Source organism: Salmo salar, chromosome 09 (genome assembly GCF_965601325.2).
Source record: "Salmo salar chromosome 09, fSalSal1, whole genome shotgun sequence".
Taxonomy (NCBI): domain Eukaryota; kingdom Metazoa; phylum Chordata; class Actinopteri; order Salmoniformes; family Salmonidae; genus Salmo; species Salmo salar.
In genome coordinates this window covers 8,726,404-8,836,238 of record NC_138299.1, presented here as the reverse complement: position 1 = coordinate 8,836,238, position 109,835 = coordinate 8,726,404, and the positions used below count along the sequence as shown (strand labels likewise).

Below are 109,835 nucleotides of genomic sequence, written 5' to 3'. Positions count from 1 at the left end.
GTCTCTGGCTGGGCCACTCAAGGACATTCAGAGACTTCTCCTGAAGCCACTCCCATGTTGTCTTGGCTGTGTGCTTAGGGTTGTTGTCCTGTTGGAAGGTGAACCTTCGCCTCAGCCTGAGATCCTGAGTGCTCTGGAGCAGGTTTTTATCAAGGATCTCTCTGTAATTTGCTCTGTTCATCTTTCTTTAATCCTGAATAGTTTCCCAGATCCTGCCGCTGAAAATCCTCCCCACGGCATGATGCTGCCACCGACCATGCTTCACTGTAGGGATGGTATTGGCCAGGTGATGAGCGGTGCCTGGTTTCCTCCAGACGTGACGCTTGGCATTCAGGCCAAAGAGTTCAATCTTGGTTTCATCAGACCAGATAATCTTGTTTCTCATGGTCTGAGAGTCCTTTAGGTGCTTTTTGGCAAACTCAAAGCGGGCTGTCATGTGCATTTTACATTTACATTTACATTTTAGTCATTTAGCAGACGCTCTTATCCAGAGCGACTTACAGTAGTGAATGCATACATTTCATACATTTTTTTTCTTCTTTTTTTTCCCTGTGCTGGCCCCCCGTGGGAATCAAACCCACAACCCTGGTGTTGCAAACACCATGCTCTACCAACTGAGCTACAGGGAAGACTTTTAATGAGGAGTGGCTTCCGTTTGGCCACTCTACCATAAAGGCTTGATTAGTTGAGTGCTGCAGAGATGGTTGTCCTTCTGGAAGGTTCTCCCATCTCCACAGAGGAACTCTGGAGCTCTGTCAGAGTGACCATCTGATTTTCAGTTTGGTCGGGCTGCCAACTCTAGGAAGAGGAAACTTCTTCCATTTAAGAATGACGGAGGCCACAGTGTTATTGGCGAACTTCAGTGCTCTACGGACAATTCCTCATGGCTTGGTTTTTGCTTTGACATGCACTCTCAACTGTGGGACCTGATATAGAAGGTGTGTGCCTTTCCATATCATGTCCAATCAATTTAATTTACCACAGGTGGACTCCAGTCAAGTTTTAGAAACATCTCAAGGATGATCAATGGAAACAGGATGCAGCTGAGCTCAATTTCGTGTATCATAGCAAAGGGTCGGAATACTTATTTAAATGAGGTATTTCTGTTTTATTTCTTTTTAATAAATTTGCACAAATGTGGAACGTTTTCTGAAATGCTGTTTTCACTTCGTCATTATTGGGGTATTGTGTGTAGATTGATGAGGAAAATGGTTTATTGAATCCATTTTTTAATAAGGCTGTAACATAACAAAATGTGGAAAAAGTGAAGGTGTCAGAATACTTTCCAAATGCACTTTTGTATATAATTTTTTCAAACCATACCGGAGGACCTTCAGATGAGTGTTGTGACGCCTGTGGGCGTCCTAGAGCAAAACACCTTTCCACAGAGTGGTCATATTAGTGTGGAGCCCAAACCATTCAGACGCTACAGATGATTTTGTGAGAAGACTGATTTTCGGGATGTCTCACTGTCTCTTTCACCTTTCACCACAGATACGGAAGTGCGAAAGTGCGACACTGTGCGACACACTGGCGGATACGGTGGATTAAGACATATACAATGCAAAAACATAAATATCTCTAGCTTAAACGGACAGATTTTTATGGGGATTTGTTTATTATGCTAATTAGATTTCCATGGAGGCGCAGACATTGACTCTGGGGGGTTTTAATAGTTTCAAAGAGCAAGGTGGCGCTTTAAGTTTTAAAGGAGCTAATTAGATTTCCATGGAGGCGCGGACTTTGACTCTGGGGGGGTTTAATAGTTAAAAAGAGCAAGGTGGTGCTTTAAGTTTTAAAGGAGCCTGATTTGGTCGGCATGCCAGTCTTTTTGACAGACACTCGGGACTGCCTGGGAGAATTGTGTGGAATATTTGCAGAATTCCTTCGACGAGTGTCAGATGAGTTGGAATGCCTCTGATGTCTGTTAGCAGATGAGACCGGTGGGAAGTTGGGTGAAGTCGTGTTGCTGCTTAGGTGGGTGGGTGGATGTTGATGTCTAGAATCCCTGTGATACAATGTCTACAGAAGGTAGCAACATTGCAAAGGACATTTGGACATCATGTTGCTGTGTTTATGTGTATCAACTAATGCTTTTACTTTTGCAGTTTAAGCTCTGATTCAGCACTGCTGTGGCATTATTTCATTTATCTTGTCTTTTTCTTTCTTACAATGGTCTTTTGATGTTGTCATGTGCCTAAATATTTAACAAACAGGACAGAGCTGGGCAGAGCCGGCGGGTAGGGTGCTGGAGCCAGAGCCGTGTGTGATGCAATGTTGGTGCACTCCAACTTACAGCGTGATAAACAGCCGCTGCTGATGCAATGGAGACTTCTAGTATTAATGACCATGACTTTCTATCTCCCTCTTCCCCCTCTCCCCCAGCAACACATAAACCTCATCGTTGTCTTACCGCACTTCGCCTTTCCTTCGGAACAGTCATCTACAGTCATTTGTCACTATTTGGCAACAGTGTGTGTGTGCGTGGTTAGCAATGCAACACTTGTCATGTACTGACCACACTAGGAAAGGGAGGAGGGCGAGTGACTCAACCCCTTGACTGGAGCAGAGAATAGAGGCAGGGCACAAGCAGGTTAAAATAGGTTAATGTCTACAAACATCATTATCAGCATTAGTGTCCATTATTTGTGCATAATGATTGCTCATTTAGGTAATTGATTTATAAATAATGAATTGTATTGATTTATACTTTATTTATTTGAATGATTTATTGTGTATTGCATATTTCGTTTTTTATTATTATTAAAGCACAATAATGTGTATGTGTTTGCGTGTGTGTGTCCGTGCTAGCTGAAAATAAACAAGTTACATCACTGCTGCATATGACCCCGGACATCCAAACCCATCCTCTTTCTGCACAGGCTAAATGAGAACTGCTCCGACGCCTCTGATTGGCTGACCTGTTGAAAGAAGTAATGGCACCAGCTTTATTTAGACCTCCAATATGATCGTGACACCAGGAATACTTTATAATCCATGCTATAAATCACCGTTGAACAAATAAAAACAAATTAAGTAACATCCAAGAACATGTCGCTGTGGTCAGCAAAGCATGACTTGCATACAACATACAGGCTATATACAGTACTGCATGTTTGGACAGAGCACAGATAGATAGCATGGTTAAAACAGACAACCATTGTTTTACTTTACTTCAATTGCGAACGCAGTGTTCATTCTGGTTTAACCAGGCTATGGAAGATTGAACCATAACCCCTGAAACAACAACGCCTTTTTTAAGGTCTCTGTCTGGCATGGACCCAAGGGGGTCACTCTGCCTCTCCCAGCATTCCACACTTGTTTATCCTATCGGCCTGCTTTAGCTTTAGCTACACAAATCCCCCCTGCTCCATGCAGCATGTGTTAGAGAGACATAGACATAACAGCTGCTCTCTTGTCCTGGTCTTCCCAGTGGCTCACAGTCCCTCCAGCTGTCCTGAGCCATCCCTATAGGTCTGACAGTGACACACACACACACACACACACACACACACACACACACACACACACACACACACACACACACACACACACACACACACACACACACACACACACACACACACACACACACACACACACACACACACACACACACAGGCCCAGTTTCAGACTCTTAGACAGGTCTGGCTGGTTCACAGTCAAAGGTAGCCCAGACTGAATGCTGCACTCACCATTGTTTCACTTAAACCAGGCTGTAACCTGGCTAAGTCAAAGGTGCCATCCATGACAATATATTGAATATAGGAAAACTGCATTATTAGGCTTGAGTTATTAGGTCTAATGTTACGAAACCAATAACTAGCCTACGGATATTGTTGCACTCACTTTGACTAGAGGTCCTAGGCCTAGTTATATGGTCTGTAACCTGAGTGAATGTGTGCATCTATATGTGAAATCAGCGTTTGAGAGGACCGTGTTGGATGCACATGTGCCCAGGGAGACAGCAACCTTACCTTAGGTCCAGGGCCAGTTGACTCCTTTGGGTCAGAGAGCCCAAGCAGATTATGTTCAGATGGTAGCAGAAACAAATACATACAAAAAGGAAAAATACAAACATGCAAAACCCAGCAGCCTCACAGCTCTGCCAGCTGGGACACTCACTGATGATCACCTTAATTTGCAGAACATGTCCTTATCAAGGCTTGGCAGAACAACACTTGGACCTGGGTGCTGGCAGCTGCCCCCTGGGGGAATAGAGTGTGGAAGTGGTAGTGGTAGTGAGCTGAAGTGTGCAGTGTAAACTACATAACCTATTGCATAACACGAAAGTGGCTGTTATAGGGTTTATCTCATTTACATAAGTATTCACACCACTGAGTCAATACTATGTAAAAGGCGCTTGGGTGGCGATTACAGTCAGTCGTCTTGGGTATGTCTGTATCAGCTTTGCACATCTGGATTTGGGGATTTTCTCACATTCTTTCTTGTAGATTTTTTCAAGCTCTGTTAAGTTAGATGGGGAGTAGCGGTGAACAGCAATCTTTAAGTTTTTCCACAGATTTGAATGGGATTCAAGTCTGGGCTTTGCATGGCCACTCAAGGACTTCTACATTCTTGTTCTGAAGCCCTTCCCGCATTGCTCTGGCTGTGTGCTTGAGGTCATTGTCTTGTTGGAACGTAAATCTTTGCCCCCTAAGGTCATTTACGCTCTGAAGCAGGTTCTCATCAAGGATTTGCCTATACTTGGCTCCATTCATTATTCTCTCTATTATTAGCACTATGATGCTGTCATCACCATGCTTCACGGTAGGGATGGTGTTAGATGGGTGATGAGCTGTACCTGGTTTTCTCTAGACAATTTGCAGACTTGTTTACGCTGCTGTGCGTTTTGTTGCCGATCTTACTTTGCTACCTGACTACCTCACGGTTTTTACTTTTTCATTACCGTATATTTTTACTTTTTCCTCACTCAACTTATTTCATTCAACTTTTTCACCCCGGAGGTTTTATCTGGACATGGTTCGTCAGGACTTCAAACAGCCGAAGCTAAGTAACATTAACATGATGCCTTCTAATTGCAGTCGTTGTACTTATAATATACAGGAGAACGATCGCCTTACGGCAAGGATAGCTGTGCTACAAGCCCAGCTTCAGACGCAATCGTTAGGCAAGGGCAATTTCAGTGTAGGAAAGGATGAAACAGCGTCTGTGCCACCAGTAAGTACAGATAGTAACGTTAGTATAAACCCCCTCGCACGGTCCCCGCAGCCGGACAACTTTCTCATGGCTTCTGGAGGGAAACGCTGTAGGAATGCTCAACCGGTGTCGCTTATTCAGCCGACAGAAACTTTCAACCGGTTCTCCCCATTAAGCGAGTCGGAGTCGGAGGCCGAGACTTCTCTGGTCTCTACTCCTCCCGTTGTGGGGTCTGAGACGCCGACGGCTCCCACCATTAGCTCTGACTAATTGAAAACCCTAGTCATTGGCGACTCCATTACCCGCAGTATTAGACTAAAAACTAATCATCCAGCGATCATACACTGTTTACCAGGGGGCAGGGCTACCGACGTTAAGGCTAATCTAAAGACGGTGCTGGCTAAAGCTAAAACTGGCGAGTGTAGAGAGTATAGAGATATTGTTATCCACGTCGGCACCAACGATGTTAGGATGAAACAGTCAGAGGTCACCAAGCGCAACATAGCTTCAGCGTGTAAATCAGCTAGAAAGATGGGTCGGCATCGATTAATTGTCTCTGGCCCCCTCCCAGTTAGGGGGAGTGATGAGCTCTACAGCAGTCTCACAACTCAATCGCTGGTTGAAAACTGTTTTCTGCCCCTCCCAAAAGATAGAATTTGTAGATAATTGGCCCTCTTTCTGGGACTGACCCACAAACAGGACCAAGCCTGGCCTGTTGAGGAGTGACGGACTCCATCCTAGCTGGAGGGGTGCTCTCATCTTATCTACGAACATAGACAGGGCTCTAACTCCTCTAGCTCCACAATGAAATAGAGTGCAGGCAAGGCAGCAGGCTGTTAGCCAGCCTGCCAGCTTAGTGGAGTCTGCCACTAGCACAGTCAGCGTAGTCAGCTCAGCTTTCCCCATTGAGACCGTGTCTGTGCCTCGATCTAGGTTGGGCAAAATTAAAAATGGCGGTGTTCGCTTTAGCAATCTCACTAGTATAAAGACCTCCTCCATTCCTGCCATTATTGAAAGAGATTGTGATACCTCACATCTCAAAATTGGGTTACTTAATGTTAGATCCCTCACTTCCAAGGCAGTTATAGTCAATGAACTAATCACTGATCATAATCTTGATGTGATTGGCCTGACTGAAACATGGCTTAAGCCTGATGAATTTACTGTGTTAAATGAGGCCTCACCCCCTGGTTACACTAGTGACCATACCCCCCGTGCATCCGGCAAAGGCGGAGGTGTTGCTAACATTTACGATGGCAAATTTCAATTTACAAAAAAAAAAAAAAATGACGTTTTCGTCTATTGAGCTTCTAGTCATGAAATCTATGCAGCCTACTCACTCACTTTTTATAGCTACTGTTTACAGGCCTCCTGGGCCATATGCAGTGTTCCTCACTGAGTTCCCTGAATTCCTATCGGATCTTGTAGTCATAGCAGATAATATTCTAATTTTTGGTGACTTTAACATTCACATGGAAAAGTCCACAGACCCACTCCAAAAGGCTTTCGGAGCCATCATCGACTCAGTGGGTTTTGTCCAACATGTCTCTGGACCTACTCACTGCCACAGTCATACTCTGGACCTAGTTTTGTCCCATGGAATAAATGTTGTGGATCTGAATGTTTTTCCTCAAAATCCTGGATTATCGGACCACCATTTTATTGCGTTTGCAATCGCAACAAATAATCTGCTCAGACCCCAACCAAGGAGCATTAAAAGTCGTGCTATAAATTCTCAGACAACCCAAAGATTCCTTGATGCCCTTCCAGACTCCCTCTGCCTACCCAAGGACGTCAGAGGACAAAAATCAGTTAACCACCTAACCGAGGAACTCAATTTAACCTTGCGCAATACCCTAGATGCAGTTGCACCCCTAAAAATTAAAAACATCTGTCATAAGAAACTAGCTCCCTGGTATACAGAAAATACACGAGCTCTGAAGCAAGCTTCCAGAAAATTGGAACGGAAATGGCGTCACACCAAACTGGAAGTCTTCCGACTAGCTTGGAAAGACAGTACCGTGCAGTATCGAAGAGCCCTCACTGCTGCTCGATCATCCTATTTTTCCAATTTAATGGAGGAAAATAAGAACAATCCTACATTTCGTTTTGATACTGTCGCAAAGCTAACTAAAAAGCAGCCTTCGCAAATGGAGGATGGCTTTCACTTCAGCAGTAATACATTTATGAACTTCTTTGAGGAAAAGATCATGATCATTAGAAAGCAAATTACGGACTCCTCTTTAAATCTGGGTATTCCTCCAAAGCTCCATTGTCCTGAGTCTACACAACTCTGCCAGGACCTAGGATCAAGGGAGATACTAAAGTGTTTTAGTACTATATCTCTTGACACAATGATGAAAATAATCATGGCCTCCAAACCCTCAAGCTGCATACTGGACCCTATTCCAACTAAACTACTGAAAGACCTGCTTCCTGTGCTTGGCCCTCCTATGTTGAACATAATAAACGGCTCTCTATCCACCGGATGTGTACCAAGCTCACTAAAAGTGGCAGTAATAAAGCCTCTCTTGAAAAAGCCGAATCTTGACCCAGAAATTATAAAAAACTATCGGCCTATATCGAATCTTCCATTCCTCTCAAAAAATTTTGAAAAAGCTGTTGCACAGCAACTCACTGCCTTCCTGAAGACAAACAATGTATACGAAACGCTTCGGTCTGGTTTTAGACCCCATCATAGCACTGAGACTGCACTTGTGAAGGTGGTAAATGACCTTTTAATGACGTCAGACCCGAGGCTCTGCATCTGTCCTCGTGCTCCTAGATCTTAGTGCCGCTTTTGATACCATCGATCACCACATTCTTTTGGAGAGATTGGAAACCCAAATTGGTCTACATGGACAAGTTCTGACCTGGTTTAGATCTTATCTGTCGGAAAGATATCAGTTTGTCTCTGTGAATGGTTTGTCCTCTGACAAATCAATTGTAAATTTCGGTGTTCCTCAAGGTTCCGTTTTAGGACCACTATTGTTTTCACTATATATTTTACCTCTTGGGGATGTCATTCGAAAACATAATGTTAAATTTCACTGCTATGCGGACGACACACAGCTGTACATTTCAATGAAACATGGTGAAGCCCCAAAATTGCCCTCACTAGAAGCCTGTGTTTCAGACATAAAGAAGTGGATGGCTGCAAACTTTCTACTTTTAAACTCGGACAAAACAGAGATGCTTGTTCTAGGTCCCAAGAAACAAAGAGATCTTCTGTTGAATCTGACAATTAATCTGGATGGTTGTACAGTCGTCTCAAATAAAACTGTGAAGGACCTCGGCATTACTCTGGACCCTGATCTCTCTTTTGAAGAACATATCAAGACTGTTTCAAGGACAGCTTTTTTCCATCTACGTAACATTGCAAAAATCAGAAACTTTCTGTCCAAAAATGACGCAGAAAAATGTATCCATGCTTTTGTTACTTCTAGGCTGGACTACTGCAATGCTCTACTTTCCGGCTACCCGGATAAAGCACTAAACAAACTTCAGTTAGTGCTAAATACGGCTGCTAGAATCCTGACTAGAACCAAAAAATTTGATCATATTACTCCAGCGCTAGCCTCCCTTCACTGGCTTCCTGTTAAGGCAAGGGCTGATTTCAAGGTTTTACTGCTAACCTACAAAGCATTACATGGGCTTGCTCCTACCTATCTTTCCGATTTGGTCCTGCCGTACATACCTACACGTACGCTACGGTCACAAGACGCAGGCCTCCTAATTGTCCGTAGAATTTCTTAGCAAACGGCTGGAGGTAGGGCTTTCTCCTATAGAGCTCCATTTTTATGGAATGGTCTGCCTACCAATGTGAGAGACGCAGACTCAGTCTCAACCTTTAAGTCTTTACTGAAGACTTATCTCTTCAGTAGGTCCTATGATTAAGTATAGTCTGGCCCAGGAGTGTGAAGGTGAACGGAAAGGCACTGGAGCAACGAACCGCCCTTGCTGTCTCTGCCTTGCCGGTTCCCCTCTTTCCACTGGGATTCTCTGCCTCATACCCTTTTACAGGGGCTGAGTCACTGGCTTACTGGTGTTCTTCCATGCCGTCCATGGGAGGGGTGCGTCACTTGAGTGGGTTGAGTCACTGACGTGGTCTTCCTGTCTGGGTTGGCGCCCCCCCTTGGGTTGTGCCATGGCGGAGATCGTTGTGGGCTATACTCGGCCTTGTCTTAGGACGGTAAGTTGGTGGTTGGAGACATTCCTCTAGTGGTGTGGGGGCTGTGCTTTGGCAAAGTGGGTGGGGTTATATCCTGCCTGTTTGGCCCTGTCCGGGGGTATCATCGGATGGGGCCACAGTGTCTTCTGATCCCTCCTGTCTCAGCCTCCAGTATTTATGCTGCAGTAGTTTATGTGTCGGGGGGCTAGGGTCAGTCTGTTACATCTGGAGTATTTCTCTTGTCTTATCCGGTGTCCTGTGTGAATTTAAATATGCTCTCTCTAATTCTCTCTTTCTCTCTTTCTGTCTTTCTCTCGGAGGACCTGAGCCCTAGGACCATGCCTCAGGACTACCTGGTATGATGACTCCTTGCTGTCCCCAGTCCACCTGGCCGTGCTGCTGCTCCAGTTTCAACTGTTCTGCCTGCGGCTATGGAACCCTGACCTGTTCACCGGACGTGCTTGTTGCTTGTTGCACCCTCGACAACTACTATGATTATTATTATTTGACCATGCTGGTCATTTATGAACATTTTAATATCTTGACCATGTTCTGTTATAATATCCACCCTGCACAGCCAGAAGAGGACTGGCCACCCCTCATAGCCTGGTTCCTCTCTAGGTTTCTTCCTAGGTTTTTGGCCTTTCTAGGGAGTTTTTCCTAGGGAGTTTTTCCTAGCCACCGTGCTTCTTTCACATGCATTGCTTGCTGTTTGGGGTTTTAGGCTGGGTTTCTGTACAGCACTTTGAGATATCAGCTGATGTACGAAGGGCTATATAAATAAATTTGATTTGATTTGATTTGAATAGAGCTTTGCATTCAGGGCAAAGAGGGTTTTTTTTCTCATCAGACCACAGAATCTTTTGCCTTAAGATCTCAGAGTCTTCACAAGACTTTTTGCACATTCCAAGTCATGCTGTTATGTGCCTTTTTCTCAAAGTGGCTTCCGTCTGGCCACTCTCCAATAAAGCCCAGATTGGTAAAGTGCTGTAGAGACTGTTGTCCTTCTGGCAAATTCTCCCATCTCAGCCAAGGCACTCTGTACTACTGAAGGAGCTGCTTCCTGTGCTTGGCCCTCCTATGCTGAACATAATAAATGGCTCTCTATCACACCGGATGTGTACCAAACTCACTAAAAGTGGCAGGAATAAAGCTTCTCTTGAAAAAGCCAAATCCTGACCCAGAAAATATTTTAAAAACTATCGGCCTATATCGAATCTCCCATTCCTCTTTAGGAAGGCAGCAACTCACTGCCTTCCTAAAGACAAACAATGTATATGAAATGCTTCAGTCTGGTTTTAGACCCCATCATAGCACTGAGACTGCACTTGTGAAGGTGGTAAATTACCTTTTAATGGCGTCAGACCGAGGCTCTGCATCTGTCCTCGTGCTGCTAGACTTTAGTGCTGCTTTTGATACCATCGATCACCACCTTCTTTTGGAGAGATTGGAAACCCAAATTGGTCTACACGGACAAGTTCTGGCCTGGTTTAGATCTTATCTGTCAGAAAGATATCAGTTTGTCTCTGTGGATGGTTTGTCCTCTGACAAATCAACTGTAAATTTCGGTGTTCCTCAAGGTTCCGTTTTAGGACCACTATTGTTTTCACTATATATTTTACCTCTTGGGGATGGTGAAGGCCCAAAATTGCCCTCGCTGGAAGCCTGTGTTTCAGACATAAGGAAGTGGATGGCTGCAAATGTTCTACTTTTAAACTCAGACAAAACATAGATGCTTGTTCTAGGTCCCAAGAAACAAAGAGATCTTCTGTTGAATCTGACAATTAATCTGGATGGTTGTACAGTCGTCTCAAATAAAACTGTGAAGGAACTCGTCGTTACTCTGGACCCTGATCTCTCTTTTGACGAACATATCAAGACTGTTTCAAGGACAGCTTTTTTCCATCTACGTAACATTGCAAAAATCTGAAACTTTCTGTCCAAAAATGACGCAGAAAAATGTATCCATGCTTTTGTCACTTCTAGGTTAGACTACTGCAATGCTCTACTTTCCGGCTACCGATAAAGCACTAAATAAACTTTAGTTAGTGCTAAATACGGCTGCTAGAATCTTGACTAGAACCAAAAAAATTGATCATATTACTCCAGTGCTAGCCTCCCTACACTGGCTTCCTGTTAAGGCAAGGGCTGATTTCAAGGTTTTACTGCTAACCTACAAAGCATTACATGGGCTTGCTCCTACCTATCTTTCCGATTTGGTCCTGCCGTACATACCTACATGTACGCTACGGTCACAAGACGCAGGCCTCCTAATTGTCCCTAGAATTTCTAAGCAAACGGAGGCAGGGCTTTCTCCTATAGGGCTCCATTTTTATGGAATGGTCTGCCTACCCATGTGAGAGACGCAGACTCGGTCTCAACCTTTAAGTCTTTATTGAAGACTCATCTCTTCAATAGGTCCTATGATTGAGTGTAGTCTGGCCCAGGAGTGTGAAGGTGAACGGAAAGGCACTGGAGCAACAAACCGCCCTTGCTGTCTTTGCCTGGCCGGTTCCCCTCTCTCCACTGGGATTCTATGAGGACAGGCCACCCCTCATAGCCTGGTTCCTCTCTAGGTTTCTTCCTAGGTTTTGGCCTTTCTAGGGAGTTTTTCCTAGCCACCGTGCTTCTACACCTGCATTGCTTGCTGTTTGGGGCTTTAGGCTGGGTTTCTATACAGCTGATGTAAGAAGGGCTATATAAATAAATACATTTGATTTGATTTGATCTGTAGTTCTGTCAGAGTGGTAATTGGGTTCTTGGTCACCTCCCTGACCAAGGTTCTTCTTGCCCGGTTGCCCAGTTTGGTCGGACGGCCAGCTCTAGACAGAGTCTATTTCCCAATGATGGAGACCACTGTGCTCTTACAAACTTTCAACACTCTAGAAATTGTTTTGTACACTTCTCCAAATATATGCCTCTTCACAATTCTATCTCACACATCTACGGACAGTTCCTTGGAAGGATGATCAAAGGAAATTGGATGCACCTGAGGTCAATTTGGAGTTTCATAGGAAAGGGGTGTGAATACTTACATAAGTTAGATATTTCTGTATTTCATTTTCAATAAATTTGCAAACATTTCTTAAATGTTTTTTCACTTCATCATTATGGGGTATTGTGTGTAGATGGTTGACAAAAAATGTATGTACAGTACCAGGCAAAAGTTTGACCAAGGAGAGTGATGGAGGGCTGCATCAGATGACTTGGCCTCCACAATCGCCCAGCCTCAACCCAATTGAGATGGTTTTCAGCCAACAAGTGCTCAGCATATGTGGGAACTCCTTCAAGACTGTTGGAAAAGCCTTCCTCATGAAGCTGGTTGAGAGAATACCAAGAGTGTACAAAGTTGTCATCAAGGCAAATTATGGCTACTTTGAAGAATCTATCATCTAAAATATATTTAGTTTTGTATAACAATTTTCTGGGTAATACATTATTCCATACGTGTATGTGTTATTTCATAGTTGTGATGTCTTCACTATTATTTTAAAATGTAGAAAATAGTAAAAATAAAGAAAAACCCTTGAATGAGTAGGTGTGTCCAAACTTTTGACTGATACTCTATATATAATCGATTTTGAATTCAGGCTGTAGCACAACCAAATTAGGATTAGTCAAGGGGTATGGATACTTTCTAAAGGCACTGTAGCTAACTAGGAACACAACCCAGCTTCACAGGCTGCCCAATTCTGATCCTTTGTCACTAATTGGTCTTTTAACCAATCAGATATTTTTCCCATAATTGGGCAAAATATCAGAATTGGGCAGCCTGTGTAAACACAGCCTCTGATTTCCAGGACCTATATTATTTTTAAATTTAAAAATATATATGTATTATTGTTATTATTTTTTTTTTCACCTGTATTTAACCCGGTAGGCGAGTTGAGAACAAGTTGTCATTTACAACTGCGACCTGGCCAAGATAAAGCAAAACAGTGCGACAAAAACAACATCACAGAGTTACACCTAAACCAACGTACAGTCAATAACACAATAGAAAAAAATCTATGTACAGTGTGTGCAAATGTAGAAGAGTAGGGAGGTAAGGCAATAAATAGGCCATAGAGGCGAAACAATTACAATTTAGCATTGACACTGGAGTGACAGATGTGCAGATGATGATGTGCAAGTAGAGATACTGGGGTGCAAAATAGCAAGAGGATAAATAACAATATGGGGATGAGGTAATTGGGTGTGTTATTTACAGATCGGCTGTGTACAGGTACAGTGATATGTAAGCTGCTCTGACAGCTGATGCTTAAAGTTAGAGAGGGAGATATAGGACTATAGCTTCAGTGATTTTTGCAATTCGTTCCAGTCATTGGCAGCAGAGAACTGGAAGGAAAGGCGGCCAAAGGAAGTGTTGGCTTTGGGGATGACCAGTGAAATATACCTGCTGGAGCGCGTGCTACTTGTGGGTGTTGCTATGGTGACCAGTGAGCTGAGATAAGGCGGGGCTTTACCTAGCAAAGACTTATAGATGACCTGTAGCCAGTGGGTTTGGCGACAAATATGTAGTGAGGGCCAGCCAACGAGAGCATACAGGCCACAGTGGTGGGTAGTATATGGGGCTTTGGTGACAAAACGGATGGCACTGTGATAGACTGCATCCAATTTGCTGAGTAGAGTGTTGGAGGCTATTTTGTAAATGACATCGCCGAAGTCAAGGATCAGTAGGACAGACAGTTTTACGAGGGTATGTTTGGCAGCATGAGTGAAAGAGGATTTGTTGCGGAATAGGAAGCCGATTCTAGATTTAATTTTGGATTGGAAATGCTTAATGTGAGTCTGGAAGGAACGTTTACAGTCTAACCAGACACCTAGGTATTTGTAGTTGTCCACATATTCTAAGTCAGAACCGTCCAGAGTAGTGATGTAGTCGGGCGGGCGGGTGCGGGAAACAATCGGTTGAAGAGCATGCATTTAGTTTTACTAGCATTTTAAAGCAGTTGGAGGCCACGGAAGGAGTGTTGTATGGCACTGAGGCTCGTTTGGAGGTTTGTTAACACAGTGTCCAAAGAATGGCCAGATGTATACAGAATGGTGTCATCTGCGTAGAGTTGGATCAGAGAATCACCAGCAGCAAGAGCGACATCATTGATATATACAGAGAAAAGAGTCGGCCTGAGAATTGAACCTTGTGGCACTCCCACAGAGACTGCCAGAGGTCCGGACAACAGGCCCTCCGATTTGACACACTGAACTCTATCTGAGAAGTAGTTGGTGAACCAGGCGAGGCAGTCATTGAGAAACCAAGGCTATTGAGTCTGCCAATAAGAATGCAGTGATTGACAGAGTCGAAAGCCTTGGCCAGGTTGATGAAGATGGCTGCACAGTACTATCATTTAGGACCTTGAGTGTGGCTGAGGTGCACCCATGACCAGCACGGAAACCAGATTGCATAGTGGAGAAGGTACGGTGGGATTCGAAATGGTCGGTGATCTGTTAGTTAACTTGGCTTTCGAAGATTTTAGAAAGGCAGGGCAGGATGGATATACAGTGGGGGAAAAAAGTATTTGATCCCCTGCTGATTTTGTATGTTTGCCCACTGACAAAGAAATGATCAGTCTATAATTTTAATGGTAGGTTTATTTGAACAGTGAGAGACAGAATAACAACAAAAATATCCAGAAAAACACATGTCAAAAATGTTATAAATTGATTTGCATTTTAATGAGGGAAATAAGTATTTGACCCCCTCTCAATCAGAAAGATTTCTGGCTCCCAGGTGTCTTTTATACAGGTAACGAGCTGAGATTAGGAGCACACTCTTAAAGGGAGTGCTCCTAACCGCAGCTTGTTACCTATATAAAAGACACCTGTCCACAGAAGCAATCAATCAATCAGATTCCAAACTCTCCTCCATGGCCAAGACCAAAGAGCTCACCAAGAAAACAATTGGTAACACACTACGCCATGAAGGACTGAAATCCTGCAGCGCCCATAAGGTCCCCTGCTCAAGAATACATATACATGCCCGTCTGAAGTTTGCCAATGAACATCTCAATGATTCAGAGGACAACTGGTGAAAGTGTTGTGGTCAGATGAGACCAAAATGGAGCTCTTTGGCATCAACTCAACTCGCTGTGTTTGGAGGAGGGGGAATGCTGCCTATGACCCCAAGAACACCATCTCCACCGTCAAACATGGAGGTGGAAACATTATGCTTTGGGGTGTTTTTCTACTAAGGGGACAGGACAACTTCACCGCATCATTTGACGGGGCCATGTACTGTCAAGTCTTGGGTGAGAACCTCATTCCCTCAGCCAGGGCATTGAAAATGGGTCGTGGATGGGTATTCCAGCATGACAATGACCCAAAACACACGGCCAAGGCAACAAAGGAGTGGCTCAAGAAGAAGCACATTAAGGTCCTGGAGTGGCCTAGCCAGTCTCCAGACCTTAATCCCATAGAAAATCTGTGGAGGGAGCTGAAGGTTCAAGTTGCCAAACGTCAACCTCGAAACCATAATGACTTGGAGAAGATCTGCAAAGAGGAGTGGGACAAAATGTGTGCAAACCTGGTGGCCAACTACAAGAAACATCTGACCTCTGTGATTGCCAACAAGGGTTTTGCCACCAAGTACTAAGTCATGTTTTGCAGAGGGGTCAAATATATTATTTGCCTCATTAAAATGTAAATCAATTCATAACATTTTTGACATGCGTTTTTCTTGATTTTTTGGGTTGTTATTCTGTCTCTCACTGTTCATATAAAGCTACCATTAAAATTATAGACTGATCATTTCTTTGTAAGTGGGCAAACGTACAAAATCAGCAGGGGATCAAATACTTTTTCCCCCCACTGTAGGTATATAACAGTTTGGGTCTAGAGTGTCTCCCCTTTTGAAGAGGGGGATTACCGCGGCAGCTTTCCAATCTTTGGGGATCTCAGACTATACAAAAGAGAGGTTGAACATGTTAGTAATAGGGGTTGCAACAATTTCGGCGGATCATTTTAGAAAGAGAGGTTCCAGATTGTATAGCCCAGCTGATTTGTAGGGATCCAGTTTTTGCAGCTCTTTCAGATCATCAGCTGTCTGGATTTGGGTGAAGGAGAAGCGAGGGGGGGGGGACTTGGGCAAGTTGCTGCGGGGGGTGCAGAGCTGTTGGCCGGGGTAGAGGTAACCATGGCCAGCCGTAGAAAAATGCTTCTTGAAATGATCGATTATCGTAGATTTATCGATGGTGATAGTGTTTCCTAGCCTCAGTGCAGTGGGCAGCTGGGAGGAGGTGCTCTTATTCTCCATGTGTCACGCCCTGACCATAGAGAGCCTTTTATTCTCTATGTTGGTTAGGTCAGGGTGTGACTAGGGTGGGTTGTGACTAGGGTGGGTTATCTAGGTTGTTTTGTGTGTTGGCCTGGTATGGTTCCCAATCAGAGGCAGCTGTTTATCGTTGCCTCTGATTGGGGATCATATTTGGGCAGCCATTTCCCCACTGGTTTTTGTGGGATCTTATTTTGAGTTAGTGCATGCTGCACCGCTTATGTTACGGTTCGATGTTTGTTACCTTTTTGTTTTGTAAGTTTCACAAAAATAAAGATGTGGAACTCAGAACACGCTGCGCCTTGGTCCGTCTCTCCACACAATCGTAACACCATGGACTTTACAGTGTCCCAAAACTTTTTGGAATTAGTGCTACAGGATGCAAATTTCTGTTTGATAAAGCTTGCCTTTGCTTTCCTAACTGACTGAGTATATTGGTTCCTGACTTCCCTGAACTAGGCGGTCTCAGAGGAAGTACCAAAAAATTGTCAAAGACTCAGCAAGCGGTATCGTCAAGGACCAAAAAGCTCCTCAACAGCTTCTACCAACAAGCCATAAGACACCCGGACTATTTACATTGACCCCCCCCCCCCCCCCCTTTGTTTTTACACTGCTGCTACTCGCTGTCACTTTACAAATTACTTAGACTAACCTGTATCCCTGCACAATGACTCGGTACCAGTACTCCCTGTATATAGCCTCGTTTATTGCTATGTCATTTTCTTGTGTTACTTTTATTTATTTTTTCACTTTAGTTTATTTAGTACATTTTTTCTTAACTCTATTTCTTGAACTGCATTTTTGGTTAAGGGCTTGTAAGTAAGCATTTCACGGTAAGGTGAAAATTTTATTTGATTTTGATTTGATTTCCAGATGATAGCCTGAGGGAGTAATAGAAGATATGAACTCAGTCACCACAGTGAAATGTGGCACTGCAAGACAAAGCAGTATACAAAACAAGGGTATTTTGATGGCTATAAAGTTGATTGATTGTGAGGCCAGTGTCCAATGCAAGACCAGTGTTCAATGTGTCCAATGCGAACCCAGGCAGTCGGCAAATACAGCCACTTTCCCCTCACTCTGTCTGTTTATTAAAGACTAACCCTCTCAAATGGACAGAATGCCAATTAACAGATTGACAGGAGTAGCTGGCGGGTGCCACATTCCTCCCACTGTATGGCCGTGCATCCCAGTCCCCCCCATTTGGCGTGCATGCAGCGCTGCCACCGGGTCGCTCATGTCATATACACTGCTGTGGGGACAGGGGATTGTCACCTTCCCAACGGACATTCTTCCAGAGGGGGAGATCGAGGTTCAGAGGGGGACTGTGGAGGTTGGTGGTCAGCTCCCAGTGAAGAAGACATGGATAGGGGAATGAGGCAGGGAAATGGGGGTGGGGGCGTAATACGGGTGTCGGGGGGAGGTGGGTTGGGGGTGCCACACAAATGTGGCATGTCACATGGTCAAACAGCGTCTGATTTACAGGCGATCGGAATCCGCGTCAGAATGCCAGGTATGGCGGAGTGATGTCAGGGGGGGGCGCTTTTAGACGGTGCCTTTCTAACCAAGCGGGTTCAAGATGGCAGAGTTGTTTGTGCACCCAGGCCCCCAAGTATCTCTCTTCTTGCCTCTGCATCCTTTCCTGAATCACCCTGATTCTCCAAGGTGTTCTGACGGTTAGTCCTATGTACCACATGGCATGCAGAGTGAAGCACTCGAAGGGTAGCAAGGCTGGTGAAACACTAGAATGCAAGCTGAGAGGTGGAGGGAGAGCGATCAAGTCATTGAGAGAAACCCAAAGGGAGGGAGGGACACAAATAGGAATGAGTAATGTGAGAAAAGGAGAGCGAGAGAAAAATATGAAGTGACCAGCCGCATAACGAGCGAGGTTGGGTGAGGGGTGGCACCTGCTGTAAATAGTGAGGGAGAGAGACAGAGAGAGGGAGTAAAAAGAGAGAGAGAGACTATAGGAAAGAAGAGGTGGATAATTAGGGAGGTATGTCCCCTACCCAGAGCAGCTACAGACAGTCAACCCAGAGAGCTTAGAGACAGTGATTTACTTTGAGGTGACATCATGGAGACCGCAGCTATTTTTATTAGCCGGTAAAAGTGCCAGATCAGCTCCACACTACACCACCTGTTTAATCCAAGCCAGTCACAAAAACCCTTGGGAAAAAGTCAAACACAGAAAATGATTGGGAGTTGAAAGGAGCAATGTGACGCTGTGCATGTACGTGCTACTGTTTGGGAAATGTTCAATGAGACAAGCCAAGTTTGGAGTCTCGGTTCTTCCACAGCCTTCGCTTCCTGGTGCATGTGGTTTTAACATACGTGGTATATCTGTATAAGTAGGGTTTGAATTATACATCGACTCTAATTATTCACATACTATTTTCATACGTGAAGAGCGCCTATTTCAACTCAGTCCCTCCAGTTCTTTTGTGTTAGCAGCAGGCCGGGAAGAGGTAACGTCACCCTATGCGGGACACACAGACTTTTGGGAACGGGTGCACATGGAATTTTAAATATAAGGCCTACCTGTCGAAGCGGCCCCATGAACCACGGCTTACACCTCACTCCCCCCTCCTTATACAAGTGGGGTTGGGTGGGGTTATTCCTGGCCCCCTGCCCTAGACATCTTATGTGCCAATCACATGCCGTCTGACTCTGACCCCTGAAAACGATCAGTGGTAACCGGAGTTCTTCATACAACTCCCGGTCGATGATGTCACCTCCCTAGACAGTGATTGGCAACTTTAAAAAGACTGAGAGGAAGAGAAAATGTGTGGTGAAGTTAAACAAACTCTATAGCAAGATAATAAACGAGGTAAAGATAGACATGGACAGTATTGATCTACGATGTGGAAAATCTCAAATCTGAACAAACATTTATCGACGGCCCTGTTTGTTTAATTCAACAACATTTTATTTCAGACATTTTTCTTTACCTCTAAATGGTCTAAATTTGACCAATTGTATAATGCGTTCTGTAGTGTAAACCTTTCTATGCATTGGCACATATCTGCAGGTTTCAATCCCAAATGATATAACTGTCACCTTTTTATCCTAAGATCCAATTTGTGACAACAAGAAGAGAAAGACAGACTGACAAGGATCAATATTGTCTGTCAATGCGAGCAGGCCTTTTGTATGGAGAGGCAGGTGTGTGGGTGTGTGTGGGGGTGACATTGTAGTGGAGAGAGAGCTGAGGGTATGTAGCAGTGATACACCAATGCTCTCATTAACCTGAGGTACAATGGATGGATATAGGAAGGATAGTCTGAGAAGTCTGCTCCATAGATGAATATAAACCACATTCACTGTTCAATCCCACTAATGAGGGCCGTGTGTGTGTGTGTGTGTGTGTGTGTGTGTGTGTGTGTGTGTGTGTGTGTGTGTGTGTGTGCGTGTGCGTGCGTGCGTGTGTGTGTGTGTGTGTGTGTGGTGGAATTGAAAGGGTCTCTCAAAATCGTCTCTCATATGGGACCCTGCACAAGCTGCAAGCACTGCTGGTCATGTTCTGTCCATTGCGACAAAGAGGCCATCTTGTGGTCGGGACATGGAATGACAACACATTGTCATTCCACAACTCTGTCAAACTTTTGGTTGATGCAACATCACATTTTTATCGGAAGCTGAGAGTCAAATTAAATAAATAAGGCCTAGCCAACTAAAATTTTTTTTTTAAATCTGTTAATCTAATCTGTGTTCCCCAATATAGCTTCAATATTCCTCTGAATTGAGGGGTATTTCTGTCTGTAATAAAGCCCTTTTGTGAGGAAAAAGTCATTCTGATTGATGCTCATTGGCGTCTATTTCGTATTTTTTATTTCATTTCCACGATTGCAGAACATTTTCTGAATGTGATGGTTTCATACTCGCGAAATAGCCTATAGGCCTATAATAAGTTAGGATATAGGCTACCATTTGTCCCATCTCTCATTTAATTGGACCCACTTCACTGTAGTAAATCGATAAGCTATTTAAAGTATTTTGCTCTATGCGATCCGACCCGAAGCACAGTTTAACAGTAGAACAGACTGTTCACCTTCTCCATTGACGTTTGTAAACTACGTCTGAATAGCCTACTGTAAATGTCACATTTCTCAAGTAGACAATATTTCATTAATAAACATAATACGTGCACTGAGTGTACAGAATATTAGGAACACCTTCCTAATATTGAGGTGCACCAGCTTTTGCCCTCACAACAGACTCAATTCGTCGGAGAATGGACTCTACAAGGTGTGGAAAGTATTCCACAGGGATGCTGGACCATGTTGACTATAATGCTTCACACAGTTGTGTCAAGTTGGCTGGATGTCCTTTGGGTGGTGGACCATTCTTGATATACACTGGAAACTGTTTTTTGCAGTTCTTGACTCAAACCGGTGCACCTGGCACCTACTACCATGCCCTGTTCAAAGGCACTTATATATTTTGTCTTGTCCATTCACCCTATGAATGGCACACATACACAATCCATATCTCAATTGTCTCAATGCTTAACATCCTTCTTTAACCTGTCTCCTCCCCTTCATCTACACTAATTGATGGATTGAACAAGTGACATCTATAAGGGACCATAGCTTTCACCTGTAGCCTATTCACCTGGTCAGTCTATGTTATGGAAAGAGCCTGTGTTCCTAATGTTTTGTACACTCAGTGTATATCATAAACAATGCAGAATCAATTCCTCACCTTTCCTGGCCATGATGAGTTCATATTCCCGAAGAAGCCATACAACCATGTGCATCTCTCATTTAATTCTGCCTATTATAATTTCAAGTTTTTTCTCTATGCATGTGAAATGAGCGCAGTTTATAACATACAGTAGAATTGAACAGGTGAACAGACAGTTGATGTTTTGTATTGAAGTGTGTAGGCTACTGAAAGTAGGCCTTGACTACTGTAGTTAAAAAAAAAATCTGAGTAGGCAATGTTTCAGAATTCACAGGCAGTGCAGGGGGGAGTCAAATCAAGACAAACAGACACACACCTTAGAAATGGGGGCCTGCTGTTATGAGTACCCAAGGTAGGTAGTTTGAGGCCTTGCATGGATGGGGCGGTTTACTCACCTCTGTGGCAGTGGCAGTATTTATTTTGTTGTTGTTTGTTGGTCTGTTGCCGGTGTTGTTTTGTGCTGAAATAAAAACCGCCGATTTGAACTAACATTCAAAAAATATGAAGGCTATCTGTTGTAATAGATATTGCCGTAACACAAACAAGACGCAGTCTACACATTGCATTGGGGCAAAACTATAAGCGTTTTGTGTGATGGTGTAATCTTTATTGTTACGCTGCCGTAGAGCCAGTGTTGCTGAACAAATAACTCTGCCTCCTGGCTCTTAATAGCCAATGTTTGCTATTGACTGCCTGTCAGTGTCTTGCATGCAGTAATGCCTAAATAGCTGCATGTAGGCTGCCTGTTGTGTCGTGCTTATGTTTGCAATAGATTACTGTTAGACAGACAAAGAACTAAGTTTGTTCAAACTGTGTTTCATGTACAAGCGGCAGCGGAGTCACAGATTGAGCACTGAGCAGCAGGTGAAAGGACTCGAAGGGGGAAGCGGTAACGGATCCTGCTGCACAGGTGCAGAAATCTCCATATCATTAGTCCAGAAAATACCTGTTCCAGAAAATACAGAACCGCACCCACTCCGTTGTTTTTATTTCTATTTTATTGCTATAATGTGATCACATGGTGGCATATGCATATTAATCCTAATATTTGTTTTATTGCACTCACAATACATATGTACTTGTATGAGAGAGAGAGAGAGAGAGAGAGAGAGAGAGAGAGAGAGAGAGAGAGAGAGAGAGAGAGAGTGTTTGAATGTGTGTCCGATCTCCTTAAGCGATAAACACTACAAATAAAATTAAAAATGTAACAACAAAATGACTATATCGGGCTACATCACAACATGCGTATGTATTAATAACAGTATGCATTTATGGAGAGATGTTGCTACACACTGTTGATGGAGCAACAGAGCAGCTTGTGAACAGACTGGTGTATTGGCCCAGGGTCCTCCGGGTTAGGGTTTGGCCGGGGTAGGCCGTCATTGTAAATAAGAATTTGTTCTTAACTGACTTGCCTAGTTAAATAAATAAATTAACAGGGTTAGAAATGTCCCTGTTGCGTTGAGTGACTCACCAAAATGATTTGTATTTCATGTTGTCATGTGTTCAGAGTGATCTCTACTGGAGCAATATGGGACTGCAGTTCTGTGGTTACATCCTGGGTCTTTTGCGTTCTCAGCTTAGTTACTTTACCATTGCTGGAGGTAGCTATGTATTGTGCACCAAGCTTTCCATTGTATTTCAATATTTTTTTAGATATACTGTATAACTTGTTGTAAGTTGTAAATCTCTAAAGTGCTATGCTCGTTATCTATGTTAGCGTGTTTTTTGATGGTTTAATTGGACTTCTGTCCAGTAACTGGACATTTCGCATTTCACCTCAGTTAGCTATGCTAGCTCCGTCCATTGGTTAACATGGTTATGCTCTAGCTATGCTCACATTAGTATGGGTTTCGTGAAAAGTGAAACATGTTTTTATTTCTTGATACCCAGATTCTGTGGTAAAAACTGCAGTCGCCAAGTATTCACCAAGACACAGGACCATGTTTGTTTGTGTGTGTGTGTCTTTTCCAGGTATGTCACGCAGGTATTTTAATGCAGCGATTCTCAACTGGTGGCTTGCGACGCAAATTTGGAAGGTTTTGAGTGGGTCTCGGGTGTCTGAGTAATTAATAAAAGAAAAATACAATTATAATGATTTATTTATTTTTGATGAAAAAAAATACTCCTGTGTTAACTTAAATGACTTAAACCAGGTAGAATGTGTGTATAAATGATAATGAACTTAATTTATTTTATAACTGAATCTCTGAGATTTTTTTTTTAAATCACAGTGTTTTCAACATAGAGCTATTAGCAGCACTATTTGGTTGATTTTGTGGTCTCAAGTGAGCGAGTTTTTTAACATTCTTCATCAAGAATATGGACAAAATTGTATTATTGACAATGAAAGAGGTGGGAATGTTGTTCCCTTGTCATATTATTGTGGGGCTTGCAAAGCAAAAGCTTAAATCTTCAACATACTTCTGACTTTTTATTATATTATACGTTTATTATTGTATCTCATAGGCCTGCATGTTTTAGTTTACTTCACCATTTATGGAGATCCTGTTATAAGAACTGCAGTCACCAAGTACTCAACAACACACTGTCTGTGTGTGTGTCTTTTACCAGCAATTAAAGATATCAAGAGTGAGAAACAAAGCGCTCCTCTGTCAGCCTCCTTCCATTTGAAAAAAAAGAAGATAATTTAAAGTCTTCACAGTAGTGATACGCAAGGTTGGAAGAGGAGGTAATGTTATCTGAACCGCTTGAAGAAAGGAAGAGAGATGAATGATGAACCTGGGATGATAAAATGGGGGTTCGAAATATAATGCAAACAATGCTGGAGTTTAGGAATGATGAAGTTTGAGTGTTACATTCTAAGTGAATCCAACCATGTACAGAGCAGTGACTAGGTCAAGAGAGGCATGGAAGATATGCATTTTAAAATTAGTGAACTCGCTATCAAGCAAATCAAATTGATAAACAACCGGTATTAGCATGCTATAACAAAACAATATTTTAAGTCAAGTAACATTTGTAAATCTTTTATTCAACTCAATTTTGCTCAATAAATCTGACATGTACAGGATATTCCATTCAGTGTATTGAGTTCATAGAGAAAGAGAATTACAGTTACAACAATGACATAATTAAACATTAGCATAAACATTTATAAAAACCAAGGATAAGAAATGATGAGATCCCTGCTTGAGATCCCTCCAAATTAAATGTTTTTACAGTGCAGTGTGGTCAACTACGATGGAATACATTCATCTACAGTGGTCAACTACAGTGGTCAACTACAGTGGTCAACTACAGTGGAGTATATGGTCAACTACAGTGGTCAACTACAGTGGAGTATATTAATGATTATGTACAGTACATAAACAGATGTTAACTCATGACTTGAGTGTGTTTATGTGTGTGTGGTCAAGTTCAACGTGAAACCTATTCCATCATGACACATGGTTGTGTTTGAACAGGAGTTTGACTTCACTGACAGTTTTCAACTCTTGACTTGAGTGTGTGTACGTGTGTGTGGTTGAGTTCAAAGTGAAACCTATTCCATCATGACTGTAACGTGTGCGCTGGGAGTCGGGAAGCAAGTTCAGGGAGTGAATAAATGAAACCTAAAAAGAACCACGAACAACGCACAGACATGAAACAGAAACAATGACGCCTGGGGAAGGAACCAAAGGGAGTATATAGGGCAGATAATCAAGGAGGTGATGGAGTCCAGGTGAGTGTCATTAAGTGCAGATGCGCGTAACGATGCTGACAGGTGTGCAGCATAACGAGCAGCCTGGTGACCTAGAGGCCGGAGAGGGAGCACAGGTGACAATGACACATGGTTGCGTTTGAACAGGAGTTTGACTTCCCTAAAGACTCAGGTGTTGCTCCAGGACAGAGGAAGCTGTTCTACCCGTCACAGGGACACTGACGAGTCGAGCCGAAACCAAAACCCTGGGTAGAGGGGTTCAGTGAATGTGACATAAAATGTGTACAGGTGGGTGAGTGTTTTGGATGAGACACTGTAGAAGGAAAGGGTGCCGGCCACCCTGTCCAGATACACTCCTACTCTGTTGGAGTGGGAGAAGGAGGTAGGTATCCTAGTGGTCTTATTATTGTGATGGGTATAAAAAAAATGTATGCGAGTAGAATAGATTCCATGACTTGTCATTGCATCCAAGACTTGAATCGTGACCTCCCTGCCTCCTGCTGATTCCTTTATATGTCACTCCTATCCCAGCCCCATCCCTCCACTCTACCTCCCAGTAACAGCGCCCAGACAGCTCCTCTTTACACAGCACCTGTGGCTCTATCTGAAATATATCTGGGTGATCAGGATACTGCTGCTCCCCTTTCTCCCGTGTCACCTTTCTCTTCTCAGGCAGTGAGAGCAGTTTGTGTACTGTGCGTGTGTCCAGTGTGAGCTCACAGGCATCTGATGGGGGAGACCAAGGAGCAATACATTTACAAATCATCATTATTCACTTTGGAATGATTGCTTTTTATTTATTTTTTACTTTTAATGAAATAACAATTTTTCTACTTACAACTCTTTTGCCCAGGTTTATCAGCCCTGCACTCTCCACGGTTCATACTATGGTAAAAACAGAAGAACAGCATGTGATTGACATATGCATGCGCACAAGCACGCAACAGCCTATGTGGGCCTATGCAGTGCTGTGTGCAAACTGAGCTTTTCGACTAAGAGAGAAAGAGGGTCAAAACATTAATCACAAAAAAGTACATCTTCTTCTGGACCAGTCCACTTTCCTTCCTAAATATCCCTGTGCACACTCCTGAGTATACAGAAGCTTCAGTGACATCATTGCCACACTCTTCCAGGTCTGCCTCATGGAAAATCAGGTTGCCTTTTTCCAGCTGTAGAAAAGCCAGTTTTCCCAGTGCCAGAATGCTCTCTTTATCCTAGTGTGTATCTACCATGTTTTTTCCACTATATTTAGCAATTTTCTGTTTGGCTTGAAATACCAGGGAGTGTGTGTACATCTCTATCAGAGTCTTAGGCATCTTTGCTCTCTTATCTGTATTCAACATGTACTTAAGGACTGTATGTACTCAAGGACTCAAGGAATGTGTGTCAAATTGTATGAAGTCATCAATATAGATCTTCCACTTGCTGGATTCTTGGATTGTGTGTCAATCTGTATCATGTCATCAGTATCGGCAGTTCCACTTGCTTCTTTCTTAGATTGCTTTTCAATCTGTAGAACTTCATCATTGATACACCTTTCCACTTTCTGGATTCATGGATTGTGTCTCAATCTGTTTCACTTCATCATCAATATCGACCTTTCCACTTGCTGGATTCTTGAATTCTGACTCAATCTGTATCACTTCATCATCAGTATCGACCTTTCCACTTGCTGGAATCTTGGAATGTGCCTCAATCTGTATCAAGTCATCAACATCTCCACTGGCTGGATTCTTCGTTTGTGTCTCAACCTGTATCACCTCATCATCAGTATCGACCTTTCCACTTGCAGGATTCTTGGATTGAGTCTCATTCCGTATCAAGTCATCAGTATTGACCTTTCCACTTGCTGGATTCTTGAATTCTTTCTCAATCTGTATCACTTTGTTATCAGTATCGACCTTTCCACTTGCTTTATGGATTCTTAGATTGTTTTTCAATCTGTTTCACTTCATCATCAGTATCAACCTTTCCACTTGCTGGATTCTTGTATTGAGTCTCATTCTGTGTCAAGTCATCAATATCGAGCCTTCAATTTACTGGATTCTTGGATTGTGCCTCAATCTGTATCAAGTCATGAATATCGACCTTTACACTTGCTGGATTCTTAGATTAGTTTTTCAGTCTGTTTCACTTCATCAGTATCGACCTTTCCACTTCCTGGATTCTTAGATTTGTTTTTCAATCTGTGTCACTTCATCATCAGTATCGAACTTTACACTTGCAGGATTATTTTTTTCTTCACCTTTATTTAACCAGGTAGGCTAGTTAAGAACAAGTTCTCATTTACGACTGCGACCTGGCCAAAATAAAGCAAAGCAGTGCGACACAAACAACAACAGAGTTGCACATGGAATAAACAAACACACAGTCAATAATACAATAGAAAATGTGTGCAAATGAGGTAAGATAAGGGAGGTAAGGCAATAAATAGGCCATAGTGGCGAAGTAATTGCAATATAGCAATTAAACACTGGAGTGATAGATGTGCAGAAGATGAATGTGCAAGTAGAGATACTGGGGTGCAAAGGAGCAAACTAAATAAATAACAGTATGGGGATGAGGTAGTTGGATGGGCTATTTACAGATGGGCTATGTATAGGTGCAGTGATCTGTGAGCTGCTCTGACAGCTGGTGCTTAAAGTTAGTGAGGGAGATATGAGTCTCCAGCTTCAGTGATTTTTGCAGTTCGTTCCAGTCATTGGCAGCAGAGAACTGGGAGGAAAGGCGGCCAAAGGAGGAATTGGCTTTGGGGGTGACCAGTGAAATATATCTGCTGGAGCGTGTGCTACGGGTGGGTGCAGCTATGGTGACCAGTGAGCTGAGATATGGCGGGGCTTTACCTAGCAAAGACTTGTAGCGATGAGTATGAAGCGAGGGCCAGCCAACAGGTCGCAGTGGTGGGTAGTATATGGGGCTTTTGTGACAAAACAGATGGCACAGTGATAGACTGCATCCAATTTGTTGAGTAGAGTGTTGGAGGCTATTTTGTAAATGACATCGCCGAAGTCAAGGATCGGTAGGATCGTCAGATTTACGAGGGTATGTTTGGCAGCATGAGTGAAGGATGCTTTGTTGCGAAATAGGAAGCCAATTCTAGATTTAATTTTGGATTGGAGATGCTGTAACGTTCGTCGTGAAGAATGGACCAAGGTGCAGCGGGTTGAGTGCTCACAATTAAACTTTTAAACTTATAACCAACAAAACAAAAAAAAACGATGAACGACGAAAAACAGACTTGAAGGCAACATACAGCAATACAAGAACAACCTCCCACAAAACCCCCCATGAAAACAAACTCCTAATTATAGGACCTTCAATCAGAAGCAACGATTACCAGCTGCTTCCAATTGAAGGTCCAACCCCAATAAACTAAACATAGAACTACAATAGACTAGACAGAACATAGAACTATACTAACATAGAACAATACAAAAAAAAACGGAATACATAAACCAAACACCCCTCTACATACACATACAACCCGAACCATATAAAACAAATACCTCCTGCCACGTCCTGACCAAACTACAATAACAAAATAACCCCTATACTGGTCAGGACGTGACAGATGCTTAATATGAGTCTGGAAGGAGAGTATAGAGTCTAACCAGACACCTACAGTGGGAGAAAAAAGTATTTGATCCCCTGCTGATTTTGTACGTTTGCCCACTTACAAAGAAATTATCAGTCTATAATTTTAATGGTAGGTTTATTTGAACAGTGAGAAACAGAATAACAACAAAAAAATCCAGAAAAACGCATGTCAAAAATGTTATAAAAGGATTTGCATTTTAATGAGGGAAATAAGTATTTGACCCCTCTGCAAAACATGACTTAGTACTTGGTGGCAAAACCCTTGTTGGCAATCACAGAGGTCAGATGTTTCTTGTAGTTGGCCACCAGGTTTGCACACATCTCAGGAGGGATTTTGACCCACTCCTCTTTGCAGATCTTCTCCAAGTCATTACGGTTTCGAGGCTGACGTTTGGCAACTCGAACTTTCAGCTCCCTCCACAGATTTTCTATGGTATTAAGGTCTGGAGACTGGCTAGGCCACTCCAGGACCTTAATGTGCTTCTTCTTGAGCCACTCCTTTGTTGCCTTGGCCGTGTGTTTTGGGTCATTGTCATGCTGGAATACCCTTTCACGACCCATTTTCAATGCCCTGGCAGAGGGAAGGAGGTTCTCACCCAAGATTTGACATTACATGGCCCCGTCAAATGATGCGGTGAAGTTGTCCTGTCCCCTTAGCAGAAAAACACCCCCAAAGCATAATGTTTCCACCTCCATGTTTGACGGTGGAGATGGTGTTCTTGGGGTCATAGGCAGCATTCCTCCTCCTCTAAACACGGCGAGTTGAGTTGATGTCAAAGAGCTCCATTTTGGTCTCATCTGACCACAACACTTTCACCAGTTGTCCTCTGAGTCATTCAGATGTTCATTGGCAAACTTCAGACGGGTATGTATATGTATTCTTGAGCAGGGGGACCTTGCGGCGCTGCAGGATTTCAGTCCTTCATGGCGTAGTGTTACCAATTGTTTCCTTGGTGACTATGGTCCCAGCTGCCTTGAGATCACTGACAAGATCCTCCCGTGTAGTTCTGGGCTGATTCCTCACCGTTCTCATGATCATTGCAACTCCACGAGGTGAGATCTTGCATGTAGCCCCAGGCCGAGGGATATTGACAGTTCTTTTGTGTTTCTTCCATTTGCGAATAATCGCACCAAATGTTGTCACCTTCTCACCAAGCTGCTTGGCGATGGTCTTGTAGCCCATTCCAGCCTTGTGTAGGTCTACAATCTTGTCCCTGACATCCTTGGAGAGCTCTTTGGTCTTGGCCATGGTGGAGAGTTTGGAATCTGATTGATTGATTGCTTCTGTGGACAGGTGTCTTTTTTACAGGTAACAAGCTGCGGTTAGGAGCACTCCCTTTAAGAGTGTGCTCCTAATCTCAGCTCGTTACCTGTATAAAAGACACCTGGGAGCCAGAAATCTTTCTGATTGAGAGGGGGTCAAATACTTATTTCCCTCATTTAAAATGCAAATCATTTTATAACATTTCTGACATGTGTTTTTCTGGATATTTTTTATGTTATTCTGTCTCTCACTGTTCAAATAAACCTACCATTAAAATGATAGACTGATCCTTTCTTTGTCAGTGGGCAAACGTACAAAATCAGCAGGGGATCAAATACTTTTTCCCCCCACTGTAGGTATTTGTAGTTGTCCACATATTCTAAGTCAGAACCGTCCAGAGTAGTGATGCTGGACAGGCGGGCAGGTGCGGGCAGCGATCGGTTGAAGAGCCTTCATTTAGTTTTACTTGCATTTAAGAGCAGTTGGAGGCCACGGAAGGAGAGTTGTATGGGATTGAAGCTCGTCTGGAGGTTAGTTAAAACCTGTTGGGGATAGGGGGCAGTATTTGCACGGCCGGATAAAAAACGTACCCGATTTAATCTGGTTACTACTCCTGCCCAGTAACTAGAATATGCATATAATTGTTTGATTTGGATAGAAAACACCCTAAAGTTTCTTAAACTGTTTGAATGGTGTCTGTGAGTATAACAGAACTCATATGGCAGTCAAAACCCTGAGACAAATCCTGACAGGAAACTGAAATCTGATGTGTGGATATCACTTCAAACATTTGCCATTGAAACACACAGGGGCTTATGAATCATTTAGCACTTCCTAAGGCTTCCACTAGATGTCCCCAGTGTTTACAAAGTGGTTTGAGTCTCCTACTATCAAAACTGACTGAAAGAGAGGCTGTGGAAAGTGGTCACAGGTGGAGGGCCATTTACCATTATGACGCGGCCGCCCATGTTTACCCTCCCCTTTCGAAACATTTTGAAAGACAATGCAAACGTCCCCATGGAATATTATTGAAGCTCTGGTTGAAAAAGGCCCTAAAGATTTATGTTATACAACGTTTGACATGTTTGAACGAACTTAAATTAAAAAAAATGGTACATTCGTGACGACAAGTCCTACTCAGCACGGTACATTTTCAGTAGCCTTCGGAGCGCGCTAACAATTGGGACATAAATGATTAACTTTTTCGAACAAAACTACATTTGTTATGGACCTGGGATTCCTGGAAGTGCTTTCTGATAAAGATAATCAAAGGTAAGGTTTTATTTACAATAGTATTTTTGATGGTTGATCGTTCCAAGATGGCTCCAACATGTATAGCCTAGCCTATTTTGCTGGGTATACCACGTCGTTTATTGCAAAGTGTGATTTCCCAGTAAAGTTATTTTTAAATCTGGCAAAGCAGTGGCATTCAAGACATGTTAATCTATAAGTCTTTGAATGACAATATTACATTTTAACAATGTTTTCGAATAGTCATTTTGTAAATTGTAGCGCTGATTCATTGGAAGCATTTGAGGGAAAAGATTTTCTGAATGTCACGCGCCGATGTAAAATGCTGTTTTTATATATAAATATGAACTTTATCGAACAAAAAATGCATGTATTGTGTAACATGATGTCCTAAGATTGACAATCTTCATCAGATGACAAAGGTTAGTGCTGCATTTAGCTGTGTTTTGGGTATTTGTGATGCATCTAGTTGCTTTGAAAATGGCTGTGTGATTATTTCTGGCTGGGTTCTCTCCTAACATAATCTAATGTTTTGCTTTTGCTGTAAAGCCTTTTTGAAATCGGACAACGTGGTTCGATTCAGGAGAGGTGTATCTATAAAATGGTGTAAAATAGTCATATGTTTGAGAAATTGAAGTTATAGCATTTATGAGGTTTTGCATTTCGCGCGACGTGATTTCACTGGCTGTTGATTAGGGTGGGACGCAAGCGGTACCGGAGTGCCAAGTCTAGGACAAAAAGGCTTGTCAAGAGTTTTTACTCCCAAGCCATAAGACTCCTGAACAGGTAACCAAATGGTTAACCTGACTATTTGCATTGTGTGCCCCCCCCCCCCCCAACCCCTCTTTTACGCTGCTGCTACTCTCTGTTTATCTTATATGCATAGCCACTTTAACTATACATTCATGTACATACTACCTCAATTGGCCCGACCAACCAGTGCTCCCGCACATTGGCTAACCGGGCTATCTGCATTGTGTCCCACCACCTGCCAACCCCTCTTTTTACACTACTGCTACTCTCTGTTCATCATATATGCATAGTCACTTTAACCATATCTACATGTACATACTACCTCAATAAGCCTGACTAACCGGTGTCTGTATATAGCCTTGCTACTCTTATTTTCAAATGTCTTTTTACTGTTGTTCTATTTCTTTACTTACCCACACACACACATACACACACACACACACACATTTTCACACTATTGGTTAGAGCCTGTAATTAAGCATTTCACTGTAAGGTCTACACCTGTTGTATTCGGTGCACGTGACAAATAAACTTTGATTTGATGTGGTGATTTCACATACTGTCAGGTCCATAATTATTGGCACCCTTGATAAAGATGAGCAAAAAAGACTAAATAATAATAAATAATACAAATACTGAGCTATATTGCATGCTTAAACAAAGGGGAAAATTCTATTATTTTATACTAATACAATTTCGCAAGTAAAAAAAAAAAATCTCATATTGGGGCCAAAACTATTGGCAACCTTGTAAGGATAATGACACTGGGCCTTTTCCAAAATGTTTAATGAGATTGTTTTCAATGTGGTTCAAGAGACTGAGATGGCCATTACAAAATGTTGATTTTTGTGGTCAATTAACCATTTCTTTATGGATTTTAATGTGTGCTTGGGGTTATTGTCTTGCAGCCAAGTGTCAGCCTCCTGGCATACAGCAGGCAACCAGGTTTTTGGCAAGAATTTACTGGTACTTGATGATGATATTGACCTTTACAAGCAAAATAGACCCATAACAGCAAAATGACCATAATATAATTTCTAAATTTTTTGGAGCATACAATACACTGAGTGTAGAAAACATTATAAACACCTGCTTTTTCTATATTATAGAATGACCAGTGAAAGCTATGATCCCTTATTGATGTCACTTGTTAAATGCAGCTCAATATTAGCAAGGTGCTCTTAATCTTTTCTACACCCAGTATATATCTCACTATTTATATTTATTTTATATAGTATTTTTTGCTCATGTTCATCAAGGGTGCCAATAATTTGTAACAGGAGAATAACAGTTGTGATATTGCCAACTACGGGAAGGTTTGGTAAAGGGAAAAATAACAAAGAAACAAACACACAAATTGGCAGGGGGCTTGAGAGCGTATTTGTAGTGAGAGGAGCAGTGCTCACATTATCACATTATAATGGTCCATAACTTGTTGACTGTTCCATTGTAAGCATTTATAGGGTACTTTGGGGCGACACTCCCCCTTGGGTAAGACGCCCCGTTTAATTCTCAACAACAACCATAAGATGTCCCCAAAACATTTTTACATTTCCTTGGCGCTAGTCTTGATCAACTACAAATGTTCTCTGTTTCATAAACATTTTTTAAGTCATTCCATCAAAACAATTGTTGATCAAATTTTTGGTCATTTAGAAATAATCCAATATACATGTAGGGAAGCCTTAAAACCTGTTGAGGACAGACGTTCCGCTAGCGGAACCCCGTTCCGCCAGCGGGACCCCTCGCCAATAGCCAATGGAATAGCAGGGCACGAAATACAAAACAACAAAAATCTCATAATTCAATTTTCTCAAACAATCAACTATTTTACACCATTTTAAAGATAAACTTCTTGATAATCGAACCACATTGTCTGGTTTCAAAAAGGCTTTACGGCGAAAGCATAACATTAGATTATGTTAGGACATCACCTTGACAAGAAAAACCACACAGCCATTTTCCAAGCAAGGAGAGGCGTCACAAAAACCAGAAATACAGCTCAAATTAATCACTAACCTTTGAAGATCATCAGATGACACTCCCAGGACTCAATGTTACACAATACATGTATGTTTTGTTCGATAAAGTTCATATTTATATCCAAAAACCCCATTTTACATTGGCGCGTGATGTTCAGAAAATGTTTTGCCTCCAAAACTTTCGGTGAACGAGCACATCAATTTACAAAAATACTCATCATAAACGTTGATAAAATTTACAACAGTTATTGAAAGAATTATAGATACACTTCTCCTTAATGCAACCGCTGTGTCAGATTTCAAAATAGCTTTACGGCGAAAGCACATTGTTCAATATTCTGAGTACAGAGCTCAGCCATCAAAGTAAGCTATACAGTTACCCGCCAAGTTCTGGAGTCAACAAAACTCAGAAATAGTATTATAAATCTTCACTTACTTTTGCTGATCTTCGTCGGAATGCACTCCCAGGACTCCCACTTCCACAAGAAATGTTCGTTTTGTTCGATAAACTCCCTATTTATGTCCAAATACCTCCTTTTGTTCGCGCATTCAGATCACTATCCAAAGGCATAATGCGCGAGCGCAAAACCCGAGACGAAAAGTCAAAAAGTTCCATTACCGTTCGTAGAAACATGTCAAACGATGTTTCCAATCAATCCTTAGGGTCTTTTTATCATAAATATTTGATAATATTCCAACCGGACAATAGCGTATTCATTACAGAGGAAAAAGAAGGAACAGCGCGCCTGCGTGACTGCGCAGTAAACAACTCATTGGCCTCAGGCAGTCCACTTGGTGAGTCAGCTCTTATTCTCTCCCCAGTAACAGTAGAAGCATGAAACAAGGTTCTAAAGACTGTTGACATCTAGTGGAAGCCTTGGGAAGTGCAAAATGACCCCACAGACACTGTAGTTTGGATAGGCAATCACTTGAAAAACTACAAACCTCAGATTTCCCACTTCCTGGTTGGATTTTTCTCATGTTTTTGCCTGCCATATGAGTTCTGTTTTACTCACATACATCATTCAAACAGTTTTAGAAACTTCAGAGTGTTTTCTATCCAAATATACTAATAATATGCAAATATTTGACTCTGGGCCTGAGTAGCAGGCAGTTTACTCTGGGCACGCTTTTCATCCGCACGTGAAAATACTGCCCCCTATCCCAAACAGGTTTTAAGATAAATCATCAACTTTTTTAGAGATAAAATGTTGAAATTTTGTTTTTGAGTAAAGTAGTAACATGTTATGTTGAGGGCAAGATGCCATAGACAGCTAGTGAGTTTCAATTTTGGGGAAGCTTACAATTTATCCTACCATTTCTACCGATCTGCGTGCCAGTTATGATTATTATTTTTTATATGCGCATTTTCATGGAACAGTTTAATTTCAATAATAATGTTTAGTTTTTCAAAATCAATGTCACATGGTTAATCAAAAATCTGAATGAAAAATTATAAAAATCTAAAAGTAAACTAAGGCAAGAGCACCAGCCTCTGCCATATGGACACATTGATAGCCTCCACTTTGATCCATTGGCGGAATGTAGGCCTATAACTTCCATCTTAAACTAAGTAAAATACATAGGCCTTAAGCCGACAAATAAAAATAGAAGAAAATATCCTGATGAAAATTCTGGTACTTTCAAATCCTATTAATCTCTCTACTCCGTCTGTCTGCCTAGAGTTTCCTGCACCAGTGAGCTCGGGACAGACAGCTGTTTTTTCTGACTTTCCACTGGATATAGGGGTTCATCAGATCATGATATGTTTCTCTTTCACACCGAAGCTTGGCGATTATCGAGGCCAGGAGAATATTGGAAAGATTTTTCAAATACAGTGAAGAACTATTAGAGTACAATATCCCCCCCCCCCCCCCCCCGCACACACACACACATACACACACACACACACACACACACACACACACTTTAACTCACATTAAGACCACAAGATGTCACCAAATTATTTTACCAACACTTTCCCTGGCTGACACTGCTCTTGCTCCACAAAACAAATGTCCTCTATGTCATCACAGTTTTTGAAGATATTTCAACAAAATTATTTTGTGGTAAGTTGATTAATTTCTTTGACATTTTGAAAAGATACAGAGAATTCGGAAATAATTTAGACCCCGTTACTTTTTCCACATTTTGTTACGTTACAGCCTTATTCTAAAATGAATTCAATCGTTTTTTTCCCTCATCAATCTAAACACAATACCCCATAATGACGAAGAAAAAACTGTTATATATTTTTTCAAATGTATTAAAAATAAAAAGCATTCAGAGCCTTTACTTAGTACTTTGTTGAAGCACCTTTGGCAGCGATAAAATTCTCGAGTCTTCTTGGGTATGACACTACAAGCTTGGCACACCTGATTTGGGGAGTTTCTCCCATTCTTTCTCTGCTGATCTTCTCAAGCTCTGTCAGGTTGGATTAGGGAGGGTCGCTGCACAGCTATTTTCAGGTCTCTCCATAGGATGTTTGATCGGGTTCAAGTCCGGGCTCTGGCTGGGCCACTCAAGGACATTCAGAGACTTGTCCCGAAGCCCCTCCTGCGTTGTCTTGGCTGACTGCTTAGGGTTATTGTCCTGTTGGAAGGTGAATCTTTGCCCCAGTCTGAGGTTCTGAGCGCTCTGGAGAAGGTTTTCATCAAGGAACTCTCTGTACTTTACTCTGTTCATCTTTCCCTCAATCCAGAGAATCTTGTTTCTCATGGTCAGAGTCTTTAGGTGCCTTTTGGCAAACTCCAAGCGGCCTGTCATGTGCCTTTTACTGAGGAGTGGCTTCCGTCTGGCCTCTACCATAAAGGCCTGGTTGGTGGAGTGCTGCAGAGATTGTTGTCCTTCTGAAAGGTTCTCCCATCTCCACAGAGGAACTCCCTGGCCAAGGCCCTTCTCCCCTGATTGCTCAATTTGGCCGGGTGGCCAGCTCTAGGAAGAGTCTTGGTGGTTCCAAACTTCTTCTATTTAAGAATGATGGAGGCCACTGTGCTCTTGGAGACCTTCAATTCTGCAGAATGTTTTGCTAGCCTTAGCCATCTGTGCCTCGACAAAATCCTGTCTTGGAGGTCTACGACAATTCTTTCGACCTCATTGCTTGGTTTTTGCTCTGACATGCACTGTCAACTGTGGGACCTATATAATGACGAGATGCTCATGTCTCCGCCCTAACAATGGGAGTCGTCGCAAAGGCAGGCTACAAGCTTAGGTCTGCATAATATGCCCATAAAAAACATATTGTGTGTATTCTGGACAGATGTTGGCAAGAGTGAGCCCTCTCGCTTCGCCTCTTCCTCTCTGCTGAAACAATCACTGGAGAAAGCATCTGAGCGAGCTCAACAGCAACCCTCTGCCTTACTAAATGTAGCACATGTATCTGATCCTGTCTGGGCAGAAATAGTATGACATGCCATACTCTTTTCGTACAGACAGCATCAGATACAGGACGCTGTTTCGCTTGATCGGATGCTTTATCTGAGATTGATGTTTCTTTCTGTCGGTGTGCGTCTCATGAAATAAATTATCAATATTTCAATATTTTATTTGGACAGGCAACGAGTTACGGTAGGGCAGGCAAGGACCCCTAAGGCCTGACCATAACTAAAATCAAATCAAATGTTATTTGTCAAATGCGCCGAAAACAACAGGTTGTGTGTATTACAGTGAAATGCTGACTTACAAGCAGTTAACCAAAAATGCAGTTTTAAGTAAAAGAAGTGTTAAGTCACAAATAGATACAGTTGAGGTTGGAAGTTTACATACACCTTGGCCAAATACATTTAAACTCAGTTTTTCACAATTCCTGACATTTTAATGCGAGTAAAAATTCCCTGTCATAGTTCAGTTAGGATCACCACTTTATTTTAAGAATGTGAAATGTCAGAATAATAGTAGAGAGAATGATTTTTTTCAGCTTTTATTTCTTTCATCACATTCCCAGTGGGTCAGAAGTTTACATACACTCAATTAGTATTTGGTAGCATTGTCTTTAAATTGTTTAACTTGTTATGGATAGGGGGCAGTATTTTCACGGCCGGATAAAAAACGTACCCGATTTAATCTGATTATTACTCCTGCCCAGAAACTAGAATATGCATATAATTATTAGCTTTGGATAGAAAACACTCCAAAGTTTCTAAAACTGTTTGAATGGTGTCTGTGAGTAATAACAGAACTCATATGTCAGGCAAAAACCTGAGAAAAATCCAACCAGGAAATGGAAACTCTGAGAATTGTAGTTCTTCTTTTGATTCTCTATCGAAACTACAGTTTCTGTGGGGTCACGTTGCACTTCCTAAGGCTTCCATTGGCTGTCAACACCATTCAGAAAGTTCTTTCAGCATTCTCCTGTCACTGGGCAGATACTTGGAGCTCAGTCATTGAGTGGACTGCCTGTGGACAAAGGGATTGGATATGCGCGATCCCACGAGTGCTCCGTTCCTTCTTTTTCTTCTTGAATGAATATGCTATTGTCCGGTTGGAATATTATCACAATTTTACATTAAAAATACCATAAAGATTGATTTTAAACAGCGTTTGACATGCTTCTAAGTACGGTAATGGAACATTTTGACTTTTCGTCTCTGGTACCGTGCTTGCGCGTTATGCCTTTGGATAGTGCTCTGAACGCACAAACAAAACGGAGGTATTTGGAAATAAATATGGATTATTTCGAACAAAAACATTTTTTTTTGTGGAAGTAGCAGTCCTGGGAGTGCATTCTGATGAAGTCCAGCAAAGGTAAGAGAATATTTAGAATACTAATTCTGAGTTTAGGTGACCCCGAACTTGGCTGGTGTCTGTATAGCTTGCAGTGATGGCGAGCTATGTACTCAGAATATTGAAAAATGTGCTTTCTCCGTAAAGCTATTTTAAAATCTGACACAGCGGTTTCATCCAGGAGTAGTCTATCTATAATTCTTTAAATAATTGTTATATATTTTGTCAACGTTTATGATGAGTATTTTTGTAAATTGTTTTTGGTGGGAATACATTTTCTGAACATCACGCGCCAATGTAAAAAGCTGTTTTTGGATATAAATATGAACTTGATTGAACAAAACATACATGTATTGTAGAACATAATGTCCTAGGAGTGTCATCTGATGAAGATCATCAAAGGTTAGTGCTTCATTTAGCTGTGTTTTGGGTTTATGTGACATATATGCTTGCTTGGAAAATGGCTGTGTGGTTATTTTTGTCTATGTACTCTCCTAACATAATCTAATGTTTTGCTTTCACTGTAAAGCCTTTTTGAAAATCGGATAAAGTGGTTGGATTCAGGAGAGGTTTATCTTTCAAATGGTGTAAAATAGTCATATGTTTGAGAAAATTGAATTGTGGTATTTTAGTTGTTTTTGTATTTCACGCCATGCGGTCCCATTGGCTGTTGGCTAGGGGTTCCGCTGGCAGAACGGGGTTCCGCTAGCGGAACGCCTAGATGTAAGAAGTTAAACTCAGACAAAACAGAGATGCTAGTTTTAGGTCCCATGAAACCGAGATCTGCTGTTTGATCTGATAATTAATCTTGATGGTTGTACAGTCGTCTCAAATAAAACTGTAAAGGACCTTGGCGTTACTCTCAACCCTGATCTTTCTTTTGACAAACATATCAAGAATATTTCAAGGGCAGCTTTCTTTCCACCTTCGCAACATTGCAAAAATCTGAATCTTTTTGTCAAAGAATTATGCAGAAAAGCTAATCCATGCTTTTGTCAATTCTAGATTTGACTACTGCAATGATCTACTCTCCAGCTACCTGGATAAAGCACTAAATAAACTTCAGTTTGTGCTAAATATGGCTGCTAAAATCTGGACTAGAACCCCAAAATGTGATCATATTACTTCAGCCTCTACACTGGCTTCTTGTTAATGCAAGGGCTGATTTCAAGGTTTTACTGCTAACCTACAAAGCACTACATGGACTTGCTCCTACCTATCTCTTCGATATGGTGCTGTGGTACATACCTATGGTCACAAGACGCAGGCTTTATTGTCCTCAGAAACAAAGATGGCGCCGACAGAGATGGTCGCCTCGCTTCGAGTCCCTGGGAAACTATTTAGTATTTCGTTTTTTTATGTATTATTTCTTACATTGTTACCCCAGGAAATCTTAAGTCTTATTACATACAGCAGGGAAGAACTATTGGATATAAGAACAACGTCAACTTACCAACATTACGACCAGAAATCCGACTTTCCCAAAGCAGATCCTCTGTTTGGACCACCACCCAGGACAATGGATCTAAACCCAGAAGCCGACCCAAGACAACGTCGCCGCATATGGACCAGGAGCGGCCTCCTGGTCAGGCTCCGTAGACGTGCACATCGCCCACAGCTCCCGAGAATACTACTCGACAATGTCCAGTCTCTTATCCTGAAGCTGCATTTATTGTAGCTGGGGCTTTTAACAAAGCAAATTTGAGAACAAGGCCACCTAAATTCTATCAGCATATTGATTGCACTACACTCGACCACTAATACTCTAACTCCCGCGATGCATACAAAGCCCTCCCCCGCCCTCCCTTCGGCAAATCCGACCACGACGCCATCTTGCTCCTACTGTCTTCTAGGCAGAAACAAAAACAGGATGTACCAGTGACTAGAAGCATTCAACGCTGGTCTGACCAATCGGAATCCACGCTTCAAGATTTTCTTGATCACGCGGACTGGGAAATGTTCCGATCAGCCTCAGAGAATAACATCGACCTATACGCTGACTTGGTGAGTGAATTTATAAGGAAGTGCAATGTAGATGTTGTACCCATTGTGACTATTAAAACCTACCCTAAACAGAAACCGTGGATGGATGGCAGCATTCGCGCAAAACTGAAAGTGCGAACCACCGCATTTAACCATGGAAAGAGGTCTGGGAATATGGCTGAATATAAACAGTGTAGTTATTCCCTCCGCAAGGTAATCAAACAAGCGAAATGCCGGTACAGGGACAAAGTGGAGTCAGAATTCAACGGCTCAGACACGAGACGTACTGTATGTGGCAAGGTCTACTAAACACTTTCTTTGCCCACTTTGAGGATAATACAGTGCCACCGTAGCTGCCCGCTAACAAGAACTGCCCCCCCCCCCCAATCTCCTTCTCCGTGGCTGACGTGAGTAAAACATTTAAACGTGTTAACCCTCGCAAGGCTGCTGGCCCAGACGGCATCCGTAGCCACGTCCTCAGAGCATGCGCAGACCAGCTGGCTGGTGTGTTTACGGACATATTCAATCGCTCCCTATCCCAGTCTGCTCTCCCCACATGCTTCAAGATGGCCACCATTGTTCCTGTACCCAAGAAGGCAAAGTTTATAGACTACAATCACCTGACACTGGCGTCATCAGAGCGCAACGTATGTCTGTTGTTGTTGAACGCTGTCGAACACTGAAACCTGAACTAAAGACCTCGGTTTAAAAGCTGACCATATAATTTATTTTATTTTGAATCCTGCGGCTCTGTTGGGCTAAATTACTGTGAGCGCTGCTATCTGTCCCAGGATCCTGCCAGATTCCGTATAGAGACGCGAAACCCCAGTTAGCCAAGCTGGCTAGGCGGTCTCAAATGGAGGCCGCTATTGAACGTTTCCAACATTGCAGGAGCTGCGTTTACTTTGCTTTGTTCCGGGACAATGTGGAGTGCGTTGACTTTCAATGTAGCAACTGCTTGCTTGCGGAGGACTACAGGCGCGAAGCAGCTACTCTCACCAAGCAAGTAGCAAACCTACATAAGCTACTGGGGAACCCACGCCCACCTACTTTTTCTTATTCTTCCACCCCAGTAGCCGGATGCCGCTCTGGTCTGGCGGAAGTTTCACCACCGTCTCGGCTCTCCACAACCGACTGACCGGTGCTAGGCAGGGTTCTATCCACGAAGGGGTCTCCCCCTTCCCTGGAGAACGGAGCTGATCTCGACCCAACCAACCAGCCATGGAGGTTAGTCACTCGCCATGGAAGTCAAAGAAGGCGTTCTCTGGCAACCGGGGTCTCCATGGAGATGTTGAACCCGGAACTGACACAGACCAGTAACAGCTTTGCCGCCCTGGATCCAGAGGTTCTGGCACCTTCGTCCGTGGTGACTTCCCAATCAAGATCGGATCCGGAGGTACCTGCGTCATCGTCCTCGGCTCTGTCTCCCTCTCCGGTGGCTTCTACCTCGGGTTCAGATCCTCGGAGCTCCCAGCCTCACCAGACCGTGAGGCTGCCTGAGAGACCGGCCCATTCAACATCACCAGCTGTCATCATAGGCAGCTCTGTGGTGAGAAACATCTCGGTCCCCAAGGCAAAAACCCTGTGCTACCCAGGAGCATGAGTACAGGACATAACAAGGCTGCTTCCGACTGTTCTACGACAGATGCCGGAGCTGACACTGTCGTAGTCCATGTGGGGTCAAACGACATAAGGAGGGCTAGCTCAGAACATTTGAAACTGGATTTTAAAGAACTGATTTTAGCATTAGAAGACTCCAAAAAATGGCCAATAATTTCAGGTCCAGTACCATAGTTGGGCCATGGTGTGAAAGATTCAGCAGACTGCTGGCATTACACATCTGGCTAAAAGACTACTGTAGCTCTGCTGGAGTCACTTTTATTGATAACTTTGACACATTTTGAAAACAGAAGATACTCTACAGGAATGACGGAGTCCATCCAAATCATCTTGGCTCCTGGACTCTGTAAACGCATTTCAAGGCTGCATTGAAACAATGACTGGTAAATGATCCAGGACCAGCTCAGTTAATCCCTACCATTGTGACAATGAGTCGTCATAATGCTGCATCAAATGTACATGATCTTAGGGGCATTGGCAAACACAATGTAAGTCATTTAATTTATGTACCCCCAATTGCACCGAAATACATCTGTTTATCCTACAGCTATTGTAAGCAGTAATCATTGCAGTTGCACTGTTAGCACTGAGGCGGTGTGCAATATTAGAAATACCACTTTATGCAGCTCACCCTGCACTTTCAGCTCCAATGTAAATAACATGAGTAAGTCTACCTCTGATAAGCTTCACAGTAAAGCATTAAAAACAATCAAGCAACACAGAAAAGTGCTAAAAATAGCCCATATTAACATATATAGCCTAAGAAACAAGGTCCATGAAGTCAATAACTTGCTTGTAACAGATGACATTCATATTCTGACTATCTCTGAAACTCACTTAGATAATACCTTTTGATGATACAGTGGTAGCAATACATGGTTATAACATCTACCGAAAAGACAGAAATGCCAACAGGGGCGGTGTTGCTGTCTATACTCACATTCCATAACCACATTCCTGTAAAGCTTAGAGACGATCTAATGTTAAATACTGTTGAAGTAATATGGCTACAGGTTCATCTGCCCCACCTAAAGCCCATTCTTGTGGGAAGCTGCTATAGACCACCAAGTGCTAACAGTCAGTATCTGGATAATATGTGTGAAATGCTTGATAATGTATGTGATCAACAGAGAAGTATATTTTCTGGGTGACTTAAATATTGACTGGCTATCATCAAGCTGCCCACTCAGGAAAAAACTTCAAACTGTAAAAAGTGTCTAAAACCTGGATCAGGTCAGTCAACCTACCAGGGTAGTTACAAGCAGCACAGGAATTAAATCATCAACATGTATTGATCACATTTTTACTAACGCTGCAGATTTTTGCTTTAAAGCAGTATCCAAATCCATAGGATGTAGTGATCACAATATAATAGTCATATCTAGGAAAACCAAAGTTCCAAAGGCTGGGCCTAATATAGTGTATAAGAGGTCATACATGAAGTTCTGTAGTGATTCATATGTTGATGATGTAAAGAATATTTGCTTGTCTGTGGTGTGTAATGAGGAGCAACCAGACGCTGCACTTGACGCATTTATGAAACAACTTATTCCAGTTACTAATAAGCACGCACCCATTAAGAAAATGACTGTAAAAACTGTTTAAATCCCCTTGGATTGATGAAGAATTGAAAAGGTGTATGGTTGAGAGGGATGAGGCAATTAAGTCTGGCAGCCCAACTGATTGGCAAAGTACTGCAAATGAAGAAATCATGTGACTAAACTAAATAAAAATAAACGACACAAAGATAAATTATATAAAGAATGATAGTAAAAAGCTTTGGGGCACCTTAAATGAAATTTTGGGGAAAAAAGCCAACTTGGCTCCTTTATTTATTGAATCAGATGGCTCAATCAACACAAAGCCCACTGATTTGCTGCTTTGGCAGCAGCTAATGGGGATCCATAATAAACAAAAATACAAACTGAACTAAATGACTACCGCCCTGTAGCACTCACTTCTGTCATCATGAAGTACTTTGAGAGACTCGTCAAGGATCATATCACCTCCACCTTTACCGTCCACCCTAGACCCACCCCAGTTTGCATACCACCGTAACAGGTCCACAGACGATGCAATCGCCATCACACTGCCGTATCCCATCTGGGCAAGAGGAATATGTAAGAATGCTGTTCATTGACTACAACTCAGCATTCAACACCATAGTACCCTCCAAGCTCACCATCAAGCTGGAGGCCCTGGGCCTCGACCCAGCCCTGTGCAATTGGGTCCTGGACTTTCTGACAGGCCGTCCCCAGGTGGTGAAGGTAGGAAACAATATCTCCACCTTGCTGACCCTGAACACTGGGGCCCCGCAAGGGTGCGTGCTCAACCCCCTCCTGTACTCCTTGTTCACCAATGACTGCATTTGCAGACGACACAACAGTAGTGGGCTGATTACCAACAACGACGAGACAACCTACAGGGAGGAGGTGAGGGCACTCAGGAAAACAACCTCTCACTCAACATCAACAAAACAAAGGAGATGATCGTGGACTTCTGGAAACAGCAGAGGGAGCACCCACCTGTCCACATTCGAAGGGATAGCAGTGGAGAAAGTGGAACGTTTTTTAAGTTCCGTGACGTACACATCAACGGAAAAAAACTGAAATGGTCCACCCACACAGACAGTGTTGTGAAGGCGCAACAGCGCCTCTTCAACCTCAGGAGGCTGAATAAATTTGGCTTGTCACCCAAAACTCTGACTAACTTTTACATATCCACAATCGAGAGCATCCTGACGGGCTGTATCACAGCCTGGTATGGCAACTGCTCCGCCCTCAACCGCAAGGCTCTCCAGAGGGTGGTGCGATCTGCACAATGCATCACCGGGGGCAAACTGCCTGCCCTCATGACACCTATAGCACCCGATGTCACAGGAAGGCAGAAAAGATCATCAAAGACAACAACCACCCGAGCCACTGTCTGTTCACACCGCTACCATCCAGAAGGCGAGGTCAGTACAGGTGCATCCAAGCTGGGACCGAGAGACTGAAGAACAGCTTCTATCTCAAGGCCATCAGACTGTTAAACAGCAATCACTAACTCAGAGAGGCTGCTGCCTACATGGAGACCCAATCACTGGCCACTTTAACAAATGGATCACTAGTCACTTTAAACAATGCCACATTAAATAATGTCACTTTAATAATGTTTACATATCTTACATTACTCATCATATGTACAGTATATACTGTATTTTATACCATCTATTGCACCTTGCCTATGCCGCTCGGCCATCGCTCATCCATATACTTACATGTACATATTCTCATTCACCCCTTTTGGATTTCTGTGTATTAGGTAGTTGTTGGGGAATTGTTAGATTACTTGTTATATATTACCGCACTGTCAGAACTAGAAGCACAAGCATTTCGCTACACTCGCATTAACATCTGCTAACCATGTGTATGTGACAAATAATATTTGATTTGAATTTCTAAGCAAACAGCAGGAGGCAGGCAGTCTCAACTTTAAGTCTTTACTGAAGACTCATCTCTTCAGTAGGTCCTATGATTGAGTGTAGTCTGACCCAGGGGTGCCAAGGTGAACGGCAAGGCACTGGAGTGATGAACCACCCCTGCTGTCTCTGAGTCACTGTCTTACTAGAGCTCTCCCATGCCGCCCCTAGGAGTGGTGCATCACATCATGCCAGGCTTTTTTTGCTGTACTCGTCTTGAGTTGGTTGAGTCACTGACGTGATCTTCCTGTCCGGTTTTGCCCCCCCCCCCCCCAGGCTTGTGTGATGGAGATCTTCGTGGGCTATACTCAGCCTTGTCTCAGGGTAGTAAGTTGGTGGTCAATTGATACCCCTCTCGTGATGTGGGGGCTGTGCTTTGGCAATGTTGGTGGGGTTATATCCTGGTTGACCCTGTCCGGGGGTATCGCTGGACAGGGCCACAGTGTCTGGTGTAATTCTTCTGTCTCATCTGGTGTCCTGTGTGAACTTAACTAGGCTCCCTCTAATTCTACCATCTCTCTCTCTTTCTCTCTCTCTCTCTACCCTCCCAGAGGACCTGAGCCCTAGGACGATGCCTCAGGACTACCTGGCCTGATGACTCCTGGCTGTCCCCAGTCCACCTGGTCATGCTGCTGATCCAGTTTCTGCTGTTGTCTGTGGCTATGGAACCCTGACCTGTTCACCAGACATGCTACCTTGCCCCGGTCCTGCTACTTTCAACCCTCTCTCTCTTCCTCTCTCTCTCCTTCTCCCTCTCTACCGCTCCTGTGGTCTCGCCCTCTGAATGCTCAGCTATGAAAAGCCAACATGTAGTCCTGAGGTGCTGACCTGTTACACCCCCTACAACCATTGTGATTATTATTTGACCCTGCTGGTCATCTATGAACGTTTGAACATCTTAAAGAATGATCTGGCCTTAATGGCCATGTACTCTTATACTGGGGAACCCACGCCCACCTACTTTTTCTTATTCTTCCACCCCAGTAGCCGGATGCCGCTCTGGTCTGGCGGAAGTTTCACCACCGTCTCGGCTCTCCACAACCGACTGACCGGTGCTAGGCAGGGTTCTATCCACGAAGGGGTCTCCCCCTTCCCTGGAGAACGGAGCTGATCTCGACCCAACCAACCAGCCATGGAGGTTAGTCACTCGCCATGGAAGTCAAAGAAGGCGTTCTCTGGCAACCGGGGTCTCCATGGAGATGTTGAACCCGGAACTGACACAGACCAGTAACAGCTTTGCCGCCCTGGATCCAGAGGTTCTGGCACCTTCGTCCGTGGTGACTTCCCAATCAAGATCGGATCCGGAGGTACCTGCGTCATCGTCCTCGGCTCTGTCTCCCTCTCCGGTGGCTTCTACCTCGGGTTCAGATCCTCGGAGCTCCCAGCCTCACCAGACCGTGAGGCTGCCTGAGAGACCGGCCCATTCAACATCACCAGCTGTCATCATAGGCAGCTCTGTGGTGAGAAACATCTCGGTCCCCAAGGCAAAAACCCTGTGCTACCCAGGAGCATGAGTACAGGACATAACAAGGCTGCTTCCGACTGTTCTACGACAGATGCCGGAGCTGACACTGTCGTAGTCCATGTGGGGTCAAACGACATAAGGAGGGCTAGCTCAGAACATTTGAAACTGGATTTTAAAGAACTGATTTTAGCATTAGAAGACTCCAAAAAATGGCCAATAATTTCAGGTCCAGTACCATAGTTGGGCCATGGTGTGAAAGATTCAGCAGACTGCTGGCATTACACATCTGGCTAAAAGACTACTGTAGCTCTGCTGGAGTCACTTTTATTGATAACTTTGACACATTTTGAAAACAGAAGATACTCTACAGGAATGACGGAGTCCATCCAAATCATCTTGGCTCCTGGACTCTGTAAACGCATTTCAAGGCTGCATTGAAACAATGACTGGTAAATGATCCAGGACCAGCTCAGTTAATCCCTACCATTGTGACAATGAGTCGTCATAATGCTGCATCAAATGTACATGATCTTAGGGGCATTGGCAAACACAATGTAAGTCATTTAATTTATGTACCCCCAATTGCACCGAAATACATCTGTTTATCCTACAGCTATTGTAAGCAGTAATCATTGCAGTTGCACTGTTAGCACTGAGGCGGTGTGCAATATTAGAAATACCACTTTATGCAGCTCACCCTGCACTTTCAGCTCCAATGTAAATAACATGAGTAAGTCTACCTCTGATAAGCTTCACAGTAAAGCATTAAAAACAATCAAGCAACCCAGAAAAGTGCTAAAAATAGCCCATATTAACATATATAGCCTAAGAAACAAGGTCCATGAAGTCAATAACTTGCTTGTAACAGATGACATTCATATTCTGACTATCTCTGAAACTCACTTAGATAATACCTTTTGATGATACAGTGGTAGCAATACATGGTTATAACATCTACCGAAAAGACAGAAATGCCAACAGGGGCGGTGTTGCTGTCTATACTCACATTCCATAACCACATTCCTGTAAAGCTTAGAGACGATCTAATGTTAAATACTGTTGAAGTAATATGGCTACAGGTTCATCTGCCCCACCTAAAGCCCATTCTTGTGGGAAGCTGCTATAGACCACCAAGTGCTAACAGTCAGTATCTGGATAATATGTGTGAAATGCTTGATAATGTATGTGATCAACAGAGAAGTATATTTTCTGGGTGACTTAAATATTGACTGGCTATCATCAAGCTGCCCACTCAGGAAAAAACTTCAAACTGTAAAAAGTGTCTAAAACCTGGATCAGGTCAGTCAACCTACCAGGGTAGTTACAAGCAGCACAGGAATTAAATCATCAACATGTATTGATCACATTTTTACTAACGCTGCAGATTTTTGCTTTAAAGCAGTATCCAAATCCATAGGATGTAGTGATCACAATATAATAGTCATATCTAGGAAAACCAAAGTTCCAAAGGCTGGGCCTAATATAGTGTATAAGAGGTCATACATGAAGTTCTGTAGTGATTCATATGTTGATGATGTAAAGAATATTTGCTTGTCTGTGGTGTGTAATGAGGAGCAACCAGACGCTGCACTTGACGCATTTATGAAACAACTTATTCCAGTTACTAATAAGCACGCACCCATTAAGAAAATGACTGTAAAAACTGTTTAAATCCCCTTGGATTGATGAAGAATTGAAAAGGTGTATGGTTGAGAGGGATGAGGCAATTAAGTCTGGCAGCCCAACTGATTGGCAAAGTACTGCAAATGAAGAAATCATGTGACTAAACTAAATAAAAATAAACGACACAAAGATAAATTATATAAAGAATGATAGTAAAAAGCTTTGGGGCACCTTAAATGAAATTTTGGGGAAAAAAGCCAACTTGGCTCCTTTATTTATTGAATCAGATGGCTCAATCAACACAAAGCCCACTGATTTGCTGCTTTGGCAGCAGCTAATGGGGATCCATAATAAACAAAAATACAAACTGAACTAAATGACTACCGCCCTGTAGCACTCACTTCTGTCATCATGAAGTACTTTGAGAGACTCGTCAAGGATCATATCACCTCCACCTTTACCGTCCACCCTAGACCCACCCCAGTTTGCATACCACCGTAACAGGTCCACAGACGATGCAATCGCCATCACACTGCCGTATCCCATCTGGGCAAGAGGAATATGTAAGAATGCTGTTCATTGACTACAACTCAGCATTCAACACCATAGTACCCTCCAAGCTCACCATCAAGCTGGAGGCCCTGGGCCTCGACCCAGCCCTGTGCAATTGGGTCCTGGACTTTCTGACAGGCCGTCCCCAGGTGGTGAAGGTAGGAAACAATATCTCCACCTTGCTGACCCTGAACACTGGGGCCCCGCAAGGGTGCGTGCTCAACCCCCTCCTGTACTCCTTGTTCACCAATGACTGCATTTGCAGACGACACAACAGTAGTGGGCTGATTACCAACAACGACGAGACAACCTACAGGGAGGAGGTGAGGGCACTCAGGAAAACAACCTCTCACTCAACATCAACAAAACAAAGGAGATGATCGTGGACTTCTGGAAACAGCAGAGGGAGCACCCACCTGTCCACATTCGAAGGGATAGCAGTGGAGAAAGTGGAACGTTTTTTAAGTTCCGTGACGTACACATCAACGGAAAAAAACTGAAATGGTCCACCCACACAGACAGTGTTGTGAAGGCGCAACAGCGCCTCTTCAACCTCAGGAGGCTGAATAAATTTGGCTTGTCACCCAAAACTCTGACTAACTTTTACATATCCACAATCGAGAGCATCCTGACGGGCTGTATCACAGCCTGGTATGGCAACTGCTCCGCCCTCAACCGCAAGGCTCTCCAGAGGGTGGTGCGATCTGCACAATGCATCACCGGGGGCAAACTGCCTGCCCTCATGACACCTATAGCACCCGATGTCACAGGAAGGCAGAAAAGATCATCAAAGACAACAACCACCCGAGCCACTGTCTGTTCACACCGCTACCATCCAGAAGGCGAGGTCAGTACAGGTGCATCCAAGCTGGGACCGAGAGACTGAAGAACAGCTTCTATCTCAAGGCCATCAGACTGTTAAACAGCAATCACTAACTCAGAGAGGCTGCTGCCTACATGGAGACCCAATCACTGGCCACTTTAACAAATGGATCACTAGTCACTTTAAACAATGCCACATTAAATAATGTCACTTTAATAATGTTTACATATCTTACATTACTCATCATATGTACAGTATATACTGTATTTTATACCATCTATTGCACCTTGCCTATGCCGCTCGGCCATCGCTCATCCATATACTTACATGTACATATTCTCATTCACCCCTTTTGGATTTCTGTGTATTAGGTAGTTGTTGGGGAATTGTTAGATTACTTGTTATATATTACCGCACTGTCAGAACTAGAAGCACAAGCATTTCGCTACACTCGCATTAACATCTGCTAACCATGTGTATGTGACAAATAATATTTGATTTGAATTTCTAAGCAAACAGCAGGAGGCAGGCAGTCTCAACTTTAAGTCTTTACTGAAGACTCATCTCTTCAGTAGGTCCTATGATTGAGTGTAGTCTGACCCAGGGGTGCCAAGGTGAACGGCAAGGCACTGGAGTGATGAACCACCCCTGCTGTCTCTGAGTCACTGTCTTACTAGAGCTCTCCCATGCCGCCCCTAGGAGTGGTGCATCACATCATGCCAGGCTTTTTTTGCTGTACTCGTCTTGAGTTGGTTGAGTCACTGACGTGATCTTCCTGTCCGGTTTTGCCCCCCCCCCCCCAGGCTTGTGTGATGGAGATCTTCGTGGGCTATACTCAGCCTTGTCTCAGGGTAGTAAGTTGGTGGTCAATTGATACCCCTCTCGTGATGTGGGGGCTGTGCTTTGGCAATGTTGGTGGGGTTATATCCTGGTTGACCCTGTCCGGGGGTATCGCTGGACAGGGCCACAGTGTCTGGTGTAATTCTTCTGTCTCATCTGGTGTCCTGTGTGAACTTAACTAGGCTCCCTCTAATTCTACCATCTCTCTCTCTTTCTCTCTCTCTCTCTACCCTCCCAGAGGACCTGAGCCCTAGGACGATGCCTCAGGACTACCTGGCCTGATGACTCCTGGCTGTCCCCAGTCCACCTGGTCATGCTGCTGATCCAGTTTCTGCTGTTGTCTGTGGCTATGGAACCCTGACCTGTTCACCAGACATGCTACCTTGCCCCGGTCCTGCTACTTTCAACCCTCTCTCTCTTCCTCTCTCTCTCCTTCTCCCTCTCTACCGCTCCTGTGGTCTCGCCCTCTGAATGCTCAGCTATGAAAAGCCAACATGTAGTCCTGAGGTGCTGACCTGTTACACCCCCTACAACCATTGTGATTATTATTTGACCCTGCTGGTCATCTATGAACGTTTGAACATCTTAAAGAATGATCTGGCCTTAATGGCCATGTACTCTTATACTGGGGAACCCACGCCCACCTACTTTTTCTTATTCTTCCACCCCAGTAGCCGGATGCCGCTCTGGTCTGGCGGAAGTTTCACCACCGTCTCGGCTCTCCACAACCGACTGACCGGTGCTAGGCAGGGTTCTATCCACGAAGGGGTCTCCCCCTTCCCTGGAGAACGGAGCTGATCTCGACCCAACCAACCAGCCATGGAGGTTAGTCACTCGCCATGGAAGTCAAAGAAGGCGTTCTCTGGCAACCGGGGTCTCCATGGAGATGTTGAACCCGGAACTGACACAGACCAGTAACAGCTTTGCCGCCCTGGATCCAGAGGTTCTGGCACCTTCGTCCGTGGTGACTTCCCAATCAAGATCGGATCCGGAGGTACCTGCGTCATCGTCCTCGGCTCTGTCTCCCTCTCCGGTGGCTTCTACCTCGGGTTCAGATCCTCGGAGCTCCCAGCCTCACCAGACCGTGAGGCTGCCTGAGAGACCGGCCCATTCAACATCACCAGCTGTCATCATAGGCAGCTCTGTGGTGAGAAACATCTCGGTCCCCAAGGCAAAAACCCTGTGCTACCCAGGAGCATGAGTACAGGACATAACAAGGCTGCTTCCGACTGTTCTACGACAGATGCCGGAGCTGACACTGTCGTAGTCCATGTGGGGTCAAACGACATAAGGAGGGCTAGCTCAGAACATTTGAAACTGGATTTTAAAGAACTGATTTTAGCATTAGAAGACTCCAAAAAATGGCCAATAATTTCAGGTCCAGTACCATAGTTGGGCCATGGTGTGAAAGATTCAGCAGACTGCTGGCATTACACATCTGGCTAAAAGACTACTGTAGCTCTGCTGGAGTCACTTTTATTGATAACTTTGACACATTTTGAAAACAGAAGATACTCTACAGGAATGACGGAGTCCATCCAAATCATCTTGGCTCCTGGACTCTGTAAACGCATTTCAAGGCTGCATTGAAACAATGACTGGTAAATGATCCAGGACCAGCTCAGTTAATCCCTACCATTGTGACAATGAGTCGTCATAATGCTGCATCAAATGTACATGATCTTAGGGGCATTGGCAAACACAATGTAAGTCATTTAATTTATGTACCCCCAATTGCACCGAAATACATCTGTTTATCCTACAGCTATTGTAAGCAGTAATCATTGCAGTTGCACTGTTAGCACTGAGGCGGTGTGCAATATTAGAAATACCACTTTATGCAGCTCACCCTGCACTTTCAGCTCCAATGTAAATAACATGAGTAAGTCTACCTCTGATAAGCTTCACAGTAAAGCATTAAAAACAATCAAGCAACCCAGAAAAGTGCTAAAAATAGCCCATATTAACATATATAGCCTAAGAAACAAGGTCCATGAAGTCAATAACTTGCTTGTAACAGATGACATTCATATTCTGACTATCTCTGAAACTCACTTAGATAATACCTTTTGATGATACAGTGGTAGCAATACATGGTTATAACATCTACCGAAAAGACAGAAATGACAACAGGGGCGGTGTTGCTGTCTATACTCACATTCCATAACCACATTCCTGTAAAGCTTAGAGACGATCTAATGTTAAATACTGTTGAAGTAATATGGCTACAGGTTCATCTGCCCCACCTAAAGCCCATTCTTGTGGGAAGCTGCTATAGACCACCAAGTGCTAACAGTCAGTATCTGGATAATATGTGTGAAATGCTTGATAATGTATGTGATCAACAGAGAAGTATATTTTCTGGGTGACTTAAATATTGACTGGCTATCATCAAGCTGCCCACTCAGGAAAAAACTTCAAACTGTAAAAAGTGTCTAAAACCTGGATCAGGTCAGTCAACCTACCAGGGTAGTTACAAGCAGCACAGGAATTAAATCATCAACATGTATTGATCACATTTTTACTAACGCTGCAGATTTTTGCTTTAAAGCAGTATCCAAATCCATAGGATGTAGTGATCACAATATAATAGTCATATCTAGGAAAACCAAAGTTCCAAAGGCTGGGCCTAATATAGTGTATAAGAGGTCATACATGAAGTTCTGTAGTGATTCATATGTTGATGATGTAAAGAATATTTGCTTGTCTGTGGTGTGTAATGAGGAGCAACCAGACGCTGCACTTGACGCATTTATGAAACAACTTATTCCAGTTACTAATAAGCACGCACCCATTAAGAAAATGACTGTAAAAACGGTTTAAATCCCCTTGGATTGATGAAGAATTGAAAAGGTGTATGGTTGAGAGGGATGAGGCAATTAAGTCTGGCAGCCCAACTGATTGGCAAAGTACTGCAAATGAAGAAATCATGTGACTAAACTAAATAAAAATAAACGACACAAAGATAAATTATATAAAGAATGATAGTAAAAAGCTTTGGGGCACCTTAAATGAAATTTTGGGGAAAAAAGCCAACTTGGCTCCTTTATTTATTGAATCAGATGGCTCAATCAACACAAAGCCCACTGATTTGCTGCTTTGGCAGCAGCTAATGGGGATCCATAATAAACAAAAATACAAACTGAACTAAATGACTACCGCCCTGTAGCACTCACTTCTGTCATCATGAAGTACTTTGAGAGACTCGTCAAGGATCATATCACCTCCACCTTTACCGTCCACCCTAGACCCACCCCAGTTTGCATACCACCGTAACAGGTCCACAGACGATGCAATCGCCATCACACTGCCGTATCCCATCTGGGCAAGAGGAATATGTAAGAATGCTGTTCATTGACTACAACTCAGCATTCAACACCATAGTACCCTCCAAGCTCACCATCAAGCTGGAGGCCCTGGGCCTCGACCCAGCCCTGTGCAATTGGGTCCTGGACTTTCTGACAGGCCGTCCCCAGGTGGTGAAGGTAGGAAACAATATCTCCACCTTGCTGACCCTGAACACTGGGGCCCCGCAAGGGTGCGTGCTCAACCCCCTCCTGTACTCCTTGTTCACCAATGACTGCATTTGCAGACGACACAACAGTAGTGGGCTGATTACCAACAACGACGAGACAACCTACAGGGAGGAGGTGAGGGCACTCAGGAAAACAACCTCTCACTCAACATCAACAAAACAAAGGAGATGATCGTGGACTTCTGGAAACAGCAGAGGGAGCACCCACCTGTCCACATTCGAAGGGATAGCAGTGGAGAAAGTGGAACGTTTTTTAAGTTCCGTGACGTACACATCAACGGAAAAAAACTGAAATGGTCCACCCACACAGACAGTGTTGTGAAGGCGCAACAGCGCCTCTTCAACCTCAGGAGGCTGAATAAATTTGGCTTGTCACCCAAAACTCTGACTAACTTTTACATATCCACAATCGAGAGCATCCTGACGGGCTGTATCACAGCCTGGTATGGCAACTGCTCCGCCCTCAACCGCAAGGCTCTCCAGAGGGTGGTGCGATCTGCACAATGCATCACCGGGGGCAAACTGCCTGCCCTCATGACACCTATAGCACCCGATGTCACAGGAAGGCAGAAAAGATCATCAAAGACAACAACCACCCGAGCCACTGTCTGTTCACACCGCTACCATCCAGAAGGCGAGGTCAGTACAGGTGCATCCAAGCTGGGACCGAGAGACTGAAGAACAGCTTCTATCTCAAGGCCATCAGACTGTTAAACAGCAATCACTAACTCAGAGAGGCTGCTGCCTACATGGAGACCCAATCACTGGCCACTTTAACAAATGGATCACTAGTCACTTTAAACAATGCCACATTAAATAATGTCACTTTAATAATGTTTACATATCTTACATTACTCATCATATGTACAGTATATACTGTATTTTATACCATCTATTGCACCTTGCCTATGCCGCTCGGCCATCGCTCATCCATATACTTACATGTACATATTCTCATTCACCCCTTTTGGATTTCTGTGTATTAGGTAGTTGTTGGGGAATTGTTAGATTACTTGTTATATATTACCGCACTGTCAGAACTAGAAGCACAAGCATTTCGCTACACTCGCATTAACATCTGCTAACCATGTGTATGTGACAAATAATATTTGATTTGAATTTCTAAGCAAACAGCAGGAGGCAGGCAGTCTCAACTTTAAGTCTTTACTGAAGACTCATCTCTTCAGTAGGTCCTATGATTGAGTGTAGTCTGACCCAGGGGTGCCAAGGTGAACGGCAAGGCACTGGAGTGATGAACCACCCCTGCTGTCTCTGAGTCACTGTCTTACTAGAGCTCTCCCATGCCGCCCCTAGGAGTGGTGCATCACATCATGCCAGGCTTTTTTTGCTGTACTCGTCTTGAGTTGGTTGAGTCACTGACGTGATCTTCCTGTCCGGTTTTGCCCCCCCCCCCCCAGGCTTGTGTGATGGAGATCTTCGTGGGCTATACTCAGCCTTGTCTCAGGGTAGTAAGTTGGTGGTCAATTGATACCCCTCTCGTGATGTGGGGGCTGTGCTTTGGCAATGTTGGTGGGGTTATATCCTGGTTGACCCTGTCCGGGGGTATCGCTGGACAGGGCCACAGTGTCTGGTGTAATTCTTCTGTCTCATCTGGTGTCCTGTGTGAACTTAACTAGGCTCCCTCTAATTCTACCATCTCTCTCTCTTTCTCTCTCTCTCTCTACCCTCCCAGAGGACCTGAGCCCTAGGACGATGCCTCAGGACTACCTGGCCTGATGACTCCTGGCTGTCCCCAGTCCACCTGGTCATGCTGCTGATCCAGTTTCTGCTGTTGTCTGTGGCTATGGAACCCTGACCTGTTCACCAGACATGCTACCTTGCCCCGGTCCTGCTACTTTCAACCCTCTCTCTCTTCCTCTCTCTCTCCTTCTCCCTCTCTACCGCTCCTGTGGTCTCGCCCTCTGAATGCTCAGCTATGAAAAGCCAACATGTAGTCCTGAGGTGCTGACCTGTTACACCCCCTACAACCATTGTGATTATTATTTGACCCTGCTGGTCATCTATGAACGTTTGAACATCTTAAAGAATGATCTGGCCTTAATGGCCATGTACTCTTATACTGGGGAACCCACGCCCACCTACTTTTTCTTATTCTTCCACCCCAGTAGCCGGATGCCGCTCTGGTCTGGCGGAAGTTTCACCACCGTCTCGGCTCTCCACAACCGACTGACCGGTGCTAGGCAGGGTTCTATCCACGAAGGGGTCTCCCCCTTCCCTGGAGAACGGAGCTGATCTCGACCCAACCAACCAGCCATGGAGGTTAGTCACTCGCCATGGAAGTCAAAGAAGGCGTTCTCTGGCAACCGGGGTCTCCATGGAGATGTTGAACCCGGAACTGACACAGACCAGTAACAGCTTTGCCGCCCTGGATCCAGAGGTTCTGGCACCTTCGTCCGTGGTGACTTCCCAATCAAGATCGGATCCGGAGGTACCTGCGTCATCGTCCTCGGCTCTGTCTCCCTCTCCGGTGGCTTCTACCTCGGGTTCAGATCCTCGGAGCTCCCAGCCTCACCAGACCGTGAGGCTGCCTGAGAGACCGGCCCATTCAACATCACCAGCTGTCATCATAGGCAGCTCTGTGGTGAGAAACATCTCGGTCCCCAAGGCAAAAACCCTGTGCTACCCAGGAGCATGAGTACAGGACATAACAAGGCTGCTTCCGACTGTTCTACGACAGATGCCGGAGCTGACACTGTCGTAGTCCATGTGGGGTCAAACGACATAAGGAGGGCTAGCTCAGAACATTTGAAACTGGATTTTAAAGAACTGATTTTAGCATTAGAAGACTCCAAAAAATGGCCAATAATTTCAGGTCCAGTACCATAGTTGGGCCATGGTGTGAAAGATTCAGCAGACTGCTGGCATTACACATCTGGCTAAAAGACTACTGTAGCTCTGCTGGAGTCACTTTTATTGATAACTTTGACACATTTTGAAAACAGAAGATACTCTACAGGAATGACGGAGTCCATCCAAATCATCTTGGCTCCTGGACTCTGTAAACGCATTTCAAGGCTGCATTGAAACAATGACTGGTAAATGATCCAGGACCAGCTCAGTTAATCCCTACCATTGTGACAATGAGTCGTCATAATGCTGCATCAAATGTACATGATCTTAGGGGCATTGGCAAACACAATGTAAGTCATTTAATTTATGTACCCCCAATTGCACCGAAATACATCTGTTTATCCTACAGCTATTGTAAGCAGTAATCATTGCAGTTGCACTGTTAGCACTGAGGCGGTGTGCAATATTAGAAATACCACTTTATGCAGCTCACCCTGCACTTTCAGCTCCAATGTAAATAACATGAGTAAGTCTACCTCTGATAAGCTTCACAGTAAAGCATTAAAAACAATCAAGCAACACAGAAAAGTGCTAAAAATAGCCCATATTAACATATATAGCCTAAGAAACAAGGTCCATGAAGTCAATAACTTGCTTGTAACAGATGACATTCATATTCTGACTATCTCTGAAACTCACTTAGATAATACCTTTTGATGATACAGTGGTAGCAATACATGGTTATAACATCTACCGAAAAGACAGAAATGCCAACAGGGGCGGTGTTGCTGTCTATACTCACATTCCATAACCACATTCCTGTAAAGCTTAGAGACGATCTAATGTTAAATACTGTTGAAGTAATATGGCTACAGGTTCATCTGCCCCACCTAAAGCCCATTCTTGTGGGAAGCTGCTATAGACCACCAAGTGCTAACAGTCAGTATCTGGATAATATGTGTGAAATGCTTGATAATGTATGTGATCAACAGAGAAGTATATTTTCTGGGTGACTTAAATATTGACTGGCTATCATCAAGCTGCCCACTCAGGAAAAAACTTCAAACTGTAAAAAGTGTCTAAAACCTGGATCAGGTCAGTCAACCTACCAGGGTAGTTACAAGCAGCACAGGAATTAAATCATCAACATGTATTGATCACATTTTTACTAACGCTGCAGATTTTTGCTTTAAAGCAGTATCCAAATCCATAGGATGTAGTGATCACAATATAATAGTCATATCTAGGAAAACCAAAGTTCCAAAGGCTGGGCCTAATATAGTGTATAAGAGGTCATACATGAAGTTCTGTAGTGATTCATATGTTGATGATGTAAAGAATATTTGCTTGTCTGTGGTGTGTAATGAGGAGCAACCAGACGCTGCACTTGACGCATTTATGAAACAACTTATTCCAGTTACTAATAAGCACGCACCCATTAAGAAAATGACTGTAAAAACGGTTTAAATCCCCTTGGATTGATGAAGAATTGAAAAGGTGTATGGTTGAGAGGGATGAGGCAATTAAGTCTGGCAGCCCAACTGATTGGCAAAGTACTGCAAATGAAGAAATCATGTGACTAAACTAAATAAAAATAAACGACACAAAGATAAATTATATAAAGAATGATAGTAAAAAGCTTTGGGGCACCTTAAATGAAATTTTGGGGAAAAAAGCCAACTTGGCTCCTTTATTTATTGAATCAGATGGCTCAATCAACACAAAGCCCACTGATTTGCTGCTTTGGCAGCAGCTAATGGGGATCCATAATAAACAAAAATACAAACTGAACTAAATGACTACCGCCCTGTAGCACTCACTTCTGTCATCATGAAGTACTTTGAGAGACTCGTCAAGGATCATATCACCTCCACCTTTACCGTCCACCCTAGACCCACCCCAGTTTGCATACCACCGTAACAGGTCCACAGACGATGCAATCGCCATCACACTGCCGTATCCCATCTGGGCAAGAGGAATATGTAAGAATGCTGTTCATTGACTACAACTCAGCATTCAACACCATAGTACCCTCCAAGCTCACCATCAAGCTGGAGGCCCTGGGCCTCGACCCAGCCCTGTGCAATTGGGTCCTGGACTTTCTGACAGGCCGTCCCCAGGTGGTGAAGGTAGGAAACAATATCTCCACCTTGCTGACCCTGAACACTGGGGCCCCGCAAGGGTGCGTGCTCAACCCCCTCCTGTACTCCTTGTTCACCAATGACTGCATTTGCAGACGACACAACAGTAGTGGGCTGATTACCAACAACGACGAGACAACCTACAGGGAGGAGGTGAGGGCACTCAGGAAAACAACCTCTCACTCAACATCAACAAAACAAAGGAGATGATCGTGGACTTCTGGAAACAGCAGAGGGAGCACCCACCTGTCCACATTCGAAGGGATAGCAGTGGAGAAAGTGGAACGTTTTTTAAGTTCCGTGACGTACACATCAACGGAAAAAAACTGAAATGGTCCACCCACACAGACAGTGTTGTGAAGGCGCAACAGCGCCTCTTCAACCTCAGGAGGCTGAATAAATTTGGCTTGTCACCCAAAACTCTGACTAACTTTTACATATCCACAATCGAGAGCATCCTGACGGGCTGTATCACAGCCTGGTATGGCAACTGCTCCGCCCTCAACCGCAAGGCTCTCCAGAGGGTGGTGCGATCTGCACAATGCATCACCGGGGGCAAACTGCCTGCCCTCATGACACCTATAGCACCCGATGTCACAGGAAGGCAGAAAAGATCATCAAAGACAACAACCACCCGAGCCACTGTCTGTTCACACCGCTACCATCCAGAAGGCGAGGTCAGTACAGGTGCATCCAAGCTGGGACCGAGAGACTGAAGAACAGCTTCTATCTCAAGGCCATCAGACTGTTAAACAGCAATCACTAACTCAGAGAGGCTGCTGCCTACATGGAGACCCAATCACTGGCCACTTTAACAAATGGATCACTAGTCACTTTAAACAATGCCACATTAAATAATGTCACTTTAATAATGTTTACATATCTTACATTACTCATCATATGTACAGTATATACTGTATTTTATACCATCTATTGCACCTTGCCTATGCCGCTCGGCCATCGCTCATCCATATACTTACATGTACATATTCTCATTCACCCCTTTTGGATTTCTGTGTATTAGGTAGTTGTTGGGGAATTGTTAGATTACTTGTTATATATTACCGCACTGTCAGAACTAGAAGCACAAGCATTTCGCTACACTCGCATTAACATCTGCTAACCATGTGTATGTGACAAATAATATTTGATTTGAATTTCTAAGCAAACAGCAGGAGGCAGGCAGTCTCAACTTTAAGTCTTTACTGAAGACTCATCTCTTCAGTAGGTCCTATGATTGAGTGTAGTCTGACCCAGGGGTGCCAAGGTGAACGGCAAGGCACTGGAGTGATGAACCACCCCTGCTGTCTCTGAGTCACTGTCTTACTAGAGCTCTCCCATGCCGCCCCTAGGAGTGGTGCATCACATCATGCCAGGCTTTTTTTGCTGTACTCGTCTTGAGTTGGTTGAGTCACTGACGTGATCTTCCTGTCCGGTTTTGCCCCCCCCCCCCCAGGCTTGTGTGATGGAGATCTTCGTGGGCTATACTCAGCCTTGTCTCAGGGTAGTAAGTTGGTGGTCAATTGATACCCCTCTCGTGATGTGGGGGCTGTGCTTTGGCAATGTTGGTGGGGTTATATCCTGGTTGACCCTGTCCGGGGGTATCGCTGGACAGGGCCACAGTGTCTGGTGTAATTCTTCTGTCTCATCTGGTGTCCTGTGTGAACTTAACTAGGCTCCCTCTAATTCTACCATCTCTCTCTCTTTCTCTCTCTCTCTCTACCCTCCCAGAGGACCTGAGCCCTAGGACGATGCCTCAGGACTACCTGGCCTGATGACTCCTGGCTGTCCCCAGTCCACCTGGTCATGCTGCTGATCCAGTTTCTGCTGTTGTCTGTGGCTATGGAACCCTGACCTGTTCACCAGACATGCTACCTTGCCCCGGTCCTGCTACTTTCAACCCTCTCTCTCTTCCTCTCTCTCTCCTTCTCCCTCTCTACCGCTCCTGTGGTCTCGCCCTCTGAATGCTCAGCTATGAAAAGCCAACATGTAGTCCTGAGGTGCTGACCTGTTACACCCCCTACAACCATTGTGATTATTATTTGACCCTGCTGGTCATCTATGAACGTTTGAACATCTTAAAGAATGATCTGGCCTTAATGGCCATGTACTCTTATACTGGGGAACCCACGCCCACCTACTTTTTCTTATTCTTCCACCCCAGTAGCCGGATGCCGCTCTGGTCTGGCGGAAGTTTCACCACCGTCTCGGCTCTCCACAACCGACTGACCGGTGCTAGGCAGGGTTCTATCCACGAAGGGGTCTCCCCCTTCCCTGGAGAACGGAGCTGATCTCGACCCAACCAACCAGCCATGGAGGTTAGTCACTCGCCATGGAAGTCAAAGAAGGCGTTCTCTGGCAACCGGGGTCTCCATGGAGATGTTGAACCCGGAACTGACACAGACCAGTAACAGCTTTGCCGCCCTGGATCCAGAGGTTCTGGCACCTTCGTCCGTGGTGACTTCCCAATCAAGATCGGATCCGGAGGTACCTGCGTCATCGTCCTCGGCTCTGTCTCCCTCTCCGGTGGCTTCTACCTCGGGTTCAGATCCTCGGAGCTCCCAGCCTCACCAGACCGTGAGGCTGCCTGAGAGACCGGCCCATTCAACATCACCAGCTGTCATCATAGGCAGCTCTGTGGTGAGAAACATCTCGGTCCCCAAGGCAAAAACCCTGTGCTACCCAGGAGCATGAGTACAGGACATAACAAGGCTGCTTCCGACTGTTCTACGACAGATGCCGGAGCTGACACTGTCGTAGTCCATGTGGGGTCAAACGACATAAGGAGGGCTAGCTCAGAACATTTGAAACTGGATTTTAAAGAACTGATTTTAGCATTAGAAGACTCCAAAAAATGGCCAATAATTTCAGGTCCAGTACCATAGTTGGGCCATGGTGTGAAAGATTCAGCAGACTGCTGGCATTACACATCTGGCTAAAAGACTACTGTAGCTCTGCTGGAGTCACTTTTATTGATAACTTTGACACATTTTGAAAACAGAAGATACTCTACAGGAATGACGGAGTCCATCCAAATCATCTTGGCTCCTGGACTCTGTAAACGCATTTCAAGGCTGCATTGAAACAATGACTGGTAAATGATCCAGGACCAGCTCAGTTAATCCCTACCATTGTGACAATGAGTCGTCATAATGCTGCATCAAATGTACATGATCTTAGGGGCATTGGCAAACACAATGTAAGTCATTTAATTTATGTACCCCCAATTGCACCGAAATACATCTGTTTATCCTACAGCTATTGTAAGCAGTAATCATTGCAGTTGCACTGTTAGCACTGAGGCGGTGTGCAATATTAGAAATACCACTTTATGCAGCTCACCCTGCACTTTCAGCTCCAATGTAAATAACATGAGTAAGTCTACCTCTGATAAGCTTCACAGTAAAGCATTAAAAACAATCAAGCAACCCAGAAAAGTGCTAAAAATAGCCCATATTAACATATATAGCCTAAGAAACAAGGTCCATGAAGTCAATAACTTGCTTGTAACAGATGACATTCATATTCTGACTATCTCTGAAACTCACTTAGATAATACCTTTTGATGATACAGTGGTAGCAATACATGGTTATAACATCTACCGAAAAGACAGAAATGCCAACAGGGGCGGTGTTGCTGTCTATACTCACATTCCATAACCACATTCCTGTAAAGCTTAGAGACGATCTAATGTTAAATACTGTTGAAGTAATATGGCTACAGGTTCATCTGCCCCACCTAAAGCCCATTCTTGTGGGAAGCTGCTATAGACCACCAAGTGCTAACAGTCAGTATCTGGATAATATGTGTGAAATGCTTGATAATGTATGTGATCAACAGAGAAGTATATTTTCTGGGTGACTTAAATATTGACTGGCTATCATCAAGCTGCCCACTCAGGAAAAAACTTCAAACTGTAAAAAGTGTCTAAAACCTGGATCAGGTCAGTCAACCTACCAGGGTAGTTACAAGCAGCACAGGAATTAAATCATCAACATGTATTGATCACATTTTTACTAACGCTGCAGATTTTTGCTTTAAAGCAGTATCCAAATCCATAGGATGTAGTGATCACAATATAATAGTCATATCTAGGAAAACCAAAGTTCCAAAGGCTGGGCCTAATATAGTGTATAAGAGGTCATACATGAAGTTCTGTAGTGATTCATATGTTGATGATGTAAAGAATATTTGCTTGTCTGTGGTGTGTAATGAGGAGCAACCAGACGCTGCACTTGACGCATTTATGAAACAACTTATTCCAGTTACTAATAAGCACGCACCCATTAAGAAAATGACTGTAAAAACTGTTTAAATCCCCTTGGATTGATGAAGAATTGAAAAGGTGTATGGTTGAGAGGGATGAGGCAATTAAGTCTGGCAGCCCAACTGATTGGCAAAGTACTGCAAATGAAGAAATCATGTGACTAAACTAAATAAAAATAAACGACACAAAGATAAATTATATAAAGAATGATAGTAAAAAGCTTTGGGGCACCTTAAATGAAATTTTGGGGAAAAAAGCCAACTTGGCTCCTTTATTTATTGAATCAGATGGCTCAATCAACACAAAGCCCACTGATTTGCTGCTTTGGCAGCAGCTAATGGGGATCCATAATAAACAAAAATACAAACTGAACTAAATGACTACCGCCCTGTAGCACTCACTTCTGTCATCATGAAGTACTTTGAGAGACTCGTCAAGGATCATATCACCTCCACCTTTACCGTCCACCCTAGACCCACCCCAGTTTGCATACCACCGTAACAGGTCCACAGACGATGCAATCGCCATCACACTGCCGTATCCCATCTGGGCAAGAGGAATATGTAAGAATGCTGTTCATTGACTACAACTCAGCATTCAACACCATAGTACCCTCCAAGCTCACCATCAAGCTGGAGGCCCTGGGCCTCGACCCAGCCCTGTGCAATTGGGTCCTGGACTTTCTGACAGGCCGTCCCCAGGTGGTGAAGGTAGGAAACAATATCTCCACCTTGCTGACCCTGAACACTGGGGCCCCGCAAGGGTGCGTGCTCAACCCCCTCCTGTACTCCTTGTTCACCAATGACTGCATTTGCAGACGACACAACAGTAGTGGGCTGATTACCAACAACGACGAGACAACCTACAGGGAGGAGGTGAGGGCACTCAGGAAAACAACCTCTCACTCAACATCAACAAAACAAAGGAGATGATCGTGGACTTCTGGAAACAGCAGAGGGAGCACCCACCTGTCCACATTCGAAGGGATAGCAGTGGAGAAAGTGGAACGTTTTTTAAGTTCCGTGACGTACACATCAACGGAAAAAAACTGAAATGGTCCACCCACACAGACAGTGTTGTGAAGGCGCAACAGCGCCTCTTCAACCTCAGGAGGCTGAATAAATTTGGCTTGTCACCCAAAACTCTGACTAACTTTTACATATCCACAATCGAGAGCATCCTGACGGGCTGTATCACAGCCTGGTATGGCAACTGCTCCGCCCTCAACCGCAAGGCTCTCCAGAGGGTGGTGCGATCTGCACAATGCATCACCGGGGGCAAACTGCCTGCCCTCATGACACCTATAGCACCCGATGTCACAGGAAGGCAGAAAAGATCATCAAAGACAACAACCACCCGAGCCACTGTCTGTTCACACCGCTACCATCCAGAAGGCGAGGTCAGTACAGGTGCATCCAAGCTGGGACCGAGAGACTGAAGAACAGCTTCTATCTCAAGGCCATCAGACTGTTAAACAGCAATCACTAACTCAGAGAGGCTGCTGCCTACATGGAGACCCAATCACTGGCCACTTTAACAAATGGATCACTAGTCACTTTAAACAATGCCACATTAAATAATGTCACTTTAATAATGTTTACATATCTTACATTACTCATCATATGTACAGTATATACTGTATTTTATACCATCTATTGCACCTTGCCTATGCCGCTCGGCCATCGCTCATCCATATACTTACATGTACATATTCTCATTCACCCCTTTTGGATTTCTGTGTATTAGGTAGTTGTTGGGGAATTGTTAGATTACTTGTTATATATTACCGCACTGTCAGAACTAGAAGCACAAGCATTTCGCTACACTCGCATTAACATCTGCTAACCATGTGTATGTGACAAATAATATTTGATTTGAATTTCTAAGCAAACAGCAGGAGGCAGGCAGTCTCAACTTTAAGTCTTTACTGAAGACTCATCTCTTCAGTAGGTCCTATGATTGAGTGTAGTCTGACCCAGGGGTGCCAAGGTGAACGGCAAGGCACTGGAGTGATGAACCACCCCTGCTGTCTCTGAGTCACTGTCTTACTAGAGCTCTCCCATGCCGCCCCTAGGAGTGGTGCATCACATCATGCCAGGCTTTTTTTGCTGTACTCGTCTTGAGTTGGTTGAGTCACTGACGTGATCTTCCTGTCCGGTTTTGCCCCCCCCCCCCCAGGCTTGTGTGATGGAGATCTTCGTGGGCTATACTCAGCCTTGTCTCAGGGTAGTAAGTTGGTGGTCAATTGATACCCCTCTCGTGATGTGGGGGCTGTGCTTTGGCAATGTTGGTGGGGTTATATCCTGGTTGACCCTGTCCGGGGGTATCGCTGGACAGGGCCACAGTGTCTGGTGTAATTCTTCTGTCTCATCTGGTGTCCTGTGTGAACTTAACTAGGCTCCCTCTAATTCTACCATCTCTCTCTCTTTCTCTCTCTCTCTCTACCCTCCCAGAGGACCTGAGCCCTAGGACGATGCCTCAGGACTACCTGGCCTGATGACTCCTGGCTGTCCCCAGTCCACCTGGTCATGCTGCTGATCCAGTTTCTGCTGTTGTCTGTGGCTATGGAACCCTGACCTGTTCACCAGACATGCTACCTTGCCCCGGTCCTGCTACTTTCAACCCTCTCTCTCTTCCTCTCTCTCTCCTTCTCCCTCTCTACCGCTCCTGTGGTCTCGCCCTCTGAATGCTCAGCTATGAAAAGCCAACATGTAGTCCTGAGGTGCTGACCTGTTACACCCCCTACAACCATTGTGATTATTATTTGACCCTGCTGGTCATCTATGAACGTTTGAACATCTTAAAGAATGATCTGGCCTTAATGGCCATGTACTCTTATACTGGGGAACCCACGCCCACCTACTTTTTCTTATTCTTCCACCCCAGTAGCCGGATGCCGCTCTGGTCTGGCGGAAGTTTCACCACCGTCTCGGCTCTCCACAACCGACTGACCGGTGCTAGGCAGGGTTCTATCCACGAAGGGGTCTCCCCCTTCCCTGGAGAACGGAGCTGATCTCGACCCAACCAACCAGCCATGGAGGTTAGTCACTCGCCATGGAAGTCAAAGAAGGCGTTCTCTGGCAACCGGGGTCTCCATGGAGATGTTGAACCCGGAACTGACACAGACCAGTAACAGCTTTGCCGCCCTGGATCCAGAGGTTCTGGCACCTTCGTCCGTGGTGACTTCCCAATCAAGATCGGATCCGGAGGTACCTGCGTCATCGTCCTCGGCTCTGTCTCCCTCTCCGGTGGCTTCTACCTCGGGTTCAGATCCTCGGAGCTCCCAGCCTCACCAGACCGTGAGGCTGCCTGAGAGACCGGCCCATTCAACATCACCAGCTGTCATCATAGGCAGCTCTGTGGTGAGAAACATCTCGGTCCCCAAGGCAAAAACCCTGTGCTACCCAGGAGCATGAGTACAGGACATAACAAGGCTGCTTCCGACTGTTCTACGACAGATGCCGGAGCTGACACTGTCGTAGTCCATGTGGGGTCAAACGACATAAGGAGGGCTAGCTCAGAACATTTGAAACTGGATTTTAAAGAACTGATTTTAGCATTAGAAGACTCCAAAAAATGGCCAATAATTTCAGGTCCAGTACCATAGTTGGGCCATGGTGTGAAAGATTCAGCAGACTGCTGGCATTACACATCTGGCTAAAAGACTACTGTAGCTCTGCTGGAGTCACTTTTATTGATAACTTTGACACATTTTGAAAACAGAAGATACTCTACAGGAATGACGGAGTCCATCCAAATCATCTTGGCTCCTGGACTCTGTAAACGCATTTCAAGGCTGCATTGAAACAATGACTGGTAAATGATCCAGGACCAGCTCAGTTAATCCCTACCATTGTGACAATGAGTCGTCATAATGCTGCATCAAATGTACATGATCTTAGGGGCATTGGCAAACACAATGTAAGTCATTTAATTTATGTACCCCCAATTGCACCGAAATACATCTGTTTATCCTACAGCTATTGTAAGCAGTAATCATTGCAGTTGCACTGTTAGCACTGAGGCGGTGTGCAATATTAGAAATACCACTTTATGCAGCTCACCCTGCACTTTCAGCTCCAATGTAAATAACATGAGTAAGTCTACCTCTGATAAGCTTCACAGTAAAGCATTAAAAACAATCAAGCAACCCAGAAAAGTGCTAAAAATAGCCCATATTAACATATATAGCCTAAGAAACAAGGTCCATGAAGTCAATAACTTGCTTGTAACAGATGACATTCATATTCTGACTATCTCTGAAACTCACTTAGATAATACCTTTTGATGATACAGTGGTAGCAATACATGGTTATAACATCTACCGAAAAGACAGAAATGACAACAGGGGCGGTGTTGCTGTCTATACTCACATTCCATAACCACATTCCTGTAAAGCTTAGAGACGATCTAATGTTAAATACTGTTGAAGTAATATGGCTACAGGTTCATCTGCCCCACCTAAAGCCCATTCTTGTGGGAAGCTGCTATAGACCACCAAGTGCTAACAGTCAGTATCTGGATAATATGTGTGAAATGCTTGATAATGTATGTGATCAACAGAGAAGTATATTTTCTGGGTGACTTAAATATTGACTGGCTATCATCAAGCTGCCCACTCAGGAAAAAACTTCAAACTGTAAAAAGTGTCTAAAACCTGGATCAGGTCAGTCAACCTACCAGGGTAGTTACAAGCAGCACAGGAATTAAATCATCAACATGTATTGATCACATTTTTACTAACGCTGCAGATTTTTGCTTTAAAGCAGTATCCAAATCCATAGGATGTAGTGATCACAATATAATAGTCATATCTAGGAAAACCAAAGTTCCAAAGGCTGGGCCTAATATAGTGTATAAGAGGTCATACATGAAGTTCTGTAGTGATTCATATGTTGATGATGTAAAGAATATTTGCTTGTCTGTGGTGTGTAATGAGGAGCAACCAGACGCTGCACTTGACGCATTTATGAAACAACTTATTCCAGTTACTAATAAGCACGCACCCATTAAGAAAATGACTGTAAAAACGGTTTAAATCCCCTTGGATTGATGAAGAATTGAAAAGGTGTATGGTTGAGAGGGATGAGGCAATTAAGTCTGGCAGCCCAACTGATTGGCAAAGTACTGCAAATGAAGAAATCATGTGACTAAACTAAATAAAAATAAACGACACAAAGATAAATTATATAAAGAATGATAGTAAAAAGCTTTGGGGCACCTTAAATGAAATTTTGGGGAAAAAAGCCAACTTGGCTCCTTTATTTATTGAATCAGATGGCTCAATCAACACAAAGCCCACTGATTTGCTGCTTTGGCAGCAGCTAATGGGGATCCATAATAAACAAAAATACAAACTGAACTAAATGACTACCGCCCTGTAGCACTCACTTCTGTCATCATGAAGTACTTTGAGAGACTCGTCAAGGATCATATCACCTCCACCTTTACCGTCCACCCTAGACCCACCCCAGTTTGCATACCACCGTAACAGGTCCACAGACGATGCAATCGCCATCACACTGCCGTATCCCATCTGGGCAAGAGGAATATGTAAGAATGCTGTTCATTGACTACAACTCAGCATTCAACACCATAGTACCCTCCAAGCTCACCATCAAGCTGGAGGCCCTGGGCCTCGACCCAGCCCTGTGCAATTGGGTCCTGGACTTTCTGACAGGCCGTCCCCAGGTGGTGAAGGTAGGAAACAATATCTCCACCTTGCTGACCCTGAACACTGGGGCCCCGCAAGGGTGCGTGCTCAACCCCCTCCTGTACTCCTTGTTCACCAATGACTGCATTTGCAGACGACACAACAGTAGTGGGCTGATTACCAACAACGACGAGACAACCTACAGGGAGGAGGTGAGGGCACTCAGGAAAACAACCTCTCACTCAACATCAACAAAACAAAGGAGATGATCGTGGACTTCTGGAAACAGCAGAGGGAGCACCCACCTGTCCACATTCGAAGGGATAGCAGTGGAGAAAGTGGAACGTTTTTTAAGTTCCGTGACGTACACATCAACGGAAAAAAACTGAAATGGTCCACCCACACAGACAGTGTTGTGAAGGCGCAACAGCGCCTCTTCAACCTCAGGAGGCTGAATAAATTTGGCTTGTCACCCAAAACTCTGACTAACTTTTACATATCCACAATCGAGAGCATCCTGACGGGCTGTATCACAGCCTGGTATGGCAACTGCTCCGCCCTCAACCGCAAGGCTCTCCAGAGGGTGGTGCGATCTGCACAATGCATCACCGGGGGCAAACTGCCTGCCCTCATGACACCTATAGCACCCGATGTCACAGGAAGGCAGAAAAGATCATCAAAGACAACAACCACCCGAGCCACTGTCTGTTCACACCGCTACCATCCAGAAGGCGAGGTCAGTACAGGTGCATCCAAGCTGGGACCGAGAGACTGAAGAACAGCTTCTATCTCAAGGCCATCAGACTGTTAAACAGCAATCACTAACTCAGAGAGGCTGCTGCCTACATGGAGACCCAATCACTGGCCACTTTAACAAATGGATCACTAGTCACTTTAAACAATGCCACATTAAATAATGTCACTTTAATAATGTTTACATATCTTACATTACTCATCATATGTACAGTATATACTGTATTTTATACCATCTATTGCACCTTGCCTATGCCGCTCGGCCATCGCTCATCCATATACTTACATGTACATATTCTCATTCACCCCTTTTGGATTTCTGTGTATTAGGTAGTTGTTGGGGAATTGTTAGATTACTTGTTATATATTACCGCACTGTCAGAACTAGAAGCACAAGCATTTCGCTACACTCGCATTAACATCTGCTAACCATGTGTATGTGACAAATAATATTTGATTTGAATTTCTAAGCAAACAGCAGGAGGCAGGCAGTCTCAACTTTAAGTCTTTACTGAAGACTCATCTCTTCAGTAGGTCCTATGATTGAGTGTAGTCTGACCCAGGGGTGCCAAGGTGAACGGCAAGGCACTGGAGTGATGAACCACCCCTGCTGTCTCTGAGTCACTGTCTTACTAGAGCTCTCCCATGCCGCCCCTAGGAGTGGTGCATCACATCATGCCAGGCTTTTTTTGCTGTACTCGTCTTGAGTTGGTTGAGTCACTGACGTGATCTTCCTGTCCGGTTTTGCCCCCCCCCCCCCCAGGCTTGTGTGATGGAGATCTTCGTGGGCTATACTCAGCCTTGTCTCAGGGTAGTAAGTTGGTGGTCAATTGATACCCCTCTCGTGATGTGGGGGCTGTGCTTTGGCAATGTTGGTGGGGTTATATCCTGGTTGACCCTGTCCGGGGGTATCGCTGGACAGGGCCACAGTGTCTGGTGTAATTCTTCTGTCTCATCTGGTGTCCTGTGTGAACTTAACTAGGCTCCCTCTAATTCTACCATCTCTCTCTCTTTCTCTCTCTCTCTCTACCCTCCCAGAGGACCTGAGCCCTAGGACGATGCCTCAGGACTACCTGGCCTGATGACTCCTGGCTGTCCCCAGTCCACCTGGTCATGCTGCTGATCCAGTTTCTGCTGTTGTCTGTGGCTATGGAACCCTGACCTGTTCACCAGACATGCTACCTTGCCCCGGTCCTGCTACTTTCAACCCTCTCTCTCTTCCTCTCTCTCTCCTTCTCCCTCTCTACCGCTCCTGTGGTCTCGCCCTCTGAATGCTCAGCTATGAAAAGCCAACATGTAGTCCTGAGGTGCTGACCTGTTACACCCCCTACAACCATTGTGATTATTATTTGACCCTGCTGGTCATCTATGAACGTTTGAACATCTTAAAGAATGATCTGGCCTTAATGGCCATGTACTCTTATACTGGGGAACCCACGCCCACCTACTTTTTCTTATTCTTCCACCCCAGTAGCCGGATGCCGCTCTGGTCTGGCGGAAGTTTCACCACCGTCTCGGCTCTCCACAACCGACTGACCGGTGCTAGGCAGGGTTCTATCCACGAAGGGGTCTCCCCCTTCCCTGGAGAACGGAGCTGATCTCGACCCAACCAACCAGCCATGGAGGTTAGTCACTCGCCATGGAAGTCAAAGAAGGCGTTCTCTGGCAACCGGGGTCTCCATGGAGATGTTGAACCCGGAACTGACACAGACCAGTAACAGCTTTGCCGCCCTGGATCCAGAGGTTCTGGCACCTTCGTCCGTGGTGACTTCCCAATCAAGATCGGATCCGGAGGTACCTGCGTCATCGTCCTCGGCTCTGTCTCCCTCTCCGGTGGCTTCTACCTCGGGTTCAGATCCTCGGAGCTCCCAGCCTCACCAGACCGTGAGGCTGCCTGAGAGACCGGCCCATTCAACATCACCAGCTGTCATCATAGGCAGCTCTGTGGTGAGAAACATCTCGGTCCCCAAGGCAAAAACCCTGTGCTACCCAGGAGCATGAGTACAGGACATAACAAGGCTGCTTCCGACTGTTCTACGACAGATGCCGGAGCTGACACTGTCGTAGTCCATGTGGGGTCAAACGACATAAGGAGGGCTAGCTCAGAACATTTGAAACTGGATTTTAAAGAACTGATTTTAGCATTAGAAGACTCCAAAAAATGGCCAATAATTTCAGGTCCAGTACCATAGTTGGGCCATGGTGTGAAAGATTCAGCAGACTGCTGGCATTACACATCTGGCTAAAAGACTACTGTAGCTCTGCTGGAGTCACTTTTATTGATAACTTTGACACATTTTGAAAACAGAAGATACTCTACAGGAATGACGGAGTCCATCCAAATCATCTTGGCTCCTGGACTCTGTAAACGCATTTCAAGGCTGCATTGAAACAATGACTGGTAAATGATCCAGGACCAGCTCAGTTAATCCCTACCATTGTGACAATGAGTCGTCATAATGCTGCATCAAATGTACATGATCTTAGGGGCATTGGCAAACACAATGTAAGTCATTTAATTTATGTACCCCCAATTGCACCGAAATACATCTGTTTATCCTACAGCTATTGTAAGCAGTAATCATTGCAGTTGCACTGTTAGCACTGAGGCGGTGTGCAATATTAGAAATACCACTTTATGCAGCTCACCCTGCACTTTCAGCTCCAATGTAAATAACATGAGTAAGTCTACCTCTGATAAGCTTCACAGTAAAGCATTAAAAACAATCAAGCAACACAGAAAAGTGCTAAAAATAGCCCATATTAACATATATAGCCTAAGAAACAAGGTCCATGAAGTCAATAACTTGCTTGTAACAGATGACATTCATATTCTGACTATCTCTGAAACTCACTTAGATAATACCTTTTGATGATACAGTGGTAGCAATACATGGTTATAACATCTACCGAAAAGACAGAAATGCCAACAGGGGCGGTGTTGCTGTCTATACTCACATTCCATAACCACATTCCTGTAAAGCTTAGAGACGATCTAATGTTAAATACTGTTGAAGTAATATGGCTACAGGTTCATCTGCCCCACCTAAAGCCCATTCTTGTGGGAAGCTGCTATAGACCACCAAGTGCTAACAGTCAGTATCTGGATAATATGTGTGAAATGCTTGATAATGTATGTGATCAACAGAGAAGTATATTTTCTGGGTGACTTAAATATTGACTGGCTATCATCAAGCTGCCCACTCAGGAAAAAACTTCAAACTGTAAAAAGTGTCTAAAACCTGGATCAGGTCAGTCAACCTACCAGGGTAGTTACAAGCAGCACAGGAATTAAATCATCAACATGTATTGATCACATTTTTACTAACGCTGCAGATTTTTGCTTTAAAGCAGTATCCAAATCCATAGGATGTAGTGATCACAATATAATAGTCATATCTAGGAAAACCAAAGTTCCAAAGGCTGGGCCTAATATAGTGTATAAGAGGTCATACATGAAGTTCTGTAGTGATTCATATGTTGATGATGTAAAGAATATTTGCTTGTCTGTGGTGTGTAATGAGGAGCAACCAGACGCTGCACTTGACGCATTTATGAAACAACTTATTCCAGTTACTAATAAGCACGCACCCATTAAGAAAATGACTGTAAAAACTGTTTAAATCCCCTTGGATTGATGAAGAATTGAAAAGGTGTATGGTTGAGAGGGATGAGGCAATTAAGTCTGGCAGCCCAACTGATTGGCAAAGTACTGCAAATGAAGAAATCATGTGACTAAACTAAATAAAAATAAACGACACAAAGATAAATTATATAAAGAATGATAGTAAAAAGCTTTGGGGCACCTTAAATGAAATTTTGGGGAAAAAAGCCAACTTGGCTCCTTTATTTATTGAATCAGATGGCTCAATCAACACAAAGCCCACTGATTTGCTGCTTTGGCAGCAGCTAATGGGGATCCATAATAAACAAAAATACAAACTGAACTAAATGACTACCGCCCTGTAGCACTCACTTCTGTCATCATGAAGTACTTTGAGAGACTCGTCAAGGATCATATCACCTCCACCTTTACCGTCCACCCTAGACCCACCCCAGTTTGCATACCACCGTAACAGGTCCACAGACGATGCAATCGCCATCACACTGCCGTATCCCATCTGGGCAAGAGGAATATGTAAGAATGCTGTTCATTGACTACAACTCAGCATTCAACACCATAGTACCCTCCAAGCTCACCATCAAGCTGGAGGCCCTGGGCCTCGACCCAGCCCTGTGCAATTGGGTCCTGGACTTTCTGACAGGCCGTCCCCAGGTGGTGAAGGTAGGAAACAATATCTCCACCTTGCTGACCCTGAACACTGGGGCCCCGCAAGGGTGCGTGCTCAACCCCCTCCTGTACTCCTTGTTCACCAATGACTGCATTTGCAGACGACACAACAGTAGTGGGCTGATTACCAACAACGACGAGACAACCTACAGGGAGGAGGTGAGGGCACTCAGGAAAACAACCTCTCACTCAACATCAACAAAACAAAGGAGATGATCGTGGACTTCTGGAAACAGCAGAGGGAGCACCCACCTGTCCACATTCGAAGGGATAGCAGTGGAGAAAGTGGAACGTTTTTTAAGTTCCGTGACGTACACATCAACGGAAAAAAACTGAAATGGTCCACCCACACAGACAGTGTTGTGAAGGCGCAACAGCGCCTCTTCAACCTCAGGAGGCTGAATAAATTTGGCTTGTCACCCAAAACTCTGACTAACTTTTACATATCCACAATCGAGAGCATCCTGACGGGCTGTATCACAGCCTGGTATGGCAACTGCTCCGCCCTCAACCGCAAGGCTCTCCAGAGGGTGGTGCGATCTGCACAATGCATCACCGGGGGCAAACTGCCTGCCCTCATGACACCTATAGCACCCGATGTCACAGGAAGGCAGAAAAGATCATCAAAGACAACAACCACCCGAGCCACTGTCTGTTCACACCGCTACCATCCAGAAGGCGAGGTCAGTACAGGTGCATCCAAGCTGGGACCGAGAGACTGAAGAACAGCTTCTATCTCAAGGCCATCAGACTGTTAAACAGCAATCACTAACTCAGAGAGGCTGCTGCCTACATGGAGACCCAATCACTGGCCACTTTAACAAATGGATCACTAGTCACTTTAAACAATGCCACATTAAATAATGTCACTTTAATAATGTTTACATATCTTACATTACTCATCATATGTACAGTATATACTGTATTTTATACCATCTATTGCACCTTGCCTATGCCGCTCGGCCATCGCTCATCCATATACTTACATGTACATATTCTCATTCACCCCTTTTGGATTTCTGTGTATTAGGTAGTTGTTGGGGAATTGTTAGATTACTTGTTATATATTACCGCACTGTCAGAACTAGAAGCACAAGCATTTCGCTACACTCGCATTAACATCTGCTAACCATGTGTATGTGACAAATAATATTTGATTTGAATTTCTAAGCAAACAGCAGGAGGCAGGCAGTCTCAACTTTAAGTCTTTACTGAAGACTCATCTCTTCAGTAGGTCCTATGATTGAGTGTAGTCTGACCCAGGGGTGCCAAGGTGAACGGCAAGGCACTGGAGTGATGAACCACCCCTGCTGTCTCTGAGTCACTGTCTTACTAGAGCTCTCCCATGCCGCCCCTAGGAGTGGTGCATCACATCATGCCAGGCTTTTTTTGCTGTACTCGTCTTGAGTTGGTTGAGTCACTGACGTGATCTTCCTGTCCGGTTTTGCCCCCCCCCCCCCAGGCTTGTGTGATGGAGATCTTCGTGGGCTATACTCAGCCTTGTCTCAGGGTAGTAAGTTGGTGGTCAATTGATACCCCTCTCGTGATGTGGGGGCTGTGCTTTGGCAATGTTGGTGGGGTTATATCCTGGTTGACCCTGTCCGGGGGTATCGCTGGACAGGGCCACAGTGTCTGGTGTAATTCTTCTGTCTCATCTGGTGTCCTGTGTGAACTTAACTAGGCTCCCTCTAATTCTACCATCTCTCTCTCTTTCTCTCTCTCTCTCTACCCTCCCAGAGGACCTGAGCCCTAGGACGATGCCTCAGGACTACCTGGCCTGATGACTCCTGGCTGTCCCCAGTCCACCTGGTCATGCTGCTGATCCAGTTTCTGCTGTTGTCTGTGGCTATGGAACCCTGACCTGTTCACCAGACATGCTACCTTGCCCCGGTCCTGCTACTTTCAACCCTCTCTCTCTTCCTCTCTCTCTCCTTCTCCCTCTCTACCGCTCCTGTGGTCTCGCCCTCTGAATGCTCAGCTATGAAAAGCCAACATGTAGTCCTGAGGTGCTGACCTGTTACACCCCCTACAACCATTGTGATTATTATTTGACCCTGCTGGTCATCTATGAACGTTTGAACATCTTAAAGAATGATCTGGCCTTAATGGCCATGTACTCTTATACTGGGGAACCCACGCCCACCTACTTTTTCTTATTCTTCCACCCCAGTAGCCGGATGCCGCTCTGGTCTGGCGGAAGTTTCACCACCGTCTCGGCTCTCCACAACCGACTGACCGGTGCTAGGCAGGGTTCTATCCACGAAGGGGTCTCCCCCTTCCCTGGAGAACGGAGCTGATCTCGACCCAACCAACCAGCCATGGAGGTTAGTCACTCGCCATGGAAGTCAAAGAAGGCGTTCTCTGGCAACCGGGGTCTCCATGGAGATGTTGAACCCGGAACTGACACAGACCAGTAACAGCTTTGCCGCCCTGGATCCAGAGGTTCTGGCACCTTCGTCCGTGGTGACTTCCCAATCAAGATCGGATCCGGAGGTACCTGCGTCATCGTCCTCGGCTCTGTCTCCCTCTCCGGTGGCTTCTACCTCGGGTTCAGATCCTCGGAGCTCCCAGCCTCACCAGACCGTGAGGCTGCCTGAGAGACCGGCCCATTCAACATCACCAGCTGTCATCATAGGCAGCTCTGTGGTGAGAAACATCTCGGTCCCCAAGGCAAAAACCCTGTGCTACCCAGGAGCATGAGTACAGGACATAACAAGGCTGCTTCCGACTGTTCTACGACAGATGCCGGAGCTGACACTGTCGTAGTCCATGTGGGGTCAAACGACATAAGGAGGGCTAGCTCAGAACATTTGAAACTGGATTTTAAAGAACTGATTTTAGCATTAGAAGACTCCAAAAAATGGCCAATAATTTCAGGTCCAGTACCATAGTTGGGCCATGGTGTGAAAGATTCAGCAGACTGCTGGCATTACACATCTGGCTAAAAGACTACTGTAGCTCTGCTGGAGTCACTTTTATTGATAACTTTGACACATTTTGAAAACAGAAGATACTCTACAGGAATGACGGAGTCCATCCAAATCATCTTGGCTCCTGGACTCTGTAAACGCATTTCAAGGCTGCATTGAAACAATGACTGGTAAATGATCCAGGACCAGCTCAGTTAATCCCTACCATTGTGACAATGAGTCGTCATAATGCTGCATCAAATGTACATGATCTTAGGGGCATTGGCAAACACAATGTAAGTCATTTAATTTATGTACCCCCAATTGCACCGAAATACATCTGTTTATCCTACAGCTATTGTAAGCAGTAATCATTGCAGTTGCACTGTTAGCACTGAGGCGGTGTGCAATATTAGAAATACCACTTTATGCAGCTCACCCTGCACTTTCAGCTCCAATGTAAATAACATGAGTAAGTCTACCTCTGATAAGCTTCACAGTAAAGCATTAAAAACAATCAAGCAACCCAGAAAAGTGCTAAAAATAGCCCATATTAACATATATAGCCTAAGAAACAAGGTCCATGAAGTCAATAACTTGCTTGTAACAGATGACATTCATATTCTGACTATCTCTGAAACTCACTTAGATAATACCTTTTGATGATACAGTGGTAGCAATACATGGTTATAACATCTACCGAAAAGACAGAAATGCCAACAGGGGCGGTGTTGCTGTCTATACTCACATTCCATAACCACATTCCTGTAAAGCTTAGAGACGATCTAATGTTAAATACTGTTGAAGTAATATGGCTACAGGTTCATCTGCCCCACCTAAAGCCCATTCTTGTGGGAAGCTGCTATAGACCACCAAGTGCTAACAGTCAGTATCTGGATAATATGTGTGAAATGCTTGATAATGTATGTGATCAACAGAGAAGTATATTTTCTGGGTGACTTAAATATTGACTGGCTATCATCAAGCTGCCCACTCAGGAAAAAACTTCAAACTGTAAAAAGTGTCTAAAACCTGGATCAGGTCAGTCAACCTACCAGGGTAGTTACAAGCAGCACAGGAATTAAATCATCAACATGTATTGATCACATTTTTACTAACGCTGCAGATTTTTGCTTTAAAGCAGTATCCAAATCCATAGGATGTAGTGATCACAATATAATAGTCATATCTAGGAAAACCAAAGTTCCAAAGGCTGGGCCTAATATAGTGTATAAGAGGTCATACATGAAGTTCTGTAGTGATTCATATGTTGATGATGTAAAGAATATTTGCTTGTCTGTGGTGTGTAATGAGGAGCAACCAGACGCTGCACTTGACGCATTTATGAAACAACTTATTCCAGTTACTAATAAGCACGCACCCATTAAGAAAATGACTGTAAAAACTGTTTAAATCCCCTTGGATTGATGAAGAATTGAAAAGGTGTATGGTTGAGAGGGATGAGGCAATTAAGTCTGGCAGCCCAACTGATTGGCAAAGTACTGCAAATGAAGAAATCATGTGACTAAACTAAATAAAAATAAACGACACAAAGATAAATTATATAAAGAATGATAGTAAAAAGCTTTGGGGCACCTTAAATGAAATTTTGGGGAAAAAAGCCAACTTGGCTCCTTTATTTATTGAATCAGATGGCTCAATCAACACAAAGCCCACTGATTTGCTGCTTTGGCAGCAGCTAATGGGGATCCATAATAAACAAAAATACAAACTGAACTAAATGACTACCGCCCTGTAGCACTCACTTCTGTCATCATGAAGTACTTTGAGAGACTCGTCAAGGATCATATCACCTCCACCTTTACCGTCCACCCTAGACCCACCCCAGTTTGCATACCACCGTAACAGGTCCACAGACGATGCAATCGCCATCACACTGCCGTATCCCATCTGGGCAAGAGGAATATGTAAGAATGCTGTTCATTGACTACAACTCAGCATTCAACACCATAGTACCCTCCAAGCTCACCATCAAGCTGGAGGCCCTGGGCCTCGACCCAGCCCTGTGCAATTGGGTCCTGGACTTTCTGACAGGCCGTCCCCAGGTGGTGAAGGTAGGAAACAATATCTCCACCTTGCTGACCCTGAACACTGGGGCCCCGCAAGGGTGCGTGCTCAACCCCCTCCTGTACTCCTTGTTCACCAATGACTGCATTTGCAGACGACACAACAGTAGTGGGCTGATTACCAACAACGACGAGACAACCTACAGGGAGGAGGTGAGGGCACTCAGGAAAACAACCTCTCACTCAACATCAACAAAACAAAGGAGATGATCGTGGACTTCTGGAAACAGCAGAGGGAGCACCCACCTGTCCACATTCGAAGGGATAGCAGTGGAGAAAGTGGAACGTTTTTTAAGTTCCGTGACGTACACATCAACGGAAAAAAACTGAAATGGTCCACCCACACAGACAGTGTTGTGAAGGCGCAACAGCGCCTCTTCAACCTCAGGAGGCTGAATAAATTTGGCTTGTCACCCAAAACTCTGACTAACTTTTACATATCCACAATCGAGAGCATCCTGACGGGCTGTATCACAGCCTGGTATGGCAACTGCTCCGCCCTCAACCGCAAGGCTCTCCAGAGGGTGGTGCGATCTGCACAATGCATCACCGGGGGCAAACTGCCTGCCCTCATGACACCTATAGCACCCGATGTCACAGGAAGGCAGAAAAGATCATCAAAGACAACAACCACCCGAGCCACTGTCTGTTCACACCGCTACCATCCAGAAGGCGAGGTCAGTACAGGTGCATCCAAGCTGGGACCGAGAGACTGAAGAACAGCTTCTATCTCAAGGCCATCAGACTGTTAAACAGCAATCACTAACTCAGAGAGGCTGCTGCCTACATGGAGACCCAATCACTGGCCACTTTAACAAATGGATCACTAGTCACTTTAAACAATGCCACATTAAATAATGTCACTTTAATAATGTTTACATATCTTACATTACTCATCATATGTACAGTATATACTGTATTTTATACCATCTATTGCACCTTGCCTATGCCGCTCGGCCATCGCTCATCCATATACTTACATGTACATATTCTCATTCACCCCTTTTGGATTTCTGTGTATTAGGTAGTTGTTGGGGAATTGTTAGATTACTTGTTATATATTACCGCACTGTCAGAACTAGAAGCACAAGCATTTCGCTACACTCGCATTAACATCTGCTAACCATGTGTATGTGACAAATAATATTTGATTTGAATTTCTAAGCAAACAGCAGGAGGCAGGCAGTCTCAACTTTAAGTCTTTACTGAAGACTCATCTCTTCAGTAGGTCCTATGATTGAGTGTAGTCTGACCCAGGGGTGCCAAGGTGAACGGCAAGGCACTGGAGTGATGAACCACCCCTGCTGTCTCTGAGTCACTGTCTTACTAGAGCTCTCCCATGCCGCCCCTAGGAGTGGTGCATCACATCATGCCAGGCTTTTTTTGCTGTACTCGTCTTGAGTTGGTTGAGTCACTGACGTGATCTTCCTGTCCGGTTTTGCCCCCCCCCCCCCAGGCTTGTGTGATGGAGATCTTCGTGGGCTATACTCAGCCTTGTCTCAGGGTAGTAAGTTGGTGGTCAATTGATACCCCTCTCGTGATGTGGGGGCTGTGCTTTGGCAATGTTGGTGGGGTTATATCCTGGTTGACCCTGTCCGGGGGTATCGCTGGACAGGGCCACAGTGTCTGGTGTAATTCTTCTGTCTCATCTGGTGTCCTGTGTGAACTTAACTAGGCTCCCTCTAATTCTACCATCTCTCTCTCTTTCTCTCTCTCTCTCTACCCTCCCAGAGGACCTGAGCCCTAGGACGATGCCTCAGGACTACCTGGCCTGATGACTCCTGGCTGTCCCCAGTCCACCTGGTCATGCTGCTGATCCAGTTTCTGCTGTTGTCTGTGGCTATGGAACCCTGACCTGTTCACCAGACATGCTACCTTGCCCCGGTCCTGCTACTTTCAACCCTCTCTCTCTTCCTCTCTCTCTCCTTCTCCCTCTCTACCGCTCCTGTGGTCTCGCCCTCTGAATGCTCAGCTATGAAAAGCCAACATGTAGTCCTGAGGTGCTGACCTGTTACACCCCCTACAACCATTGTGATTATTATTTGACCCTGCTGGTCATCTATGAACGTTTGAACATCTTAAAGAATGATCTGGCCTTAATGGCCATGTACTCTTATACTGGGGAACCCACGCCCACCTACTTTTTCTTATTCTTCCACCCCAGTAGCCGGATGCCGCTCTGGTCTGGCGGAAGTTTCACCACCGTCTCGGCTCTCCACAACCGACTGACCGGTGCTAGGCAGGGTTCTATCCACGAAGGGGTCTCCCCCTTCCCTGGAGAACGGAGCTGATCTCGACCCAACCAACCAGCCATGGAGGTTAGTCACTCGCCATGGAAGTCAAAGAAGGCGTTCTCTGGCAACCGGGGTCTCCATGGAGATGTTGAACCCGGAACTGACACAGACCAGTAACAGCTTTGCCGCCCTGGATCCAGAGGTTCTGGCACCTTCGTCCGTGGTGACTTCCCAATCAAGATCGGATCCGGAGGTACCTGCGTCATCGTCCTCGGCTCTGTCTCCCTCTCCGGTGGCTTCTACCTCGGGTTCAGATCCTCGGAGCTCCCAGCCTCACCAGACCGTGAGGCTGCCTGAGAGACCGGCCCATTCAACATCACCAGCTGTCATCATAGGCAGCTCTGTGGTGAGAAACATCTCGGTCCCCAAGGCAAAAACCCTGTGCTACCCAGGAGCATGAGTACAGGACATAACAAGGCTGCTTCCGACTGTTCTACGACAGATGCCGGAGCTGACACTGTCGTAGTCCATGTGGGGTCAAACGACATAAGGAGGGCTAGCTCAGAACATTTGAAACTGGATTTTAAAGAACTGATTTTAGCATTAGAAGACTCCAAAAAATGGCCAATAATTTCAGGTCCAGTACCATAGTTGGGCCATGGTGTGAAAGATTCAGCAGACTGCTGGCATTACACATCTGGCTAAAAGACTACTGTAGCTCTGCTGGAGTCACTTTTATTGATAACTTTGACACATTTTGAAAACAGAAGATACTCTACAGGAATGACGGAGTCCATCCAAATCATCTTGGCTCCTGGACTCTGTAAACGCATTTCAAGGCTGCATTGAAACAATGACTGGTAAATGATCCAGGACCAGCTCAGTTAATCCCTACCATTGTGACAATGAGTCGTCATAATGCTGCATCAAATGTACATGATCTTAGGGGCATTGGCAAACACAATGTAAGTCATTTAATTTATGTACCCCCAATTGCACCGAAATACATCTGTTTATCCTACAGCTATTGTAAGCAGTAATCATTGCAGTTGCACTGTTAGCACTGAGGCGGTGTGCAATATTAGAAATACCACTTTATGCAGCTCACCCTGCACTTTCAGCTCCAATGTAAATAACATGAGTAAGTCTACCTCTGATAAGCTTCACAGTAAAGCATTAAAAACAATCAAGCAACCCAGAAAAGTGCTAAAAATAGCCCATATTAACATATATAGCCTAAGAAACAAGGTCCATGAAGTCAATAACTTGCTTGTAACAGATGACATTCATATTCTGACTATCTCTGAAACTCACTTAGATAATACCTTTTGATGATACAGTGGTAGCAATACATGGTTATAACATCTACCGAAAAGACAGAAATGACAACAGGGGCGGTGTTGCTGTCTATACTCACATTCCATAACCACATTCCTGTAAAGCTTAGAGACGATCTAATGTTAAATACTGTTGAAGTAATATGGCTACAGGTTCATCTGCCCCACCTAAAGCCCATTCTTGTGGGAAGCTGCTATAGACCACCAAGTGCTAACAGTCAGTATCTGGATAATATGTGTGAAATGCTTGATAATGTATGTGATCAACAGAGAAGTATATTTTCTGGGTGACTTAAATATTGACTGGCTATCATCAAGCTGCCCACTCAGGAAAAAACTTCAAACTGTAAAAAGTGTCTAAAACCTGGATCAGGTCAGTCAACCTACCAGGGTAGTTACAAGCAGCACAGGAATTAAATCATCAACATGTATTGATCACATTTTTACTAACGCTGCAGATTTTTGCTTTAAAGCAGTATCCAAATCCATAGGATGTAGTGATCACAATATAATAGTCATATCTAGGAAAACCAAAGTTCCAAAGGCTGGGCCTAATATAGTGTATAAGAGGTCATACATGAAGTTCTGTAGTGATTCATATGTTGATGATGTAAAGAATATTTGCTTGTCTGTGGTGTGTAATGAGGAGCAACCAGACGCTGCACTTGACGCATTTATGAAACGACTTATTCCAGTTACTAATAAGCACGCACCCATTAAGAAAATGACTGTAAAAACGGTTTAAATCCCCTTGGATTGATGAAGAATTGAAAAGGTGTATGGTTGAGAGGGATGAGGCAATTAAGTCTGGCAGCCCAACTGATTGGCAAAGTACTGCAAATGAAGAAATCATGTGACTAAACTAAATAAAAATAAACGACACAAAGATAAATTATATAAAGAATGATAGTAAAAAGCTTTGGGGCACCTTAAATGAAATTTTGGGGAAAAAAGCCAACTTGGCTCCTTTATTTATTGAATCAGATGGCTCAATCAACACAAAGCCCACTGATTTGCTGCTTTGGCAGCAGCTAATGGGGATCCATAATAAACAAAAATACAAACTGAACTAAATGACTACCGCCCTGTAGCACTCACTTCTGTCATCATGAAGTACTTTGAGAGACTCGTCAAGGATCATATCACCTCCACCTTTACCGTCCACCCTAGACCCACCCCAGTTTGCATACCACCGTAACAGGTCCACAGACGATGCAATCGCCATCACACTGCCGTATCCCATCTGGGCAAGAGGAATATGTAAGAATGCTGTTCATTGACTACAACTCAGCATTCAACACCATAGTACCCTCCAAGCTCACCATCAAGCTGGAGGCCCTGGGCCTCGACCCAGCCCTGTGCAATTGGGTCCTGGACTTTCTGACAGGCCGTCCCCAGGTGGTGAAGGTAGGAAACAATATCTCCACCTTGCTGACCCTGAACACTGGGGCCCCGCAAGGGTGCGTGCTCAACCCCCTCCTGTACTCCTTGTTCACCAATGACCGCATTTGCAGACGACACAACAGTAGTGGGCTGATTACCAACAACGACGAGACAACCTACAGGGAGGAGGTGAGGGCACTCAGGAAAACAACCTCTCACTCAACATCAACAAAACAAAGGAGATGATCGTGGACTTCTGGAAACAGCAGAGGGAGCACCCACCTGTCCACATTCGAAGGGATAGCAGTGGAGAAAGTGGAACGTTTTTTAAGTTCCGTGACGTACACATCAACGGAAAAAAACTAAAATGGTCCACCCACACAGACAGTGTTGTGAAGGCGCAACAGCGCCTCTTCAACCTCAGGAGGCTGAATAAATTTGGCTTGTCACCCAAAACTCTGACTAACTTTTACATATCCACAATCGAGAGCATCCTGACGGGCTGTATCACAGCCTGGTATGGCAACTGCTCCGCCCTCAACCGCAAGGCTCTCCAGAGGGTGGTGCGATCTGCACAATGCATCACCGGGGGCAAACTGCCTGCCCTCATGACACCTATAGCACCCGATGTCACAGGAAGGCAGAAAAGATCATCAAAGACAACAACCACCCGAGCCACTGTCTGTTCACACCGCTACCATCCAGAAGGCGAGGTCAGTACAGGTGCATCCAAGCTGGGACCGAGAGACTGAAGAACAGCTTCTATCTCAAGGCCATCAGACTGTTAAACAGCAATCACTAACTCAGAGAGGCTGCTGCCTACATGGAGACCCAATCACTGGCCACTTTAACAAATGGATCACTAGTCACTTTAAACAATGCCACATTAAATAATGTCACTTTAATAATGTTTACATATCTTACATTACTCATCATATGTACAGTATATACTGTATTTTATACCATCTATTGCACCTTGCCTATGCCGCTCGGCCATCGCTCATCCATATACTTACATGTACATATTCTCATTCACCCCTTTTGGATTTCTGTGTATTAGGTAGTTGTTGGGGAATTGTTAGATTACTTGTTATATATTACCGCACTGTCAGAACTAGAAGCACAAGCATTTCGCTACACTCGCATTAACATCTGCTAACCATGTGTATGTGACAAATAATATTTGATTTGAATTTCTAAGCAAACAGCAGGAGGCAGGCAGTCTCAACTTTAAGTCTTTACTGAAGACTCATCTCTTCAGTAGGTCCTATGATTGAGTGTAGTCTGACCCAGGGGTGCCAAGGTGAACGGCAAGGCACTGGAGTGATGAACCACCCCTGCTGTCTCTGAGTCACTGTCTTACTAGAGCTCTCCCATGCCGCCCCTAGGAGTGGTGCATCACATCATGCCAGGCTTTTTTTGCTGTACTCGTCTTGAGTTGGTTGAGTCACTGACGTGATCTTCCTGTCCGGTTTTGCCCCCCCCCAGGCTTGTGTGATGGAGATCTTCGTGGGCTATACTCAGCCTTGTCTCAGGGTAGTAAGTTGGTGGTCAATTGATACCCCTCTCGTGATGTGGGGGCTGTGCTTTGGCAATGTTGGTGGGGTTATATCCTGGTTGACCCTGTCCGGGGGTATCGCTGGACAGGGCCACAGTGTCTGGTGTAATTCTTCTGTCTCATCTGGTGTCCTGTGTGAACTTAACTAGGCTCCCTCTAATTCTACCATCTCTCTCTCTTTCTCTCTCTCTCTCTACCCTCCCAGAGGACCTGAGCCCTAGGACGATGCCTCAGGACTACCTGGCCTGATGACTCCTGGCTGTCCCCAGTCCACCTGGTCATGCTGCTGATCCAGTTTCTGCTGTTGTCTGTGGCTATGGAACCCTGACCTGTTCACCAGACATGCTACCTTGCCCCGGTCCTGCTACTTTCAACCCTCTCTCTCTTCCTCTCTCTCTCCTTCTCCCTCTCTACCGCTCCTGTGGTCTCGCCCTCTGAATGCGCAGCTATGAAAAGCCAACATGTAGTCCTGAGGTGCTGACCTGTTACACCCCCTACAACCATTGTGATTATTATTTGACCCTGCTGGTCATCTATGAACGTTTGAACATCTTAAAGAATGATCTGGCCTTAATGGCCATGTACTCTTATAATCTCCACCTGGCCATCCCTCGGAGCCTGGTTCCTCTCTAGGTTTCTTCCTAGGTTCCTGCCTTTCTAGGGAATTTTTCATAGCCACCATGCTTCTACATCTGCATTGCTTGCCGTTTGGCTTTTTAGGCTGGGTTTCTGAGGCATCTGCTTTATAAATACATTTGATTGATCCACACCCCTACCATTTTTTGTGACCAACAGATGCATATCTGTATTCCCAGTAATGTAAAATCCATAGATTAGGGCCTATTGAGTTAATGTCAATTGTCTGATTTCCTTATATGAACTGTAAATGTAAATCTTTGAAATTGTTGCATGTTGCATTCATATTTTTGTTCAGTGTAGTTATACACGTGCCGCATTCAACGGCCACCAGTTAGCAAGTTGGACATTTCTGAGTTTCCTAGTTCCGACTAGCACTTGAACACGGCATTATAATGCTCGTTCACATGCACAGTTTTACTACAGGTCTGATTTATAACGGGAAACATGTACGGCATGCGCCAAGTTTTTGAGCATGTGCAATCTTTTCAGAAATGGAGCACCATTGAGTACATTAGTGTAAAATGTACTCAATGGTTATAGAGGAGGGCCCACACTTTTAAGTTGGGGCCTCCTAACTCCACAATGAGAGAGGGTGCAGGCAAGGCAGCAGGCTGTTAGTCAGCCTGCCAGCTTAGTGGAGTCTGCCACTAGCACAGTCACTGTAGTCAGCTCAGCTATCCCCATTGAGACCGTGTCTGTGCCTCGATCTAGATTGGGCAAAACTAAACATGGCGGTGTTCGCCTTAGCAATCTCACTGGAATAAAGACCTCCTCCATTCCTGTCATTATTGAAAGAGATTGTGATATCTCACATCTCAAAATAGGGCTACTTAATGTTAGTTCCCTCACTTCCAAGGCAGTTATAATAAATTAAATAATCACTGATCATAATCTTGATGTGATTGGACTGACTGAAACATGGCTTAAGCCTGATGAATTTACTGTGTTAAACGAGGCCTCTCCTCCTGGTTACACTAGTGACCACATCCCCCACGTAACCCGTAAAGGTGGAGGTGTTGCTAACATTTACGATAGCAAATTTCAATAAAAAACATTTAAAGACTGCATTCATCTTTTGAGCTTCTAGTCATGAAATCTATGCAGCCTACTCAATCACTTTTATAGCTCCTGTTTACAGACCTCCTGGGCCGTATACAGCGTTCCTCACTGGCAGATAATGGCAGATAATATTCAAATTGTTGGTGACTTTAATATTCATATGGAAAAGTCCACAGACCACTCCAAAAGGCTTTCGGAGCAATCATCGACTCAGTGGGTTTTGTCCAACATGTCTCCGGACCTACTCACTGCCAGAGTCATACTCTGGACCTAGTTTGTTCCGTGGAATAAATACTGTGGATCTGAATGTTTTTCCTCATAATCCTGGACTATCGGACCACCAATTTATTATGTTTGCAATCACAACAAATAATCTGTTTAGACCCCAACCAAGAATCATCAAAAGCTGTGTTATAAATTCCAGGGCAACCCAAAGATTCCTAGATGCCCTTCCAGACTCCCTCTACCTACCCAAGGATGTCGGAGTACAAAAATCGGTTAACCACCTAACTGAGAAACTAAATTTAACCTTGAGTAATACCGTAGATACAGTCGCACCCCTAAAAACAAAAAACATTTGTCATAAGAAACTAGCTCCCTGGTATACAGAAAATACCCAAGCCCTGAAGCAAGCTTCCAGAAAATTGGAGCGGAAATGGCGCTCCACCAAACTGGAAGTCTTCCGACTAGTTTGGAAAGACAATACCGTACAATATCGAAGAACCCTCGCTGCTGCTCGTTCATCCTATTTTTCCAACTTAATTGAGGAGATTAAGAACAATCCTACATGTATTGTTGATACTATCACAAAGCTAACTAAAAAGCATTGGATGGCTTTCACTTCAGCACTTCATTAACAAAAATATCATGATCATTAGAAAGCAAATTACGGACTCCTTTTTAAATCTGCGTATTTCTCCAAAGCTGCACAACACTACCAGGACCTAGGATCAAGGGAGTTTTTAAATCCAATATCTCTTGACACATTCATGAAAATAGTAATGGCCTCTAAACCTTCAAGCTTCATACTGGACCCTATTCCAACTAAAAGAGCTGCTTCCTGTGCTTGGCCCTCCTATGTTGAACATAATAAACAGCTCCCTATCCACCGGATGTGTACCAAACTCACTAAAAGTGGCAGTAATAAAGCCTCTTGAAAAAGCCAAACCTTGACCCAGAAAATATTTTAAAAACTATCGGCCTATATCAAATCTCCCATTCCTCTCATAAAAAATTGAAAAAGCTGTTGCGTAGCAACTTCACTGCCTTCCTGAAGACAAACAATGTATTCAAAACGCTCCAGTCTGGTTTAGACCCCATCATAGCACTGAGACTGCACTCGTGAAGGTGGTCAATTACCTTTTAATTGCGTCAGACCAAGGCTCTGCATCTGTCCTCGTGCTCCTAGACCTTAGTGCTGCTTTTGACACCATCGATCATGACATTCTTTTGGAGAGACTGGAAATCCAAATTGGTCTACACGGACAAGTTCTGGCCTGCTTTAGATATCAGTTTGTCTCTGTGGATGTTTTATCCTCTGACAAATATACTGTACGTTTGTGTTCCTCAAGGTTCTGTTTTAGGACCACTATTGTTTTCACTATATATTTTACCTCTTGGTGATGTCATTCGGAAACATGTTAACTTTCACTGCTATGCGGACGATACACTGCTGTACATTTCAATAAAACGTGGTGAAGCCCCAGAATTACCCTCCCTAGAAGCCTGTGTCTCAGATACAAGGAAGTGGATAACGCCAAATGTTCAACTTTTAAACTCGAACAAAACAAAGATGCTAGTTCTAGGTCCCAAGAAACAAAGAGATCTCCTGTTGGATCTGACAATTAATCTTGATGGTTGTACAGTCGTCAAAAATAAAACTGTGAAGGACCTCTGCGTTACTCTGGACCCTGATCTCTCTTTTGATGAACATATCAAGACTATTTCAAGGACAGACTTTCTGCCCAGAAATTATGCAGAAAAGTTAATCCATGCTTTTGTCACTTCTAGATGAGTGTTACGTTCTCCCCTCGGGTGAAGTTCGTCTGAGGAGGAGACGTAAATGCTTGTCCCTACGCACACAAGGTAAACTAGATGGATGGGGAAGAAATGTGGGGTGTAATGAGCGGAAATAACCAGAACTCAATGTTAGCCCTCGGGGGATGTTTAGTAAAGTAATTAAGCAAACAACATAAAACACCCAGGGAAAATAGTAAATAAAACCAGGGAAGGTAAGAGAAGAGAATGTTTGGGATCGGGGTCCAAGTAATGAAAATAAACAAAAGGTCCCTCCTCTTCTACACAACTAATCCTTCTTAACACACTCTACACCCTAACCCACTGTCCTACCTGGTTCCAAGAAAATACAAGGGTGACACCCGCCCGGCTAACCTAGTGTATAAAACAATGGGTTATCTACGTGGGAATGTACACCCATGGGCAGATCTACCTTTTCCCTTCTCCAGGACCTAGGTAGGGTGGAGTACCTCAGGAGGACAGGCTGAAACACAAACAAAGATAAATTAAAACAACAAATCATCAAATCCTCAACTAGCCAAAAAGTGTTTTTTTTTCTCTCTCTCTCTCTCTCTCTCTCTCTCTCTCAGAACATCAGGGACAGACTGATATTCTGCAAAAAGTACAGGGATTGGAATGCTGAGGACTGGGGTAAAGTCTTTTTCTCTGATGAATCCCCTTTCCGATTGTTTGGGGCATCCGGAAAAAAAGCTTGTCTAGAGAAGACGAGGTGAGCGCTACCATCAGTCCTGTGTCATGCCAACCGTAAAGCATCCTGAGACCATTCATGTGTGGGGTTGGTTCTCAGCCAAGGGAGTGGGCTCACTCACAATTTTGCCTAAGAACACAGCCATGAATAAAGAATGGTACCAACACATCCTCCGAGAACAACTTCTCCCAACCATCCAGGAACAGTTTGGTGACGAACAATGCCTTTTCCAGCATGATGGACCACCTTGTCATAAGGCAAAAGTGATGACTAAGTGGCTCGGGGAACAAAACATCGATATTTTGGGTCCATGACCAGGAAACCCCCCAGACCTTAATCCCATTGAGAACTTGTGGTCAATCCTCAAGAGGCGAGTGGACAAACAAAACCCCGCAAATTCTGACAAACTCCAAGCATTGATTATGCAAGAATGGGCTGCCATCAGTCAGGATGTGGCCCAGAAGTTAATTGACAGCATGCCAGGGCGGATTGCAGAGGTCTTAAAAAAGAAGGGTCAACACTGCAAATATTACATTTTACATTTACGTCATTTAGCAGACGCTCTTATCCAGAGCGACTTACAGTAGTGAATGCATACATTTCATACATTTTTTTTTCTTTCTGTGCCGGCTAATGTCAACTTGTAATTGTCAATAAAAGCCTTTAACACTTATGAAATACTTGTGATTATACTTCAGTATTCCATAGTAACATCTGACAAAAATATCTAAAGACACTGAAGTAGCAAACTTTGAAAATTAATATTTGTGTCATTCTCAAAACTTTTGCCGACGACTGTATTATAACAATATGTCCAATAGCCTATTTTAAAAGCCTACCTGCATAATATAGTTCCTCCATGCCGTTAAGGGGCGCATTTCCGTCATAAATAAACGCTATCGGAAAAACCCGGCCTCTCAGCCATGTTGAGATGTCGCTCGGCGCTGAGAGCTGCAGCCCGCCATTGTGTAGATTCTAAGCTCTGTAGAGAGACAGGGGCACTTGGCTAACTCTCAAATAGACATTTCATATACCCTCCCACTTAAATTAAAAACGAATTAAAATACAAAAAGGCTCCAGGGAGAAAGACATGTCAGCCAGCAGCCTTCTTGAACAGGTAAAGAGAGTCACCTTCTGAATATTTACGAGACCAAATTTCCATCGAGACGTAGCTAGTTAGGATAACGTTAGCTTGTTCCAGAGGCAGTGACTCTCTGTAGTGCAGTAGGCCTGACCACCTGCTAAAGGACTGACTGGTGAATATACATTTCTTCATTTATTTTTCCCTTCCTCTCTTCTCATAAATCAAACCTTCATGAATCACCTGGACCCAATCCAGAGACCGAAAGGCCAAGGAAACAAAGGTAAGTCATCGTAACATGACAAGTTTGCTGGCTCTGTATGCGGATCTTTTTTCGTGTGGTGTGTACGGAAACCCTCTTCTGCGTGGGCAAATGTGATGATGGCTCGCTAGCCAGCCAGATAGCAGGCCAGTATCACCAAAGTGCCAATTTCGCTTCTATAGTTGATTGGACATGTGAACAAATTTCCGATAAGTTGGTAGTACTTACTTAGCTAATATTTTAGTTTTATTACATTTACTGTCAGTTGTGCTAATACACAATTTTGTATTTTGATGAAATCCGTCCGCGCTAGCTTGAACGTTCGCTAGTTAGCCTGGCTAGCTTGGTAGTTAGATTGTGCTACCTAACTGGGATAACTCTACATTTGCAAACTAGCTCGCTATACATTTCCCAAGTCAGACAGCTAGCTAGTGGCTAACTTGAGCGTTGGTTAAGTGCTAGCGACTACCTTATTCATTGGAACCTTCCACGCAAACTAAACCGGTTGTTCCTTGTATTTCCTTAACGCTAGCTGGCTAACCACGCGATTTAAAGGATTCTTCGCGCTCGTGAATTGCCTGCCAATGACACGTCTTCGAGCATGCTGTTCTCACCGTACCAGTAGCGTAGCATGCTGTTCTCACCGTACCATTTAAGTTTAAATGTTTTAGTTCAATATTTTGAGGCAACTTTGTTTACTAGCCAGGCCTGTTTTCCAGTTTGGCTGTTCCTTTTCAGATTCTGCTCATGTCAGGGCGAACTGACACACGTCGGACACAAGTTAAAGTTATGTCATGACCCCGATCACTGATGTTAAATACCAATCGATTGAGTTTGTTCGTCCAAAATTGCAGCTAGAAACAATATAGTACAGCAGCACCTCATCGCCTATTTCCATTCCCATTGGTGGCTGTCAAGATACTTATACAACTGATACACTGTAATAAACAGGCCGTTTCGCATGTAGCGATAGTCCTGCAGTTACGTTATTTTTTGACAGATTCTATATATCTAACATATACCGCAGCACCTGATACAACCCGATGCCTATGGCCTACAGTTACTTGTTTTAAAGGTGGGACAGTAGCTATAGGTCTAGCCAACATGAAAGACAACTGTTGTCCAACTCAACCAATCCAATGCTACCCATTTCAGTGCATTAAAACAGCATATTGTGCAATTTGTGGCAGTGAACTAAAGGTGTGCCATACTAGAGATGTATTATTAAATGTAAGGACTTCCTGATTCTTATTGTCATCCTACTCACCACCAGCCACAAATATGTAGGCCTATGACTAGTTGTAACTATTTCCACCTCATGCAAACAGATATATCCAGATGTCTTACATTGCTGCCTACTCTTTTTCCAGTGCAAAACGGAGCTGTGACCCAAAAGGATACTTTGAATGATGAGTTTGAGCCTTACCTGAACACTCAGGCCAGACAGGTGAGTACCACTTCTATCAGTTTTACTAGGCCACACACTGCTCCTAACATTTGCCTGCTTACGCTGCCTTATTCATAGCATTTGTTCAAGTAGCATTTTAAAACCGCCTCAGTTTTAATAGAAATTATCAGGATGATCAACAAGCTCTGACTCATAGATTACGATGGTAAACATGCAAAACAGGGATATTTTGCTGTATACCTTTACAGTAAATTACTTTTATACTGTTGCAATTCATCATGTGTCCGATCCAGGGCATTTAGCATGAAGACTCTTCTCTCCCAGTTTACTACGTAGTCCATTTGCCTAGAATTCCAATTCATAATTAAGCTGCCATTCATCTTGTCGTAACGGCCTCGGTTGGCATCTATCATTGGTAGAGTGGGCACTTCCCAGAAAAGTGGGCCACAATGGAAATAATGGAGCCTGTATTCCTCCAGTCAAAGGAATGCTGCATCCTTTTGTTGCGTAGCAATGCCACTGTTTCTCTTCATAAAGCAGTTCACTGGTGTGAAAATGGCCAGTTGTCCTAGTCTAGGCAGAGGCTGAGGGAGATTCAGAAAAGGATGTAATGATTGAAATACAGTCAGCAGTCTAACTAGTGTTCTTCTCTTCCCAGAGCAATGCGTATACGGCCATGTCAGACTCCTACATGCCAAGTTACTACAGCCCTTCCATAGGATTCTCGTACTCCCTGAACGAGGCAGCATGGTCCACCGGCGGCGACCCCCCCATGCCTTACCTGGCCTCGTATGGACAGCTGAGCAACGGGGAGCACCACTTCCTGCCCGACGCCATGTTCAGCCAACCCGGCCCGCTGGGCAGCAACCCCTTCCTGGGCCAGCACGGCTTTAACTTCTTCCCCAGTGGCATCGACTTCTCAGCCTGGGGCAACAACAGCTCTCAGGGACAGTCCACGCAGAGCTCTGGCTACAGCAGCAGCTACGCCTACGCGCCCAGCTCGCTAGGGGGCGCCATGATTGACGGACAGTCCCCCTTCACCCAGAACGAGCCCCTCAACAAGGCCCCCGGCATGAACAGCTTGGACAGCTTGGCGGGGCTTAAGATTGGCGGTGGTGCTGGGGACATGGGGGCGCCCAAGGTCGTGGGCTCTGGCCTCCCTGGGGGACCCCTGGGCCACAGCCAGGTGTCTGGTGGAGCTCCCAGCATGCCACTGCCCCCCATTGCCCCCGCCAAACCCGCATCCTGGGCAGACATTGCTGGCAAGCCTGCCAAGCCTCAGCCCAAGCTGAAAACCAAAGGGGGCATAGCGGGTACCAACCTGCCCCCTCCGCCCATCAAACACAACATGGACATCGGCACTTGGGACAACAAGGGGAACATGCCTAAAGCGTCCACCCCACAGCATGCGCCTATCCCCAGCAATGGGCAGCCGCCAAACCAGGCCTCCCCTCAGCCCGGCACCATGGCCGGAGGGACCCCACAACTACAGCTCAGCAACGGACAGTTGGTGGCCCCTTTGGCCCAGCTTGGGCAGCACCAGTTTCCCCCGAACGGGCAGCAGGGCATGGGGGGGCAGCTGCAGGTCTCCCAGGGCCCCCCGCCCACCACTCAGCCCACTCGCTGGGTCCCTCCACGGAACCGCGCTAATGGCTTTGGGGATGGCGGGGTGGGGCAGTCTCCCCCCAACTCTGGCGTGGGCGGGGTACCGGTACCTTCGGAGCCCCACCCGGTGCTGGAGAAGCTGCGCCTGGTCAACAACTACAACCCCAAGGACTTTGACTGGAACCCCAAGCAGGGGCGTGTGTTCATCATCAAGAGCTACTCTGAGGACGACATCCACCGCTCCATCAAGTACAACATCTGGTGTAGCACAGAGCACGGCAATAAGCGGCTGGACGCCGCCTATCGCTCGCTGGGTGCTAAGGGCCCCCTCTACCTGCTCTTCAGCGTCAACGGCAGTGGCCACTTCTGCGGCGTGGCGGAGATGCGCTCGCCCGTGGACTACAACACCTGCGCCGGTGTGTGGTCGCAGGACAAGTGGAAGGGGCGCTTTGACGTGCGCTGGATCTTTGTTAAGGACGTTCCCAACAGCCAGCTACGGCACATCCGCCTGGAGAACAATGAGAACAAGCCAGTGACCAACTCGCGGGACACGCAGGAGGTGCCCCTGGACAAGGCACGGCAGGTGCTGAAGATCATCGCCGGCTACAAGCACACCACCTCCATTTTCGACGACTTCTCCCACTACGAGAAGCGCCAGGAGGAGGAGGAGTGTGTGAAAAAGGTAACGGCCTACCCTCCACCCACCTGGGGAAATGCATAGGCCTACACCTTGGGTTGTGTGATGGGGGGAGGTGTGTGTGTGTGTGTGAGGGTTCTGAGAGCATCTGGAGAGCTAAAATTCTGTTGGGTATTAAGTTGATGTAGCTCATCAGTCATTATGTATGTGTTAATCTTACAATGTGCCATTCCAACAGAAAATGTAGATATGCCATGAACAAAATACAGTAAATTGTATATATATATTCAATAAATGCTGACTAGTGTTGATCAGTAGTGTCTGTATTGAATGTATATTTCCAATTCGGTATATTTAATCAATGAGCAATGTCACATTTTTGTTGTCGGAAATGTTATTAGGAATTGATTACTTTTGCATAGGCATTTACAGTTGAAAATTATGCCCTCTTTGAGATGGGGTTTCTGAAGTTATTTAGGAAATGGTTCAGATGCTTGGCTCACCAAACCAATGCTCTAGGCCAGTAAGGCCACTGCCCATTATATACAACTTAAAAAGGGGGAGCAGAAAGGTTTTTGCAAGAATCAAGTAAACCAAATGCTAAATGCCAGCAGTCACCCTTGTGCCCACCAAAATGCATTTTGTTGTTGACCTTTTCTATTGACTCCCAAAATAATTAGAATATTCATTATTATGCTCTGTCTTTTACAAAGGCTTCTATTCACATATGAAATGCATGTTTACATTGGCCCTTCAGTCTAAATGGCCATGGGCTCCCGAGTGGCGCAGTGGTCTATGGCACTGCATCTCAGTGCAAGAGGTGCCACTACAGTCCCTGCCACTACCCCGCACAATTGGTCCGGGGTAGGCCGTATATTGTAAATAAGATTTTGTTCTTAACTGACTTGCCTAGTTAAATAAAGGTTCAATTTAAAAAAAAAGAATACAAATAATATATGTTAATCCTTTGTGATGTTGGGAACAAATGCTTGCTCAATGTACTAATGTTGATGACTTCCACTCACAGCAGTGCGACAACTTGTTTTGAAGATGATATATTGAAGGCCATGTTATCAAAAGCAGTGTAAGTAGGATGATGGCATATTCAAATCTTATCCTACAAGGTCTGGAGTACTACAGTTTTTGAAAGTTTTTTTTATATATATATATTTTTTACACCTAGTAATTTGTTGCACCCACCTGGTGTCCCATATCTAAATCAGTTCCTGGTTAGAAGGGAGGAATGGGGGGAAAAGCAGTGGAACTGGCTTTGAGGTACAGATTTGAATTTGACGGCCCTATAGGCTAGCTCAATTTCTGACTCATTGCCAAACTGTGTATATCATAATAGATTGTCAGAAAGGGGTACACTCACTGTAGTTCTGTAACACTATTACTGACCCTGTTTTGTCATACTGACTACAGTGCTTGTTTGTCAGGTCTGAGATGCAGATGCAGCTTTCTTTACATCAAAACATAGGCCTAGTTTTTGGGTTATATTAGACAGCCCTGTCTGCTGTGGCAACAATATGTTGCAAATTTACATTCTGCCTTGTTTCCTTCAAGCTTATTTTGCTGAAACACAAATCATGCTTCCTTACATGGTGCTCTGTAATAACATTTTATTTTGGAACTTGAGGCGTAGAGTCCTTTCCCATCAGTAACTTCACATTGCATGACTGAGGCTATGTGTGCAAAACAGTCTGCATTATTTACTGCCGCAAGGAAACTGCTCTGCACCTGGGTGTATTTCTCAGGGAAACTCCCCTGTAAATATTGGGAAAAGACTCAATATTTACTAGTTGTCAAAGATCAATGTATAACTGGTATTTTATCAATGAATTAACTATAGCTTCCACTTATCTAGAAAAACAAGAGATGCGTGTTAATCATAGTTTTGTGGCTTACATGTTGATCCAGATTGGTGATAACCACTGACTACTGACTGGTATTGATGGAAAATCAACATGCACTTAGGTTCAGGCTTCAGAGTAGAGCTGAGCGTCATGTGCGCTAGGAAGGTGATATACTGACAACTCAAATGATGAATGATCCTTGCTGTGTAACGTAACAATGAAACAAAAGATTGTTTTAAAGAGCGATTCTAGTTGACACATTTTTCATCCATCCACTTTGAGACCGCAAAGTCCATTTTTGTAAGTTCGTTAAGTTGATGCATGTATGCCTGAGATCGATTGAGGCCTCACATCCTTCCTGTTTTGTTCCAAACTAAAGCCTGGTGTTTTGTGTTACCAGGTGGAGGTCCAGGGAAGCGAGCCGTACCCCAGCAACCCAAACCCCAGCAGGAGTCATTACAGACTTCAGGTAACATGCCCTAGCGCTCCCACCTACCCCTCGTTCTCTTGGACCAACCTTTTTGTATGGATTTATACTTTATTAGGCCAGGTAGCCTAGTGGTTAAGAGCGTTGGGCCAGTAACCGAAAGGTTGCTGGTTTGAATCCCCGAGCTGACTAGGTGATGGCTGTGCCTTTGAGCAAGGCACTTAACGACTCCAATCCTGCTGAGGTTAATCAGCTTCTTGATATACCACACCTGTCAAGTGGATTGATTTATCTTGGCAAAGAATTGCTCACTAACAGCGACGTAAACACATTTGTGCAGAACATTTGAGAGCAATAAGGTTTTGGTGCATATTGAAAGTATCTTAAATCTTTTATTTCAGCTCATGAAAAATGGGACCAACACTGTACATGTTGCGTTTGATATTTTTGTTCAGTGTACCTAACTTCGTTGCTAACGTATACAAATGAGCTACCAAACCCGCTTTGTTTAACTCTGAGGTCCCTCTGTTTGTGACCAATTTAGGGAAATCCTTTCATTTTAGTGCCGTCCATTGTCGGAATAACCTATAAAATTCCTTGCATCTCGATTCCCTGGTGTTGCTAGGGCAATTTTTAGGATTCTGGTGTTAACTCAAATCCTCAGTGAATTCATTCTCGATTGTAGTGTATTTGTTGAAGTTGTGCTTTGTTTAATTTGTATTTTATTTGTAATGTTAATTTTTCACCCTGTTTGTGGAAATGTTTACTCGGGGCGCCATTGAGAATGAGGCCATGGTCTCAATTGGGCTCCCCTGAATAAATAAAAGTTTTATGTATTTAAAATAACATTTCACTATACACTGCAGAGATTTTGGGGTATGCCAGAATTAGTAACTTTACAGACACGTCAGTGACATTTTGCACTGGAGAACAAGTGGCGAGTAAACCCAGCCTAACAGGCCTGCTACGCTAGATGTGTAACTTTTTGTAGTGTGAGACACTCATTCCAATGACAATTCTGTTTTTATTTTCAAGAATTCTATGCATGGATAATGCCCGAGGACACAAGTTTCTCGCTTTCTGCTCACGCTGGCAAAAAATTACACTTCCAGTCTAGCGTCTAAAAACCTACTGTTTTCCTGTTAGACAGCCACCTTTGTTTTGGAATCAGGACATTTCATCAAGTTAAATTCCCTTTCTCTCAAATGATCAAAATGCAGATGTACTTTGACATTTTGTGCTCAATGTGCCCTTTACTGAATGAGGACAAATGTTCCATGTCTTGCTGTGGAGGATTATTGCAAATGTCTGAAAAGGTGATCAGAACTGCATGTTGTAGAACTACTTGGTTGGACCTGGTGGTAGGGAGATGCTCGGCACCAGCACACATGTGGCTTGCTTTTAAACTTAAAGATTGACAAACTCCCCTCTCTTAAATCCATTGATGGAGTATAATAATTATGCCCACAGGTTACATTAAAATTGGATCTACAACATTCTGAAAAGCCCCAAAATCTCTGAAGTGTGTGTTGTGTTTTGATGTGAGTCCCCAAACTGAACTCTTCTTTTCTCTTTGTGTCCCACAGGAGCGCCAAGGACGTGTCAAGTAACAGTTACTGCTTTGGGCAAAAGACTGCAATATCCCCCACTTTCCACCCCATCTCACATTCAGATCTTTCAAGAAATGCAAAATGGAGGGGGGAAATTAACCAAGGACAAAAACAAAAAACGACTAAATGAAGACTTTCTTGATTTCTTTTTACTTTAAAAGACTTACTTCGAACTTGTAGTAAAATAAATTATTATTCATAGGACTACAACATAATGCATAGCATCCTTAGGTGAATCTCTTTTGCCCAACCCCATTCCACTACATATGCTTTTTCTTTTTTACAAAATCATCTGTTTTTACAGTCCGAGAGCAAGTCTGTAATTCTTCTTACGCAAAATTCTAGTGGAAATGTTTAGTGTCGGCTACTATTAGTGCCCGAAAGTCAAGGCGGGCCATTTGTTTAATTTCTTAGTAAACCCCTCCATCCTGTGGAAGATTAATGGATCCAATCAGGACGCAGACGGGGTCTCTTCAGTGGATATTTGTCGTTGTGGGTACTGTCATCTCACCCTGCAAGGAGTTTGTTTCCAATGCTTCTGTCATAAAAAAAGGAGAACTGAAATGAATGTTCGAGATGACCCTGTTTTTTGGGGGGTAAGGTTTGGGGGAATTGAAAGTAAAAACATTATTACGTTTAGAGCCTTGGTCATTGTATAATTATTTTATAGTGTACAATTGTACAAAACGGGCCCTGTTTCCAGTCCTCTTTCTTGGACCTGTTCAGTAATGTTGCTTTTCTCTTGCCATTTTTGTTTCTTCCTCCCCTTCCGTCTTCTTAAAGACCGCGCTGACAAAGTGGCCTCGCCCCAACTCTTTCTATTAATCAGTTCAAAGTAATAAATGTGGTATACTCAGCAAGAACATGTGCGTTCCCCTCGTTTTACTGTAAGCACTTCTTGTCATGCTGTGTGCTTCCTTTTTCTGTATTTAAGGGTAAATGAATGTTTTATTACTTGGTAATTAAGCCCTATACCCTCGCACTTAATTCTACCCCAAACACCCCTCTTGCACCACTAACCACCTTTATCCCATCCACAATGTCCCCCCATCTTTCCCCTCCCCTGCTGGCTGCTCAACCATAACACCACCACTACCCTTGCAGAATGTCAATGTTGGTGAAAAAAAATAAGGTCCTCTTTCAAAAACGACTGGCTTTTATCTGTGGCATAATAAAGATGCTCCTCAAAAGTCCAGCTTGCTATTTTCTCTTCTTGAAACTAAGCTATGGGGTTTTTTGGTAAGGACAGTGTTCATGTATTAGGCCAGTAGAATCTTGAGTGGTATCTGTAGGTGTTTTCTATGTGCTGCTGTTGTCATACTTGTTGTGATCTTGTCATTGTGCTCAACTCTGCATCTGTAACTACTACAACTCGGGTCACTGTCAAGTATGTAACTGGAGGCAGTGGAGTGAATTTCAGCCTACATTTTGGGTATTTCAGTCGAGGGAGATTTGGATATTGTAATTGGCAATGCTGAAGATGTAGGCTTATTTTATGATGCCGTCTTGCTGTTGTATATATTAGAAAAACAACCGGTGTATTGCATTAGCACAGACATGAGAAACATGCTTTCCGTATCTTGAATTCCCTTAAGTGCAGGGTCACCCGGACTTTGTTTAGGATCATCAGTATGCTACGTTTAACTCATCACTCACATTATGGCCCTTGAAATGAGTTCTCATTTAGCCATAATTATATTCCTTCAAACACTGAAAATGAATCAGTCTTACCTTGACGTTATCACTGATCTGTCAAATTTGACCTGTAAAACATTGGCCTGCTGGAAGTCTTGCTTATCAAAACATGTTAGATCAATGATTACCATACTCAAATGATGTGAAAACTATTCTGACAGTGTTAAAGACCCAGATGTCAGTTCAAAAAGGTAAAAGACCAAGTGCTCTCCAACCTATGTGTTAGATCAAGGGTGTCAAACTCATTCCACGGCTGGCCGAGTGTCAAGACAACCAAGTGAGGGGAGTTCCTTACTAATTAGTGACCTTTAATTCATCCATCAAGGACAAGGGTGGAGTGAAAACCCACAAATACCCAGCCGTCTGTGGAATGAATTTGACAGTGTTAGATCATTTTTCTGTTGTGGAAAAAACAACTGCAAAGTACCTCCAGTGAAGTAATCTTCCTTCTATAGGTTTTGCATACCAATTATTTTTTATAAATATTTTGTCTATTGTCACTAAATGTATTCTCAATGCGAGTCCCATCATGTAGGTGTCCTCAACACATACTGGTGATGAATCTGAAAATCAAGACTCCTCTTTGTCAGAGGAGCGATACCTCACCGACCCATCCATTCAGCTCACGGGTCGGATTATGCTTCTAGCCTTTAACACTTCCTGATGTAGCCTATTTAGCAGCCCAATTCAGATCTTTTGTCCAATTATTGGTAAAATAACTTGTCATGAGATCTGAATTGGAACGGTCCGTAACCACGGCCTTTGTGTGCATTGTTTATGTTAAAAGAAAATTGGGTACAAGAGCATATTCACTAACCTCGCAAGTCGCCTGATCTCATGCGTTTACGTGAATGGTTCGCTACCACGGAATCATTGCGCAGTAGTGCCGTGTTCACGTAATGTTTGAAACTGACATTTCCGACTTGCTAACCTGGGTGTAAGAGTCAAATCCAGAGTTTCCCACTTGGGAGGTACCAGAATCACCCGATAGGAAGCTCTACGCATATAACTTTGGTTCATTTTAACTCCGCGCTCCCGAGTTATTCAACGTGAACGCGGCAGGATAATACGTTAGGAAAGTGGTAGTTCTTGATTTTTTTTTTGTAGGCTAAGAATGGGGGCACGTTCAAGCAAATCAGTTTTGTCAGGTCGGTGACTCGTTGTGACACCGCCTTTAAAAGTGTTGCATTATGGGGCACAAATTTGTCCGATGTGCCTACATGTCGACTGCATGAACTTAATTATTTTTTTTTTAAGTGATTGAACGAGCTACTACGGTCGCGACGAGCATGACCAGAATGACGCAACGATGAACCGCCAAACCACACCCCATTTCTGTTCGAAAATTGAGAAAGAGGACCGTTTTTACACATACATCTACACATTCAATTTCAGTTTGTGAAGCTTTGATAAGTGGGTTAGAGAGATGATTATTATTATTATAAAGAAAACTTGTATAAACAATGGCAACACTGCCATGATGGTCTGATCCTTGCTGTTGGATAACGACGACTTTCGTCGCAGATGCACCTCCCCCAACTTCACTCCTCGACTTTCGTCTATAGTCGGTTGCTTTAGCCTTACCACTCGAACGCGCCCTGGGCTTCAAATCATAGGCAAAATTGTCACAGGGGATGTGGGGACATGTTCTTCCCCCCCCCCCCCCCCCCCCCCCCCAATATTTAGAACAGGTCGATTCGGCCGCCCCAAAAATACTTAAAATCCCCTGGAGGTCTGGGGCCCCCCAGATAGCATACGAACATGTCATAAGCATTGGCAAAATGTGTAGAATTGCAGGAAATTAGCTTTAACGGTTGACTTTTGGGCACAAAAAGCAGTCCTCTTACTCAATTTTCGAACAGAAATGGGGTGTGGTTTGGTGGTTCATCAATGTGTCATTCTGGTCATGCGCACCAAGACCAAAGTAGCTAGTTCATTAGCAAAGCTAGTCACCTGTAACTAACCAGTAACTCAGGGTTTCCCAAACTCTGACCTTGGGACCCCAAGGGTTGCACATTTTGGTTTTTGCCCTAGCACTACACCACTGATTCAAATAAATACTAATCATCAAGCTTTGATCATTTGAATCAGCTGTGTAGTGTTAGGCCAAAAACCCAAACGTGCACCCTTGGTGTCCCGAGGACCGAGTTTGGGATTCGCTGCAGTAACTCAGTATGTAACAGTATGTGTTGTTATTTCACAGGATTTGTTTTTGGACGGAAGCTGTAGAGATTTGTAATAAATTGCACTTCCGTAGCCAAATATCTTTTTCATACTAAAAAAATTGAGCATTAAATGACCTGGTATGATGGTGCATTGATCAGTTATACAGTTTAAAGCTGTTTTAGCTTTTTGGCCAAATTCGACCTTTAAAGTAACTCTCCAGTGTTTCCAGATTTCTACGAAATATGACCTATAATTAATTATAATATGAGTTAAATAGTTTTCCACTTATCCTTTCACTTATACTGTGTTTTCAAAATACCCCTCCATATACCCCTCAAAATATGCCTCAAAAGAGGGATAATAAGTCATGTCAAAATGTAAAAAAATATAATCTACTGCTCACTCCCTTTCTACAACTACACACAATACCCCATAATGACAAAGTGAAAACATGTTTTTAGAAAATTCTGGTAATTTATTGAAATTAGCTAAATGAAATTCAGAAAAATACATAACCTCCATCTAAAGTTACCACTTTTTCATTAGAACTACACTCATGAACTACAGCTCCAACCAAGTGTATATGTCTCACTTTCTACACATTGCCAGTCCACCAAAAAAAGTATTTTTTTTTGCATTCTCAAAAAGTACCGCCTGGCAACGTTCAGTAAAAACAACGCCGTAATTTCATATAAAGCACATCAAACGGCCTGTAACTAACAGGTTTTACCACCCTGTGAGTCCTCAACTCGAGCAGGCTAAGAAGGCTGCAAGAGTTGTAGTTCAATAAAGACTTCTCTAACTTTCGGTGATGTCATACTTCTTGAACGTGAAATATTTTGATAAAAGGCATCGGGTATGAGCAAATAAATAAACAAATATAATTTAAAAGTATTCACACCCCTTGACTTTCCCCACATTTTGTTGTGTTACATCCTGAATTTAAATGGATCAAATTGAGATGCTTTGTCACTGGCCTACAAACAACACCCCATAATGTCATAGTGGAATCATGTTTTTGTATGGCGAAGGGCGCTGAGGAGATACGTTCAGGAGTTAAAATGTGCTTAACAAGTCACATAAATGGCATGGACTCATTGTGTGCAATAACAGTGTTTAACATGATTTTTGAATGACTACCTCATCTCTGTACCCCACACATACAATTATCTGCAAGGTCCCTCTGCCGAGCAGTGAATTTAAACACAGATTGAACCACAACATTTAGGGAGGTTTTCCAATGCTTTGCAAAGAAGGGCACCTATTGGTAGAGTGGTAAAAAATACAAAAAGCAGACATTGAATGTCCCTTTTAGCATGGTGAAGTTATTAATTACACTTTGGATTGTGTATCAATACACCCAGTCACTACAAAGATACAGGCGTCCTTCCTAACTCAGTTGCCAGAGAGGAAGGAAACCACTCAGGGATTTCCCCATGAGGCCAATTGTGATTTTAAAACAGCTACAGAATTTAATGGCTGTGATAGCAGAAAACTGAGGATGGATCAACAACATTGTAGTTACTCCACAATACTAACCTAATTGACAGAGTGAAAAGAAGGAAGCCTGTACAGAATGAAAATATTCCAAAACGTGCATCCTCTTTGCAACAAGGCACTAAAGTAATACTGCAAAAAATGTGGCAAAGCAATTCCCTTTTTTTCCTGATTACAAAGTGTTATGCTAGGGGGAAATCCAATACAACACATTACTGAGTACCACTCTCTGTATTTTCAAGCATAGTGGTGGCTGCATTACAGTTCATTCAGAAAGTATTCAGACCCCTTGACTTTTTCCACATTTTGTTATGTTACAGCCTTATTCTAAAATGGATTAAAAAATAATAATAATCCTCATCAATCTACACACAATACCCCATAATGACTATGCGAAAACATATACAGTTTAAGTCGGAAATTTATATACACTTAGGTTGGAGTCATTAAAACTTGTTTTTCAACCACCCCACAAATTTCTTGTTAACAAACTATAGTTTTGGCAAGTCGGTTAGGACATCTACTTTGTGAATGACACAAGTAACTTTTCCAACAATTGTACACAGACAGACTATTTCACTTATAATTCACTGTGTCACAATTCCAGTGGGTTAGAAGTTTACATACAATAAGTTGACTGTGCCTTTAAACAGCTTGGAAAATTCCAGAAAATGACGTTATGGCTTTAGAAGCTTCTGATAGGCTAATTGACATCATTTGAGTCAATTGGAGGTGTACCTGTGGATGTATTTCAAGGCTTACCTTCAAACTCAGTGCCTCTTTGCTTGACATTGTGGGAAAATCAAAAGAAATCAGCCAAGATCTCAGAAAAAAATTGTAGACCTCCACAAGTCTGGTTCATCCTTGGGAGCAATATCCAAATGCCTGAAGCTACCACGTTCATCTGTACAAACGATAGTGCGCAAGTATAAACACCATGGGACCACGCAGCTGTCATACCGCTCAGGAAGGAGACGCGTTCTGTCTCCTAGAGATGAACGTACTTTGGTGTGAAAAGTGCAAATCAACCCCAGAACAACAACAAAGGACCTTGTGAAGATGCTGGAAGAAACAGGTACAAAAGTATCTATATCCACAGTAAAACGAGTCCTATATCCACATAACCTGAAAGGCCGTACATCAATGAAGAAGCCACTGCTCCAAAACCGCCATAAAAAAGCCAGACTATGGTTTGCAACTGTACATGGGGACAAATATTGTACTTTTTCGAGAAATGTCCTCTGGTCTGATGAAACAAAAATAGAACTGTTTGGCCATAATGACCATTGTTATGTTTGGAGGAAAAAGGGGGAGGTTTGTAAGCTGAAGAACACCATCCCAACCGTGAAGCACGGGGGTGGCAGCATCATGTTGTGGGGGTGCTTTGCTGCAGGAGGGACTGGTGCACTTCACAAAATAGATGGCTTCATGAGGAAGGAAAATTATGTGGATATATTGAAGCAGCATCCCAAGACATCAGTCAGGAAGTTAAAGCTTGGTCGCAAATGGGTCTTCCAAATGGACAATGACCCCAAGCATACTTCCAAAGTTCTGGCAAAATGGCTTAAGGACAACAAAGGCAAGGTATTGGAGTGGCCATCACGAAGCCCTGACCTCAATCCTATAGAAAACTGAAAAAGCGTGTGCGAGCAAGGAGGCCTACAAACCTGACTCAGTTACACCAGCTCTGTCAGGAGGAATGGGCCAAAATTCACCCAACTTATTGTGGGAAGCTTGTGGAAGGCTACCCAAAAGGTTTGACCCAAGTTAAACAATTTAAAGGCAATGCTACCAAATACTAATTGAGTGTATGTAAACTTCTGACCCACTGGGAATGTGATTAAAGAAATAAAAGCTGCAATAAATCATTCTCTCTACTATTATTCTGACATTTCACATTCTTAAAATTAAGGTGTGATCCTAACTGACCTAAAACAGGGAATTTTTACTAGGATTAAATGTCAGGAATTGTGAAAAACTGAGTTTAAATGTATTTGGCTAAGGTGTATGTAAACTTCTGACTTCAACTGTATATATATATATTGTTTTAGCAAATTTATTCTAAATAAAAAAATAAAAAACATCATTTGCATCATTATTCAGACCCTTTGATATGAGACTCAGGTGCATCCTGTTTCCACTGATCATCCTTGAGATTTTTCTACAACTTAATTGGAGCCCACATGTGGTAAATTCAACTGATTGGGAATGATTTGGAAAGACACACACCTGTCTATATATGGTCCCGCAGTTGGCAGTGCATGTCAGAGCAATAACCAAGCCATGAGGTTGAAGGAATTGTCCGTAGAGCTCCGAGACAGGATTGTGTCGAAGGCACAGATCTGGGGAAGGCTAACAACACATTTCTGCAGCATTGAAGGTCCCCAAGAACACAGTGGACTCCGTCATTCTTAAATGGATGAAGTTTGGAACCACCAAGACTTCCTAGAGCTGGCCGCCCGGCCAAACTGAGCAATCGGGGGAGAAGGGCCTTGGTCAGGGAGGTGAAGAACCTGATGTTTTTCAGCGGCAGAGACTGGGAGACGACTCAGGATCGAGGGAAAGATGAAAGTAGCAAAGTACAGAGACATCCTTGATGAAAACCTCAGGAAATCAGACTGGGGCGAAGGTTGACCTTCCAACAACCCTAAGCACAAAGCCAAGACAACGCAGGAAGGGGGAAGTCTCTAAATGTCCTTGAGTGGGCCAGCCAGAGTCCAATCGAACATCTCTGGAGAGACCTGAAAATAGCTGTGCAGCGACGCTTCCAATCCAACCTGACATAGCTTGAGAGGGTCTGCAGAGAAGAATGGGAGAAACTCCCCAAAAATAAATGCACCAAGCTTAGCATCATACCCAAGAAGACTCAAGGCTGTAATCGCTGACAAAGGTGCTTCAACAAAGTACTGAGTAAAGTGTCTGAATACTTATGTAAATGTGATTTTTCTGTTTTTATGCTTTGTCATAATAGTGAATTGGGTGTAGATTGATGAGGGAAAAAAACTATTTCATGCATTTTAGAATAAGGCTGTAACGTCACAAAATGTGAAAAAAGTAAAGGCTCTGAATATTTTCCAAATGCACTGTATGTTATGGGTATTCTTGTAATCGTTAAGGACTGGGGAGATTTTCAGGATAAAGAAAGAAAGAAACGGAATGTAGCTAAACACAGGCAAAATCCAAGAGATTAACCTGGTTCAGTCTGCTTCCCACCAGACACTGGAAGATTGATCAACCTTTCAGCAGGATAATAACCTAAAACCGAAGGCCAAAACTACCCTGGAATTGCTTATTAAGAAGACAGTGAATGTTCCTTGATATAGTTATTGATAGAGTTATAGTTTTGACTTAAATCTGCTTGAAAATCTAAATTGGTTATCTAGCTAGCAATGATCAACAACCAATTTGACACAGCTTGAAGAATGTTTTAAAGAATAGTGGGAAAATATTGTACAATCCAGGTTTGCAAAGCTCTTAGAGACTTACCCAGAAAGACTCACAGCTGTAACCGCTGCCAGAGGTGATTCTATCATGTATTGACTCAAGAGTGTGAATACTTATGTAAATTTGATATTTCTGTATTTCATTTTCACTAAATTTGCAAAATATCTAAAAACATGTTTTCACTTTGTCAATATGGAGGTATTGTGTGTAGATGGGTGAGAATAAAAATCTATTCAATCCATTTTGATTTCAGGCTGTAACATCAAAATGTGGAATAATTCAAGTGGTATGAATAATTTCTGAAGGCACGGTATACACACTATATATACAAAAGTATGTGGACTCCCCTTCAAATTAGTCGATTCGGCTATTTCAGCCACACCCGTTGCTGACAGGTGTATAAAATCTAAAATCGAGCACACAGACATACAATCTCCATATACTAACAATGGCAGTAGAATTGCCTTACTGAACAGCTCAGTGACTTTCAACGTGGCACCGTCATAGGATGCCACCTTTCCAACAAGTCAGTCCATCAAATTTCTGCCCTGCTAGAGCTGCCCTGGTCAACTGTAAGTGCTGTTATTGTGAAGTGGATATGTCTAGGAGCAACAACGGCTCAGCTGCAAAGTGGTAGGCCACACAATCTCACAGAACGGGATCGCAGAGTGCTGAAGCACGTAGCAAGTAAAAATCGTCTGTCCTTGGTTGCAACACTCACTACCAAGTTCCAAACTGCCTCTGGAAGCCATGTCAGCACAAGAACTGTTCTTGGGGAGCTTCATGGATTGGGTTTCAGTGACCGAGCAGTTGCACAAAAGCCTAAGATCACCATGCGCAATGCCAAGCGTCGGCTGGAGTGGTGTAATGCTCTTCGCCATTGGACTCTGGAGCAGTGGAAATGCGTTCTCTGGAGTGATGAATCACGCTTCACCATCTGGCAGTCCGACAGACAAATCTGGGTTTGGTGGATGCCAGGAGAACGCTACCTGACCCAATGCATAGTGCCAACTGTAAAGTTTGGTGGAGGAGGAATAATGGTCTGGGGCTGTTTTTCATGGTTTGGGCTATGTTCCTTAGTTTCAGTGAAGGAAATCTTAAAGCTACAGCATACAATGACATTCTAGATGATTCTGTCCTTCCAACTTTGTGGAAACAGTTTGGGGAAGGCCCTTTTCTGTTTCAGCATGACAATGCCCCCCATGCACAAAGCGAGGTCCATACAGAAATGGTTTGTCGAGATCGGTGTGGAAGAACTTGACTGGCCTGCACAGAGCCCTGACCTCAAACCCATCGAACACCTTTGGGATGAATTGGAACGCCGACTGCGAGCCAAGCCTAATCGCCCAACATCAGTGCCCGACCTCACTATTGCTCTTGTGGCTGAATGGAACCAAATCCCCGCAGCAATGTTCCAACATCTAGTGGAAAACCTTACCAGAAGAGTCAAGGCTGTTATAGCAGCAAAGGGGGGCCAACTCTATATTAATACCCATGATTTTGGAATGTTCGACGAGCAGGTGTCCATATACTTTTGGTAATGTAGTGAATCTTAAATGACCGCTGTTTTATGAATTATATTATATAGGCTTGAAGCCCATTGAAAAATGGTACGGAACTTGCAACAGGAAGTAGGAAGTACTTTCATGGCGTATTACCAAAGACAGTACAGTATGAACATAGGCAGAAACTGCTTCTCTAATAGAAATCGATCCGTGCTACTCAGGATCCTTGGGATGTCTCTACCCCATTGAAGTTGACATTTAAAATGGTTGTGGTAAGAGTGAAGGTTGGGGTTGGGTAAGGTTTATAGTTATGGTTAAGGTAAGGTTAGGGTTTAGGGTAGGGACGTCCCAAGGATTCCGGATTGCACTGTATGCG

The 109,835-nt window shown here is 44.0% G+C and overlaps 1 protein-coding gene and 1 pseudogene across 2 annotated transcripts; one reads left to right on the top strand and one right to left on the bottom strand.

Annotated features, from left to right (window-relative positions):
- Positions 1-24,302: 24,302 nt before the first annotated feature.
- Positions 24,303-90,044, bottom strand: LOC106610666 (stonustoxin subunit beta pseudogene; annotated as a pseudogene). Its single transcript, XR_014378696.1, has 3 exons — positions 89,991-90,044; positions 25,787-25,833; positions 24,303-25,674 (listed from the first exon to the last, which is right to left on the bottom strand). The product of XR_014378696.1 is annotated as a stonustoxin subunit beta pseudogene (transcript).
- Positions 90,045-91,164: 1,120 nt separating this feature from the next.
- ythdf2 (YTH N6-methyladenosine RNA binding protein F2) lies at positions 91,165-100,345 on the top strand. Its single transcript, XM_014210108.3, has 6 exons — positions 91,165-91,383; positions 91,606-91,630; positions 92,980-93,056; positions 93,676-95,304; positions 97,516-97,584; positions 99,129-100,345. The coding sequence occupies exons 1-6, from the start codon at positions 91,357-91,359 to the stop codon at positions 99,150-99,152; spliced, it is 1,851 nt and encodes a 616-aa protein (XP_014065583.1). The 5' UTR covers positions 91,165-91,356; the 3' UTR covers positions 99,153-100,345.
- The last annotated feature ends 9,490 nt before the right edge of the window (positions 100,346-109,835 follow it).

What these genes read in the sequence shown, in the direction of transcription:
- ythdf2 (XM_014210108.3), top strand. Translation starts at nt 91,357, where the DNA reads ATGTCAGCCAGCAGCCTTCTTGAACAG. An exon ending in CCAGCAGCCTTCTTGAACAG is followed by an intron (nt 91,384 to 91,605) that starts GTAAAGAGAGTC and finishes GACCCAATCCAG; the next exon opens with AGACCGAAAGGCCAAGGAAA. An exon ending in GAAAGGCCAAGGAAACAAAG is followed by an intron (nt 91,631 to 92,979) that starts GTAAGTCATCGT and finishes CTCTTTTTCCAG; the next exon opens with TGCAAAACGGAGCTGTGACC.